This window comes from Natator depressus, chromosome 4 (assembly GCF_965152275.1).
Source record: "Natator depressus isolate rNatDep1 chromosome 4, rNatDep2.hap1, whole genome shotgun sequence".
In the NCBI taxonomy this organism is placed as follows: Eukaryota; Metazoa; Chordata; order Testudines; family Cheloniidae; genus Natator; species Natator depressus.
This window is the reverse complement of record NC_134237.1, coordinates 61,072,082-61,216,260: the sequence shown is the minus strand read 5'-3', so window position 1 is coordinate 61,216,260 and position 144,179 is coordinate 61,072,082. Positions and strand designations below refer to the sequence as shown.

General features: G+C 40.5%; 2 protein-coding genes across 2 annotated transcripts; one reads left to right on the top strand and one right to left on the bottom strand.

The window, feature by feature from the left end:
• The first annotated feature begins 13,726 nt into the window (after window positions 1–13,726).
• On the top strand, window positions 13,727–34,957 carry ASIC5 (acid sensing ion channel subunit family member 5). The gene is made up of 10 exons (XM_074951156.1): window positions 13,727–13,778; window positions 18,196–18,502; window positions 20,675–20,903; window positions 22,066–22,188; window positions 23,297–23,446; window positions 24,796–24,943; window positions 27,020–27,076; window positions 30,067–30,235; window positions 34,178–34,269; window positions 34,767–34,957. Exons 1-10 carry the CDS (start codon window positions 13,727–13,729, stop codon window positions 34,955–34,957), a joined length of 1,518 nt encoding a protein of 505 aa, XP_074807257.1.
• A 33,909-nt stretch (window positions 34,958–68,866) lies between these two features.
• GUCY1B1 (guanylate cyclase 1 soluble subunit beta 1) lies at window positions 68,867–133,959 on the bottom strand. Its single transcript, XM_074951050.1, has 14 exons — window positions 133,786–133,959; window positions 133,166–133,239; window positions 106,926–107,026; window positions 105,724–105,842; window positions 98,019–98,216; window positions 85,739–85,969; window positions 84,303–84,419; window positions 83,106–83,239; window positions 81,988–82,185; window positions 78,193–78,430; window positions 77,597–77,737; window positions 74,854–75,008; window positions 73,855–73,981; window positions 68,867–69,934 (listed from the first exon to the last, which is right to left on the bottom strand). Exons 1-14 carry the CDS (start codon window positions 133,786–133,788, stop codon window positions 69,911–69,913), a joined length of 1,860 nt encoding a protein of 619 aa, XP_074807151.1. The 5' UTR covers window positions 133,789–133,959; the 3' UTR covers window positions 68,867–69,910.
• Window positions 133,960–144,179: the final 10,220 nt, after the last annotated feature.

The window sequence follows — 144,179 nt, the reverse complement described above, 5'->3', positions numbered from 1 at the left end:
GGAGCTGAGAGTGAGAACACGGACTGTTGGAGGACTGAGGTGTACAAGCATTATCAGACACCAGGAGGAAGGTCCTGTGGTGAGGATAAAGAAGGTGTTGGGAGGAGGCCAGGGGGAAGTAGCCCAGGGAGTTGTAGCTGTTGCACAGCTGTTCCAGGAGGCACTCTAGACAGCTGCATTCCACAGGGCCCTGGGCTGGAACCCAGAATAGAGGGCGGGCCCGGGTTCCCCCCAAACCTCCCAACTCCTGGTCAGACACAGGAGGAGTTGACCTGGGCTGTGAGTTCATGAAAATGGCCAAACTGAAGGCTGCTGTGAAGCTCCCAGGCGAGCAAATCCACCAATAAGCACAAGACCCACCAAGGTAGAGGAGGAACTTTGTCACATTAGTTACACCCATGCAATTCCAGTGAATTCAATGAAAGTAGAATTTGGTCTTTGGATCCCACAACACTTCCAGCATAGTAAATAATGGAAAAGCAAGCAACATTACAGCCACTTCTCAGAAATTCTATTTGCAAGTTATACATGACATTACTTCTAGAACCTCATTATTCTGTGCTCTCTCAGCCCCCTGTTCAGATAAGCACTTAAACACATGCTTAATTTTAAATGTAAACATGTGCCTAAGAGCTGTCCTGAACAGGGATGCTCTTCCTGAATTGAGGCCTCAAACACATAAAGCATAAATTTCCTTTTCCTCTTAGTTTGTATAGTTGTGTTGGATGCATCAGCATTGTCCATTAACTTTTGTTTACTAGGGGCCCAGTCCTGCTCCCTTTAACGTGCACATTACCACATTATCTATTTATATAGTTGATTATATTAAAGGAGGTTTCCTTACACACCATCTCTAGTCTTCGGTTCTTTATTATTATTATTAATTATCTGTATTGCAAAAGCACCTAGGAGCCCCAGTCATGAACCAGGACTCCATCGCGCTAGGTGCTGTACAAACACAGAACGAAAAGATGGTCCCTTCCCCAAAGATCTTATAGTCTAAGTGTCAGACAAAAGAGAACAGACAAATACAGACAAACAGACCAATGGGTCCTCATTTTTTAATCTAGTTTCCCTTACAGGTTCCATGAAAATTGAGCCTAGCATAACTTTTCATTACAACGTATAATCCATGCTCTAATCCAGCAGTTCTCAAACTTTAGCAACCCGAGGACCCCCATTTTGTTGTAAAATTTTTCGCGGACTCCCAAGTCCCCTGCTCAGCCCCAGGCCCTGCCCCCACTCCACCCCTTCCCCCAAGACCTCACCCCACCCCCTCCTCTACCCTGCCTCTTTCTGCCCCCTCCCGAGAGTGCGCCAAATCCCTGCTCCACCCCTGCCCTCTCAGTGCTTCCTGCCCGCCACTGAACAGCTGTTCCCTGGCGTGCAGTAGGTACTGGGAGGGAGTGGGAGGTGTTGATCAACGGAGCCAGCAGTCCCAGACATGATTCCACCCCCTCCGCGAGCGTGCCCTGTCCCCACTCCTCCCTCTCCCTCCTGCACGCCACTGAACAGTTGTTCCCCAACATGCAGGAGGCACTGGGAAGGAGAGGGAGGAGTTGATCAATGCGGCCCGCAGACCCCAGTTTGAGAAACACTTCTCTAATCATTTATGCATTTCTTCTTGTTTTATTATGTATAAAATTGTGAATGAAAGATAATATTAAATAACAATGCTTGATAATGATTCTACTAACAAAGACTTTAAACATATAATCTTTGATCTCGGTTTCGGCAGGAAAAAGTACTTTGACAGATCAATTCTGTCACAAAACATCAATATATAAACTGCTGTGCTATTAAATTCACATCAGAAGCAAATGTTCCCATGTGTTCAATGAGTATTTTGTAATTTCCGTAGCTTGTAGTGCCCTTTGCAGTTAACCATCACTTGCAATTAATAGTTTGTTTTAAGTCAAATAAAGATTCAATAACTCAAGGTTAGACAAATAAGGAAAAAGGTTGACACAACATTAATAACCCAGTCAGCCATTTGTACTTTGTGGGAGAAATAAAGTTCAAGGTCTTGCAAACTACCAAACAACTGATTTGTAAAACATAGTGAAGAAAGGTAGTAACCAAGAGGATTTTTTTCAAATGCTACATATGACTGGCCTTCTAAACACAATGGACTGTTGTCTCTCCTCAATATTTCTATCATTATTTCCAAAGTATATTCAGAAAGATATCCTCACAGTTGTTACCAAAACTCCCCTTCTTCCCCCAATTCATAGATACTAAGGTCAGAAGGGACCATTATGATCATCTAGTCTGACCTCCTGCACAACACAGGCCACAGAATCTCACCTGCCCACTCCTGCGAAAAACCTTACCTATGCCTGAGGTATTGAAGTCCTCAAATTGTGGTTTAAGGACTTCAAGGAGCAGAGAATTCTCCAGCAAGTGACCCATGCCCCATGCTACAGAGGAAGGCGAAAAACCTCCAGGGTCTCTTCCAATCTGCCCTGGAGGAAAATTCCTTCCCGACCCCAAATATAGCGATCAGCTAAACCCTGAGCATATGGGCAAGATTCACCGGCCAGATACTATGGAAAATTCTTTCTTGGGTAACTCAGATCCCACCCCATCTAACATCCCATCACAGGCCATTAGGCCTATTTACCAAGAATATTTAAAGATCAATTAATTACCAAAATCATGTTATCCCATCATACCATCTCCTCCATAAACTTATCGAATTTAATCTTAAAGCCAGATAGATCTTTTGCCCCCACTGCAATGAAAACATTACCTACAAAGATAAACCTTAAATAGATGCACAAACTTGTAGACTTTTACAGCACGCTGCCAAGCTATTATTTTGGAGGAGGAATCTCATTTCCTTCTCTTAATAACTGCTCAGGATTTGTGTTGCAGTGACTAGCTCTCCAGCTGAGGAGAGCTGGCTGCCTTTCCCTCCTAAACCTGTGGATGCCACTCAAAAGCCATGTGAAAGGAACTAGAGTTCATGTACTAGGCATGCATCTGACGAAGTGGGCTGTAGCCCACGAAAGCTTATGCTCAAATAAATTTGTTAGATTCTAAGGAACCACAAGTACTCCTGTTCTTTTTGCAGATACAGACTAACATGGCTGCTACTCTGAAGAGTGATATAGAATCATAGAATCATAGAATATCAGGGTTGGAAGGGACCTCAGGAGGTCATCTAGTCCAACCCCTTGCTCAAAGCAGGACCAATCCCCAGTCAAATCATCCCAGCCAGGGCTTTGTCAAGCCTGACCTTAAAAACTTCCAAGGAAGGAGATTCTACCACCTCCCTAGGTAAAGCATTCCAGTGTTTCACCACCCTCCTAGTGAAAAAGTTTTTCCTAATATCCAACCTAAACCTCCCCCACTGCAACTTGAGGCACTCCCATTCCTCCCAACATGGCTGAGCACATGATGCTGCTTGTTTTGTAACACAGTCAGCACAGCTGACCAAGAGGAGAGACTGGGCAAAGCTCAGGACATGAACTCTAATAATGTTGCACCACCAGACCGGCTGACTGTGTTGTGTGAAGAAATACTTCCTTTTATTTGTTTTAAACCTGCTGCCTATTAATTTCATTTGGTGACCCCTCGTTCTTGTGTTATGAGAAGTAGTAAACAACACTTCCTGATCTACTTTCTCTACACCAGTCATGATTTTATAGACCTCAATCATATCTCCCCTTAGCCGTCTCTTTTCCAAGCTGAAAAGTCCCAGTCTTATTAATCTCTCCTCATACGGAAGCTGTTCCATACCCCTAATCATTTTTGTTGCCCTTTTCTGACCTTTTTCCAATTCTAATGTATTTTAATTATATGCTATAATTTGGTCAGACATATGCTTAAGCCCCTCAATCTTGACCTCCACTTCCTATTCTAAAGTATTGACAGATTGCCTGTCACTATATTGCGCAAGCATTGGCTGATGAGTGAATCCTGAAGTCACCCCTTTGTGGGGTGAAGCAGGGAGGGCAGGTCCCCAGTCTGTTCCTGATTGACTTCATGCCTGCATACCCTGAAAGTTTCATTCATCCAAAATTTTGCAATTTGTCCAAGAATTCATACCAGACACAGGATATTGGTTATTCCACCCTTTTTGTTCCACTCATTGGGGAGCAAATACAATACCATGTAATTTAGGCTATATCTACACTATGAGCTAGGGATGGGATTTCCAGCATGCACAGATGTACTCTTATCCAGCTAGCATGCTAAAAATAGAAGTGTAGCCATGGTAGCCTGAGCAGTGGCAGAAGCAGCACAGGCTAGCAGCCCTGAGTACAAACCTGCTTGAACCCCATGGGTACATATTTGGGATGAAGCCCATGCTGCTGCTGCCCTTGTCCATGCAGAGGTGGATTAAGGTTTCATGGGGCCTGGGCCAGAGCAACTGGGGGCCCCCTCCCCAGCCCTTCCACCTGGGGTCCCATCCCCGTTCCACCCCTTCCGCATACAGCCCCACACCCTTCTGCCCCTTCCCCCCCGGGATGCTGGGGCTTCTCCCGCCCACCCTGCCCAGCATTTCTGCTAGGGCTCCAGGTTCCTCTGCCCTGTGGCAGATGTCTTCTGGGGCAGGGTCCCCATTTTTCTGGGGCCCCCCAATTAGCCAGGGTCCCTGGGCATGGGCCCCATCAGCTAATCCGCCACCGTGTCCATGCTACCACAACTATGCTACTAGTTTCAGCATGCCAGCTCCATGAGAGTTAGCGTGACAAGAGCTGGGAATCACACCCCGAGGTCATAGGATAGACCTAACCTGAGGTGACCAGCCACACCATCCAAGTAGTGGGTGGACAAAGTAACTAATTGTTAGCTTCCCATAGCCTGAAAACCATTTGTGCAAACTTAAATACGAACAACATACATACCAAAAATTCATTTTGCAAAGTATTTGCTTAAAAAAATAATTTAAAAAAAAATAAAAAAGAGCTCAGTTCATAAAACATTTCCACTAATTATTTCTAGGTCTCTGTTGTAGTACAATGATATAGTTTGGCCACGATAGTTAGGAAAACACCAGGAGGAGCAAGCTAAGACTTTACTTTAAAGAACATGATGAATTTCCAGAAGGTAAATAAAAAGAAAACTGTAAAACACATAGGGAGAAGATAAGAGATAATCAGTTTAATAAACCAAATAAACTGACTCCTCCTTCTTTTAGGGCTTAGATATGAAGAACATTGATCCCCTTGTAGGAGATTTTTTAGAAAGACTAATTTAAGACCACAAGGCAAATATCTAATTTTAGAGATGCTCACAGTTCATATTGCTTTCTCTCATCAGATGTGCATTAAAAAGTGATGTTTCAACCCAGTGCAGAGGAGCCATGAAATTCTCCAGTAAGGGCTAATGTGAGTTAAATGATGCAGTGGACCTTGTGTGGGCCTTATGCATTAGAATGCATTTCACTGCTAATGAATAGACCAACAAATACCTCCCCAGTAATGTATTGGACATAACTGAGAGGAGCCTTATTGTTTGGTATTTAATTTGATGAGAACACAAATGCAGTTCTAGATTTGCCCCAGCAGATGGCCTCATTTGTGACCAATAATCAGTACTCTTTACAAGAGCTACAGCAATTACTAAAGAGTCTTGTAAAACAATAGATTTTATCTCTAACAACAATAAGGACCAGAGGTGCTTAAAAACAGAGCTTAATTCTGTTAAATAGATTTTGGTGGCCACACAACAAAATGGAGCCAACTCACAATAAGTGAGCAATAGGTGAGGGTCTCATCCAAAACCCAGACTCCCATTAACTTCAATAGCATTGGATCAGGCTTTTAGTTCCCCCCTCCATTCCCCCTTAGAAAAATTTAAACCTAAGGTTCTGTTTCTGTGCAGAACATAGCTAGTACGGGAAATGGTGGTGGTCTTCCAAAAAAAAAAAATCCCTTAAATCCATCACAGTCCTAGAATATCTGGTATTGTCTATCAGCTGGTATTAGAGGCTCAGTTCTTTCTTTTTCATGTTACATCCTTTGGCCTTGTTCACACAACAACCTTCAGCCTGTTTCCATCAGCAGCTGCCAAAATGGTTGGCTCTAAACTGGTTTGCGAACTGATACTGCATCACTAATTCTCAGTGTCTCTGTTCAGTGCATGATTTTTAGTGTCTAGCAGAGTAATGAATTTAAGTTCCCAGACTCATCTTTTTGAAAGTGCTGTGCAGGTTTCCTTGTAGGACAAGGATGGATAGGTCAGATATAGAGTGATTGCTCTGTGAAAAAAGTGTTCACCCACAAGGGAATAGGGTGTTTTTGTCTTTTATCATTTACCTGTGTAAGTTCATTCGAGAGCACAGTGATTGTCTGGTTTCACCCACTTAATTGTTGTTGGGGCATTTAGTGCACAGGATGAAGTATACCACATTTTGTGACAGTCCTGTGTAGGATCCATGGATCTTGAAAGGTATGTTGTGGGGAGTGTTGATCATTGTAGCTATGGAGATATGACTGTAGGTTTTACATCTGTTGTTCTGGCAGGATGTAGCATCACTTTGAGTTGGTGTGTCTTGGTCTGTGAAGAGCTTGCTTCTGATGACAAGCCTGGAAAGGTTGGGGGTAATGTGAAGGCCAGAAGTGGGGGTTCAGAAAATATTTCTTTCAGGATGGGTTGTAGTTGTTTCATGATATCCTGTATGGGTTCCAGTGTGGGGTGGTAGGTGACAACTAGGGGCGTTCAGTCAGAGGGGTGTTTATTTCTGTATTGAAGCATGTTCTCTCAGGGTATTTGGGTGACCCACTCCATGATGCAATCTACTCCTATCATGGAGTGGCCTTGTTTGATGAAGGTGGTTTTAAGTGCATTAAGCTGTATATCCCAAACTTTCTCCTCGGAGCACTTTCTGTTGTATCTGTGTTCCTGTAGATAACAGATTTCTTGGTACATTTGGGGAGATTACTGGATCTATGAAGGTAGTGATGATGTGGTGATCTGTAGGTATCTTGTATATGCTTGTGTCAAGGTTCCTTCCCCACTCTGAACTCTAGGGTACAGATGTGGGGACCTGCATGAAAACCTCCTAAGCTTACTTTTACCAGCTTAAAACTTCTCCAAGGTACAAACTATTTTACCTTTTGCCCTTGGACTTTTGCTGCCACCACCAAACGTCTAACCGGTTTTATTTTATTAGGAAAGAGCCCTTTTGGAAACGTCTTTCCCCCCAAAATCCTCACCAAAACCTTGCACTCCCCTTCCTGGGCTAGGTTTGATAAAAATCCTCACCAATTTGCATAAGTGACCACAGACCCAAACCCTTGAATCTTAAGAACAATGAAAAAGCATTCAGTTTCTTAAAAGAAGAATTTTAATAGAAGAAAAAGTAAAAAAGAATCACCTCTGTAAAATCAGGATGGTAAATACCTTACAGGGTAATTAGATTCAAAACATAGAGAATCCCTCTGGGCAAAACCTTAAGTTACAAAAAGACACAAAGACAGGAATATCCATTCCATTCAGCACAGCTTATTTTCTCAGCCATTTAAACAAACAGAATCTAACGCATATCTAGCTAGATTACTTACTAAGTTCTAAGACTCCATTCCTGTTCTGTCCCCGGCAAAAGCACCACACAGACAGACCCAGACCCTTTGTTTCCCCCCCCTCCAGCTTTGAAAGTATCTTGTCTCCTCATTGGTCATTGTGGTCAGGTGCCAGCGAGGTTATCCTAGCTTCTGAACCCTTTACAGGTGAAAGGGTTTTTCCTCTGGCCAGGAGGGATTTTAAAGGTGTTTACCCTACCCTTTATATTTATGACAGCTTGTCTGTAGGGTTCCATTGTAGAAGCTGATTGTGGTGTTCAGGGAGTTGATGCTTGTCTGAGAGTGTGCCAGAATGAGTTTAATGGATGGGTGCCGGTTGTTGAAGTTGTGGTGGAAATCTATGAGGGAGTTTAAGCTGTCTGTCCAGAGGATAAAAATATAATCGATGTATCTCAGGTTGATCATTGGTTTTGTGGTGCATTTGTCCATAAATTCTTCTTCAAGGTAGCCCATAAAGAGGTTGGCATATTAGGAGCCATCCTTTTACCCTTGACAGTTCCCATGGTTTGGACAAAGTATTTGTTGTTGAATGTAAAATTGTTATGAGTGAAGATGAGTTTTGCAATGTGTTTGGGGTCCATAGTCTCGTAAATATTTGAGGCAGGCAACTATGCTGTCATTGTGAGGGATGTTGGTGTATAGGGAAGTGACATCTATGGTAACTAGGATGGTGTTCTGAGGGAGGTTGTTAATATTATGGAGTTTGTGGAGGATGTTGGTTGTGTCCTGGAGGAAGCTGGCCCTTTGTGTGGTGAGTGGTTTGAGGATGGTTTCTATGGGTCCCGTTATTTCTACAGTAAGAGTGCCTTGCCCAGATATGATGGGTCTGCCTGGGTTCCTGCACAACACTTTCAAAAGATGAGCCTGGAAACTTAAATTCATTATTCTGCTAGACACTAAAAATCATGGTCTTAATAAAAGACACTGGAGTTATGTTTTATTACAATAATCTGTAACCCAATAGCCCCATCCCCCCACCCCTTTGTCCTATGACTAAAGAGGTTTCAACAAGCCACTCTACCTTGAATGGTCCTTTACAATATGTGCTACTACTTATGCTAAACCATCTGTTCCACCTTGCATTTTGCTGTGAAGCTGGGAGTACCTTTCCCAGACCTGAAGAAGAGCTCTGTGTGGCTCAGAAGCTTGTCTCTCTCACCAACAGAAGCTGATACAGCAAAAGATATTACCGCACCCACCTTGTCTCTCCAATATCCTGGGACCAACATGGCTACACCTACACCACATAATTCTCAGTTAATATTTCATCTCTGCCAGAAGGTGACCCTACCACAAGTGTCTTCCTGTAAGCAGTTCAGAACATTACTCTTGTGCAGAGTAGACAGGACCCCCTATTCAAGCCTGTGTTTTCTGGCTGACCAGGCTTCTTTCCTCTCAATCCTCTCTAGAGTTCATTGTTCCGTGGGCTGCTGATGCTGCTCAGCGTGCATGTCATCTAGGCATGCTGTGCCCTGCAGAAGCAGAATGAGTTAGCCACCCAGATTTTCCTAGAATGTACAGATATAAACACACATAGGTGTTTGGGTTCCTCCAATACCTCTTCCAATCAGTTCCTCAAGAACTCTATTCAACTCCAGTCTCATCGCTCAGGTTTCATTATTGGCATGCACAAAGACTACACAGAGGTGATCAGACTCACGTGTAAGGATTGAGTACAGGGCTAACCACAAATCCAAAGAATACAACTATTTGTTACTTTATATACAAGTTTAACCCAGTACTGATGCATGTGTCTTCCATTGTACTTTATCTCATGCACTTTATAACTGGTTAGATTATTTTCAAGACCAATCTCTGTACATATCATGCTTTGTTCTCTTGCCACATGTACAAAGCACATTTTGTTAGTTTTCTCCCTGTACTTTGATAGTTTCTTCCCTTTGTGCTTATCTTCCTCCCACACATTCTAAGACATTGCTGCTGACACTATTGTTTCTTGTTCCTGTTTTTACACAGCTTCTCTCATTTTCCTTGTCCTTGGCTGCTGGGGTTTGCGCATACCAAGTTGGATCTACAGTAGACAGCATGGTACTTGTGGACACATATACATAATTGTAAAGCAGAAAAGCTGCAGCATGGACAACACTTGAAATCATTCACAGATCAGTTACAACAAATATACACTTGAGTGTAGGAGGGTATAAGGCCCTGTCTGAAAAAGAATTAACACCTCTATCCTACTAACCCCTATTTTAAAGGGCATGTGAGTATTCCATTGAAATAAATGAGATTATTTATATTTAAAGTTAAGCACGTAGGTGTCTTTTCTTTCAGTGATTTATTTTTCCGCACCCTTTAATTGTGACAAATTGTAATTCCAATGCAAAATCAAGAATTTCTATGGGTTTCAAGGACTCTCAGATTAGCAGAGTTTGCTTTTATCAGATTGCTGTATACTGTACATGTCAAAAGAATCAAGGAATAAATCCACATTTTACTATTATGGGTTATGCATGTTCTGCATAGAGGGAGTCATGTGAGCAGCAGGAGAATTTTCCCTTTGCATTGATCTCTGATTAGAATCAGTGCTTGGTTGAGATTTGCCCCCTGGAAACAGATGTTGGTGTTGGGCTGAGATTCCTTGAAGAAGAGATTGCCCTGCATGCTGTTTGACCACCTCTGTTTCAGAACAGGTGAGTGTGTGTAAATAAAACAGCTTATTCTTAGATTTTTTTCAGCCTCCATGTCACTGATTTCTTCTCCACTAGGAAGGGGAACCTGAAAGCCCCAAACATCTACTATCACTCAGCAGTAGGGAAAAACTGGTGAAATTTCTTGCCTAGGTAGGGTAGCACTGGTAAGATGAATGTCCAAAGTCGTCGTTTTTGTTTCAGTGCATCCCTGACATGATATTAAGTATGGCATGATTTGCTATTAAGATTCATATGGAAACATAAAAGACAAAGGGTGAGTTCTCCAGTTCTGTATAAGCCTACAAAGTGCATTGGACTAGCTTTCCCTAATTTGGCTTACTATCACAATTAAAACATGTGCTCAACTGGGCTAACAATAGACCACCCAAGCACTAGGTACCACTTGAACGAGACTGCAGCCCAAGTATGGTTACTCATAGTAACTGTTGGGTTGAAAAGAGCTTTAGGTCACCCAAAATTAAAAAAATGAGCACCTATTCATCTACACAACTTGAGCAGCTCTGTACACTTTTTTTTTTTTTTTTAATTCTTGTTGCCCAGGCCCTCTCCTTTAGCTATGCTCATTTATAATCAGGCATTTATCCCTAGGAAATATCAAAGTGACTGTTGTGGGTAAGACCTGAGATTATTCAGTTTGGACAGCTGTCCCTGGATCCTGATTTTAAATCATACCAGGAGATGTAATAATGTGAATGATCTAAAGAGCCTGTATTTTCAGTATTTACTAGTTAAATATTTCATTGTGAAATCAGGATACATGTCAGTTCTATCTAGACCTTTAACCACACTGAGGGAGTTGTCCCAGGAGCAAGCTGGAATAAAGCGTTTAATTTCTAAGATATATACAATTTTCACTGAAAAAGATGTTGATAAGAAAACAACCCAGATGAAAAGATGGGAGAGAGTTTGGACAAAAATTGATTTGGATGAGTGTGTATCTATAAGTGAAAGGGGATATGTGTCTTCAATTTGTGTAGCTCATAAAGGATTTTTTAATATAAATTACTGTATAGATGGCATTTGACTCCAATTAAGATCCATTATATTTTTACTACTAGAGAGGTGCTCAGAGGATTGCCGGGAAGGGGGAACATACTTCCACATGTGGTGGTTGTGTCCAGCAATTGGATAGTTTTGGGAGGAAATTATTAAAAAGATTAATCTATGACAAAATTCCAGCTGCCTAGAAATCCCCTAACATGATTATGTAATGCTCCAGTAAAGGATCTGTATTTAATCTTCCCTCTTATCTCAATTATTTACTTATTACACTCTTTTAGATGTTGTAGTTCATCTGACTTCCAAAACATAAAGTTCTTCAACCAAACTCTTTTCTTCAGGAACTCTCATCTTTTTTTGAGGTATTATTATTATTTATTTATAAGGATCCTGTTCATTGCTGCCTTTCCAGCGTCCCAGAGAACACTTTCATTGACCCCTTCATTTACATTTTCTTCTATATGTTTCTGAATGGCTTTTCCAGCCCTTGAATTCAACGTACAACAAAGCTCTATCCAACTGCCTGGCCCTTTGTTTTTGCAGTGAATCCTAGTCTTTCAATCTAATATGTGCAGGGGGTTGATCAAACCAAGTTATAACTCCCAGATTAGTTTTTTTGATCAAAGTAGCCAAGCCCCTAGAAATAAAAATCATATCAGTCCTGGAATAAAATCCATGAGTTGCAGAATAACATGTAGTTCCTGATGTCCAGGTTCATCTCCCTCCAGACATCCACCAGATCCTCATTTTCAATGTGATGCAACAAATTTGCACTTCCTCCTCCTGAATGCCCTCTGCGAACATTTGATCCATACACTGTGGGATTAATCACCTTGTTAAAATTCCCCTTTAGAATATCTCCATCCCTAAAATTTCCTAAATCCCTAAAAACTGATAAAAAACAAAAAACAACAACCACAAAAAAACAACTTACCCCGATTGGGAGCATATACATTGGCAAACGTGAGAAGTTTACCTTTCATGAACCCCTTAATTAAAATACATTAGAACTTCAGAGATATGAACACCTCAGGAATGGAGGTTGTTTGTAACTCTGAACAAAATGTTACGGTTGTTCTTTCAAAAGTTTACAATTGAACATTGATTTAATACAGTTTTGAAACTTTACTATGCAGAAGAAAAATGCTGCTTTCCCTTTATTTTTTAGTAGTTTACATTTACACAGAACTGTTCTGTGTTTTTTGTTGAGCTTCTTGTTTTGTCTCCATTGCTGCCTGATTGCGTACTTCAGGTTTCAAATGAGGTGTGTAGTTGACTGGTCAGTTCGTATCTCTGGTGTTCATAACTCTGAGGTTCTACACTATGTCTGCTCTTGGTATGTATGAGTTGTGCTGACAATTTAATTGCTTTTTATTGTTAGCAGCTAGAAATTGTACTACACATTACTGGAAAAATGTGACCCCCTCCTTCTATAAAATTATGGTATAGTAAAACATAGACTGGTGGGTCTCAAACTTTTTTACTGGTGACCCCTTTCACATCGCAAGCCTCTGAGTGCAACCCCTCCTAATAAATAAACACATTGTTTAATATATTTAACACCATTATAAATGCTAGAGGCAAGAGGGGTTTGGGATGGAGGTTGACAGCTCACAACTCCCCATGTAATGACCTCGCGACCCCCTGTTTGAGAACCCCTGAGATAGACCATCCTTGTAACAGGAAAGCTTTCACACCACATGCATGCATAAGAGAAGTGCCAAAAAGAGGATAGTGATTTAGAAACTTGAACACCTTTTTAAGTGTACTCAAAGGAGGTGGGCTCAACAGCCAGCAAGCCAAAATCTTTAACCAGATTCTGTGAATATTAATCTGATCCTGACTCACTTATGTAAAATGGAGTATGTTAATGTTTTATTGTAACTTTGCCTTTGTAAAAGGTTTCAAATAATACAATAAATAGTACATAAATAAATACTAACAATAATGAAGAAACCACACAGACACAGTTAATTTCCAAATAAACATGATTACTAACTATATATAAATATATAAGTCTAGCTACATATATATGCTGCTTCTCTGTAGGTTCTGTTGGCTTCTGCTATAGAGATGGAGGCCCATTAGAGGGCTCCCAAACTATTTAAAGGTTCCTGTACACTCCTGGATTCTGTTCCTGGAGACTCCAACAACATTATATTGCACAGTCTCAAATGAAACAAATTGTTATTAACTGAAATTATTTATTAAAAAAGAAAACTATTTGCACTTGCGGCAATGTACTTCAGCACAAAGACAGACTCTCCACTGTTGCATGCCCAATATTATATGTACTTAACATTATATACCCGATCCTGCCATAAAAATTAATCTTTTCTTTTACTTTGCAGCTCATGTTATTTAGAAAGCGAAGCATAGCAACACAGGCAGGCAAATTGCCCAGTGCGGTGTGCCATCTAATATACCCACCCCTTTAGTTTTCTATAAAAGTCATTAACTAGCCAGGATCAACAATGAAAAGGAAGCTTTATGTATGCGTTCCTCCCTTCTGAAACTATGAACAGCCTAATGGAGCTGTTTGGGAAATGTATTGGATTTGATGCCAGAGGTATGTAACAAGAAATATTATACTGCATTAACTTATACTTTACCTTTACTTGCCTTAAAATAGGTTTTTAGCATCTACAACCAAAATGGGAGTGGGGAATAATCTCCTTTCATTTGGAAGCTTGCTCCAAAGTTTTATTCATGTATGGTGAGAATACACAAAGAAGAAGAGAGAAACAAGCGATGTAATGAAAATTTAACATAATGAGTGTGACAGATGGAAATATGTATTTAGAAGTAGTAATAACTTATCTTTTAATACTACAGTTTTAACTAGACAATGGCCCCTATAAGTGGTGGCATTATTTAACAACTGGTAGATTTTAAGGCCAGGAGGGCGGGACTATTGTGATCATCTAATCTGACCTCCTGCATAACATGGGCCACATAATTTCCCTGAATTAATTCCTGCTTTAGGTCCAATATCTGTAGTTGAACTAGAATGTATCCTTTAGAAAAAACATCCAATCTTGATTTTAAAATTTTCTACCACAACCTTTGAAAAGTTATTCCAATGGTTAATCACCCTCACAATTAAAAAATTGTGCCTTATTTCTTGTCTGAATTTGTGTATTTTTAACTTCCAGCCACTGGATCTTCTTATACCTTTGTCTGCTAAATTCAAGAGCTCTCTATTATCAGATTTTTGTAGGTACTTCGTAAGTGAGAGCAAATAATTTCTTCTCTTTGATAAGCTAAATAGACTCAAGGAGCTCTATCACTGTAAGGCATGTTTTCCATCATTCTCATGGCTCTTCTCTGAACCCTCTCCAATTTTTCAACAACCTGCTTGGTGTGGACATCAGAACTGGACAAGGTATTCCAGTAACAGTTGTACCATTGGCAGATACAGAGATAATATAACTTCCCTATTGCAAATCAATGTTACCTGTTTTATATATCTAAGGATCATATTAGCCCTTTTTGGGCACAGCATTGCACTAGGACAGGGGTGGGCAAACTACGCCCCGTGGGCCACATCTGGCTCATCAGACCATTTAATCCAGCCCTCAGCTTCTGCCGGGGAGTGGGGTCGGGGTTTGCCTTGCTCCGGCGCTCCAGCAGGTGAGCTGGGTCGGGGGCTCCCAGGAAGCAGCCAGTACATGGAGGAGTGGCCAGGCTCTGCTTGCTACCCCATCTGCAGGCGCTGCTGCCGCAGCTCCCATTGGCAGTTGGGGCAGTGCGTAGAGCCGCCTGGCTGTGCCTTGGAGCCAGAGGAAGACATCTTTCTGGTAGCTGTTTGCGGTAAGCGCTGCCAGGAGCCTGCACCCCTGAGCTTTCCCCGTTCTCCCGTGCCCCAATCCCCTGCCAGAGCCCTGATGCCCCTCCTGCCCGCCGAATCCCTCAATCCCAGCCCAGAGCCCCCTCTTGTACCTCATTCTCAGCCCCACCCCAGAGCCCTCACCCCTCATTGCCCCGAAAGCCTGCCCCATCCCTGATCCCCCTCCCGCCCTCCAAACCCATTGGTCCCATACCGTAGCACCCTCCTGCTCTCTTATTGTTCTCTTAATTCTTTATTAATTGATCCCCATATCAGCCATTCCATTATTTTGTTAGTTAAATACCATTAGCACTTATGTTGTTTCATACACTCAGACACAAATCTTAAAACACTTTACCTGTGCTGAATTACATACTTGCAACTTCCTTTCAATACATTGGAATTGAAAATATTCACATTGCAAATATATGATCAGGCAGGTTGCTCTAATATATTTAGACATTGCTGTAGAATGCTCAGTTACCATCGTGTTCTAAAATAGTATTTTCATGAGAAATCTGTAAGTGACATAAAGACAGTCCTGAAGCCCTTACTCACATGATGAGATAGGGCTGAAGGAGCAGGCTCTAAGATACTTGGTAACATCATGTATTATTACAAAAGTATCTACATGAATACATGCAGTATTATGTGTGCTTATTGTAGTTGCTATGTACAGCACTGGAATTGCATGTTATGTATTTGCACATGTCGTATAAAACACTATTTTGCTGAATAAAGTAGCTTGAGTTTTGTAACAGTATATCGGTCATATGATATACAGGTGAATGATACCATACATACTAAGCACAACCCTAGCCAGTGCAGCAAGTTGGAGCAGAGATACAGGCAAACATGGTCTCTGTTATAAGGACTCCTTTGTGAACTCAACCAGGGCTGGATTGCTTATGGTGACCTGCGGGAAACAGATGCAGACACATGCAATTAATTCACTTTGCTTATGCTCAGAGGAGCAGATCCAGCTACCACTGATACCAATTGCTACATACACGTATGGTGACTTGGGGAGAAGTTAAACCATGACTTACCTGTGGTGATGAGGTCTGAAGTCCCATATGTTAGCTGGACATCTCTCCAAGAAACTTACTTGACCTCAATAGAGAGATTCTGCCTGGCTGCATGCGTAGGGGTGATCTAGGATAGGATGGGTTCCTTGCCGTGTAACAAGATTTAGCTCAGACCGGTAAAAGTATTTGAGGAGCCTTGGGAATAATAAGGTGCTACATAAATAAACATTTATTTGGGATTTTCAGAAGAGCTCAGCATTGGTCTAACTCTACTTCTGTTGGAGTCAATGGAATCTTTAACAATGATTTCAATGGGATCAAAGTCAGGCCAGTGTTGCTTGCTTATGAAAACTCAGCCCACAGTGCCAAATCCTGCACACAGTTGCCAGCATATGTATGGTGGAGTCCAGGGGTACTACCAGAAGATGTAAAGATGTGGAGTAGTCACTTTTTTTTTTTTGTTTTGTTTTTAGGATCAGACTAAAATATTGGCCTTTAGCCAAGATAAAGGCCTAGACTTTTCTTTTTGTACTCAGCCCTGAATATGGGGGTGGCGGGAGGGAGAGGGGGAAATGCACAGCTGCACTTTTCAGAAAGACATCTAGGAGGCATTGTGATGGTCACAATTTCTTCCATGCCCCACTCTTCCTCTGAAGTTGAAACAGTAGTTAACTGCAACTCCTGAAAGGGTGCAGCTCACTTCCTCCTGCTGGCCCAGCCAGTTTGTTGGCCACCATAGGTTAATGGCAGAAGGTTAATGGCAGAATCAAGAATCTACCCATTTCGCACCCCTCTCCATCCTCCATGACCACTTGCCCTCTGGAGTGGGTGCATCTAGGATATAGCCCTTGAGCTCTGCACAGAACCACCCAAATCCCAGGTAGCCTTAATGTGGCCACAGGGAGGCATTAGGGGGTGGGGCTTACACCCCATTGGTTGCTTTCTGTGGCTCTATTAGGGATAACGTTCCATCCTAAATAGGCTGCAGAACTACTGAACCTACTTCCTGTTAAAATAAGGTTTATGTGGGTGGATGGGTGATTTGTTGTTTTTTGGGGGGTGGGAGGTGGGGAGGGTAGTTAGTAGCTGTTATGGATTGGGCTGAGGGAATCACCTATGCTCAGATCCTCAATATTATTTCTAGGTGAAGCGTCTTTAGGTTACTATTGTTCTGTATTTTACATGACGAGCTAGCATACAATATCCTCCACATAACCACCGTTAACTAAAGCACTTTGCCAAACTGTTGATCCTACTAGGGCTTTGTTGTACATAGTCATTGTTAAAATTCCCTCCTTTTGATGTTGTGAGGTAGAAGGCTCTATTCCAAAACCTCAAAGGAGGGTTTAACACTTAGCATTTTGTGTAACTACTATATTTTCAAGTCCTTTATTATATACACTTCTGTAGCTCTTCAACTATTTTAAAACCAAGGAAAAAAGCTGGGGGTAATAAGATAAAACCTCTCTGCTTTAAAGGTTTGGAACCATACTATACCCAAGAAAAATTCATGTAGAGTTAGCTCTAACCTTTGAGGTTGTAGCCTTCTAGCTTTTGTCCTGAAACATTCAATAAATGAGAGAGTGAAATTTATTTAAAAATATTGTTTCCCCTTTTAGCTCATTTGTAAGACTCAAGGCCTGACCCTGCATGGTTAATAGGAAGTTACTAGGAGCTCCAGCTGCTCAGCATCTCATAGTAGGTGTGCAACATTCTGCAGATTACAGCCCTTATTAAAGTACCTTACCATTTAAGCCTTTGCCATAACATGCCAGGCTGAAGGGACTGTTAGTTTAAACTGAAGGACTATAGTTAAACTATAAGGATATGTTATTTCGTGTTCTCTGTTGCCAGGGCTCTTGCTTTTTCAGTGTCTCTTTGCAGTGAATGGTCAGGATGGACTGAGCTAATCTTCTCGTGCACAACTGTCTTGGAATTCTAAAACACCTTCAGGAGGGAGCTTTCTATTTTAGAAACAATATACCAGCTGGTTATAAACTCCTCTCTGGAGGGGCATTAGAAGTCTGTTTCGTGAGGAACTTCTGTGTAATGTAACATTTAAATCACTACCCTTTAAAAATTTTAACAAAAAAACCTACTGCTCACTTCTTATCTTGTCCAATGTTAAGGGTTGCTGGAAAAGATAAGGCTATACTTAACAAGGAAACCATTGCCTTCTTTGGAAGAAAGAAAGAAGTTTGACCATGAGTTTGCCACGTCCACTTCATTCCACGGGTTGCACCATATCGTCCAAACCCGGAGCAGGATACGAAAGGTCCTGTGGATGTTAGTGGTCCTGGGCTCTATCACCATTGTCGCTTGGCAAATCTGGAATCGATTCACCAATTATTTCAGCTGGCCAACCACAACCTCAATAGTAGTTCAGTATGTGGAAAACATTGAGTTCCCTGCTGTGACTTTTTGTAACTTGAACAGGTAAGATACATCAAATACATGCTGCAATAACAGATCTCTTTAATGTCCTATAAGGCATAATTATTCTGCAGAACATCTATTCAAATAAAAACGAAACACTGGGACAACCTACAGTCAATTTTCAACCTGGTGAACAGGGACTTTAGTTTCATGCTGCTAGCGGGAGTTGACTGAATAGAAGAAATTCCTGAGCAAATTTTAAACATCTTACTGCACTCAATACATCTAACTGCTCACAGAGCACAGTTCAAGGATACAACCGGCAAAGTATGTTGTTCAGCATTAAGGGCCATATCCTATTCGGTTTATTCAAGTGAGCAGCTCTTGACTTATTTGAACAAATTAGGTAAGTAAGACAAGCAGAGTTTGGCTCTACAGGCTCTTTCCCATAGTTCTGGGTAAAATATTTAACTGAAGAGGAAGACATTTGAGAATCAGGGAATTTTTGACACTGAATTTCACTATAGATTTTAAGAGATTGTTTTAATACCTCTCAGGTCAGGTGTCAGACTCAGTGTGGGCCATCAGAAATCATACTTTACTGACAGGTAGAATGTACATACATTATATAACCACAGGGTCATAAGTATATTTAGGTGACAGATGCTTTTCTAAGGGACTGTTGCCAATCCCATCACAGAGACCAAACATATAGCCAAAATTTGCAAGCCTGGGAGGCTAAAACTAGGCTTCTAAATCCTTTTTTAAGATCCTACATAGAAGAAACTGGATTTTCAGAGGTGCAGAGCCCCAGCAGCTCCCGTTGATGTCAGTGGGTTGATGGGTGTTCAGCACTTCTGAAAACTGGGTAACTTTTATTTAGGAAGTCATTTCAGGAATCTACACTTGAAAATATCAAATCAGTTTAAAGTGCAATAATATTTATATACTTCACACAGATTCAGCTGGATACTTTTTAAAATAGTATATTGAACCTCATTACTATAGCAACCATTAGGTCCAGTCTCAGAACCCATGCAGCGTTTCCCCGCAATGTTCCATCGGGGAAATGAGCTTTGCTGTCTCCCATCTCCCAGCAGAATGAGTCACAGGTTTAACTCTCAGATGTCTGAGGCTCCCCTGGCCCTCAGTCCCTCCAGCTATAAAGCCATAGCAGGTTGTGTTGCAGAAAATGCAATGCCACCACTAGAATCCCATTTAGAAAGCAAAAGATACTACAAAATTATTAAACTAAGTAGGCAAGGTAATCACATATGCACCATGAAGAGGGTGGGTTGTGGGAAATACTATAAAAATACAATGCAGTTATTGTAACTATAGCTGCAGAATGTTATAGTAACTTATCAGCAATTCAGAGCGTGACAGCTGGCCACTAACACGTCAGTGTGCTTCAACCCCCATCTGTTCATTTCAATCTTTATTATTTCTTTCTGGATTTAGTTAGCAGTCCTACTTTTGGAGAAAATGACAGTCATGGATGTGGTGTGCTTTCAAAAGTAAAATTACAACCAAAGTTAACCCAGAAAGGAATAGCATTTTGTTGAGTTTCAACAAGATATTTCTACCCATCCAGCCCACTATTTTTAGATATTAAGGTCCATTTGATCCATTTATTATCCTGCAGTATAAGGATACTTTCATATTAGTATTAGCATAAAATAGCAGTCCCAGAATAAGTCACATAGTAATGGCTTATTATTCTCTGTTCAACACCATAAGTTCAAATCTACAATGGCTGTTCAGCAAATCCCTAATTCATGTCACCATAAAATCATTTAACATTTTATATGGGAAAGGTGTTTTTAGGCCCCATAATATTTTAGGATTTTTAAACTGATGCTAGGTGTTAGATCCCCACCGCCACCCATGATTTATACCACTGCCTGCCACCAGGCTTCCTGGTAGTGGATGTCGGCTGTGCAAGATGGTTAGAACCTCCTCTACTCCAAGAAGTTGTGGATGTATAAGGTAGGTACAACCTCTTCTGCTGAGACACTGCTGTAAACAGACCAGACTGTCTAAGTGATGCACCGGGATATTCTTAGTTTTCAGGCACACAGGGTAACTTGATTTATAAAAAACAAGATTGTGTTATCCATTCATTGCGATGCAGAGTAAGGTGTGATTCCAGTGGACTAGACAATTAGAGTTTGGGCGAGAGTTTCAGAAAAAATACTGCGGCTACTGTTATAACTGTTCTCTTTCCTGCAGATTCCAAGCCCATGCAGTAGCCAACCTCAGTATCGTTTTTTTCCTTTGGAGCATTGTGGCTGGAGTTCTTCGTGCATTTACTATTGACAAGTTCTCTCAAGAGCTAACGGATTTCTTTCAGGGACACCAAAACTTCAGCATTAAAGAGTTTACAAGGAATAATGGCTTTTATCTCAACAACAGCACTTTGCTAGAATGTGATTTTTTTGGGCAGCCATGTTACCCGGAGGTAATATTTTTGCTTTTATCCTAAGAGTAACAATGTGACTAAAATGTGATATTGTCTCAAAAATAGGCTGTTTATAGGTCTTATCTACAGTCACGAAATGAAACTAATCTGAATCACCAAATGACACTGTGGTGGGTAAGTCTAATTTTTCAAAGGCCACCTTTCAAGTGCCTCACAAGACCTGATCCTGCAGCCCTTATATATGCAAAATAAATCTCCCACTGATTTCAGAAGGAGTTTCTGCACATGGCTAATCAATGGGATTACTCATGTGCTTAAAATTAAGCACATGCCGAAGTGCTAGTCAGGGCTTTTTACTCTTCCCATGAAAACATATCAATTACGTGCAGAAATAAGAGGGATACTTCAAGAAAGCCAAGGTCAAATTTTTAGAATTTTTGAGCAAAAACAAAACAGAGGGCCTGATTTCTAACCTCACTTTACACCTATTTTATATCAGTGTACTTCAATGGAGTCACTCCCAATTTACACTAAAGTGAGAACAAAATTAGATTGAAAATCTTTCAGTGTCACCTAACCTTTATTTGAGAACCTACAGCATGCTTAGAATTACTGATAGGGTTGTGTTGACTCTAATTTAAAATATATTAGCAGTAACAACAAGCCCCTTGTAGCTAAGACTCCAAAGCAATGAAAGACAATCAAAACAGCTAAATAGTATTTAGTCACACTATTCAGCCCTAATACCATTAGAGTAATATGCAAGTACTAGTCCATACTCATCTAGTTTACTATAGCTTCATCCATTCACTTGAAACAAGGAGCAGCTACTGAACTAAACATCATCTATTGAAAATTAAACTACTTGAAAGTGATCACCCATTTCCTTATGGAGAAATCCTGCAAAACTTAACCGGGTTAAAACCAATAGGATCCTATAAAGGTTACTCTAGGTAACCCACAGATTTCATAGAGAATGATAGTCCTTCTACAGAACTCCATAGGCTGGTTTCTGTCAAACAGATCTCATACTGTAGGACTGTTTCTATGAGTGATTTACATACTCAACTGCCATTTTCACAGGATCACAAGCAGATCATTTAGAAAATTTAGCCCATAAAACATCCCAAACCCCACTAATTTAGGTTTAGATTCTCTTGTTTCAATTTTTACTTTTCTGTTTGTTTTCATTGTTTTAAAGGATTTTGAACATGTCTTTACTGAATATGGAAATTGCTTTACTTTTAATCACATGGATCTTCCAGCAAGGAGAAGAGTGAGTCTTTCTGGAAGAGGCTTAAGTTTACTTTTTGATATCAAACAGGTATAGACATCAAATAAGATATATAACTAAACATCATTAACTTGTAGCTTCAAAGATTTGAAAGCTTGAAGGGACCATTATGTTAATCGAGTCTGATCTCCTGCATAACAAGGGCCATAAAATTCCACCCATTAATTCTTGCATCAAGCCCACTACTTCTGGAGTGAGCTAGATCATATGTTTTAAAAAGACATCCAATCTTGATTTAAGAATTCAAGTGACAGAAAATCCACCACATCCCTTGGTAAATTGCACAAATGGTTATCATTACATTTGACTTGTATGAAATTAGTAATCCAAGGGCAAATGCAGGACTTGCTACAGCTTCAAAAACTAGAAGTAGTAATGTGAGAATGAAAACTAATTTAAAATATCTTCAAGGTAGTGCCCTCTGCTTTATTCACTGACTTATTTGATTTTCCATTGAAGTCTGTTCAGAACTCCAGGAGACAGTCATTTGGGGCCAAATCCTGAGTGGTGCAGAATGTTGACTTCAGTGGGAGCTGCAGGTACTCAATACCAATTAGGATTTGGCCCTAAATTGGTTACCTCAGATCACTCTTGGCAGATTTCATAAGATACCACCACCAAATACAGAAAACCGTATGGGGAGTGAACTTCATGGGGAGGGAAATTTTCTAAATGACATCAAGGAAGAAAACTAAAAAATCTATGGTGATTTAAAAAAGGGGAGGGGAAGCAGCTGAGCACCAAGTGTTTCTTTTTAAGCAATGTAAGGAGCAACAGTGGCAGCTTCTGGAGGGAATAATGAGAATTGTGCTAGAACATGAAGACTAGTTGTCATGTAAAGAGATGATTCTCAGGGTTGTGAAGAAAGCTTGGATTATCCCTTATTGGAAGTTAAGGAGGGGAGAGGAAAGAAGAAAAATTAATCATTTTGTAAACTGGGAGGAACCTTAGATACCAAAGGACATTGAATTTGATTTACTTTTATATTTGAGCTTGTTTTTTTTTTAATTGTCAGAGGTGATTTGTCACCAGTCACTGGAGATTCAAATCCAAGCAAAATGGTTGGTGCAGCTTTAAAGCCCCACAGGGTAAATACATATCAAGCCATTGCTTTTCTAAGGAATTCTTTTTCTACCAGGCACAATTCACTGATGACCCTACCTTTGGCTTTCTTGATGCTGGTATAATTTATGTTGTCCATTCACCTAAAGAACCTCCACGTTTTGATGGCTTAGGCTTATCAACACCAGTAGGTATGCATGCACACGCTGCAATCAGCCAGCAGAAGGTAAGCAATTTGTATCAGTATCATTCCCTATCTTGCAAATGTATAAGTGCATTTCTAATCTGAAAAGTGATAGTAAAATTGGTATTTTGAAGGTTCAGTATTTATTATGTCTCAGTGACTTCCAGAGGAAATTTTCTTTGTTTACAAGTAAAAAGCTGAATTCTTTCCTGGTCCCATATCACTAGTAATGCAGATGATACAGACCAAAGTATGTCTGCTTTTAGTTCCACCTCGAAAGCCCATTGAAAGCTAGTGCTACAGTGGTACTACTATAATTTGAGACAGTAGTATCTTTATTAATGGGGATGATGCATGAAGAAAAAAAAAAGCAGCTTGACTTTCAGAACCCAGGCTGGACTGGCAATTAGAAAACAAGCATAATTTTACTTGTGAACTGAGCAAATTTGCTCTAGAAGTCATAGAGACAATAAAAATAGTGCCCAACCGCACTATATTTACATACAATTTTTACTGAAAAACACCAGCCTGAAAACAGTGCAGATTTTCTATACTATACGCACAGAGATCATGGAGGTAGTGGATTTTCTGCAGGGATTAAAATTACTCCCCTGTGTTTCTGCTATCTTCACTCTTGGGATGCTGTTTGAAGGCACATTCCCATAGGGCATCCATTTCAGACAGATATTTTAGACCTGCTTAAAGAGGAAGTATTTTGACCATTATCCTATTAAACCACAAAATGTGCATATATGTGCATTTTAAAACAAAAATACTCTTCAAGAACACTGTTTTGTGTTTCTCCTTCATCAGTGGACAAGATAGCTAGAAAATCAAAAAGAGCAACAGTCAAATTCTCTTCTCACTGAATTTAGGATTTGACCCTGGAAATTCTGCTTTCTGAACTGTTTCAGGGTGCTAGTATTATCACCAACTCTTGAACTCAGTTCTTAGAGAGGAAGTAAGTCCCTGATCCTGCAATGAAACCAGTCAGAGTGGACCCTTCTTCCTTGTAGAGCCCTACTGAAGCCCAATCTTCCAGGGTTCAGAGTAGCAGCCCTGTTAGTCTGTATTCGCAAAAGCAAAGGAGTACTTGTGGCACCGTAGAGACTAACAAATTTATTTGAGCATAAGCTTTCATGAGCTCCAGCTCCAGGGGTTTGTGCTATCAGATTGCACAGCAGAATCAGGACCTCGGAGAGGAACCACTATATTATTTTTTAAAAATAGTTTGATTTTTTAAACTATACTTTGTTACTAATTTGAGATTATTTTTGACAGCAATTCTGCTTAACTTTTACTCAAGCGTCAGTTAACAATATATCAGATAAAGCTCTGTATTTAAAATAATGACAAGGATATTTTAAAGAATGCTATTTTTTAATCTAAAGACAGTTATCCAAGAATACCCTTGGGGAGAGTGCAATCCTAACATCAAACTTCAGCACCACAAGATCTATAGCACCTATGGATGTTTGCAGGAATGTAAGGCCAGGCACATACAGGACAAGTGTGGCTGTTTGCCATTTCTGCTTCCAGGTACTTTTTGAGACATGCTACGTTTGTGCTTCAAAAGGTGCTCTGTGGCTCTTTTTAAATATTCTGCCTTGTCAAGTTTTACTTTCATTTAGAGAGCTCAGTCATCTCAGAATCCTGAACCCAGTTAGTACAGGTTGAAAAATTTAATAAAGTTTTAATGAATATTTTAAATTTCATTTTTTGTGTCAAATTTTGATGTTTTAGTGAAAGGCATTGAAAAGGTTTGACCAGTTCTAAACCCAACATCTGCTCAGACATCATCCTTCTGATGCACCCGGAAAATGTTAATGAACATCCAAGATTACACCACAAACCTGTAATAGCTTCTGTCTTGTCTTTAAATTGACCCCTAAAGCACTGGGGTTAAAGCACTTGACTCAGCTGATGAGGATTAGCAGGACTGTAATATATGTGTTATGATCAAAACATCAAAATGCTCAGAGTGAACTCTCTTGAATCACATGGCCATCAACAAGGGTATTTTGGGTAGATAACTAGATTCACCCCAGGGCAGGGAGGTACACATTGCAAGGGTGTAGATTTTTCATCTAATCTAGTTCAAGCTCTTATTTTACCCTATTTACACAGAGACCACCCATCATAAAAAACATACATTAAAATAGATTTTACGTAAACCAGATTATTTCAGTATGAAACAGCAGATGGTAAGCAGCAGCAGGAAATTTATAATATAAAAGGTGAAGTTAGCCTGTGCATTGTATTTAGTATATTCTCTCTAATAACTTATCTAGATCTTTGTGTGTCAAGAGGTAAGGATTTCCTAATGCTGAAGAAAAGGGAACCTGACTATTGCATCCCTTCTTTATAACTCGATCATCTATCCCTACACCAGCCCTCCCGACTCCATGCCACCCTGTTTTCTAGCACTCTAGCACTCAAATAAATCAGAAGACTATCCCCCTTAGTACTAAGTGCAGAGGGAATTACATCACTTACATTGGATTAAAGGCCTTTCCATTCCCACTGAATCAGGCAACTTATTAAAGTGCCGAACTTTAGGCACCCACTTTAGAAAGTGTTGGTCTATTGATTCACCACTTTTCTGTAGAGAGTAAACTTAATTGCTCATTAGTAGAGTTGGGCAGAATTTTCCAATGAAAGTTTTGTTGGAATATGCTGGTTCGTCAAACCTGAACCGTTTCATGAGAATGGCTTGAGTTCAACAAACTTTCATTGAATCAGCCAAGATTCTGTCGGAAGTCTGCCTGGCAGGGTGCCAGTGACCCCAGCATTGTAGGGTCTATGGCTCTAGGTCAGATGCACCACTCCGGGGCTTTCCAGGAACTGGAAACCTGAAGCCCTCTAATGAGGGTTTGGCTCCTGGCTCTGCATCAGACAGCCTGGATGCCCTTAGAAACCCCAGCTCAACCCATATCACATAATATAGAAATCAAGGTTACAGATCAAGCATATCTATGAGAAAAAAAACCTGAAGTGATAAGGCACAAAGAAGCCCAGCTGCCTCTGAACAGCTATGAAAAGGACACATTGGCCAAGCAGGATGTGCCAGTAAGGATAAGACTGGGGTGGAATCCTAGCTCTCCTGAAGTCAATAGGAGCTTTGAAATTTACTTCAATGGGGCCAGGTCTTTAGGCTGGCCTTGCACATAGTTTAAAAACTATCAGTTAAAATAGTAAGCAATAATACACACCTCACTTCCTTCCCCCATTTTACTTATGTAATTAAGAACTGAAGTTTCTGACCTTACCTCCCTAAAATATTTGTTTTACATAATATATTGGGTGGATGCCCTGAAGTCCATAGGCAGGATTGATAGACTCACAGCTATAATGAAATTTACTCTTATTTTTAAATTTTACCAAGTTTTTCTGTTATGTGCCATATTGTGTTGATAACAATGAACAGTGTTGCACCAAACTGATCTTTCAGTCACTGAAAACCTGGAATAAAGCTGTAGATTTCAAAGGTGTTACTTTGTATTTACACTACTGCAACTGAGAGCAGAAACTGACCCACTAGCTTTAGTGAAGTAGTTAATTTGAATTTGTATACTCCAAGCTTTAATTATTATTATTATTATTACTGTTTTGAAGGAAACGGAACAGAATGTGACCTACAAAAATTCTACAATTGTGTTTCTCCTGCACTCTGTAAGTAACAGTTTAATTAACATATTAATATTTTTCTATTCTTGAGCTTCATTAAATGTACATTAGACGGCTCCAAGTGTGCACTGGAAAATAGCTAGAAATTGCTAAGAAAACGAATACAACATTGCAACTGAACTAGAACATATATGGTTAGGTCATTAGACAGTCTCAAAATGAAGAATGGCAATAGGACACTGAATAAATGTCTTTTTTTAAAAAAACCTCGTTACCCATGTTATGAATGACACCTTACATTTTAAAAACAAAGACTGCTTATCTATTCATTTGCACCATTTGTTTGCATTTCTGCATTTTCTGAGTTTGGAAACTGCAGATGAGTCTGCTTCAATTTTCTACTTAGAGACAGCTTTACTTCTTGGGTCTTCTGCCCTAGTGCAAGGCTCTTGCATTTCCAGTGCTGCAGAGGGTTAGTGAAATTTTTAATCTGTTTTCATGAGTATTTGTAAATGGCCGCACTTTTATTCATGTTAGGTTTTGTAAATGTAACCCTTTCACCGAAAACCCTATTGCAGCAATTGTGCTGCAGAAACTTCCTCAGAGGGGTTTTTTGGCCTTGAAGGAAGGATTTATCACTAGCCCATACCCTGCACTTTTACTCAGAGCTCAGTCTGACTACTCTGGGTCCTGAACTTAAATTCTGCTTCTCTGGTTATTAGAAGTGCTTAGTACTTTAAATATTGGGCCCAAAAATTAGCGGTTACATGTTATTACTATTATACAGCTATCATTTCTTTCTAGTACTAGAATGAATAGATATCTTCGCAGGAGGAAACAAATACCTTTTCAGGGAGTTAGACACTCTTATTGCACTAACAAATCACTTAAAAACTTTAAATTGGAATCATATTTTTTGTTTCTAAAACAAAAATTAGTTCTACATTTGTTAAATATCACAGTAATTCACTTCTATGTGCAAATGATTAGTGCACACTAGATTTGAAAATTGTTAGTCACTTTTACAAAGTGCATTCTCCTGTTGCAAGTGATGAGCTGATGTATTATTTCTCATCAGTGTTGGAAAACACCTTCTGAATACTGTTTTGTATATCATTACCTGAACTGAATCTTCATTCTCAATGGCATGAAAGTGTAAGAAAAAGCCAATAAGGTCAAATTTTTGCTTCTATTGGAAGGCTTCTAAGTGTCAGACACATGTGGTGCTCAAATTAAATCTGTTATGACTGAGGCTGGATTTTTGTCACCACTCTTAAGGGAGGCATTGATTCCATAATGTTCATGTTCTTAAATATCAATGATCTTCGACATTTAGGGATTTTAGGGAGGAGGTATTTCAGTCAGTAGATATTCTGAGAAGTAGCTGAAAGCTTCAAAGAGAACCTTGAAAGACAGAATAAATGTAAACTCTGAGTTTCATGAAGGTGAATAGGACAAGAGCTCAGAAACAATATAGCAGTGACACAAAGAACTAGAACAGCAGGCTTTCACCAAGAGCTTTAATTCCACATTGGGATACAAGATGCTCAGGTGTTAAAATAAAATAAATAAATATAGCTATTTAATAAGTGCCAAATATTTATTATTAAAAAAAAAAACCTACAAAAACCACATATGAGATCCATGTTGAGTTTACCAAGGTTTACTCCAGGGAAACAACTTTTATATTATGGTCACAGTGGAGGTAATAAAGTCTGACCAGATCTTCAAGTCCATTTCCCCTGAATGCATGAAGTTGTCTCCATGTAGACAATATAGCTGATACACACCTAACCTTGGCAGAAAAGGCAAGCAAGTGCCAAAATTACTAACGAAGTTTATATTAGTTACAAATTGAAAAGTTAAAGTTTATTTAGGAAAACCACTGTCAGAGGGCCAGATACCGTTCTACATCTTTTTAGTGTGCTTAGCACAGGAAAGGGGGTAGAGGGGCAAAGGCTGGCCACTCCACTGATGAGACTATCTAAAATAGAGTTTGCTGTGGCCATGCTCCCTGGCATCTCCGACATCCTACAGAATAATTCACCTTACACTTGGAGTAGGGGAGCATTTGCTATGAGAGCCAAGGGAGATCCTATAAACTTGTACTTCTTTATGCTATTCCAGCAGCATAAAAGGGAACACAGTGCCAGGCTGAATTTGTATAAAAGACTTAAAAATCCTGTCTATAGAATTTTGACAGTTTTAACTGTTTTCTAGCACAGTGACTTTTCCTAAGAATTGCCATGACAAAATGACAACCCTACATGTGGAATTACTCATTGTCACAATGACCATACAGATCTGAATATCTGTGACTTCAAGTGACAATGCCAGAATGTAGAAACACACAAAAGAAGCGTAAGACAGACAGAATGGATTCTGTCTACACAAAAAAATGTTGCACATACCGTGCTTTAACGGTGATTCTTCTCAGATAGTGTAAAACAATGGGATTATCAAAATGGAAATATATTAAATGGACAAAATGTTCTTACTGAGATTTGCAAGGTAGTCTTCAAGAACTAACAAACATTAGCCCACAGAACATCGACACCAATCCTGCAATCACTTCTGCACACAGAGAAACTCCATGATAAAAGGTCAGCAAGACATGGTCCAATGGATTAGCCTTGAGCCTTAGTGGCAGAAGTCCTACATTCCCATTTCCAACTCTACCATGAACTTTCTGTGTGGTCTTGCACAAGTTGTTTATAAGGACCTGAGCATCCAGCCTCTCACTGGAGTGAGTGAGAATAGCAGGTTCTGAGCACCTTTGGGAAAAAAGAAAATCAGGCAGTTAAGAGCCCTGTGCCTCAGTTTCTACCACTATAAAATGGGAATAATAATATTTATTCACTTTTGTAAAATATTTTGGGATTCACATATAAAGAGCCATCTATAATGACTATGTTACTTATTGGAGTCAATTCTATGAGTTAGTTTCCCAAACTTCCTTTGTATAAAACGAAATATTACAAACTTCACATTCCTTTGAACATACATTGTATTGATTCATTTTCCTGAAATTTCAGATAACGTAGAACTAATGGGTCTATGTACGGTGGGAACCCACAATTCCACTTGTCCTGTGCCTTGTGAAGAAACAGATTATCCCACCACTGTCACCTATTCAAGTTTTGTGAATGAAAAAGCCTTAAAATTCCTTTCCACGAAGCTGAAGAGAAGTCCAGAGTATGTCAGGTAATCTTATTTAAAACTTTGTCTTTACAAGGAATATGCTGGATCACTTACAGATGCCATCTTTATTGATTTATTTCCAGGGCCTGACTAAAATGTGAACTCTGTTCAGTTACATGAGCTCTTGCTTTGTATACAATATTAAGAACAATGCCTGCAATAGATGTGAAGTATGCTCACAGGAAATTGACCAAGACACAGAGTTTTATTGTTTTATACCTGTTGCTATGTGGGTATCAAATTAGATAACCTGTGAGACTAGTGGTCCCAGGTATTTTCCCCTGCAGTGACCCCCATATTGGAAATATTATAGCCATCAAGGTTTAGAACCCCTCCCACACCGAGCCATAAAGAAAGAGGTCGTGGCTGTGATCCTCCTGAAACCTGTTCATCACCCCCAGGAAGAGAGTTTGTACAATAGGCAATACTGAGATCTTGATCCTGATACAACTGAAGTCAATGGCACAACGCCACCCTACATCAATGGAAGCAGGATTTTTCCTTCCCTTAAGATAAAGTAGAAGTACTTGTAAAACCTGAGGAAAATGAGCTGTTCACTGCTGTGGGTTGAAGGTTACAGGTCGAATGTTGAGTTTTATCGATATTAGGCTTAATATAATTCACCCCTCACACAGAGTACTCAGATAATATTTGACGCTGTATCAATTCCCAAGAAAAAGTAGATAAGGCAGATAATACAATACTATTTATTAGATTACCAAATATTGCATAACATACAAGTTTTCCAAAAGGGAGACCTTCACTTGGGAAAGAGATCTTTCAGATGCTTGTGTAATCTACTTTATCAATTGGTCCAATAATATATATCACATACCTACATAACCTCACAGATTACATTAGCTCAATAATTCATAGATTCATAGATATTAAGGTCAGAAGGGACCATAATGATCACCTAGACTGACCTCCTGCACAATGCAGGCCACAGAATCTCACCCACCCATTCCTGCGATAATAAAGATCTCTGTTTAGCAAATGTATGAACTAATGTAATCTTACTCATTTCTCCTTAAATTTGTAACAGGAAAAACATGAGCAAGCACTTGATATAGTCTGTTTTGATAAATTCTTACTGGATTTACTTACTTAAAGTAGTCTTCAAGTCTGGAAGAAGAGAACAATTTGTAGAACATGACATTAGGAAACACAGAACCCAATTGTCAAAGGGTCTTTAACTCAGTCCATAAAAACTGTTTGTATATCTGTAAGCACAATTAGAAGCACAAGTACAGTAGAACCTCAGCATTACGAACACTTCGGGAATGGAGGTTGTTCGTGACGCTGAACAAAACGTTATGGCTGTTCTTTCAAAAGTTTAGAACTGAACACTGACTTAATACAGCTTCGAAACTTTACTATGCAGAAGAAAAATGCTTCTTTTAACCATCTTTAATTTAAACAAGCACAGACAGTTTCCTTATCTTGTCAAATCTTTTTTTTTTAAAAGCTTTCCCTTTATTTTTTATATTTAACATGGTACTGTACAGTATTTGCTTTTTCTTTTTGTCTCTGCTGCCTGATTGCATACTTCCAGTTCCAAATGAGGTCCGTGCTTGACTGGTCAGTTCATAACACTGGTGTTGTAATTGAGGTTCTACAGTAAAATACAGTAGATGTGAATAGGTGCATGGACAGATACTATATACACAAAAGACTGTAGATGTTTTAAAGAATTGTTTGGAAGTTTTGGCCCATAGAATATCCAAGTTGCTTAATTGTTTGTGAGAGTGTTGAATTTCTTGTTCCTGAAACCATGGTTAAACGTATATTTTGCACGTGAACAAAGGGCATACAAAAGGCATGCGAATTAAGCATATTATTAAAAGAAATCTATATTAAGCCATTGAAAAGTCCACAACAACATTATGTATTTCACTTTGTCAATTATTTTATTGTTTTTAAACATTAGACAAACCAGCAATTACTCAATTAACCAAATCAAAATACCAAAAATTATTCTGTTACCAAGTCTGTAGCCAATATGAATCAAGCCAATATATTAATTAGTACATACCATAAATTACCAAATGTAGGGATCTATTGATTTTTGAGGACGTAAAAAGGGTAGAGCTAACTATTTACAGCCTTATTACAAATATACACAATAGCAACTCCTCAATAGTGCTAGGAAGCATCATTAATACGATCCATTAACAGATGGATTTATTGTTATTATCAGATGTCATGTACAGTTTAGAATGGTCACCTGATGAGATTGCAGAAGAAAATCTTGGGCAGCAAATACTTCATTTTCAGTGAAAGTGGGTAAATGAGCTACCTTACATCGTTACACCTAAAAACTGTAGTCATGAGTTTCCATAGAGAATTCACATTATTAAAAACCATGATCACATCTGTGTTTAACAATATTTCCTTTCAATAAAGTGAAACACTTATTTTTGTGTTCTAATCTACAGTGATTATGGAAAGAACTCTTATGATCTCTGTGATTAAGGTGTCTATTTAGCAGCTATGTGGAATCTCTTTCCTGTTAACTATGGTATCATAGGGCCAGATTCTGATATCCTTATTCTCACTGAGTAATGCCATAGGCCCAATCCAGAAAAGACTTAGTCATGTGCTTAATTTTACACACTGAGTAGCCCCAATGAAGTAATGGGGCTAATGGCAGAGGACAAAAGTTATATATGTACATAAGTCATTGCAGGATTGGGGCTCTAAGTAGCCTGGTCTACACTTCCTAGGCTGGCATAGCTATGGTGCTCAGGGCTGAGTGCCATGCTATTCCAATCTAGCCCCCAATGTATATGCAGCTAAGTCAACAGAAGAATACGATCAACATAGCTCCCATCTCTTGGGGAGATGGAGTTCCTACAGTGACAGAAAACAAATGTTTGGCCGCGGTACTCTCACGCCTGAGCTATGGGCTATTTTGATGTGGGGCTATTTCAACCTCGGTTTTTGAAGGTGTTCTATTTTGGATAAATAGTTAAGAGTCATTAGGCCAGAAACTCTATAGCCTGATGGTTAGGGCACCCACCTGGAAGGTGCGAGGCCCTTTTCAAATCCCCTCTCTCTCAGTTAGTGGGGGGTAGAATGGGGGGTGGGGGAGAAGAGAATTAAAACCAAGTCTCCTACATCCCAGGTGAGTGCTCTTACCATTGGGGTAAAAGTTATGAGGTAGGTGGTGACTCCTCCTGCTTCTCCAGCCAGCTTTTGGACCCTATGTGGTATGCAGCCTCTGAGTGTGCCGACTAGATGGGGCCTCCCAGGTGAGATAGGTGCTCCTCCATCTATTTTCCCCTGGTTCATGTATTGGTGGGAACCAGGCATCCAGATGCCTAGAGCAATACACCAGTGCACATTCCCAGAGGCAAAAACTTAGGCTACCAGTGGAAAAATTTTACAGTGGAAAAATTTTTACAGGCTTTTACAGTGGAAAAATTTAGCGCCTACATCATTTGGCAGCAGATGAGCATTGGTCTTGTGGATCACACTGTAGCCTAAAACTCGGATTTAGGTGCCTATATTTGGGGTTTAGGTGCCTAAGTACCCTTGTGGATTGGGGCCCTACTTCATATCTTTGTCCACTCAGGCTTACTCCCTATAATACAGTCTTCAGCCCTGATCCCTGCATGGTTGGATCCCTATGCCTGTGCAGAGTTCACTATATGAAAGGGGTTTTAAGAGGGAAATTCTGGCTGTACCTCCACAGTAATGAACAGACAGGCTTCCAGCACTTCACAAGAGAGATTGTTCCACACTCTAGAGGACAACTGCTAGGAAAATTTCCCTATCATCTTAAATTCACTTTTGTCAGTTTCATTTCATTGCACTTTGACAGTGACGATCATTCCTGTAGCATTTTTCCAGTAGGAATTTAATTTCTAACTATACAGCTAATGATAGAAATAAGTAGCAGTACTGACTGTCAAATTAGACTATATTTGTGTTTGTCATCAGGGAGAATCTTGTGTATATTGACATTAAATATCATAACCTGAACTACAAAATGACTCGGCAGCAGAAGGCCCGGAGTGTATCCGAATTGCTTGGTAAATATTCATTAGTTAATATTTATTTTTCTTTCAAATCTATTCTTTTTCCAGACACTCTGGTCAAGTTTCTGAGCAAGAGTAATGTCCACCTTATTCTATCAGCAACTGTCAATCACTGTTCCAGAACTTAGGTTCTTCTTAGAATGTGCTGCTATCCCATTAAAAGGGTCAGTAGCATAGACAGTACCTCTAATGGAGATTAAGAGCCATATTCTGCTTCATTGTACCTAGGGGAGTTCTGGGGACAGTGATCACTTTTACTAAAGTTTTCTTTAAAAACTTGTAAATACTGTACAATGAGTTATGTTGGGTTGTAGGTTTTATTTTGAATATTTGAATATTTCTCCCATAAACATTCAAAAACAGTTAATTTTTTTAAATGTTGAATTATATATAATTAGCGTCTTTAGTACTTGAACCTGGCAGGGTTTTCTTTGCTTGCTAGACTAAACCAAAAGCTTAGGCTCACATGCATTTATTTTCTTCTATTACAGCTGACGTTGGTGGCCAACTTGGTTTGTTTTGTGGAGCCAGTATGATTACAGTCATAGAAATTGTTGAGTATGTTTTCACCAACTTCTGTTGGCTGTGCATCTTTCTTCTACTGAAAGCTCCAGAAATGCCTCAGTGGAATATTCCAGCCCAGAACGAGCAGACAGACAAGAAGGGAATACAAGAATGCTAATGGCTTGTCAAGGCACAAAGCCTCACTGTCTCCTGTAACTTTCCCTCATTTTTAATATATTAAGAGAAAATTGATATTTAACCTCAACTCGTTTTCCCCACTTAACAGCTATAAATAACGCAACAATGGAATTCTAAACAATAATCATTGGAAAGACTCTGTTTCTTTCTCTTACGATGAGAGATGTAATCTTTATCTAACCCAATATAATTTTTAGTCGCTGAGCAAATGGTTTATGCTGGCACATAACACTATTGCATGTATGATGGAGTTAAAGACTCTTGCAGTTTGGGTAAGCTAAATTAATGGTCTCACAGAGATAATTTCAGCTCTTCAGGGTCACTCTCCATCACTCTCAAACAAATCTTCCTAATAATTATTATTACAGAAGTGATGATGCACGGCTGAAGAAGAGGGTATCCCCACTGACCACAGGATTTTTTGCCGCAGTCCACCTGCAATTATGGTTAAATGTCCCATTAAAAAGTCTATGGAAGTTTTGCCATGAAACTAACTCAATGGAATTAGGAGTTGGCCCCTAATGCATAACAAGATTTAAATTAGGGTGTGTCAGTCCCAGATTAGATAAATAAATAAAAACCTATGGGTCAGCCTACCACAGTGCTTAGAAAGGCAAGAATACCCTTGGCATTTGCCCTTAATGAGAGTGAGAGCTTGGAAAGGATAACCAAAACTTGACATTCTTGGTCTCCTTAAACACAGCTTGTGGTAAGCATGTGACTTTTTGTATTGAAAAAAGTATTAAAAGGTTATAATTAAACTACTGTAAAGGTTACTCACAGTTACTTAATTACGTTATCTCACATACTTATTTCCACTAATAACAGAGTCAATAAATACAGTAAATGAAGAGACTTCAGGGCAACTTAACAAAGTTTCCAAAATTATTAAACAGATTGATGAGGATTAAGGTCCCAGTCCTGTGGAAGTTAACAGAAAGAGCCCAATTATTTTGGACTTGGATCAGACCCTAACTGTACATACTTGTGAAACGTTCAAAATCTTGTTACCACAGTTAAAGAATTAAATGCAAATAAGAGTTCTCAGCCAGAACTACTTCATGCATAAAGTAGTCAAGATGGAATAAGCTACCGGAGAAATTTATGATGGAAGCAAAATGTAAATGGACAAAATAAAAAAACTTTGATAGCAGAAATCTTAAAGTTGTGTTTACTAAGGTGTGTTACAGTTTAAAAAAAACATAACTATTTAAAAATTATGGAAATGAATAGGGAGGGCCTGTATTTATAATAACCAGAGCTTCAGACATTTTTGAAGGCAGAGGACCATATTTTGCCCTGATTTAAACTCTCAATTACCCCACTGAAATCAATGAATTTGGTCTCCTAGTACAAATGAAAATGTGGAATTTGGACAGGATAGTAATAAGCCATTTTTAAAGTAGAGACAAACTGAAATTTGTAGTCAACATTTCAAAATCAGAGTAATTTCTTTTTAAGCATCTTGTTATTCAAAATTAGTTTGACCTATTTTCTTGAAACCTTACAGACAATTCTCCTTAGCTTTCAGAGTGAATTCTGGCACTTTTCAGGCCTAACCAGCTTTGCTAGCCAATAGTTCCATAGTTCCAATAGTTCAATTGGGCTTATAATTAAACCTGGTAGTAACATGGAGAAATTATAACCTTTAAGGCACTGATCTGCATGATTTCTGATCACTACAAAAATTATAAGCCCATGTGAATAGTCCACAAAGCGTACTCCTCTATTCACGTGGCATGTCAATATGGTGTATATAGTCCCATTTACACTGTGCCTCTCTGAGCAGCCACACAGTACTGCATGACTGGCAAATTCAGATAATTTCTACATTGCAGAAGCAAAGCGGATATGATCTTTCCCCAAGGGAGTAATAAATGTATTTATGCAAGCTGTCAGATAAAATTAAGTTTTGAATTAATAAAATTCCATCAGTGGGCAATGACAGAGCTAGCATTTCTTTCTTGACTCTACTTTAAGCCCTGAGATAATGACCATTTCTGCACTCAAAAAAAAGAGAAAAGGCCTCAATTTTACTTCTCAGTAAGTAGGAGTTTGAGTGAACTTAAGGTCAGCATATAGATTGGTGCATAAAACAGCTAAGGCCATTGCTTGCTGGGAAAATTTTTTTCCTGATAATATCAAATCTGTTAATACCAGAGAAACAGTAAGAAGAAGAAATTGCTGTCCTGAGGAGGAGGAGGGGAAAAAAGAGCCTATCCTGTCATACAGTGGAGCAAAAAAGCCAGCAAGATCCCACATTATTTTCTAAGGGAAGAAGTATAATTGCTGTAAGACTAGACCTTTACTTTGTGAAATCATGATATTAGAGAACTTAACCCCAACTCCAGTAATGTGCCCATCTTCTCTTTAAAAAAAAAAATCTCGTACTATAGTACTCAATCTTGCTTCTGATACTTATAATGGGACTTAATGCCTCAAATCCAAACAGAAAGGAAAGAGTGATTGAACATAATAATCCAGCACAATATAATACTAAATAGAACAAAGTGTTTTGTAAGTGGTGCAATGATTTTGCTTTGATGCTCCTAATAAGCACCGGACTAAACAATTAGTATAGTTTTGCTGTGTGGAAAGTTATCAGGTAGCTCCTTTTCAAGTGAGTGAAAGACAGGACAAATGATATGTAAAGATTAAAAAGGAAACAAGTCTGACATGGAGGTTAAAATGAAAACAACCGGAAGCACTGGACCAAATTTACCTTAATGCAATTGCATTGAATTTGGGCCAGAACCTCTCAATTAACTGGCTATCAGTTATTTTAAAATGAAAGCCAGAAAGAGCTTTAAAGAAAGTACGGGGTCAGAGTTTTGTCCAAAGTCAAATAACAGAATCAGTTTTTGTTTATTTGCAGCAATGGCTCATGATGAGGTTATGTAATGCAATCGATTCTTCAGTACAACTAGATATAGCAGATGTGCTGTGCAACACAGTGGAAGCTTAAAATGCTTTTTTCTGCTTTGTGACATATGTCTGATAAATGCACAGGAATGACTTGTGAAGTTTAAAGGAGAAGATATTGAAATGAAAAAATAAAATGGATTTGTTGGATGGGTAGGAACAGGAAGTCCAAATAATGAGAAACAGAAAGATTTTTACTGAAGGATAATCTAATCAGTCTTCAGCAAACAGAATTTTGCTACTTACGTATCTGACCATTTTCCAGTGCTTCTCCAAAGCTCCAGGTTCAAAGGTTCCTTTCAACAAGCTTTCTCCAATCTATGGGTTTTACTATAAAAAAAACCAACTTGTTTTAATCCTAACAATAAAATTATTGTAATGAGAAAAGTGGGGTTTCTTTGGGCTGCCCACAATTCTTAAAAATCTGCCATGTATTGGGCAGCATGACTCATCTGAATTTTAAGGCGGGTGGCAGTAGATGGAGATTTGTCAGCCAGGAGGTGGCATTTCCAGCTGCCTAGAAGTTGTGGTTGTTCCACAGTTAACTACCTGATGTAACACACACTGAAAAGAAGATGCAGACTCTAAGATTTAAAAGCCATTAAGAATGTGTTTTGTTTTAATATAACATTGATCAACAATGAGGGTTTTTGTGTCTTTTTCTACACAGGTTCTGTTGTCCTAGAACATTATGTTCCATTACAAAGAATATTCAGCTGATGGGGAGATAGTTTTCTTACAGCTCCCTTCACACTACTGAGTAACAGATAGATCAAGCAAAGATCAGAGTAGAATAGCTCCTAAAAAACAAAGACAAAAATATTATGATCCAATCAGTGGAGTCTCCAACTCCATTTCAGAATCATAAGGTTTAGATGAAAACGAGATTGACAAAAACACAGGTTGCATCCTTTGAAAAGTTTTGCTAGCTTTCCCCCCACCTCTCTTTTTCTAACGAGGTCCACTATAAAACAAGACAAATTCTATAAGGTGAATAGCTGGGCATCTGTGAAGGTTGAGTATCAGTGGCTGAGGGCTTTTCATGCATGGATAGGTTAAAAGGAGATAATGTTGGCCAAAGAAGAATCTGAATGTGGGTCAGGAAGTAGCTTACCCAGCTGGGGACAAGGAGAAATGAAATATATTCTAAAAATGAAGGACTTGGGATAATGTTCTACCAGATTATGTTCTACCAGATTATGAGTGAAATTTGGCTCTCACTTAAATCCAGTTAAATTCCACTGAAGTTCCTCCAAATTTACACAGATGTACCAGCAGATTTCTACTTAAGTTTCACTCATCACTAATTGCTGTTAATCGCCAGCAGATGTCCTACTTACTCTTGACTTGTTCTGTTGCCCAGTCTGTAAGTGCAGATTTCATATTCAGAGCCAATGTTCTCAGCATTGTACTATCAAACTCTTGTGATATTTAAAAATACTTCGATCCTTCATGAGCTTTGGAAATGCCTCTAAAGAATTGCTTGTAAACCAAGTATGGCTTGCACTGTTCATATTTTTTAACTTCAAGCCCAGTCAGATTTCTTTATTCCTTTCTTTTACATTTTCACTTACTATTATGGAACAGGAGTACTTGTGGCACCTTAGAGACTAACCAATTTATTTGAGCATAAGCTTTCGTGAGCTACAGCTCAGAAGTGAGCTGTAGCTCACGAAAGCTTATGCTCAAATAAATTGGTTAGTCTCTAAGGTGCCACAAGTACTCCTTTTCTTTTTGCAAATACAGGCTAACACGGCTGTTACTCTGAAATCTGTTATTATGGAACAAGAAGTGTGTTTACAACACCATACACTACTTCCAAAATTATACTAGTCCTAGCTAAACTCCGACGGTAGGGAGGTGGGGGGAATGCAAAACTACTCCAAACTGAATCACTGGGCTCAGTAAATTGATTAAGATAAAACAAGAACCAGCCCACTGAATTTTGTCAATGATCAGAGCAGTTTGCATATATAGGCTCTCAAGTTTTGGGGAAAGTTTCATACACTTGCCCTCTTGCTCTCCTGCAACATATGCTACCACACTTAGCTTTTGTGCAGGTAAACTTTAGGGACAGCAAGGTGACTTGTTCCACTTCACTGGCACCAGTAGTTCAGTGGCAGGACCCAGCAGACTCCTTTGGTCTCTGCTATGGTTCTTTTGCAGCTCAGTAAGTCTCAGGGGCCTGCCCAGAAAGTGTGTGTGCATTTGAAACCCCAGAGCATGTTAGGTTATAGCAGTGCATTCATTCCAGCTGTTAGAGCAAAAGTATACAGTTTTAAAATTATGTAGATGATGCACTAATGTTTATAATGTACCAAGTTAATATAACTGTATCCCAAGTTAAATACATGCTCAGGCTGACCAGCAGATACAGCTATTAAACTCAGGATACAGGAAGTATCTTAAAGTTAGTATTATCATGATTAGATTTTTTCATTGTTGAGACATGACAGGGTTATAAATAGGCTTGGAAGGATTAGATTTTTAACAGTAAATGTCTGTCAACATCAATTTCGCAGTACAGATACAAAATGAAAAAATATTTCTGATAATTAAAATTTACAGATAGCATTTTTCTTACCTTTGCCTACTTGAGAACTTATTAGAGTTCGATTTAAGGATATTTACTTCGTATATGTGATGTTGACAATGTATTTTAACCATTATAAACCTTTAACTTTTTGAATCTCAATGTCTATTGTCATTTAATTATTGTCTGCCTTCCCCATAATTTCCCACAACAGTGAGAATTTAAAAGAAAAACTGCTTTAAAATAAATATTGATATTATCAGAACTATAAAACCCCCAAATTCTGTCAAATGTAATTATAAATGGTTTGTGTATGTAATAGGAGCATGATGTTACTGTAGATTTCAGTACCAGAACCACAGTCCCATTGCATGCCACAGAACCTCATCCACCCACTCCTGTAATAGACCCCTAACCTCTAGCTAAGTTACTGAAGTCCTCAAATCATGGTTTATAAAGACTTCAAGTTACAGAGAATTCACCATTTACACTAATTTAAACCTGCAAGTGATCCTTGCTCTTTGCTGCAGAGGAAGGCAAAAAAACCCCAGGGTCTCTGCCAATCTGACACAGGGAGAAATTCCTTCCTGACCCCATATATGGCAATCAGTTAGACCCACCAGCCAGACAGCTGGGAAAGAATTCTCTGTAGTAACTCAGAGCCCTCCCCTAGATGATCATGATGGTCACTTCTGACTTTAAAGTCTTTGAGTCCTGCTGTATATGCACCTTACATGACTATCCTGGCCCTGAACATTGTTAACCTGGCAATTAGAGAGTATGTCCATGATAAGCTCTCCACACTGCTCTAACAGGAGAGTTACCAAGAGTCTCTAAAACACTAGTGGCAGCTTCTTCTGAGGGGAGATATCCCCTCAAAACTGATTCCCATTTCCCATTATTCCCCCCCCCCAAAATTTACTCCATCCATGGGGGAGAAATCCCCCCCCCCAAATTGGTAAGAGTACAGGCACAGCCCCACCCTCACAAGCCATTCCTTCCAAAAAACCTGCAGGCTGGCAAGACTGTGGGAAGAAGATTTTTTTTAATTCAGTTTTTAAGAGTTAAAATTAATGTTTGGAGGGGGAATTGTTTTGTTTTAAAAGAATTTGGGGTCAGACACTCTTGATAACTGCTCAAGCTTGGGAACGCGAAGGAAGGCAGTAAGGAAGGGACTGGGGTGGGGTTTTCTAATCTTGGTGTTACCAGAGATCAGGAGCGGTTGCGCAACAGTGCATGGTAGAACTGTGATACTGGCACAACTGTTCGAAAGCGAGAGCTCAGATAAGCATCCAAATGCTGAGTCCTTGGAGGCTTTCCTATCACTAGAGAAATACGTCATTTGGCTATGCTGAGGTTGGGTAGTTTAGCTGTGTTAGTACTAGGGCTTGCTTTCTCCTTTTTAACTAATTAGCCTTGCCATAAGATTCAGTAATGCTTTCAGGACATCACAGGATTCTAATGGAAAAGGGGGCTTATAATATGTGCTGTCACAACACAAACAGGAATACCAACAATTATAACTTCAGCCTCTCTCATTTTAACTAATCAATATTCTGGTTTAAAGTCACTGTCTCCTTAACTAACATGATGTACCCAGTATAGAACCCTATGTTAGTGCAGCCAGAGTACATACATCCTTGTCCATTTCCAGGTGTGGGTGTATTACAAATGAATATATAACATCCTCTGTGTTGCTATATCCACCCCATGTTCTCTCCCTAACCCAAAAAATGACAGATATAGCTGCCGTGATAACTCTGCACCATTTATTGCATGTGAAAAGCCACAAAATTTCAAACTGAATATGAATTTTACATGTCAAGTGATGAAAGAGTTTTGGGGTCCTCAAAATTATGTAGGACACAAAGTAATGAGGTCTCATAGTATATGCAAAGTAAAAATTGTTGGTTTTTTTATTAAAAAGTTTTCATCATTTTTGAGCATCCCTACGTCTTAAGTCATATAGCCATTGCAAAATGACTTCATTCCAGTAGCAGTTTTCATAGCTGGTACCTGCAGTCATTTCTGTTAAGTGCATAGATGTGTCCTTGCTGGTACTTGCCTCATTCCTGGGGTAATCCACTCTAACACAGTGGGTCATTAGCGACTACAGCATGGAAAGAAGTTTATAAGCCTGTACTACCTCTAACTTAACGAAGCTGGCCCTTTCTCAGGCAGTACTGGTTCATTTTAGAGCCAGAGAGTCTAGTTGACCTGACCAGACAGATTGTTACACAGGGTATAGCTCCCCGACCCCTGAATTGGAAATACCCTTGACATCTCTAGTCCCAATTTACAGGGTCAAATATATTCATTAGGGGCTGATTCAAACCTCAAACTAAATGGGAGTCGTTCCATTTCCTTTAACAAGCTTTGGATCAAGCTCTTCATAAACCAAGATTATCCCTCTTATGTAGTTTGAAAGTTCTTATAATTAGTCTGTAAATATTACACCATATCTTGACCCTTACTGTAGTTTTAATAAATGGGATTTGAACTGTAACAACCCAAGCAGCCTGTTAGAAGGAACTACATGAATACAAATGGCAAATAATGCCCAGCATGATACAAACCAGACATATAAGGAGACTTTGTTTAACTAGTGTAACTTTATAAAATGTCTGAAGACTAACTCTTAAGAGATTTTGTTTATTGTTGAAATAAGAAAATTCAGCTAACAATAAAAATAGCTAAAGAGCCTTGTGGTTGAAATAGTCATTCATAGGTTATTTACAATGACGATGAATAGTCACTGGGCCAGGGAAAGCATGAAATGACTTTATAGTCTGATGGTCAGGGCATTCACCTAGGTTGGGGAAGATCCAAGTTCAAGTCCTTGTTCCAAAGACTAATTATTTATGCAAAGTAGAACAGCTTCAACAGAGGAGATTGAGAAAGACCCACACCACAATATCCCATAGGTACAGCGGCTAGGACACTTTCCTGCAAAGTGGGAGAATTAAACCTGGGTCTCCTATACCCCAGGTGAGTACCCTAATCATTGAATTAAAAGCTATAAGGAAACCACTACATCTCCTCTTCCATGAGCTTAGCCTTTTAAAAATACCCAGAAACAAAACATTTTGAGCTGAACAACATGTTTTGTTTCACCAAAAATTGATTTTCTCAATTTGGAAAATTTTTTAGTATTTTTCAGATTCAGTTTGGCCTAAACTGTTTCCCCCGCCCCCTTCAATATTTTGGAACTGTCAGCAAACTGAAAAGTCAATTATTCACCCAGTTCTACCTCTGAGTCAATATAAGATAACTAAGGAGTATTAGAGAGCAGGTCACCTTGCACTACATCATTGTATTTCAGAGCTTTACTCTCATTTTAAATGAGGACTAGATTACAAATTGTTATTTATTTATTTTGTAGTAGCGCCAAAGACCCCAATCAGGACAGGGGATCCATTGTGCTACATTCTATATAAGCACATACAAAGATATGGTCCCTGCTCCAAAGACCTGAGAAAAATGTAAAATATATCTGTTTTCATTAATTACTGGCACACTGATCTTGAGAGGTATTCAGCACCCTTAGTTGATTCAATTTTATTATGATAATTTAAATCATTTCTAGTTACTCCACTTCCCTTGTCCATCCCCTACAGCAGGCCCAGTTACTACCACTACTTCACAGTCAACTTGCCTTTAAAGCAAAAGGGGAAAGGATTCCAGGAGAGCTGGCTGTATTTCAAGGAATCCCTGTTGAGGTTACAGGGACAAACCATCCCGATGAGTCGAAAGAATAGTAAATATGGCAGGCGACCAGCTTGGCTTAACGGTGAAATCCTAGCGGATCTTAAATATAAAAAAGAAGCTTACAAGAAGTGGAAGGTTGGACATATGACCAGGGATGAGTATAAAAATATTGCTCGGGCATGTAGGAATGAAATCAGGAGGGCCAAATCGCACCTGGAGCTGCAGCTAGCAAGAGATGTCAAGAGTAACAAGAAGGGTTTCTTCAGGTATGTTGGCAACAAGAAGAAAGCCAAGGAAAGTGTGGGCCCCTTACTGAATGAGGGAGGCAACCTAGTGACAGAGGATGTGGAAAAAGCTAATGTACTCAATGCTTTTTTTGCCTCTGTCTTCACGAACAAGGTCAGCTCCCAGACTGCTGCGCTGGGCATCACAGCATGGGGAGTAGATGGCCAGCCCTCAGTGGAGAAAGAGGTGGTTAGGGACTATTTAGAAAAGCTGGACGTGCACAAGTCCATGGGGCCGGATGAGTTGCATCCGAGAGTGCTAAAGGAATTGGCGGCTGTGATTGCAGAGCCATTGGCCATTATCTTTGAAAACTCGTGGCGAACGGGGGAAGTCCCAGATGACTGGAAAAAGGCTAATGTAGTGCCAATCTTTAAAAAAGGGAAGGAGGATGATCCTGGGAACTACAGGCCAGTCAGCCTCACCTCAGTCCCTGGAAAAATCATGGAGCAGGTCCTCAAAGAATCAATCCTGAAACACTTACACGAGAGGAAAGTGATCAGGAACAGTCAGCATGGATTCACCAAGGGAAGGTCATGCCTGACTAATCTAATCGCCTTCTATGATGAGATTACTGGTTCTGTGGATGAAGGGAAAGCAGTGGATGTATTGTTTCTTGACTTTAGCAAAGCTTTTGACACGGTCTCCCACAGTATTCTTGTCAGCAAGTTAAAGAAGTATGGGCTGGATGAATGCACTATAAGGTGGGTAGAAAGTTGGCTAGATTGTCGGGCTCAACGGGTAGTGATCAATGGCTCCATGTCTAGTTGGCAGCCGGTGTCAAGTGGAGTGCCCCAGGGGTCGGTCCTGGGGCCAGTTTTGTTCAATATCTTCATAAATGATCTGGAGGATGGTGTGGATTGCACCCTCAGCAAATTTGTGGATGATACTAAACTAGGAGGAGTGGTAGATACGCTGGAGGGCAGGGATAGGATACAGAGGGACCTAGACAAATTGGAGGATTGGGCCAAAAGAAACCTGATGAGGTTCAATAAGGATAAGTGCAGGGTCCTGCACTTAGGACGGAAGAACCCAATGCACCGCTACAGACTAGGGACCGAATGGCTAGGCAGCAGTTCTGCGGAAAAGGACCTAGGGGTGACAGTGGACGAGAAGCTGGATATGAGTCAGCAGTGTGCCCTTGTTGCCAAGAAGGCCAATGGCATTTTGGGATGTATAAGTAGGGGCATAGCGAGCAGATCGAGGGACGTGATCGTTCCCCTCTATTCGACATTGGTGAGGCCTCATCTGGAGTACTGTGTCCAGTTTTGGGCCCCTCACTACAAGAAGGATGTGGATAAATTGGAGAGAGTCCAGCGAAGGGCAACAAAAATGATTAGGGGTCTGGAACACATGACTTATGAGGAGAGGCTGAGGGAACTGGGATTGTTTAGTCTGCAGAAGAGAAGAATGAGGGGGGATTTGATAGCTACTTTCAACTACCTGAGAGGTGGTTCCAGAGAGGATGGTTCTAGACTATTCTCAGTGGTAGAAGAGGACAGGACAAGGAGTAATGGTCTCAAGTTGCAGTGGGGGAGGTTTAGGTTGATATTAGGAAAAACTTTTTCACTAGGAGGGTGGTGAAACACTGGAATGCATTACCTAGGGAGGTGGTAGAATCTCCTTCCTTAGATGTTTTTAAGGTCAGGCTTGACAAAGCCCTGGCTGGGATGATTTAATTGGGGATTGGTCCTGCTTTGAGCAGGGGGTTGGACTAGATGACCTCCTGAGGTCCCTTCCAACCCTGATATTCTATGATTCTAAGTGGCCATAGTCAACAGCTAATGATAGCACTTGTTCTACCAAGGTAATGAGCGTACACCTCAATGTGCTGGCTCCACTATTCCGACCACTTCTCAGAGTATAGTCAAAGCCCAATCATGCAATCCTTAACTCATGAGAGCTGTCTCATTGACTTCAATGGGGCAACTTGAAGGATTGGGTCATTAATCTACGAGAATATTCTGTTCTATTAAGGATCAAGATTTGGAGATCTTTGTTTCCAACATAGGACCATATTTTCTGGCATGTTCACTGACTGTGAGTGCCCCAGTTTCTGGACGTCCAGCCTGAGATTTTCAGAGAAGGTGAGCTGGGGAAGAAGGGCAGTTTCAAGGCTGAGATTCATTCATTCATTCAGTTGAGGTTCCAAAAATAGGCAAACTGGGGACATCAGACTTTACAAACTGCCTAATTAATGCACCTCCAAAGGTGAGCAAGGGAAGACTCAATCTGTTGGAACAAAAAAAGGCTTCCAGCACCAAAACAACTTAGCCACCAGAATGATCCTTGTAACTTTTGAAACTCTTTGATAGGAAATACTGTGCACAAAGAAGTCAGAAGAGCTCAGAAAATGGATCAACTCAATTTCCTGTATTCCTCTCCACCCCTAACTATACACCCACTTTTGTGAAAAGATGTAAACGTTCCGGGGAAGTTAAGAAATCACTAACATAACATTTAATCTACCTTGCCAAGCCAAGGTTCAGTTTCTTGGACAGATTTATAGATTCCCTGAGAATGTGAAGGCCTTTCTCAATGCCAAATCTTCTTAGCTCAGAGGGATTTCACAAGCCAGAGCAACTCAGATACAAAGGCATTTTCGTTGACTCTTGTAGGTGTCTTTTACCACATGTTTACAGCAAACACAGACCAACGTTTTCATCAGCTGTTTGACATTTATGTTTAGTATCTAGTCACATTAATATCTTAAGAGACTGGAGCCTCTTTCCAACAATGAGGTGGAAGTCAATGGAACCAGAGTGCACTCCACACCTGACTGGATCAGACCCTTGATGTTTAACAGATAGGAGACCTCATCTGGGGGACTGCCTCAAATCTTTGCCCTCTTATTTCACCTCTCCTTCCTCCAGGATAAACAATTTGAAATGCACCTTCTGAGGGCTGAAGCTCTTAGTGAATTTGTATCCAGCAATAAACACATCCTGATTCATGCCTCAGGAGAGTTTTCTTCACCGGTCTCCACAGTTTTAACAGTCAATATAGTTGAGAGTTCAGTTGTGGGTTACAAGAGATCTGTTAACATTGTTTAAACTTGGGGAGTTTTCTGCCATTATTTTTCACACAGAGTGGTTACAGTTAAATCGTGCACAAAAAAGTGTGAAATCAATCATTTTCAGAATTGGACCCCAAAAGGGGTATAGGATGTAGGAGGGAGTCATAGAGTTTAGGGCCAGAAGGAACCACCAGATGATCCAAGTCTAACCTCCTGCACACCACAGATCATCAACATCACCAAACCCAACAACCCAAATTAGACCAAAGTATTACAGCCCAGAGAAGACTAAAGTATTATGTGCCATGGGCAGAGAATGGGAGGGGACTGAAGTGCACCATTACCCGAGAACTGTTGTAATAATTGGGCCTACAAACTTACAGCTGAGCTCACATTTAGGGTAAGTACTATGTGAAAGTACATAAGTTGTCACAATAACCTATAATAACAAATGGAAAAAAAAGATATGAAAGGGAGACTGAAAGATGGAATTAGTCAAACAAAAAGACCTACTGATATAACACAAGGACTGTGTTAAGACCGTGCTTGGTAAACAAGAAGAGTGTGGCACTAGAAATCAGTGATCCAAAATTCATATGTCAGAAACTAGGCGTAACTGGTGGACAAAATGATGAGGGCATAGGCGATTCCACGCCATCATTCCCCTTTTTGGGTCCTTAAAGAAAGAAACTTTGGGAGAAAAATTGGCTGCTGGAGAATTTCACCATTATGGCTGCCATCACCACCATCTCCTGGGACCCCAGGCCCTAGTCCTTCTGATCCTTACAGCTATCCTGACTAGACCAGGTCAGAGAGAGGGTCCCAGATGACACTGCCACCTCTACCAAGTCCAACTGAATCCCAGACACTATATGGATGAAACAAGATCAGACTTTAATCATGACAACTCCAGCCCATCTCAGCTACCTACTTCTTTCCCACCCCGCAAAAAAGACAGTTATTAGCATCTTTGATATCATCTAAAAGACTCTCATGTGAGTAGGATTTTCTTTCTAAAAACTCTGTCAAGCTAAAAGGAGAGGGGGAAAAGGGATGTTGTTAAAATGAAAGGCCTATTTAATACTTTACATTTCAAATGCTTTAACTGCTTTCCTTCTTTTCTTTATCTTTAATAAATTATTAGTGTGAGTGTCATGGTATTAAATAGGGTAAAGTCCCTATATATCAAGCCCAAACCTTATCTAAAACACTGTTTAATATTCAGCAGTGCCTGAGTTATATTAACACCTTTGGCCCACATATCCACCTAAATTAATACAACAGATCACCGCAATACCCAGACAATCCTGGCAAGTGACCTCCACCCACCTCCTTCAGAGGAAGGCAAAAAAAGCAAACCCTCAAACCTCTGTGTCTGTTACTTCTACTAGTTTGATCTGAATTATTCATTCCTCAATTTTTGCAGGGACACAATGGGCCAAATGAAATGGAATTACACTAGAGATAAATTTATCCCACTGATCTAAAACCCTGCCAGAGGGACAAACAGGAGAAATCATTTATTTAAAGAGTTTTAACCTTCAAAGAGCCAGCTAAGAAAAAAATCAAGGGTTACATTATCTAACTTTTCAGCAATGAACCATATGACTAAAAGTTTGAATGAAAACCATACTGTGATCAGAAATGTAAGGTTGAGGAACTTTGAAACACGCATTCTACAACACAGATGCATCGGTTCAGTTAGGATTTGCATTATTATTCCACTAATTATTAATTTACATAAGTAGCAATGAGACATTGTACTTGTTTCTGTATGCAGTTTTTTCCAAAATACCATTTTACTTTCAGCAACAGAAGGAATAGTTGACCACTTGAACAACTTCCCCTTCTCAGCTAGCTGGGTTCAGGTCATCAGATCTGTCTTTTCCAGGCTTGCCACTCCAAAGCTCACTCCTCACCCACTCCAACCACTAGAACAGAACCTTAAATTGTAAGGGGCATGAGAAGAGGTTGTGGTTGCAAGATTTTAAGTGTATGGCTTTCTGGGCTCTTCCAAACCCACTATAGGTTGGTCCCTCTGGCTCCTTTTATAGCATTGGTTAGGCATCCTGTTTCTGCACAAAATGCCTGCCTGTGGACTCATGTTGCAGGCACAAACCCCGAGTCAACGTGCTTCAGGCTGCATTCACTTAGATATTGAGCTTTGCATAACCATTATGTAAAGAGGGAAGAGTACAGCAGGGAGCAGCTCCTCCTGCATGCTGCCTCATAAATTCACCTATCCCATCCCTATCTCTGCATAATGAAATCTCTGAGGAGTAGCCAGGTTCCAAGGAGGAGGGAATAATTCTACAGAGTCAGTACTTCCTCCTTGCATGGCCCTTGCTGCTTGCAGAAGCACAGGGGACAATCTGGGCCTATGGCAACATCTTTCTTGATGACCAGGTACCAGTATTACACTGGCTATTGCTGATGAGATTTAATGCTCATAAAGTAACATATCTAATTGTTTGCTTTGCATTTTACTCTTTTGCTACCACAACCAAATACTGTTATTTGTTTGCCTTTCTTCTTTGGACTGGACTGTGGGTGTTGAGTTTCCCAAAATATCCTTTAAATCTTTTTTATTCATCTGTGTGCCAGAGGGGTTATTCCTTTCATCGCCTATTCCCTTGCTCAATTCTTTATCACCCTGACTGCTGTTACATTATACCAAGTTGCACACTGATAGAGCTGCAGCATTTTAACAAACCCTAAGCTGTTTGGCCAAAGTCAAGCTTTCTGTTTTTCTGAAGCAAACTTTGCATCAACACAGACTCTTAATTTAGGAACAAAAGATGTTCCAAACTCTGGCCCTGCTACTGTGGTTAGTAACACAGATGACTTATTGATGTTTCCAAATGCTACGAGCAAGCAAAACAATTCTTACGCATGCTGCCAAAACACTGAAGCTCATTTATTCAGGATATATAAAGAGAGGGGGCAGGGAATTGCAATAGAAATAGACAAGGAATTGCAGTAAACACTCTTTCTAACATGAATCCAAGCCCATCTGTTTCATCTAAAGTTTCGTAATTAAGTTTGGACAGTTCTTTGAAAATTACAGCACATTAGAATCGGAGGCCTTTGGCATATTCCCCAGGATTACAATAACCTGGAACTAACAGTAATAAAGTTGATGTGTTTCTTATTGTTTGTAAGAATTTCTGCCTCCACCCTTATTTCAGAGACATCTTCAACCTGTCTTCACCGTTCAAAATTCATTGCTTGGAATGACTGTTTCAACTTCTAAATTGCAAGCTGCAATTGGTAATGCATAACATAGCATGCCCTGTAGCCAGAACATCCGCATGACTAGGCAGCACAAACTCTGCCTGTGCCCCGAAGGTGCTATCTGCCTGAAAGAAGAGGGATAGACAGAGCAGCGCTAACTGGGTCTAATGTGGAGTGCACTCTGCGCCCTCTCCAAGGATGGCAGAACTTACTCTCACCTATGTGCTCCACAGGAATCCCCAGGAGGAATTCTGCTTGGGTCCCTCCGCAGCTTGAAAAGTCAGAATCTAGCCCTAGAAAAATGGATTGTGGCAAGATAAGCTGTTACAGAGAAAAAACTGATCAGGTTTCTAAATGAAAAAAATACAGAGGCTCCCAAAATGCAGTCATGGACTGCCAGTGGTCAGAGCGCTTGCTGGTGATCCAAGGAGAATTGCCTGCATGCATGGGGCCAGTTTTCAAGAGCAGCCTCTAATTTTATGTGCCTCAGTTTTTGGGTTCTCAACTTGAAACACATTGGGCATGATCTCCCAAACCCACAACCCCATTTAAAGTCAATGGGGAATAGAACTGCTCATCAGGTCTTCGATGTTTCCGTACAGGAACACGGAAACTGAAGCTCTCAAAAATCAGAGGCCACTTCTGAAAGCATTGGCTATGGTGCTGGCTCTTCCTGGTTCAGCCTTCTTATTGTTTTAACAGTTGGCTAAAAATACATTACTTTCCTAGTATTACTTTGGCTTGCAACAATTGCTGTGGCTACCTGAGTGGCATTATTTGATCACCAGTGGGAGGGGAAGTAGTCTGCATGATTGTGACTGGGCATGGAGATAAACCATGCCACACACATACACACACACCTATATATAGTATGGTAGTGGTTTTCAAACTGCGGGTCACAACCCAGTACTGGCTCACGGAATGCAAGTCAATGGGTCGCGGCAGCTCTGGTTAGCACCGTTGACCTGGCCATTAAAAGTCCCTACCTGTTCGGACACCGGGCTGCGCCCTGGAAACGGCCAGCAGCAGGTCCAGTTCCTAGGCAGGGGGTTACGGGGCTCCGCGTGCTGCCCCCCACCCTGAGCACCAGCTCCGCACTCCCATTGGCCAGGCAATGGGAGCTGTGGGGAGGGGGAGGGCAGTGCCTGTGGGCAAGAGCCACACAGAACAGCTTATGCACCTGCACTTAGGAGCCGGACCTGCTGCTGGCCGCTTTCGGGGCGCAGTGTGGTCCGCAGTGCCAGGACAGGCAGGAAGCTTGCCTTAGCACTGCCACTGACTGGGAGCTGCACGAGGTAAGTCCACGTCCCAGCCTCATGCCCCAATCCCTGGCCCCAGCCCTGAGCCCCCCGCAAACCTGGGACTCCTTCTTGCACCTAAACCCCTCGTCCCTGGCCCCACCCTAGAGCCTGCACCCCCAGCCCAGAGCCCTGACCCCCTCCTGCATCCCAACCACCTGCCCCAGCCCTAAGCCCCTCCAAACCTGGAGCCCCCTCCTGTACCCCAAACCCCTCATCCCCAGCCCCACCCCAGAGCCTGTACCCCCAGCCCAGAGCCCTGACCCCCTCCCATACCCCAACCTCCTGCCTCAGCCCAGAGCCCCCTCCCACACCCTGAATCCCCCATTCCTGGCCGCAGCCCTCACCCCCACATCCCAGCCCTGAGCCCCTCCCACACCCCAAGCCCCCTATCCCAAGCTCCGTTGCGTCATGGGCATCAACAATTTTCTTCAACTGGGTCCCCAGAAAAAAAGTTTGAAAACCACTATAGTATAATATGTCTACACTGCAAAGAGAGACCCATAGCACTAAGTCTCAGAGCTCAGGTCAATTGACTCGAGTTTGCAGGGCTCGGCCTGTGGCACTAGAAAACAGCAGTGTAGACATCCCTGCTCAGGCTGGAGCCCAGGCTCTGAAACCCATGGAAGGGGAAGGGTCTTGGAGCCTGGACTCCGGCCCAAGCAGGAATGTCTATACTGCTATTTTGAGTGCCACAGGCCAAGCCCAACTGACCCAGCCACTGAGACTTGGCTCCACAGGATTTTCTTTGCAGCGTAGTAGTCCCTAAGATAAAGTGACAGTAGATAGCACTCAAGAATAGTCTTGGGTTTTGTAGGAGGAATAAAACTTGTTGTACAAGTGCAAATCACTTCCTTTGTGCAGCTCTTTACAACAGTCTATTAAGATGTGATCTATGCTATTAAATGTTTAGAAATCTCTGAGGTAGCATATAATCTTTGGTTTATAAGCCTCCTCTTCCCCCCCCCCCCCCCTCATTTTAAAATTAAAATAGGAGCTGACTTCTAACAAGTGATATATGTACATAAGTAACCTTCTATTTTAGGAACTGTACGTTTAAGTTTCCTTTAATGGTATTTATGGGAATAGTCTGTCTAGTTCTGGAAAAAAGCTTCATGATTTAAATTGAATTGGAAATCATAAGGGTGTTATATAACCCATACAAAAAGTCCTTTAATAAATGAAGATATTTTAACTGTTTTGATTCAGATCCTGAAATACTTTATGTTCATTTTAAATTACATCCTTTGCCATGAGACAGTGGTTATGACACAAACCACCAATACTTCTACCAAAAAGATGGCGGCGGTTTCAGGTACTCCTAAATGAACCATATGATACATCTCTCAAAGAGCATGAACATTAGTGCCATGCAGTAAGATGAACTTTTCCAAATATCAACTGAAACAGTCACATGGCTGGACAGTGGGGATTGCACATACCAAAGCGTGTTCCAAGTTTCTTGAAAGCATGCCATCCAAATAGCTACTCAATTTAGATTTTCCCATACACGAGTGGTTTCAGTGGTACAGCCGTGTTAGTCTGTATTCACAAAAACAAAAAGGAGTACTAGTGGCACCTTAGAGACTAACCAATTTATTTGAGCATAAGCTTTCGTGAGCTACAGCTAAGGTGCCACTAATACTCCTTTTCTCTTTCCACACGAGTGGCATCTCAACCATTTACCTATTCATTCATAATGACAAAAATCTCGCACTTCATCTGCTGGCTCTTGTGTAGCTGCTGCTACCACCTTCAAACCCTGCCCACCATAATTTTGATTATAGATTTTCATATACAAGGTCAGCAGATTTTGGCTAATTTCAGACTACACAGGAGAGGGGATTCCAAAGGAAAGGTGTCCTCACCGAGAATGCTGCCTCTCTTTTATACCAAGAGCAGTCCAGCTTACACATCCAGCTCACACAATCCTTGGGTGGAGAGGTCCTAGAGTTCTTACTGGCATTCAGTTTAGCTTTCTGTCCAAATAATGCCACATCTAAAATTTCCTCATTTACATTAAGCATGGGCACTATTGCTGGGACAAACACTGCAACTAAGCCTCCTGCACTAGTGTAACACATCTTTGCTCACAGGTGCTGGAACTAGGGGTGCTGCAGCACTCCTTGGCTTGAAGTGGTTTCCATCATATCCAGGGTTTACGGTTTGGTTCAACAGCTCTCAGCAACCCCACTATAAAAATTGTTCCAGTGCCCGTCTAGGCTACCACCAGGCATTTGAAAGACACTTGTGTTCCACCTACAAACTGTAGGAACTGTTCTCCCCACCCACTGGAGCAGCAATGCACAGAGAGACTCCCAACACAGTTCTCCAGAACATATTTTATAATGTATGGTGTAGCAGCAGGTGCATATTTGGCAATATAGTCTTACTAAAATAAGTAATTTCTTTTATTATAAATAAAAACACCATATCCGTGGCAGATAGAAGATGATATGAGTTGGGGAAGAAGTCTTAACATTTTTTAGCATGCTTGATTCCTGGTAGTATGTCCCAATAATGGGGTTTGATGTGACTGAGACTGCATGTGTCCCAAGGAGCTACATTTTCATGCTATAATAAGTGGGATTAATGACAGAAGTAACAGGCTGCTCCTTTACCTCTCGCTCTACACCGGTGGGAGCCTGGGACTGGCAGCCCATTGTGATGAAAACTGCCCCTCAGGGGTGGCAGTAATTTCTGATGTAAGTTAATTTGTTCACATAGTTTATTTTATTGAATAGTTTTAACTTGGACTCAGCCAGTCTGCTCCTAGGAGCCTTCCACGCTCTGTTAATTTCACTCTCGGGAGCCAAATTCTAAGAAGTGTTGAGAAACGGCATATCCCATGGATTTAAGTAGTAATTTTGCCCGAGGAGGGAATTCAGGAGAGGGCTGTTTAACACGACCGGGATATGATTCTAAAAAGAGGCAATCAGACTAACGTGGTGCAATGTTACATCACGGTATAGTTGGATTGGGGGAGGGTATTATTTTGGGGTTTTTTAAATAGTTTTCCTTTGAAAAAAGGAGAGGAACGAGTAAGGAAAATCTACACATTAAAAAGAAATTTGTTAAAACACAAAGTATTGCTACTGAAGGGAGGCTGATTATGGTGAGAACAGAACAGATCAGACACAATCATCCCATCAGTTGTGCAGCCCCATTACCTTTAAAGCCTAGCTGGGATGGTATCTTGGTATTAGGCTATGTCTACACTGGCACTTGCATTGTCAACACTTTTGTCACTCGGGGTGTGAAAAACACCCCCCCTCCCCCCCGAACAACAACAGTTTTAAACAACAAAAAGTGCCAGTGTGGACAGCCCTTCGTCGGCAGGAGCTGCTCTCCTGGTGATGAAGCTATCGCACCTCATTGGAGGTGGTTTTATTCTGTCCCCAGGAGAGCTCTCTCCCGGCGATAAACAGCAGCTACACAGCGCACCTTACAGCAGCGCAGCTGCAGCGGCATAGCCATGCCATTGTAAGGTGCGTAAGCATAGACATGGCCTCAGGTGTTTGGCTGCAGGTGTTTTTACCCTGTTTCTTAACACTGTTCTCGCAGAAGGCAACCCCACAGGGACTACTACAATTAAGATGAACAACGCTCCATTTAAACTCCAAGGGCCAAGCTATGCTCTCATTTATACTAGCACATCCAAATGCAGAATTTGATACTAGTAATAGACTTATATACTAGTTAAGTGCTATGCTGGATCCTGAAAACAAACAAACTAAATCCTCATTAAAGGTCTAGCCATCTCCCAGCCGAGTCAATTAAAGTCTAGCCGTTGATTTTATTGGGCCCTAGATTGGGTCCTAGTGCTTAACAGTCTCCCATGTATGATCAATGGGTTTATGTTTTTGGATAAAATCCCTGAGCCCTTTCTTAGTCAAAACTCACACTGAATTTACCAAGAATTTTGCCTGACTGAGGACTTCAGGATTTTGCCCCTGGGTTGCAAACTAGAGTTTCACATCTCTGCAGACCCTGAATAAATATCTATCTTTAGAAGAACAGAAATGGTCTCAGTTAGCTTTCTCTTTTCAGGGATATCGGTTTACCTCTCCAGGGCCTTACTCAGGGCCCAACTGAGCCCCCAGTCCACAAGCAAAGAGTCCCTATCCTCATGGAGAAATGGAGGCAAGGTGCCCACTACTGATGCCATCCTTCTCCCAGACCATGAATATCTTTCCATCACCAACCTCACAGAGATCAGCAACTAGAAGTAACATAAACTTTGGGTATGTTGTTTTTCCTACAAAAACCCCCTCTTTGTGGGGATCTCCCTTTAGACAGGGGGAATCAAACAGTAGTTCTTCACACCAGGACCCCATTACAGCTGTATTGCTATGTAGTGAGGTGCCAGGACCCAGACTGGGGCAGAAGCCCAGAATCTTGGAACCTTGCTTCCTAGGGTGGGGAGGAGGAAATCTGTAGGTTTATGAGCTGGACCTCTCAGAGAGATTTCTTTCATTTTGCCCCCCTACACATGCACACCCCATATGTTTTTCTGTGGAGGGGTCAACTGAACATTTAGTTCCAGGGTTTTCTGAGGCAAAACTCTTACTGAAGACAGGAAATATTATCAGTGAGGTCACGCACACAGAAAGAATACATGTGAATGGCTAATGGCAACGCAGTAGAGACAATAATCTAACACAAGCGAGGTCACTCAGAAGGGTACAGAGAGATAGACATACCTAACCTGGATATAAGAAATTGCCACAATTTACTATTGCCAATAGCTCTTCCTATGTCAACTCTGTTGGACTCACACATGTCTGTCAACTCAAAATTAGTGCTCTCATTGGTATACATACTGTTGGAAATGCAGTGAATGGATGTATTTCATCAATGCTGTCAGAAACACATTGACTGGAAAAGAGAACAACAGATGTTTCACTCCTGCAGTAATTAGTCTGTAAGGGACAAGGGCGAGTAACATAAGCCAATACATACTACACACAGGTTCCAATAAAGGCACACTGTTCGTACAACATCAGTATAAGATGCAGGACACCAGTGACTTATTTTTAGTTTGTCAGTGGCCCATCCTGCAAGTCCAGACTGCAGCAGTGACTTCATGTCGGCACCAATAATACCTATATTCTCACATGTTATGAGAAACTGGTGTGATTTGAATCTGTTTGCTCACTTCTCCTTTACTTTTGGAAAGGAGTATATTGAATGTAGAAGTTGACTCATATCACATTGCTTACATGTAAAGCCACACATATTTTATACACTTTGTATGAAGAGTGAGCAAGCCACACATGCATACACCAAATTCTGCCTCTTTTCTTCCTTGCTCATAAGAGGAGCATAGAGTAACATTTGGGTGCAATACTGTAAAAATGGTGAAGTAGTTCAGCACAAAAACCCCACAGGCCCTATCAGTTAACCCCCTTCCCAGGGAGAGCTTTATCTCCTAATATACACAGACAGGGTGAAAACATGAAAATTGCCTTTAGATCAGCATTTCTTACCCACAGATGAGAGCTCAGAGAACAGCTTTGTCCCATATCTCCCCTTCCTTTCCTGAAGCAGCTGACCCCGGAACCCCTCCCTAGAGCACCTGCATGAGCCTTAATTGCTATTTAACTCTTTGTTTCCTAGGGGGCTGAGCAGTTAAGTGTAAACAAAACTGATAAAATTTAGCAAACATCACAATCAGGGCTTATTCCAATAGCTCACAAATTTCTTTAGCCCATGACTCTGCTGTATTCCCCCAAACCAGAGGTCCCCAAACTGTGGGGTGGGCCCCCCTGGGGGGCACAGAGGAACATTCAGGGGGGCACATCTAGAGCCCAAGCCAGCCCACACAGGGGAGGGAGCGCTACCCAGCTCCACTGCTGGCCCTGGCCTCAGCTGCTGGCCTCATCTCCGCTCCCAGCCCCTGCCCCCGCCCCCAGCTGTGGCCCCAGCCTCAGCCCACTAACCCCTGTCCATGTCCCCCCCTCCGGGAGCCACAGCCCCTCTCCTGGCCCTGACTCGGGGGGAGGGTATGGAAAGGAGTAAGGGGAGCAAGAGGTAAAAAGTTTGGGGACCACTACCCCAAACATTTACTAATTCTAACCAAAATGTTGTTCTACCCGTTCCTTGCTGATACTGCTCTGGGGACTCATGCACCACGACAGACTGGCATATATGAAGTGGCTTGGTAAAATCTTTTGGCCATTCTACACCTATGACAAACTTGCCAGGCACAGTATTGCCAAGTCTTGCAATTTTATCAGGAATTTCATGATATCTAGTGTTTTCTTAAAGCCTTGGAGTCAGGTGATTGTATGAGGAGCTGAGCTTTCAAGTTAAAAAAAGGTAAGTCTCTAGCCCTTCTGGTTGTGGAGAAAAGCTTGAACAGGTGAAGTGAGTGCATCCTTAAGACTCAAAACCAAGAAGGCAAATAAAAGAACCCAACATTTATTATTTTTAAAAATCTCATATTTTTAAGGCAATCATATTTTTTGGAACCTGATTCACAATTTTGGGACATTTTAAGGTGCCAATATTATATCCTCCTGCTCATCCTTTTTCACCAATAATATTCACTCCCAGCACTTGTCTTCTTCATCTCCCCCCACCTACTGAACCTTCCACCCCTACAATAATCATTCAGTCCCACTCATGCCATGACACCAATAAAAGCAACACAGCAGCTGAGGCAAAAACCTGCTGAGTAGCACTAATAGACCTCTGAACTCCTTTTACATTAGAGCATAAACATTCTCTTTTGTGATAAATAGCTCTTAAATAATAATACCTAGCTCTTATATAGTGCTTTTCGCCAACAGATCTCAAAGCACTTTACAAGAGAGGTCAGTATTAATAACCCCATTTTATAGATAGCAAAACTGAGGTACAGAGCTGTGATGTCACTTGTGCAACATCACCCAGCACTGGAACCCATGTTGCCCAAATACCAGTCTAGGACTCGGTCCACTAGGATAGGTTCCCTCACTCAAGAGGGCTCTCTCACACACTACAGACCTATAGGCCTGCTCTTTTAACTGTTCTTAAATCACTCTTACTAGCCCGATTTTACAGTTTTATACACACAAGTCTGAACTATTCAAATTCCTTTCTTATTAACAGCTACATAACAATACTGTGGGGATCTAGGAGATGGCACTCTTTGCTCTGCCTCAACATTGAGCCAACAGCCACCATAGCATTAGGAACATCATGTTGTTGGGGAGCAGGCTTTATTGAAGGAGACAATAAAACCATGGCATTCTTCACACCAGCAAACTCAGTGAGCTGTCCAAATTCCTGTGCAACCTAACTTCCTCACTGAGGTTTCGACTGGAAAAGTTATGCCTCATTTCTTGCCCCAGACTAGGTGTATAGTATTAAGCCATGTTTCATGTCAAAGGCGGCTGCATTTCCCTAGTGAATGAACTTACCCCTCTATGTAGTTTATACATAAAACTTTGCAAAGCAAATTGAGATTCTTTCCAAATGGAGGATGGTTTAAACATGCAGTATTACATAAGGGCTCTGGGAGATGTCTTTTCTTTCTATTTCAAATGGTATGGACAAAACACATTGCCATCAACCACAGGATTTTAAGAAAGAATTCCTCTGTTTTACAGTAAAGGACATCAAGGGACATTTATCTTATCCAAGTCTGAGCTCACACTGGTTATAAATCAGTGCAGTTTCACTAATCTCAGTGGTGTTACTCTTGATTTTCACAGGGCTATGTGAGATCAGAATCTGACCATGCACTGAAAGGCACAGACAAAATCATAAGTGGAGCACTACCTCTAGCTCTTGGTTATGAGCAGACATTAGAGCTAACAGAATTGAGCACGACAATCTAATATGAAATTGTGTTTATTTTTCTTCTAGACTGACATGCTGTGCCATGAAGAGCTATGCAGGCCAATCCTGAGTGGCACTGTGACCCCATGCACCAGGTTGCAATGCCCAGAGCAGAGAGGCCGACCCAGCCCGTGGGACAGGAGCCACTTGTGTGGGGTGAATGTGGGTGGGTTCACTCTCTCACACTCCCCATCCCACACATACCATGGGGCCTCCTATCTGCAGCAGGCCAGGATCAGGATTGTAGTGCTTGGGAAGAGGGTGCTGCTGCAGGTGGTCGGTGCTCCATCATCAGTTTAGTATAGTGCACCCATTGAATTGGGAGTCTACATCCACTGCAGTAGGGACATTAGGATCTGAGGAATGGCAGCTGTGCAAGAGAGAAGCTTGTCAGTCAAGTTTATTGATTCTCTATCCCTGATCTCAATGTGGCATCCCTTCTTCAGCATGCAGTGCCATTTAAGACAATCCACTGGAGTATTTTTTGAATGAAGGGAGCCAAAGGGCTCCCCGTGGCCACTCCCTCCTCCTCCTCCTCGGCACTGTTGCTGATGTAGCACCTCCTCCGCGGGTGGTTGAAGGCCCTCGGAGCTAAAACAAAGTCCGGAGTTCTCACGGGGGTGGTGAAGGAGTCCATGTTTCCTCTCAGCATTTCAACAATTTCTAAAACACGTGTTCTTGGAATGAAATGGCCTCCTCCATGTGGGGCTGGGACTTCCGGGGGTGGTGCTACACTCTGATTGGTAGAGGTTGGTAGAGGAAGTTCTTAGAGGGGTCACACAACCCTCTTCTGGGTGGGTCACCCTGCCCCAGAACTCCCCCTCATTAGTCAAAGACACTCTCAGGAAGGTCCTGTGAGGCTGAAATCTATTCTGATTATTAGAGGGCAGTGGTAGAAGTTATTAGAGGGGTCACATGACCCACTTCTGGATGGATCACCCCACCTTGTAACTCCCCCCGGATTGGTCAAATCTCCTCTTGGGACCAGTGGGGTGCAGCCTTCAGAACTGGGCACTCAGCCAACAGCCACTGCTCTCCAGCCGCCCAGCTCTGAAGGCAGCACAAAAGTAGGGGTGGCAATACTACAAGTCCCCTAAAATAACCTTGTGACCCCCGTGCTACTGCCTTTGGGATCAGGACTCCCAGTTGAGAAAGGCTGGTCTCCCCCATGAAATCAGTATAGTATAAGGTAAAAGAATAGAAAAGACCAGATTTCATGGGAGGAGACCAGATTTCACAGTTCGTGACGTGTTTTTAATTGCTGTGAATTTGGTAGGGTCGTAACTATGAGGCTCAGAGTTCCAGGGCACGAGAACTAGTTTCTCTTGCCCAGAAGTTCTCCCTACAAGATGCCATCATATCTAATATGGACTTTTCCCTTATGTATAAATATTATTGCCCTTTGAGTGTGAGTTTCTAACCAATCAAATTGTAGGGAAAATGTCTGTGTATTACATGCTGGGTTACAAAACACAATCCAACTGTCTGAAACAACATCATATGACCTAATTAGTTTTACACTCTTGCTCTTCTAGCTGGCCCATCCTTCAAATTAAAAGATTTCCTGTTTTATCGAACTCAGTGTCCTCTGGACACTACTGAGTCCCCCCTGCCAAGGATGCCTTCATGAGCTGAGGATTTCCCACCATTTAGAATGCACCCAATAACAGGTGGATTCAAAAAAGTTTCTCGTGGACCCTATATTTACTTACATTATTACACACAGTTCTAAGGCAGCCCCACTAACATGTCTGTATGAGAGCTACACAAGAAGGCCCTGATCCTCCAGACACTGAAGCACATGCTTAACATTACTGCTGTGATTAGCTTTACTACTGTGATTTCAATGGAACCAAACATGTGGGATCAGGGCCCAAATGGCAAAAAAAAGTGCATGAAAAATATGTCCCTATTTTCATCAGAAAATGTCAAATGTGTATATTTTTAACGAGCTCTAATCCATACCTCTCCTATGGTTTTACTCTCTTCTTCCTCCCCCTCCAAATCACTTAGGATTAACAATGAACTGGGCATTAGTTTTTGGTACAGAGGGAGAGTTAACCTGGCTGCCTGACTTCTTGTTTCCTGCTTTAAACGATGCCTCTCTATCGCTTTCTGGATATACCCCAATCATGAAATCTCCACTTCAGAGCTGTTAATAATAGTAATGTAGGGCTAGAAGGGACTTTGAGAGATCATCTAGTCCATGCCCCTGCACTGAGGCAGGACCAACTTGACCTAGATCATCCTCGACAAGTGTTTGTCCAACTTGTTCTTAAAAACCTCCAGTGATGGAGATTCCACAACCTCCCTTGGAAGCCTATTCCAGTGCTTAACTATCCTTACAGTTAGAAAGATTTTTTCTAATATCTAACCTAAATCTTCCTTACTGCAGATTAAGCCCATTACTTCTTGTCCTAACTTCAGTAGACATGCAGAACGATTGATCCATATCCTCCTTAAATCAGCCCTTACATTTGAAGACTGTGTTCAGGTCCCCTTCAGTCTTCTTTTCTCAAAACTAAACATTCCCATTTTTTTAAACTTTCCTCATAGGGCAGGTTTTCTAAACCTTTTATCATTTTATATTGCTCTCCTCTGGACTCTCTCTGATTTGTCCATGTCTTTCCTAAAGTGTGGCTCCTGGAACTGAACACAATACTCCAGCTGAGGCCTCACCAGTGCCAAGTAGAACGAGGCAATTACCTCCTGTGTTTTATGTACAATATTCCTGTTAATACACTCCAAAATATTAGCCTTTTTCACAACTGCATCACTTTGTTGACTCATATTCAATCTGTGATTTCAGTATATCCCCCAGATCTTTTTCAGCAGTACTACTGCCAAGCCAGTTAGTTCCCATTTTGTAGTTGTGCATTTAATTTTTCCTACCTAAGAGCAGTATTTTGCACTCGTCTTTACTGAATGTCTACTGGTTGATTTCAGACCACTCACCAATTTGTCAAGGTCATTTTCAATTCTAATCCTGTCCTCCTGAGAGTGCTAGCTGCTCCCACCCCCAGCTTGATGTCATCCACAAATATTGTAAGTATACTCTCCACTCCATTATCCAAGGTGGTCTTCCACTTTAAGGGCCCTGGCTTAAGGAGAAGCCCAGCAGGCAAGCACTGGGAACCAGCTGATCCAGCTAAGTAGCAGCTAATGATTGGCCTATTAACCCCAGAAAATTGGACCCCCACATCTGTGTGCAGGGCTGCAGTTCCCTATGTGGGAGGGAAGCGCCCTCATTAAAATGGGGCCAGACACTGACTCTGAGGCATTCCCACTGACTTTTACTTGGGTGGCTAGGAGTAATGGGCCACTAAGACTGCACCTTGCCTGACAGGAAAAGCCCAGGCAGCATATCTTGCCTTGGAGGTAGAGGCAGCAAAGCATTAAGGGACACTCAAAACCACCATACTAGACCATCTAAGACTGAGTGAAGGAGACTGTCATCATCAGTTCCACAATTTCCACAGAGAACGAGTCTCTGGTTTCAGCGAGCACGAACAAAAATTAGAATCATTGGATACAGCCCTCAATCAGGAATCTAGTGCAAATGGTTCATGTCAGAATAACTGATGATAGCCCTCTTCGGTAAGTCCTAGGAGGCCTGGTATGGTGGCGTTAGTGTTCCATAGTCCTTTGCTGACTATACGCACAATGCATGACATGCTGCTTAGGCCTCTCCTGTCAGAGAGTGGCCCATTCCCAGAATCTGCTGCTGATTTTGTAGTTGCTGTTATTCTCCCATCCATTTCAACAGGGCTTCGGGATCCATGCTTTTCCTGGGGAATGGCAAGTCTGCCCATGCTTTCTAACATAAGTGGTCTGGTGGGTCTAGCCACCAGCTTGGGGAAAAAACAGTCAGCCATGCCCAACTCTTTTAGCCTTCTACAGGAGCTCTTTTATTATTCTGACACACAAACTGATACGGGAAAGTAATAAAAGTTATAGTCCTGCCTGCATTGATACTGCATAGTCATCTACCCTCCAGTAGCTCAAGGGTTACAGCCCTCCCTTCACCTCGCAGGGCCTACCCACCCTGTTTTAGTCTTCCACTGCTCTCAGTGTAGTGTGTCTGATCTAGTCCCTCCCTTTATGGAACTGGCTCTTCATTTACATCTTTCAGCTGGGAATCAAAGCCAATCATTAGCCACTGGTTAGCTGGATCAGCTGGCTAGCAAAACCTGCCCACTGGACTTCGCATTAGACTGGGGCTTGCTGCTTCCACAGGCACGTAAGGGGACAGATCCCCCTGCTACACCAAGTCATTAATGAAAATGTTGAACAGTACTGGGACCAGGACAGACCCCTGCAGGATCCCACTAGATATGTCCACCCAGTTTGAACCATTAACAACTCCTCTTTGAGTATGGTCATTCAATCAGTGGTGCATCACCTTACAGTAATTTTATCTAGATGACATGTCCCTAGTTTACTTATGAAAATGTCTGGTGGGACTGTGTCAAAAACCTTACTAAAATCAAGATAGATCATATCTACATCTTCCCCCCATCCAGTAGTCCACTAACCCTGTCAAGGAAAGAAATTAGGTTGGTTTAGCATGATTTGTCGCTGACTAACCCATGCTGGCTATCATTTATAACTCTCTTATCCTCTATGCTTACAAACAGATGATTTAATATTTTGTTCCAATATCTTTCCAAGTATTGAAGTTAATCTGACTGGTCTAGAACTCCACAGGTCCTCTTTGTTCTTCCTTTAAAGATGGATACTACATTTGCCCTTCTCCAGACCTCTGGGACCTCATCCATTCACCATGAGTTCTTGACAATAGTTGCTAATGGTTCCAAGATTTCTTCAGCTAGTTCCTTAAGTACCCCAGGGTGAATTTCATCAGGTCCTACTGCCTTGAATACATCTAACTTATCTAAATAATTAGATATTAGTTAATAATTAGTTAATAATTACCACTTAGACAAATTTGAGAATCCATGCTTCCCTAAAAGAAGCTAGAATTCTACTGCCAATGTATTTTGTTATTAGTTTACCTATTCTTATGTATAATTTTACCAGATGATATTTATTACTTTTTCTAACAGAAAATAATTTGTGAGGGGTTATTTAAAAAAATAAATCTAAGCCTCTATTTTTTTAAAGTTTCAAACAATTTTTCTTTTTTATGCCTATCTACAAAGTCTTTGTACTTCACAGAACAGAATAACTTGTTAAGACAAACCCCCACTACAATAATATTATGAACATAAACTGTGACTGAAACACTCATTTGTGTTATTCTATCTTTGTTTTTTTCACCCATCAAAGAGCCCAGTTTATTAAACCTGAAGTTATGTTCCCAGAGCTTATTTCTGTGGAAACTTTCGTGTACTATGCATATCACACTGAGTGTAAACACACACAAATCCCTGGTGCTCAAGTCTTAAGACCTGCAACAGCTCAATCAAGTTTGAGGAATATATTCATGCATTAAATAAAGTGAACATAGTGGTAACATATCACTGAAGGAAGAGAAGAATTAATTATGTTTTAGCTAAAAGATATTATTGATATATACTACACCTACACCAAATTCAGACTTTGACAGAGTTGCATGGGACAAAGGTCAATGAAAAGCCTGAAACTTTTAACACAAATGTGCCAAATAATCAGACTTGTCACAGAAGACTTGGAAGTCTTCATAAAATAACCCTTAAGGTCTGCCAGTTTGGGCTAGGTAGGCCTGATCTAAAACCCACTGAAGCCAATGGGAATCTTTATTGATGTCTTCCATTACGTTGTATCAGACCCTGTACTGTAAATGATGTCTGTATATTATTCAAGAAATCTTGGGTCAATGGAAATGGGGAGCTCAATGAAAGTAAAAGCCAGCTCAAAATTTTCCAAAAACTTACTGGTTTTGTGGGAGCCCTAACTGAGATTACTGGAGCCTAAATTTCAGAGGTTCTGAGGATCAGCTGCTCCACTGAATATATTGTATTTTTCTGCATAATCTGATCTCTCTTATTTGCTGGGTACCCAGGTGGAGCAGTATCAAAAAAGCATCCATTTTGGAAAAGAAATATTGAAAAACATTGATTTAATTTTAACTCTTCCCCTCTCCCTTTCTGCCATATGCTGCCTGCTTTATCATATGACAGAGACAGAAAAGACATCAAAGGCAGCCAAAGGAATCAGATTCCCACAGTGGAAGCCAGCTGTGGTGCCAGCTGTAAGAGAGTAGACCACATCCTTTGCAGAGTCAGCCTTATTTAAGAAAAATCACACCAAGCTGAGTTGATTTCCATGTTTTTCCTGAGTAAGAACTGCAGCATTTATCCTATGCAGATTACAACACAATTAGGTCCAACATTAGATCAGTTAGGTTCCTTGTTTCAGGCACAGCTTTCCCCTTGAACTTTCCGCTACTTTGACTTTTTTAGCATCCTGAGATAAAATTATCTATGAAAAATGTCTATGAAACAAACTCGAGTGCTGGCAACTAGCTAGTTCTGGTCAAGACCTTAAAGAAGTGTTAAGTGTACCAAATTCATGGATGGGTGAACTTCAAAGACGTGTTAAAAGATACTATTGTATATCTAGACAATTCATTTGTCAGAATAGATGTTAATTGTACTTGTCTTCATCTACCTACATCCTGTTTAATGTATATTAGTGTAACTCAATTAACCTGTTGTTGCAAAGTATATTCTTTTTCATGTCCTGTAACTCTGTAATTATCTTTATATTGTATGCAATTCTGCTTAATTAACATTACGTCAAAAGGCCTGTATTTAAAGATTTAGAAGTGAAGTTACTCAATGTATAAAATCTAATGAAGAATTGTTCCTGCCCATCACATTTTGTTTATATTATTGCTAAATGACCCAACTGGAATTGAAACCTTAGAACTTTGAATGAGAAGGTTGTTGACTTCTAAGCATGGGTCATTATGTGAAAGACAATGGAAAATCCACAGACTTTGCTTTTTGTCAACAAAGCAAGACCCGTGGGATGATAAGAATGCTTGCTAGATTGTTTTCATCTATAAAAAGGCACACTGGGAGAGATTCTGCCTCTCTGATTTATCTGAATGGGGCATTCCAGACAACAGACAGAGGGCTCCAAAAACATTTTTTTGGGAAGACCTGAGGAACTTATGAAAAGACTCTAAGAGACTGGAAGACTACTACACCTCTGCAATCATTTGGACTACAAACTCTGATCCAACTGTAATGTATTTTACTGACTTTAACCTATTAATAACTCTCTTTTTTTTTTTAGCTAATAAGTCTTTAGTTTAGTTTACTAAAGAAATTGGCTACCATGTATCTTTAGTGTGAGATCGAGTCGAGATGCATCCAGTGACCTGGGGTGAGTGACTGATCCTTTGGGGTTGGAAGAACCGAAGATATGTCATTTTTAGTTTTAATAACCTTTTATCACAAAGTCCTGTTTGCCTGGGTGGTAAAGAGAAGCTAAAGAGAGTAAAGGGATTGTCTGTGACTCCATGGCAAAACTGATGCAGTGATCCAGGAGTATAATACAGTGATCTAGTAACTTTTGTTACTGGCTTGGTGAAATCTAATGATAGAATATACTACTAGTCTGGGGAGTCTGTTTCTGACAGTCTGACCTGAGTTTGGCACTCTTGGCTGTGAACCACTCCAGGCACTGTGACACAAACATTGGTAGTCTTGCCTCATATCATTTAGATTGGATGCCACTGTATCATTTTAAATTGGAAAAACAACAACATTAAACCAATTAAATAAAAGAGGCAACGAAATATAGGTAAAGAAATCAAATAACTGTAAAAGTTTTTAGTGTAATCTGAGCGGAACATTTAACTCAAGACCAATTTTAGTAACCAAAGTGGTTCAGTATCTAAACTGCACACGTTCCTTTGGGATAAAAAGCATTCTCTACATATGAGCTATTATTATGTTGCTGCAGTAGATTGGTGTGTATATATATATATATATTTCGCTCATTCAAATGGCCAAAAAAACCAGAGAACATAAACTCTGAGCACTGTTTGAATTTTTCATAGTTCACTGAACTTGCAGTGTAATGCAAAAATTTAACAGTGACCTCTTGTGCTTTTCTATCTGTTTATCAACAGCTCAGCACATCTCACAACATGCATTTGGGAAATTATTCTACCTGAACACTGCTGAGGTCAATGTTAAGGCTTTGTGTTAGAGTGCAGGTTTGATGAAGTCAGGGTGCACATTGCTTTTGAGTATCTGTGGGGGGGTGGAAGTGACAGCCTTATGGAGTAAGTTATCAACAATTGCAGACAATCTGAAGGTGGAAAAGAATGTACAAGTATTGCCACTTAACTTCTAATTTCCTTGCTTTTAAACTTTTGGGTGAATGAGCTGAGTCCTCCCACAACCTTCACTATCATTAGATGTAATGTTATGTTGCTAATTATTGTTTAAATGTATCAAAAGTAATGATTGTACATGCAATCTGATGTCCTCGTTTACTTTTGTGAGGAGAGAACCTGCACATTTTGAGCACTACTTTAATCTAAAACCCTGATCCTGTAACCAGTTCCACAGGGGCAGGCTCCTGCGCCCATATGAGCACTGACTACAGGATTGGAGCCATAGTTTGGCAAATAGCTGAAGAATGCACTCTGCATAATCCTTCCCTTGACCTGGGGGGGGAGGCTTGTGTGCTCCAGTGACCCTCTGAGCTATGCTGGCACGAGTTTTAACGCCTGCTAAGGGCACTTTAGCTGGACATGTCAAGAGACAGAAAGGGACCAGATGAAAAGCAGTCCTCTGATCCTCAAAATTGGGGGTTGAATGATAGACCAATAACCTATTCTCATAAAAAAAGTTAAGCTTTAGAAACACAATGGGGAGCCATTCCAGCAAACAGCATGATAGACAAGGATGGCAGAGCATTGTTAATGCCCTAACTGACATTTGACAGGATGGGAAAGATTCAGATTCAGACTTCATATAATAGAATTAAGAAGAAGATACATATGTTATAGCAAGTGTAATATTCAGATATTTTTATTGAAGAAATAAACTTTCCAAAGACCAATGGAAAAAATAATTTATTGCAGTTCCTTTTACACATTAGCATGAAACATTTATACATATATTTTTGTGCTGATAAGATAGATATACTATAGACAAACTTTTATTTTGTGCATAAAAGTAATTGCACTGTACTAACATATAATTGTATAAAGCAGATATTCAGAAAATATCATTGAGCTAAGAATGAATGTATTATTCCAAGACGAATGCCCTATACATTGAAACTAATTTAATTATTCCTGACTTGTTGTCCAGAATATTATCATATTCTTCCAAGGGCTGAAACAAAATCACTTCTGAAAACCAAAGAGACTAAAACAAAAGGCTTTGCCTGACAACCTTGTCCCACCAGTGTGCCTTTCAGTGTTTATTGGAAACGAACAAAAGCACTGTGAGTGACACAAAATTGTCCAGCAATCTATTATGCACAAGTCAGTTGCAGTCAGTTAATATAAATCAATGAAAACTACATGGCAAGAGACCAGCATTTGGATAGGATTACATTTACACATGATTCAAATTGCAGTATTAGACAACCAGCCCCCTCTTTTCAATATAAAAAATGTACACGTAGTATATACAGGTGGAAATTGTACAGTAACATCAAAAGAGCTGTTGTTTCCTCATCACTAATTAGCACAGTATGTCAAGCGTTATTCCCTGAAGGAACTGGAATACCACATGATGACATATTGAAGGAAAACGGGCGGCATTAATAGAATAGTTTTTATAACGATGATGAAGACAAAGAGCACATACGAGAAGCACCAGATTAAAAGGGTTAGTTATGGCACACACACTGCATAATGTTATTCAGTAAGTACTATCAGGACATAAGAAAGGTTACATGAGCCACAAAATGGGCTTGGAATACACACCCATAGCAAAAATAAAACAATATCAAAAGCTGAGCCAAATAACAGCAAGAGATCCAGCAGTGAATATGATACTTTCAGGGTGGGGCAGATAGGCAAATGAGACATGCAAAATGAAGTAATACGCACAAATCATCGTTACTGCTAGACCAGTAAGTTGTTTGGGACACAGCATCGCACCCTATCCAGCGTCCTCTTCCTCTTCCCCCAGCTCAGTAAACATCTTGCTTTATTTCCTTGAGTGCATGTAAGGGAAGTTTGAGAAATAAGAGAGTTTCTTTGAAACAGCAATGTGACATGCAGTGACAAAATAAGTTTGATACTTTTCATTGTGGCTTTATTATAAATAAAGAAGACAGTGCATAGTGAAGCAGGAATATTGTTGTGCCAGGATCACAGGCTTTGGGTGCCTTATTAGTCGGATTATGACAATTCCACCAGTTAGGTGACAAGTTACCCTAATTTATCCCCGACTGTCCTTATCCTTATCCTCCTGTGAGCCTTGTAACAGTGAAGGCACAGGACTACCCCAGTCACAGAGCCCCTCCAGCCATTTATGCTGCAGCATGTGAAGTCAGAGAGATTGCTGTTGCAGGAGGGAATAGGTTTGGGATAAGATTGGGGAACGAGCAGTGTGAGGAGTAAGTGAAGAGTCTCTGAAAATGGGAAACACGGGATATGAGGCACCCGTAGGGATCTTAGCAATACTTACATCAGCTGCCTCCAATATCGTGGATGCTATATTAAGTAGCCAATATTTTTATTCCCTGTTCCCTTTATTTTGGCTGCAATTTTCACCTTTTGGAATGTTGTAAACCATAAAAAGGTAAAACAAAACAACACCTGAGCTTTTCTACTAACTGGGCCGTCCTAGTTCTGTGTTTTTAAAACAAACCTGCCTGTCAGGAGTGAAGCTGCAGCTGCACTGTGTTCTAAAAACATGTAAACAAGGGCATCAGGAACTGCAAAACAAGAGATAGAGCCAGAGCTACTGTGGCCAATGCTCAGTTCAGACCCAGTCCTAAAGTTGTTGAGTGCTTAAGTGGAGAACAGAAAAAGAACACAAAATGCAAGCAAACATGGCTGCTTAGAAAGCAGAGCCTCCTAGGAGGTAATTAGGTTGCACTATGTGACTGGATGACACAGCTAAGAGGTGCTGAGCCACTACAACTTCCATTGCTATCTATTGACACTGCAGAGGCTCAGGGCTTTTTAAGGTTTGTCATAACATCTCTGTCCACTTGCTGAAAACATTTATCTATGTTAATTATTGTGATCTAATTAGCAGAAGGTGATTTCATGACTGCCCTCTGGGATGAAGGGGATGGAAGTGGCACATTATCTCTGATTCTGATTGATTGATTCATGTTGGTAATGGAGATAAAAAAGAAGTTCACTGGTGTATTGGAGAGAACAATTAGCAGGAAGATGACCTGGTTAATTTAAGAAATCTTTTTAATCTCTAACTGATTCTATGATTCACTCCTTGCAATACGCAGGAATGCCCCTACTGGAGAGACAAAGTGGGTGAGGTAATATTCTTTACTGGACCAATTTCTATTGGTGAGAGAGGCATGCTTTTGAGCTTACACTGAGCTCTTCTTCTGTGATGGGAGGAGTCCTACTGTACAGGAACATCGTATTTGTGTGTGCATCTGAATTTAGGAAGAAGCTAAAACAAAAGAGATCGCTGGCTTTTATCAGACAAGGAAATAATTCTATTAGTCCATCACAGTCTGAAGGAAACTGCCCTGTGATTGGAGTGAGGCATGTCTGGGGATTCTAGGGAAATCTACCCTAAGAGGCAGAAGGCCTTTATGTAGCACCTGGTCTGAGGTAGAGCTAGAGGCATTGCTTTATCCAGAACAAAACCGAGCTTCCCTACTTCTGGGAGAAAGGCGTAAAGGTCTATTCTCCAGCGCACATCAGGGACTTATTCCTTTGGGGAAGGTCTCTGCTTAGGCCACATCTACAGAAACTGTTAGGTCAGCTATCCAGAAAGAGATTGAGCAGAACCAAAAAGCTTGAGCTGTTGTCCTGTGATAAGGAGGGCTATAATGCTTTGTAAAACAAATAATTTCGTTATAACTCTTAACACTAGAATGAAATAATCCTGTGTGTAACTCATACAATGGACAGCCCCATCACAAATTTCAGAGTAGCAGCCATGTTAGTCTGTATCTGCAAAAAGACAAGGAGTACTTGTGGCACCTTAGAGACTAACATTTGTTTGAGCATAAGCTTTCGTGAGCTACAGCTCACTTCATCGGATGCTCAAATAAATTTGTTCGTCTCTAAGGTGCCACAAGTACTCCGTTTCTTTTCCTCATCACAAAATTACACACATCTTTTAGTTAAAATATACCTAATGGTATTCTAAAGGTACTGTGCTCTACTTTCTATTAGTGTTTTAGAAATAGCTAATGATTTGTGAAAGGGTAAATGAAAATGAGTCAGCAGAGCAGCTCATTTATATGGACATTTTAGTCAGTTGTCTATTGTTAATCATTTATCTTACAGTAGCATCTAGCCTTCTGAGCAAAAACCTGAGAACCATCAACTCCTGAGTTCTAATGACATCTCTGACTGTGGCTATAAGCAAGTTACTTACAGCCAAATTGTCAAAAGTTGCCATTAATCATGGGTTCCTCAATTTTTAGGAGTTCAATTTGAAACACCTTAGACTTGGTTTTCAGAAGTTCTGAGCACCTGTAACTCCATATGAAATCAATGGGAGCTGCAGGTACTTAGTGCTTCTGGAAATCAAGCCCAAGGTGTCTCTAGCTGGGTTCCTTTGCCTCAGTTTCCTCCTCTGTAAAAGAGGATTAACAATATTATCTTTACCTACCTACCTCCTAAGGGGGTTGAGAGAATGAATAAGTTAGTGTTAATAAAAAGCTTTTTAGATAATTGCTACATAATGAAAATACTAAATATTATTAATATCAGAAGCAGCCTTGATATATGTACCCTTTCAAAATCTATTTTAAATACATGTCTAGGCTAAAGTGGGTAGTACCCACCTGGCTGTGCATTTCTCTCTAACGTTACATTTAAAAATAACACATGCTTGGTTAAATAGGATCTCTATTGCTAATAATGTAGGGAAAAGTGAAAAGTGTTTTGATAAAATCTCTTTTACCTCTGACTATGGATCTCAAAGGGAAATGTCAGTCATATGAAACTATGGTATATTCTGCAATGAGTATAAAACACAACTAGCAAAGTATCATCAAAAGGCGACACAGAGAATATTCATGAAAGTTACGAGTCTGTGCTAAAGACTACAGATAAGTTTTCTAGAGAAAATACAGACTGTTCTCTGAAGTACATTGTCCTGGAATAAGAAATATCAACATTTAGTAGGTACCATTAAAAAGTCAGCATTTGCTTGCTCAAATACTTGCAGTAAGAACTGTGGGTAAAATTTGCAAAAGTGACTAAGTGGCTTAGCAGCCTAAATCCCATTCTCAAAAGAGATTTAGGCACTTGGGACTCTGAATGAGACTTAGGCTGCTAAGGCCCAGATTTTTAAAGGTATTGAGATGTTGCTCCTTAAGTCACTTCTGAAAATGGGATTCAGGCTCTGAAGTTACTTCAGTGCCTTTCCAAAGTTCTGCTCTGTATCTTCCTAAACTAAACATGCAACAGCCTCTGTCCAGGCAGAACCCTGTACCTGCACAGAGCCCCACTGACTGCAATAGGGAGCCCATACAGACGTAGTTGCTGGACTGGCATCTAAAAATAGAAGAGACTGCAGTATTTCACTCACTACAGGCAGGCAAATGGAGAGTTTTCAAATGGCTCTAACTATACATGTCAGCTAAACAGAGATGTACTGCATATTACAAAGTCTAATATAACAGAAAAATCTGTAAGGACAGATAAATATTTAAACACTTGGCATTCCCTCAAGGACTTTTTAAAATACAAAAGTATTTTTTAGAGAATGCATAAACAACAAAGATAAATAATCAAGACCTTTCATCTGCTGTCAAGACAGTAAACACATTAATGGAACAACATTTTACAAAATGGTTCATTTCTTGTAGGGAACATTTAGTTTTGCAAGTGAAAATGGTTCTCAGTGATTTAGATTAAACTTGTTGTATTTATGCCTTGTTTTAAAAAAGAATTACTTTTTGGTTAGTCATACCTCTGTCTCTGTACTCTTTCTGGACAAAAACCAAACTTGCATTGGTTCTTTTTTACCCTTCATGGAAACAGGGCCTCTGTGTTCGAGGTGAAATTGAGGATCTGAATTTTCTGGTGACATAAGACACCTGAAATTAAAAACAAACATTAGATTACCCCTCCACACACACAAACATACAGAGAAAACATTAAACATGCTACATCTGAGGGCACATTAATTACATTGTCAGGCAATACTGTAGGCTGGGCTTAACATGAATAATTGGACATGGGTGAGGACTCATATCCTGGGACACCAGATTAGGGAGATAAATTGATCAGTAGTTTGGAAAAAGAATATTTGTATTAGCTAAGATAAGGGGGGGGAGAGTGGGAACACCCAGGGAACCATTTACAATGGACAAGGTAACAATGGATAAAATAATCCTGGAACATAAGAGGAGGCAAAGAGTAAGTCATTCATGGACAGTGAGTATACAGAACATTCTTTATAGGGGTTGGTTCCTACAAAGTAACCAAGCCAATCCCAAAACATGTAATGAAATGTATAGTGAATGCAATGAAATGTGTAATGTATATAAAGGAAGAAGTTTGCTGGGTAACTTTGGATGTGTGGTACCCCCTGTACCAACGCCCTACACTTGAGTCTGGTCAACTCAGTGTAGCTTTGCTTTATGCCAAATAAAGGAACCTGAGTGACAAGCCTGGAGTCCGATTGAATTCTTGGGTAACCTGAGTGGAAGATGTCTCAGGGGAACCCCAACAAATATCTTAAGGCGATTATCATGTCTCACTACAAATTCCTGTGGCTGAATATAATTGTTTCCTATGGAAATAGTGATTCATGGTAATGTAACTTGACACAACATTTCATGAAAATACATGTGCTGTAATGTACTGAGTGGGATTGTCACTATCACCTCTAAAGTTACTTTAAAGGTACATTGATAAAGTTGTTTCTTTTGAAATTCTTATCAAGAAGGGGTTCTGCATTTCTCACCTGTAGGTGTACTCAGAAACATTGATTTTTCCTTTTTCTCCAGTGGTTTCTGTTCTGCTTGTTAGATTAACAGTGTTTCCAAAGAGACAGTAGCGGGGCATCCTTTGGCCTATGACACCTGTAACCACCTCGCCAGTGTGGATACCTATTGTTATCTTTAACAAGAAAAAGCAAGTTTGAATATTTTATAGTTCATGATCATTTTTACTAACTTGATGTTTCCAACTAAATACATATAATATGCATTTTCTAAATGCTGGAGTTTATCTTTTATAAGACACCAGTCTTGATTCTTTTTCGCCTTACACCATGTGTAGTCATTTACTGCTGTGCAGACTGAGTGTAAAATGCTATTCATTCAGAATGGTAGAATTCTACACCCATTTTGCACAGCTGTACATGACTATACAAGGTGCAAGGCAGTGGAAAAATCAGGCCCACTTTTTCAAAGCGTAAGGACAGATTCGGCTGGAGAATTATCTTGGCACAGGATACTGATCACTGCAGGCTCTCTTATGAGGCTCTCTCCACAAATCCTGGTGCAGAAGTGTGCTGGTGGTGGGGAATGGAGACTAAGGGCCACAGTGGAAGCTGTTAGGATGATTCTGTGTGGTACTATCTAAGATTCTATGTGGCCTCCAGGGCTATCTAAGTTACATCAGGTGCCATTTCAACCTCTGTAGCAGTCCACAACTGAAAGGACACAAAGGTGGCTTCATATCACCATAGTCCCTTGCCCAGGCTGTGAGTTGTGTTGCACCCCCCAAAGGAAGAGCATAAGAATACACTCATTGATTTTAATGAGTTGTGAGTGTAACTCAGAGCAGAATTTGGCTACTGTGCATACTACCTAAGCCAGCTGGAGACTTCAAACACAGAGGTTTACATATTAGGTTCACAGGACACAAGGTGACTTTTATAACTATCTGTCTACCTACCTACCTATGTTCTTGTTTTAAAAAAGGAACATAAGGATTTTGAAGTTAAAACTTAAGAGTAATGAGCAACTTTTACGTCTAACATATTGCATACTGTCTTTATAAATGCTAACTTCTAATCTGAACTGAGCACACAGATACATAACTCAAAAATCTCACAGTGTGAACACATCTGCAAGGGTAATAGTGTGTCTTCCTTTTCCTTTCACCAAGTCCATTGCCTGAAATTAATGACTAACTCCAAGGTTATATGATATATATATGATCACCAAGGTACACAGCACATCTTGGATAGCACAGGACAGTACTTATGTTAGTAATAATGTCTGAATTACACAGCTTTTTGGTCAAATCATCAGGCCAAAGTCTCTGTTACAGGAGCATATATCCAACGGAGCTTCTCCAGAGTGAGAGCCCACCTCTTGTTAAAATAGTTCTTCTGTGAGATTGTTTTATTTCTCCTGCATTCAGAACAGTCTCTATTCTTGCTAACGAGGGGCATGATTCCACTCTGAGGAAAACTGGTGTAAATCATGAGTACCTCCAATGGAGCCTTGACAAATGGCCTCTTTCTATAAATGATGATTGAATTATTCATAATCATGCCTAAAGTAATCAAAAGAATGGGTGGGAGTAATATTATTTTAAAAACAAATAGTTTGGTTCCTGTTTCGATTAAATTAAGCAGTTATTGAATGAAGTACAAGGCACCATCCTACATTTTTTCCATAAAGATTATGAGGTACATTGTGACTCAGAATTAAGAACTTGTCCCTTTCCCTTAAACCCTGTACATATACAAACTAATTGGGAAAAATCTTGCAATTATTTCACTACATTTTTAACAAAGCCCAATTCATCTCCTGTAACAATTGGCTCCAAATTTATAATTATACAAGAACATGAGCCAAGCAGGATTTCTTACTTATGGAGGATCCCAACCATTTAATATATAATGATTTTATTCAGTGATAAAAGGGTCACAAGTGAATCATGTGTTACATACACTCAAAGAACCCTACAAAGATAGTATTTGTTCAGCGGGGTTTTTGTGGCTCAGTTTCATACAGACATGATGCTTATTGGCAAAGATGCTTCTCACTATGAAGAATGGGCTAAGTCCTTTAACAGACTTCAGTTATTGCAGAGCATCAGATCAGGCCTTCTCCACTTCTATGCTCACAAATACAGTGAAACATCCAGGAGCTAATACACTACTGTCAGATGCAGGGGCAATTCCATTCATGTACATAGGAGTGTGCCTGTTTATCCTGTGATTATTTTTCTGAAAATGAGAGATTATTGCAAGACCTCTAATTTGGTGTTAATTCAAAATGTAACTTCTAGTAATCACAGTACTGCCATTCTCCACTTCAACAAATCCCTATGGAAACATACTTTGCTCTAGAATGAAAGATTTTCCCATGTCGGCTGGTGGCTCTGAACCAGAATCAAAATGGGTTGTTGGGAGAACACTATCGTTCTATACTCTGTGCTTCAAGCAAATATATACTGCACTCAGATGGGCTGTCACAGCTCGCACTGAAATCAATGGCAGCCAAACATACATGGCCATGGGCAGAATTTGGTCCTTAAGATTGGTAAACACAATAACTATGTTTTGGGGTTTTGTGGGAGATGAGTTATATCACACATATATCTGTTTCTTCATATCACTGAAAAGATCACTCATCTTCTAGCAATAATGAAATTTGTGAAGACTGGACCTTGAGTTTTATTGTATTTCAGTGGTGGGTTTTTTTAAAATTCAACAAGTCTTTACTGAATCCTGGACAAATACTAACCTCTACAGGCTCTCCATCTACTTGAACCTGTCCTGCTATTTCCATCATATCCAATGCCAGGTGGCAGATAGATCGTGCATGATGAATGCATGGCTCTGGTAGACCACTCACAGTCATATACTTGTCTCCAACTGTCTCCACCTATCAAAACATGTTTGGGAATTATGCTTCAGAAAGCTAGAGCTACTGTGGTGTTTCTTTTAAGATTGCTAGACACTTCAAATACTTTCCCCTTCTTTCCCCATCTTTTTCTATATTCCTAACACATCCTTGGAGATTCATGTATACAACTTCTTAAAATTAGTTGGAGAACTCACTACCCATTGATTAGCAGCTTATTCTAGCTTTATTTACCTAAAAGTACTTATTTTAATGATTCCATGCATTTATTTCAATGTGCAGCATTCCGAATAAGAGTTCTTCACTGTATATGCTGTTAAAACTAGCAGTGGACATGTTCTTTTCTTCGCTGTGGACTAAATCAACACCAAAGTTGTAAAAACATCTAAAGTCAATGGAATGAACTGAGATTATATTTATTTTATGACACTACCTTATAGCAACACAATAGCAATGCCCTAAAATCTCATGTTTACCTTATAAACGAACGGATTCCTTCGTGAATCAGTCAGAATATCAAATCTTGTGTAAAGGTCATTTAAAAGATTAACTATTTTCATGGCTCCCTCTCCAGAGGCATGTTTACTGCAGAATGCATTGAATCCAACTATGCCACTGAAGAGAATGGTCACATTATCATACCGCTTAGCTGGCACAGGACGCTTGTGTCTCAGTTCATTTGCAACAGATGGTGGAAGGACAGAATACAGCAATCTAGACAGGTAAAATAAGTAAGGGGTATGAGAGAGAGAGAGAGAGAGAGAGAGAGAGAGAGAGAGAGAGAGAAAGAAAGAAAATGAATAAATGTATTATTTAAGTATGACCCTGATATTTCCATAAGGGGTTATTATACATTAATGATTTCCAATAGTGAAGTGACGTACGAGGCTTATAAAGGAGTCTATTCCTTGAACACCAGGCTCTGATATACATCTGTGTGGTTCATATGGTTAAAGCAATTACATTCCAAACACACGTGCTAATAGGTCAAAGCCACCACTTAACTATGAAAAAATATATTCAAAATTCCTTTGACATAATCTGTTAAGATACCTGGTACTACTTTTTCTTACTCCTAAAGTGTGTGGGCCAGATCCTCAGCTGGTGTAACTTGGTTTTGCTCCACTGATTTCAATGGATCTATACCAATTTACACAAGCGTCGTATCTCATCCTTAGGGTTTATTACATTTTTTCAACAAATCGAACAGTTCATATGACAAAAAGGAAAATAGTGTATATTGTAAATCGCAATGCAAATTAAAAACTAAATCATACACATAGGCCCATATTCTACCCTCATGTTCACCCCTTTTCAGCTTTTCATCTGCCACTGTACAGAACTCAAACTCAGCAATTTGGCAAAGCAGGAACAATTCAGGGCTTAGCAAAAAAAATCTGATGGTAACTCAGATAAAATGATACTAATTTTCAATCTAAAATTATCCATTTTAAAGTTCTGGCAGATCTCATCAGTTGTTCAGCCTGCAATAAACATTACAGGCTAAGACAGACATGAAAGCTAAGAAGAAAGGAATAAACAGGATGAGAAAGATGAGGAAGAGAGATAAGAATAATGGATAGATGCATTTCCCTAAAGAATAATAGATAGAATTTTCTAAAATTACTTTATTTTAAACACATCAAAGTGTTCAGTCTCAATTACTAGAATTATTTAAACTGGTTTAACACATCCTTGATCTCCCTATGCAATTCTAAACTCTCTTGCAGCTTATGGGTATGATTGTGGTGCCTTCTGCACGTGTGGAAAAAGGGAGGGAAAGAGGGTGCAAGGAGTTTTTCCTCCCTTTATGCAATGGCACACAAGAAATCATGTGTCTTGGTCCTTGCCATCAGCAGGTACAAGGAATGAGGTAGAGTTCTGGTGTCAGGGACAGCAAATCCAAAAGAGAGATTTCACTGGAACTACTTACATGAGCAAGGGCTACTTTCATAAGTAAAGGTTGGATGGCTGAGTCCTATTTCTATGCTAAGTTTCAAACTTCTGTCATTTTTGCTGTAAGTCTGTTCTGAAAACCCTGGGCAGAATGGTTTTGCAATCTGATGGTACTAACATCTATCAGACTTAAGTGAGTTTACAAGTAAGTAAACGTGGCAGGATTGGACCCAAAGTCCTGACTGAAGAGTATATGCTTTTCTAGATTTTGGTGAGGAAGGGAATAATTTATAAATACAAGTTAACAGCAAAAGAAAAATCACCTCTGAGCATGTCCAAAATGCATCCATTTAAATATTATTAAAGCCTTTTTTGACATTGCTCCATGTTTTTTCTCACTACATTTTTGAGTATTGGGGCTGATGCTCTCAGACTGCTGCTCAGAGGGATACCACTCCTGCAATCAGCCCTGTGCAGGTGGCATCCTCTTCCTGCATGAAGTTCCATTAACCACAATGGGACACTGTGTGAGGACGGGGAGTTGCCCATATAGATCTGATCACAAGATCCTACCCAAGTTTGGTCAGGGAGATTTTAAATGCCTCACTCAAACTCAAATAGCATATGCCTCCAAAAAACAAACCACATCAAAACAAAGAACTGTATCGATACTATAGAGGAGACAATCCTTGGCATGAAGAAAATCTTGAAGTTTTTAACGGATTCCACAATATACTCGAAATTTTAAACTTTCATTTTAAAAAAGGTGATCTTATACTGATGTGCTGCAGCCCCTGCTAACCAAGTCTTGTAGAAAAATGTCTCCAGCTAAACAAGAGAAGCAGCAAAGGTAGGACCATTCCACTCTCACACTCTATTCACCTCAGTGAGGTGTGAAATTTAAAGCCTAACTGGGACAATTTAAAAGCTAATATTTTAAAATAGATATGTTTTATTTGTTTTTTAACAAAAGACTCAAATTGCATGCAAAAATGGTTTGGGCAAAGTTAAAAATTAGAAATGCAAAAGCTACACTTCTAACAGTGGAAGTTGTGCATTACACAGGTACAGCATTTTCACTCCCTAGTTTCCTGTTTTAATGTGCACCTTGAACCTATTACCGCAAGGTATGTCTTTAATCCAATATTGTATGCAGATGCCAAAAAACATATAGGATTTGCAACATGGCTCAATTAACACTGTCACCGGAATCCTAACTTTTAGATTTTCTGATTTTTTGTGCAACCTTTCCGTTGCATTAAATATAGTTCTGGACTATTTTCTGGCGTGTGTTATAGCAATAATTCATGGTGCCTTTCCTATTGGGCGCCAAACAGATTACTGTTCACTGATGGTGAAAAAGTGTTTCTACGAGTCAAACAAAACAAAACAAAAAAAAGTGGGCTTTTTTAAAGCTTCCTTTGTTTTCGAGTTCCTCAACTCATCATTTCCTTGCCACTCATTTACAGCGACAGACACTACTCTACAGGTTAAGCAATAGGACAACAGACTTGATGGCAGGACATTGTCAACATCCCTATTAGGTACTGACAGACCTGGAGAAACTTTGCTACTATAACACTGTAATATATAACACTGTAATATAATATAACCTATTTTTCAAATAGGACATTTGACTGCTCGTCAAATCCTGCTTGTCTCAGAGCCAGTTACTTAATTTACCAATAACTAGTCTTCTCTCTGAGTCCTGTCTAGAGAACATTATGTAATAGTAATAATTTGCATGTTCAATGTATTGTGCACTAGTTCACCTCTCACGAGGCATAGAAAAGCCAAATTCATAGCATCATACCATAGCAGGACTTTAAATAGTCTTTTATTTTTGTCTGCCTCTAGACTGTAATACAGTTTTCAAATAAGAAAATCAAATTCCTTGTAGCCTGGTTGTGTTTTCTGTCATTTTCAAATTTAAATTTTCATAATTAAATGTTACATATGGTAGATCAAGAATGATTTAATACTTTATTATAACTCTCAATGTTATTTCAACTAGTCTGATCCCTATGAATTATCTCCTTTATTTACAGGGCACATAGTAAATTATAGTGATTTCTGCATCACTGGCACTTTGTCACTAGCTCTGCAGCCTCAGTAAGATGCTTTCCTGGAACACTGCTCTCTTAGGTCATTTCTAAAGCTCTGGGGACTGTTGCTTCGCTTTAGTTTTTAGCTCTCTACAGCAAAGAAGGGAAGGAGTCCTTCAGTTTTCCATGCATGTGGTATTCTATATTGCAGCTAATGTTTGAGAACCTTCAGAATATACAACATTATAAAGACAAAAAAAGTTTGTGCTCTCTTGGCTCCATAATTACCAGCTGTTTTGTTCCAGTTTAAAACTGGGAATTAATTCTTACGTGTCTGTCTTTTTCTTCTCATCTTCCAGTGCTCTTAGTGTGTGCTGAAGTCTGTCTGTGAGGATCTCCAGTTCTTGAGTCAGCTTGTATTCCTCTCTGAACTGCTCTCCCAAAAGGACTAGGTCACGGGTAGCATCATGCAACGGAATGTCACTCAGATATAACCCTCTTCTGGTTAAATCATCCAAGTTCATCACACTGTTATATAGAGAAATGTATTTCACTGGAAATGAAATGCACATTAAACTAAACTTGCCTAAGGAATCCTTTAAAATATTGATTAGTAGCAGGGGTTGGGGATAAAGGGGTAAATAGTGAGGTAATACATTTAATTAAAAGATTGGGAGTACAGTAAAACAAGTAGCTTCCATCAATTATCTTGTAATTGTATGCACTAATGCATGTCTTTTTATTGTACATGTGCATACAGAGCCCTGACTAATGCATTTTATAAATGTCTAAAATAACATCCCCGCTCAATAATAGCAGTGCTATTGTAACCTACTGTTCAGTATGTGTTACCAGTCTCCCACCTGTGCCCACTCCACAAAGGATATGAATGTGTTATCTCACTGCTACAAAACTGATCCTTTAGCAAAACTATAGATTTTTATGCTTTTAGCTCTGAAGGTCCTCAGTTTAATCCCTCGTCACAACCAAGATGACAGTTGTCACACTATGACATGAGTCCATTACATAATTTATTTTCCGAACTAATTTTCCAGCTGATTCTTAAACATCATTGCATCTCACTGTGAAAATTGCATTGCAACTGCTATGCAAGCATATCACCAGATGAGAAACTGATTCCTACTTCTTCTTAGGGTTATGAAATTCATAAACCAAATCTCATGACTTATTAAAAAACACTCAGTTAATGAGGTGTTCTGCTTAAAAACAGATGGGATAATATGTACCAATGTTTGTAATGAATGTTTTTATGCATGCACCACATTCTGTTCTCTACGTGCAACTCCCTTATATCAGTGGGCTTGCACCACTATAACTTAGAACAGAATCTGGTCCAGCGTGTTTCTGTAGTCATACACATTTAGAGACACTCCTGCAATTTGGTGGCTATTCAGCATTGTCAGTAGAGTACTCATTGCTTAAACTACCTTGGAGAACAAAGAAAGAGAATACTGTCTGCTTCAGGTAAGTAGATCATTTGACCTTTGAGGCGTAAGCAGCTGATTTCCGTGCCAGTTAGTTCATCTTCACACTCCAACTTTTCTACATCCAACAGTCCTTCCTTGTAATGAAAAAGTAATAATAATTAAACAACAATAATGATTCCTGTGCTACTTCACCAGGCACATGTGCATGTGTGCATGCAAACAGACACACATAACCTTCACTAGAGGAAAGCTCAGGATGTCTGGAATCGATCCATGAAGCATAGACTACACTGAAGACCAAATGAACTTGTTTCTTGAACATGCCAAACTATACTATTTAAGTTTTCTAAGGTTTCCTATCTCGATTACTTTAGTGCAGTGGTTCTCAAACTAGGGCCACCGCTTGTTCAGGGAAAGCCCCTGGCAGGCCAGGCCAGTTTGTTTACCTGTCGCATCCACAGGTTTCACCAATCGCAGCTCCCACTGGCCGCAGTTCGCCGCTCCCGGCCAATGGAGGCTGCGGGAAGTGGTGCGGAATGAGGGATGTGCACTTTGCTGGTTTTGTCCTCCTTTTCCTCTGTTAGATGTCATTTCTCAAACTGAGGGTCTAATCCTGTGAGTGCATATGCAACACTTCTCCTTCAGCCTTCTGGGATATTACTTCCAGTAAATAAGCAGGTTACCTGGTGTAGCAGTTGCTACTTCACGTGCTGCACTCATTTACATGAGTTTGCCTGGCTCTTTTGCCACGTCTACAGAAGAGGACGCGGGAACATGTTGGGGTTGGAAGAGTATGTGTGTGTGTGTGTGTAAGGGCCCAAGCAGTGATATGCTACATGCTGGCCTTTCAAACTATTACGCAGTTGCTTCTCCCCCAAAACCAGGAGCAACTGCAGTTATACAGTTACTCCTAGTAGAAGGCTGCAGTTCTGTAATGTCATTTATTGTACAGGATCGTCATTTGTAAAGAAGGCATCATAGGTGCAAAATATATGCACCTCCCTGTATCTGCGCCTATAGCCCACCCTAACAACCACATATGAATTCATGCATCTGGCTTTTTCTTGGCCCAAAACACAGAATGGGCTCAGGGCTTACTACTGTGCAAAAGATTTTTATTGAGGGCCTCTGAGTTTCCTCTTATCTCTGTAAAATATACTTACTTATTCAAAAGCCAGATGAACGTTATTTGGTTACCTTGCTCCTCAATACAAAGACAGTGTTGATATGTGAGAGGATCCCATGGAAACTAATATCAATATGAGGCCGAACCAAGGAAAAAACTGACAATAGATTGCAGTTTCCTGGATGAAGCTAAAACATAAACAAGACAAACAGAAGCTCATTTTCTAAGGAAATAAAGGATTTTTCTATAACCAGAAAATATTCACATGGTGATTGTATTTCTTTCACTTCATATACAATGCAAGGTGGAAGAGAATAGAGACAGAGAATGCAGGTGTACATTCTTTATATAAAATATGGTTTTCAAGTTGTGGCTGTGGTGCCTGTGTATTTTAAAGTGCAATTCTATTCTGGAAAGTGACTTTGCAAAAATAGCACTGCACCATATCATGTTTGAGGTCTTTCAGCGTTCCTTCACTTTACAAGTAAAAAGCTGTTTTTTCTAACTGTCCTCCCTACAAACTCACGTTAGGGTCAAAAAGTCAAGTTGTGTTCTCTCACCTATTATGTCCTGTAATAAAGATTCTGCTGGCCATATTCAGTAGGTCACTAGTTACATGTGTTCAATGAACCACCCTGAATTCATCTGAAAAGCCACTGACCTCTCTTCTTTCCAATTCCCCCTCAAGAGCCATGTCCAGGAAATCACCAAATCACAATGGTGAAGTGAAAGGTCAGTAAAATTAACTATATTGTAAAAATATTTAAATGATTCAGAACCATCAAGATATGCACAGTGCTATGTAACTGCATGATCAATTGACATAATCCTCATCATACCTCTCCCATTTCCCTTATATTGTTTACTACACTTCCTAGCTCCATCTTGTCTTAAATTAGATTGTCCATTTTTCAGGGCAGGGACCACATTATCCTATGAGTTTACACAGTACATAATATAACAGGGCCCCCAATTGTAAGTGAGAACTTTGAGCACTACTGTAATATAAATAACAGAAAACAATATCAATTGTGTTCAGCGGGGTTTCATAGGCATATACTGAGGTCAGAAATTGGACCTTAGAAATTGGTAATTAGAACTTAGTTAAAACTGATGTTCCTGATGTAAAAGAGCATTCAGCACCCCATCATACTGCAGCTATGTTAGCTACACAATGCTAATAAGCCTGAAAAATAATAAAATATTTTTGTTGTCAAACGTAAGACTCCCTGAATACATAGAAGGCAGACCTGTTCCAGAAGAAGGTGCTATTTTTACATTGTCCATTTTCAAAGTGCAACTGCATTTTAAGGTGAGAATTAAACACTGCACTGTAATGTAGAAAGACAATCGCAAATCTATTTAATGTCTTCACAATGAACCCTTGCAGAATATATCGTATCACAATATACCTTAAATAAAGAAATTATAATAGCACTTAAGTGTTGTTATTAAAATAATATCTAAAACACTTGTTACAGCTGTTCACATATGACAATAGTCTGACCTGTGGAAGGACTCTGTATATAGCATTGCCACACTGTGTTACCACCAGATCTCTGTCAAATATTATGTGGAAAGGAAAAGCCTTGCAGAAAGTGTAAGGACTGATGCGGGACTCTTGGGTCCCATTCTCTTCAAATCTGTCAAGGTCTTCATAAAAGTCCTCTTCCTTAGACTCTTTCTCTTCAATTAAAAATTGAGTGTGGTCACACTCTTCATTTCTCTGTTGAATAACCTGGACAAAAGAAGAGAAAGATTGCAGGTAGCAATAACCTCTATCATGTGTTAATAATTAGAATTCTATTGCAAAGACCAGAACACATTTAGAGAAAATAGATACATAAATATCAAAATAATGAGTTCCAGTTCTTCCAAAAATACAGTATTCCCATAGAAATCTCCAGTTTTAAAAAAAGTCTCTACAAATCAAGGGAGGAAAAGCATTTCTTTATTCAAACACAGTTGCTCTTGGCACTAATTGAAGCCCATTCAAATATGAACTGTAAATTCTAAATCAGGGGTCGGCAACCTTTCGGAAGCGGTGTGCCGAGTCTTCATTTATTCACTCTAATTTAAGGCTTCGCGTGTCAGTAATACATTTTAACGTTTTTAGACGGTCTCTTTCTATAAGTCTATAATATACAACTAAACTATTGTTGTATGTAAAGTAAACAAGGTTTTTAAAATGTTTAAGAAGCTTCATTTCAAATTAAATTAAAATCTTATCAGTTTACTGTCATCCTTGCCCTTGCTTTTCCTTGCTGAGTTTTCCAATGTCTGGCATCTATTTGGATACTTTAAGCTGCACACAGACTTCTGAGTGATCAGTTGTTAACTGGCTCCGAGAGGGACAGAGGACAGATTTCATGTGTGAAAATACCTGTTCACACAGGTATGTGGATCCAAATGCTGTAAGCATTGCAAACACAACTTTTCTTCAAACAGTAAATTTTGGGACATCCAGCAGGTCAGAATAGAGGCCCCCTGATCTCTCTCGGTAGCTTCAAATGCACTCCACAGATCTCCAAACTTAGATGCCCATAATTCTGAGCTTTTTAACTGAATGAGCTGCATTTTGAAATCTTCAACACCCATCAGCTGAAATACAGACACATCCAAGTCGCTTTTTTTGACTTTTTCAGGTTTTATTCGAAAAGAAAGCATTGGGCCAAATCGCTGGAAATCTTGAAATCTGTCAGAAAATTCTGATTCCAGTTCTTCCATGTACCTTCTTATCTCAATGTCAAACACAGCGTGCTGTTCCACATGGCATGATAGTGATGTAAGCAGCAAATCAGGACTTAAAAATATCCCAATACAGTGGTGCTGGAACAATTTTTAAGGTGGGGGTGCTGAGCTATGCCCCCTCTTGCCCCCCTCACTGCCCCAGGCTGGGGCCAGTGGGCCACAGCTGGGGGTGGCTGCAGAGCCCTGGGCCAGCGTCTGGGACCCCAGTCTGGCTGGCCCTGGACCGGTGGCTGGGACTCAGCAGGTTGAGCGGGGCCAGCGGATGGTACCCCAGGCCAGCAGCGAAGCCCCCCAGACCGGTGGCCGGGACAGCAGCAGGCTGAGCGGGGCCAGCGAACGGAAACCCAGCTGGTGGGGAGCCAGTGGCCGGTACCCCAGGCCAGCAGCGAAGCCCCCGAGACCGGTGGCCAGGACCCAGTGGCCAGGACCCGGGCAGTGTTAGTGCCACTGAAAATCAGCTGGCGTGCCGCCTTTGGCACACATGCCATAGGTTCCCTACTCTGTTCTAAATTAAATGGATATGTCTACACCAACTCCTGATCCTGGAAATAAGGAGCTACACTCAGCCTTGGATCATGCTTGGTTCTGCTGGTATAGCCCAGAACACAGGACCTCTTGTGAGGGAAAGTGCCCCTGGATGGTTTTGCATTGTCCAAGGCACCTGCAACTTTATTTCTATGGGGAGCCTGCACCTGATCAATGGATCCCCCAAAATAGGCAGTGCTGGCTGGGGAGAGACCATGGCATGGCTAATCTAAGGATGGGCTCATGCAGCACTTGGCTTCAGGAGACTGCACTGCTGGGGCTCTTATACAGTATGAAACTGCCCTACCCTGGTGAACTTCCAAGAAAAAGCTGCAATGCAACCAGTCACCTACCCTCCCCAAGGGTGAAATAATTCTGTCTTGTTGGAGCAGCCCCTGCTAGCTCAAGGAGGGGCAATTAGCACCTCCTTGCACCAGTGAAGGTGGATCAAGTCTATGATGTCTGCAGAACATAAATACAATAGTAAATAGCTGGGGCTTATAACAAAGAAATAATTCCCCATTACTCCTCACTTTGTAGAAATAAACTAAAGAAAAGCACGAGGCTATTCCCATTTGTAACTCAACCTCTGTTATTACAGAGTGAGACTTTAGCAAAACAAAGTCTACAAAGTGTGAGCCTTTAACAAACTATACACAGTTTTCTTTTTTAACAAATTGTTATGACGTGTTAGAATGTGTTTATTGATGCAGCCACAGAAGTGAAATGAGGACAGACACATGCATGGAATTAAGTGGCTGGCCACAACTTTTATTACACTTTAACATAGGGAAGGGGCGTTTCCTGCCCATTATCCATACTCTTTATACTAGACATTTAATTGGTTCCAGTGCAGTGGTTACAGGGCTCCTTACCATACAACCCATAACAGGGGGTGGCTCTCCCTAGCTTACCCTTGGAACTCAGCTCTCTCCGAGTCCTAGTACTCTCCCCTCAGTGGGGGCAACAGAAGGTGCAGCAGGGTGGGGACTTCAGCTTGGGAAAGCTACAAGGTCTTACCCTATCCCATGATCCCTAGGCCCATTGCCAAGTCTTTTACCTCTGGGAACTGTACGTTCTCCTAACTGCACTGGAAATGTGGCCACAAGTTGCAACGAATAAACAACTCCTCCCCAGTACCTCAGCTAGGTACTAAGTGCATTCCTACTTAACCCACTGTGGTTTGAAGGTGTGGCAAGGAAAGCAAAAAACAAACAAACAAAAAAACTCCCTGGTCCTCTACCAATTGTCCCATGGGAGAAAAATTCCTTCATGACCCCCAAACAGGTGATTGGCTATACCCACAGCATTGGTCAGGCTGGATTCCCATTCCTAGTTCTACTGAATTGGTTGGGACTGCTGGAACAGAGTCAAAAGAGGTTCCACATGGCTTCCATACTGGGTTAAATCCTGGGAGATGGAGAATGCTGTCTGTCATGGAGCACAGACTCACCCGGCAGTGCCTCCTGCTGGTCGTCGTCAGGGAATTAGCATCCAGCCGCCAGAGCATCTCTTTCAGGCCAGTGTGTCTCGCCACCCCTGCCCTGTGTCTCTCCCGGTGCCCTTGTCTTGGGTGCTGCCCCCTGGCACCCACTATCCCCACCTCACCTCAGTCTTAGGCTACTGCCAGTCACCAACTAGGCTCCGCTGCCTGGAACAGACCGCAGTATAAGCCACTTATCATAGGCGAGGGGATTTGGACCTGCTACCTCTGCCTACTCATGGCTGCCCCTGCAACCCCCGTACCTAATAGGCCTTCCCAGGCCTGCAGCTGCCTTGTCCTTCCCCCAGCCCTGCTCCAAACTAGGTGTCCTGCTCGGCACCTTGCAGCCAGGCCCTGTTCCCTCTACAGGCAGAGGGAGAGTGCTCCCCAGGTTCTGGCTCACAGCCTTTATAGAGCCAGCTGGGCCCTGACTGGGATGTGGCCCCCCAGCTGTTGCCACTTCTCCCAATCAGCAGAGGTTTTACTCCCTTCCCCAGCCCCAGCCCTCTTCAGGGCTTTTCCAACCCCTTCAGGGCTCACCCCGCTACACTGTCCAATCAGCACCTCTCTCCCACACCTCTCTCCGCCCAATCGGCTGGCCCAGAGACTCCTGGGGTGAGAAGCTACATACTGTCCCTTAGTGAGGGTCTCCCTCCTTTGCTGCTGGGAGCGTGCCCCTTTACCGCCAAGCACATCAAGTTCCCCACCTGTTGAGGCAGGGGAGTGGCATTTTTCACACATCCAGGTTGCTCCATTTATTATTAGGACTAGTCTTTAACTTTTGCATGTCTGCTCAGCGCTGGGCAAGTATCTGGTGTGTTACTGATCACAATAAATATCTGGTGTGTTACTGATCACAACAAAGGAAAAAAATAACGCAGTCTTCTAGCTGTTTCATGATGTGTGCAAACTAAGGATGCTCAATTTGCAATCATTACTCATGAAAACAATAAGGGTTACAGGATCAGGCCCTATAGTTAAAACTAAAAGCATCTTCTCCAAACCATAGCTGTTAATGTGTGATATTTAAAAACCAGCATAAATTCATATGTTCTATTGGTTTAATCTCATATTAATATCTTGAACATATCATCTCACTTCACTCTAACAATCCTACTCAAAGTTCCTTGAAATAATGAAATTAATAGGGCTAATTTTGTTTACCAGGAGAGCCATATATCATGGTATAATTAAAGTTGATGCCTAATGAAATATCATAATTTATCAAGTGTCAACAAATTTATCTCTTGCCAAACCTAATCAGATTTAATGGGTAGAACAGAATAATTCTATTTAGGCAGTATTGTTTAGCAGCAACATATTGGAACATATTAGGCTCAGTTCTGTCCTCACTTCAGGCCTAAGCCAAGGTTTATTGACATCAGTGAGACTTTCCATAGACTTCAGTGAACTTTGTTTCAGGCCCTTATACCCTAACTAATCCTATAGATTTCAGTGGGGTGTAAATCAGGGCAGAGAAGGCACTCCTATTCAAGTGTTCAGAAAATACAGTTAATTATCCAAAAACATGGATTCAAGAATGTCTTGAATATCCTTTTTTTTTTTTAATTCCAGACCAAAAGTCCCACAACAGACAAGATCAAAACACAGAAAAACAAGCCTTTAGGAGTTCTGAGGTGGTGAGATATATCCTAGAGTTATTCTAAAACATTTCTGGACGTTTCCAAAAATATATATTAGTACAAATTATTATGCACAAAGAAATGCAATCACTAAAATATTTGGCATATTAAGAGGTCTTTTTCCCTCTGTGAATGCTCATAACTCATGTGTTGGCAATAATATACACACAGGAAGGGATGTTACCAAAATTTGGTTCCCATTTTTGCCAGGGGAAACAATATAACAATACTTTGTGCTTCTATGGCATCGGGAGGTCAGGATCTCAAAATGCTTTACAGACATCAAATAATTAAGCCCCAAAATATCTTTGAAAGCACTGATATAATTACAGTCTCCATTTTTCACAGAGGAAAGCTGAGTGTCACAGTGACAGAGTGTGGCAGAGTCCTTTGGACTCCCAGTCTTGTGCATTAAACACAGGCCCATCCTTCCTCTTTGTAGTCTTGTAAAATACGTTATTAACTCCCTTTCTCTATCTCTTTAGTTTCCTAAAGCCTGATGCTGTTCTCTAGGTGCATTATCAAAGCGGAACTCCAACTCCACAGTGGAAGGTGTTGCAGCGAGTAGTTGCAGCTGGAGAGCCAAGAGTATACATGTGGGGTCAGAAATTACTTGTGGCCACTTAAAGGGAAAAAAAATCTGTGGGTTTGTCCAAGCACCAGTGTGGCTTAGACTTGTGTTTCTTGTGAATACAAAGCTTAAGTGACCCCCATCCCTTCATCTTCCAAGAGACCATCACCCTATATTTGAGAGAAGGAATGAGGCTATAGTCACACTGCAGTTAGATAGTACTGGTGGTTCTGAAGGGAAGGGAGGATCTCTCTCTCTCGCCAACAAAATGCTTTGTTTTGTTTTTTGTTGGTAGGGACAACTGGGCCTCTAGAATTTAACAGATTAACCTTTTTCAAAATCCATGGATGTATCACCATTATTAAACTAGGCCTTCCAGATTATCATTTCCATCAGTGACTTCTGTGGGATTAAAGACTAGAGTTTGGATCCCACTTCTAAGAAATCTCATTTACCACAACTGGAAAAAATTGTATAGCTTGGATTAAAAGCTTTTCCATTTGGAAAAAAAATAGCTTTTTAAGGAAATTTCCATGTCAAACATTACATCTTCCAACTCCATTAATAATATCACCGCATGATAGTCTCCCTAGTTCTCTGCTGTAATGATGAACCTCTTTACAGGTTCTTATCTTTTCTTATTAATAACAAGAGATCCACAGAAAACCAATCAACCAATAAAGGTTAGGGTTCAGCATAAAAAAACAACTATAAAATACGAGCAATTGGCAATCTATTTTTAGCTTTTCACACTAAACATCTCAATGAGGCAATTTCACGATCCACCCCAGTCTCTGCATCAGCATAGAAATTAAAGAGTGTGGGTGACTGCAAATGCTAATTTCCAAAGTCCTATCATATAGCAGGAGGTGCCAGAACTACTATATATCTCATGTTTCAGAGTGGTAGCCGTGTTAGTCTATATCAGCAGAAAGAAAGAGGAATGCTATTATGTGCCAGCAATGCCCCTCTGCCATGTACATTGGCCAAACTGGACAGTCTCTACGCAAAAGAATAAATGGACACAAATCATACGTCAAGAATTATAACATTCAAAAACCAGTTGGAGAACACTTCAACCTCCCTGGACACTCAATTATAAACCTAAAAGTCGCAATTATTCAACAAAAAACCTTCAAAAACAGACTCCAACAAGAAACAGCAGAACTGGAATTAATCTGTAAACTGGACACCGTTAAATTAGGCTTGAATAAAGACTGCAAGTGGATGAGTCATTACACTAACTAAAAACTATTTCCCCATGCTAATTTTCCCCCTACCGTTACTCACACCTTCTTGTCAACTGTTTGAAATGGGCCATCCTGATTATCACTACAAAAGTTTTTTTTTTCCTGCTAATAATAGCCCACCTTAATCAATTGGTCTCGTTAGAGCTGGTATGGCAACCCCCATTTTTTCATGTTCTCTGTTTATATATATATCTTCCTACTGTATTTTCCACTATGTACATCTGATGAAGTAGGTTTTAGCCCATGAAAGCTTATGTTCAAATAAATTTGTTAGTCTCTAAGATGCCACAAGTACTCCTCTTCTTTCTATATATTTCCTATATCACAAACCATCTAGCCAGGGTGAGATGTGACCCTACACAGACACAGCAGGCTTTCACAGTTTGATAAAGGCAACCTGCTATTGTATGTGAGTGCTGTGCTACTCTCCGAATCTTTACAGAATGCCAATATGTCAACAGCAGCACAAAGATGCAGTCAGAAACACAATGCAGAATATGGACTTTGATGTGACCACTTAACAGGCAGCACTGTGAAAGGCAACTGCAACTCTTTAATAATTCCAATACAGAAAACATGTATGGAAAGAGGGAACAACTCCATCACTGAATACATAAGAAATGTGAGAAACAAACCAGATAATTAAATGCCAGAGCCAAAGCCTAGTGAAGTCACTGGGAGTCTTTCCACTAATTTCAATGCAGTCTGGACCACATCCTAGATGAGAGTGTATTCAGCTGCCTGTTAAAACTGGTAACCAGGTTAGGTATTGTTATGGAATCCCCCTATAGAATTTAATAGAAAATTATATCCTTTCTCTTGATTTTAAACCATCCTAAAGAATTTAATAAAATATTATATTACCACAACAGAATTCTATAGGATGATTCAAAGCACATAGAAGGGATCATATTCTCTGTTAAATTGTACAAGTATTTATAGTAATTTCTACACAACCCTATTGATTTCATACCAGTTAATTCTATTAACCTTTTCTGTGAGTACCATGACCTCTTACATGTGTGCCTTTTTAAAATTAAATTTCTGGATATTTAAACATTCATGTAAATTCTGCATTCAGTTTCACCCAGGTAAATTTAGGCAAAACAAACTGGGCCAAGTCTTCTTTCCAAAGAAGATGCTGTCAAAACTTGGTAAATGAAAGAGCAGCATCAGCAATGACAAAGCCAGTAGTCAAGTTTAATTCTTCTTGTTTCCCTGTGTGGTCTTAGTTGGTGAGTGACATCAACCTGACATGTATAAGAGCTCAATCACTATGGTAACTGCAGTTAAAATCAAGACAAATCACTCTTCAGGTTTCAAAGAGAATATCTAGCTGGCTCTCCCTCCTGAGCTTTGCAACAAAATGTATCTTCAGAATATGTCCCTGCTTAGCTAAATGAAAAGTCACATTCAAGTTTCCACTTATACTGGGCAGATTTTCACCGATCAGAGACAAAACATTGAGCATTACTTGATAACTACAGTAACTCTTCGCTTAACGTTGTAGTTATGTTCCTGAAAAATGCGACTTTAAGCGAAACAATGTTAAGCGAATCCAATTTCCCCATAAGAATTAATGTAAATAGGTTCCAGGGAAATTTTTTTCAACAGACAAAAGACTATATTATAGTCTTTATAATATAGATATACACACACACACAGAGTTTTAGTTTTAAACAAACAATTTAATACTGTTACACAGTGATGATGATTGTGAAGCTTGGTTGAGGTGGTGAAGTCAGAGGGTGGGATATTTCCCAGCGAATGCCTTACTGCTACATCATGAACTAGCAATCAGCTGAGCCCTCAAGGGTTAACCCATTGTTGTTAATGTAGTTTCACACTCTACAAGGCAGCACGAATGGAGGGAGGGGAGACAGCATGGCAGACAGGAACACGCGCCGTGTGTGAGAGAGAGATGTGCATTGCCCCTTTAAGTACACTGACCCCACTCTAAGTACACTGCCTTTCTAAGTAGATCAGCAAGTTGAGACAGAAGCTACTGCCAGGAAGCTCCCTCCGTCCTAAGCCCTGTCGTGCCCCCCCCCCCCCGCTCTATGGAAATGGGGTAAGCGGGGTGCAGGAGCAGGGGGAAGGGGGGCACCCTGACATTAGCTCTCCTCTTTCCCCCTGCACAGCAAGCAGGAGGTTCATGGGAGCAGCTCCAAGGCAGACGGCAGGAGCAGCACAGGGCAGTGGGGGGAGGGACAGCTGAACTGCAGTCAATTGATAGCCTGTTGGGCAGCTGCTGCTCAGGGAACTTAGGGGAACGAGGAGCTGATGGGTGGGCTGCCAATCCACCCTGGTTCCAAGCCCCCACCACTAGAGCTCCAATGGGCTGCTCTCCCTGCAAGCAGTGGACAAAGCAGGAGGCTGCCAAATGACGTTATAAGGGAGCATTGAGCAACTTTAAACTAGCATGTTCTCTAATTGATCAGCAACGTAACAACGAAGCAAGGTTAACCAGGATGACTTTAAGTGAGGAGTTACTGTATAAATTCTCTTTTCAATGGATCAGTGAGGGTGTTGCTGTCATTTTCCCATTCTGTCATCCCTTATGCCATATCGGCTTTCCCCTATAGACTTCAGTTAGATTTTTGCTTGAGTAAGGACTGTATATGAATTCAATAGGAGCTTCATTATTGGGCCTGATGTTTCTGGCGTTCTCGGCTATTTACCTTTCATTTGCAAGGACAAGACTGAAACCCAAAGTCTGTTTAGCCCTGTAGATGAAGTGTTTGCCTTATATTTTAATAGTATTACATTCAAATCCAGTAGTGGTGGTGGTTTCCATCCTAGTGCCAAATGGATGTCTGCACTTTTCATATTTAATTACTTTATCATTCATGCTTCGTATGGGTTTTAGAGTAAATGCTTAAACAAATCTGTTGGTTTAAAGAATAAAAGATAATACATAGTATTCAGTTTGTTTTTCCATGAGATTTTCCATGTGGAGAGTTCTGCTTATATCAGAAGGATATTGCTCATCCAGTTCACACACACATTAACAGTTTCTATGAAATCCATAGCAAAGTTTCGGTGATCTTCAATATAAATGTTTTTGTTTGATTAAGTGATTAGATTCTGTCTGGTGGTTTACTTTGGCCAGAGTTCTGTGTTTTCTGAGGGTCCACAGCTATGGAATTTGCAGGAGAATCCATCCTTCACCACAAATAGTGATTGAGCATCTAAACTGTCACTTATTCAAAAAAAGATTCAAGATTTTAACCCTTCTGGTTGCAAAGAAAATCTAAGACCTCCCCTCCCCACCCACCCAATCACATAAGAGACCCATCTTATTCTGCAGAGATTTGTGAAAATTGTGGCCAATGCAGCTCTTCCTTGGGGAGTAGTCTCAGTCAAGGAATACAATAAGAGTTGTGGGCTGCGTTGTTTTGTGCTGTTTGAAGGATTTGGGGCATCGCTTTTGGAGCGGGATATTATTCCTGCATGGAGGTCATCCTACAGTGGCAGCTCTCACTCAAAATTTTAGGTGAGGCAGTTTAAACCATTCTCAGGTGTATATGTACTTATTACAAAGGACACTTCTGAAAATGCTCCTTAGTTCTCTGCTGTGACTATCTGGTTGTGAAATGAACTGCAGACTCTGTCCCTAAAATCCTGCTGTTGCTAAAGGGTATGTAATGAAACATGCACTGCAGTACTGTAACAGTTACTGGGACTGGAGACATTGGTTCATGATCTTCCGATGATGGAAGAGGATCAGACACCCATGTTGATGGTTTTGATCTATTAGTTGCCTTAAATACCACTGACTACCATGTTTTGTAGACAACCCAGTGAACAGGAGTTACTCATAGTAGTTCCAATCCTTTCAGTCTGAGAAGTCAGAGGGTTGTATTGGGCTCTCTCTTCCATCACCTTTCCTGTTCCAGGTGTAATTGAGACTTTTAGTGGTCAGGCTCTGGTGCCATGAGTATGCAGATGGAGCTCAACTCTGTGCCTCCATTTCATCGAAGCAGGACAATGAAGACTGGGGTTTTTCTTAGTTGGCTGTCTGTGACTCATTTTGGACAACACTGAATTTTCCTTTTGTATGTAGATTACAATATATTGACTATGCATTTTTCACCTCAAGATTGAATTACTGTAACATGCTGTACATACTGTAACAGTGTGGGCTACACCCAGAAACCTCAGCTGGTAAAGAATGTAAATGCTTATTTGCTTAGCAATGCATCTTGCAGTGAACACATTACACCTGTGCAACGTTATTTGCATTGGCTTCTTATTTGTACTTACTTACTTACTACAGAGATGGGAGGGGTTCTCCTGTCATTGTAACCCACCTCTCTGAGAGATGACAGCTAGGTTGACGGAAGGATTCTTAGCGCTGTTTCCACCAGGGGGTAGGTCAGTTAAATTACATCGCTTAGGGGTGTGGATTTTCCACATCCCTGAGTGACATGGCTGAGTTTACCTAACTTTTTCATGTACACCTGGCTTAAGTCTCATCATCAAAGTCAATAGGACTTAGACTTCTAAGTGTCTAAGTCATTTCTAAAATTGAGACAGGTTCCTAAGTCACTTAGGCACTTCTGAAAATTTTATCCCTGTCCACTCAAAGACAGGAAGTAAAAGAACTTGCCCCCTTTCTCATAGGCTGCTTAGAGTATGACACCAAATTTGGTGAAGTGACATAATCTAGAACATATATGAAAATGTTGCAGGTAAAGTGCATAAGTGCTCAGAGAACATGAACTAGGCAAAAAGAAAATATATGAAAATGGAAAAATAATACGGAACATAATCTTTGTACCCCTTTCTCTTTCTTTAGATTCTTGGATGTTGTCCTGAGCCATTAGCCATCTGGACTATATGCAAATTAGCACTGGGCTGATCAGCATATTTCCAGGGAAAACATGAATGCTGCTAGTGAGTCAGTAGGTGGCACTCCTGTTTCAGTACTGAATCAATGTTCCAATGTGGTAATAAAGGGATCGCCTGCTGTTATAGTTGCAATCTTTCACACAAGGAAGATTAAAAAAAAGAAAGAGAGAGAAAGGTCTTGAACACTTATTGCCATTAAAGATTCCATGGCACTTTGTGCAAGAATAGGTGTGTTTCCTCTTGTATCCTGGCCAAATGGCAAGTTGGATTTACATTCTACCAATGCAAAATTATCTCTGCAGTTTAAACTGGACATGCTAATCTTCTTCATTTCTTGGCCCAGATCCTGGGTTGTGCTGTGATCAGTTTGTGGTGTTCTGGTGGTGCAAAGCAGCCCTAAAATTGTCAGATATAGCCATTGGAGGACCCTACCAGTGTAAGGAGACATGAGTTGGTACAGGGGCTCCTATGCCATTCTCCTTCTCTGTAGCTAGTACAGGGGTGTGGCCAGGGCAAAGGCAGGTGAGGGCAGTATATGACCTTGAAAGTATTGGGTTAACATGGGGGGTAATGGAGAGATTTTTCAGTATGCAAAACCTCTGTGGAAAGTATGAATGGATAAAAAAATACCGTTTTCCATTATGTCGTACAGCTCTTTCAATTTTATGAATGACATCAACTTTCAATCAGAACATACCAGGAAACATTACCTTCATGTCTATTTCTGTACCATGGATCTGCTGAGCTACTGTTTTGATGATTCCAATGACAATATCCTGGAGTCCTTCTCTCTCTGAATAATAATGCAGAATGAGTCCTTTCCCTTTTTCTGCATCAGTGCACCTAAAGGAAGGGGCACGCATACCCGGATAAATAGTAGCAAGATGGTCATGCAGAGCATCCAAGTTCTACAGGGATAATTAAAAACACACAAACACATCAGAATAGAGTTCATGCATGTGGCAAATTGTCTATTTGAGAATACAAGTAATTTAAGTAGCAGTTTTAAAGACCTAAGCTACATATTGGATATATAAGTTATTGATTCAGTACATTTCCTGGGTAGTCTGGCCCCACCCTGTCCACAATGGCCACAATCACTTGTGGGTTTGTGTCAGCCAGTTCCAGACCTCCATTGCAGGGCTTCTAGGCAGGTTGCTCTCCTGTCTTGCCATTCCGGGCACCACTACTGGGGGCCCTCACACCTGACAATGAGACTGGCCTATGACTGGTACTGAAAATAACACCAGTAAAAGTCATTTGAGAGAGAAAGAGAGAATTCCTTGATTGTACTATGTTTGCACAATAGATGGAAACATTTTTATTTTCATTGCAGGGTTAATTTTCCAATTGGATGTGGGAATAGCTAGAATACCCCTTTCCCTCTCTCACCCACCCATCTTTATCTCTTCCCTCCCTCCAAGAACTCCACTGCTTGTAGTCGATCTTTTAAAGAGCAGCTGTATCCAAATAGCCTACAGCTGGTAAGCCAGGTGTTTCTATATGGATTTAGGAGTCTAACTTTAGGCACTTGCATGTAAAAAAACAACAACCACAGACTTTCTTACTGTTTTAAATGAATCAGTAAGCTAGTAATGCTGTTTCAAGCATTGACAAAAGTTTAGAAGCTCTGCCAGGACCTGACAAGAGTTTTCAAAGTTTCCAATTTTATAGCTAACATCTTTAAAATTAACCTACCACATTTCCTAAAAATGCTCAGTCACATGATCTCACTGAGACCAAGTGAATGAACCCAAAATGGAGTTTCTAGATCAGGTCATAGCTGAAACAAAGCATTTTTAAAAAGTGAGATTTTTAAAAAAACAAAACAATTCCACCTTTTCAAACTCTCCACATGTCCCAGACATTTTGTCTGATTAATCTCAAACTTTGGCAAAAGTAAATTCTTCTCTGGATAGGAAACATTCTTGAGAAATTGGAAAGCAGATCTGATGAGGAGGTTAGAGGGGAAAGTGGGATCAGAATCAGACTTAGAATACTATGCTAGCTACAACCTTAACTATGGAGTCATTCCATGACTCCATTTTACTATTCACGGTGTAATGGCTTAGACAGAAAGGACAATCAGACTGGCTGAATAGCGTCACAACCCACGTAATCATCTACCAATACATTTGTCAAGATTATGCACCCTCTTCATTTACCGGGTCCTTAGCATTGTTCCTCCCTTGAACCTTTTCTAGCACTGGGGATTGTTTTGTGATTTTTGCCAGGTCAGGGAGAGGTACAATGAAGATGTTTCAAATGTGCAGGTTGGATCATCTCCCTTTTCTTAACATCTGTAGATCTTCAAAGATGTGAAAGTGGCGTGAACAGCTGCTACTTTTCTTGGGAGGCCTCCAAAGGAAATGAGTCTCTTATAACTGAATTCCTTGGGATGCATGCATCATGGAACATCCTCCTTCACTTTTTTAGTTTGTTATACATTTGTATTTTTATTCCATTGATATATCACTACATCAAATTAAAACTTAAGAGGCAAAAAATCTGTGAGCTCAACTGAGCCCAGCCTTTAGTGCGAATGTAAGGGGACTCTTGCCCCCTTACTAACATTCAGTGGGGGTGTTTTGGTTGGCTAGCTCCCAGTACCTAAAGGGAAGGGTGGATGGGAAATCAGGACCCTGAGATTGACAGCCCCCAGGAACAATGGGGAGAGGCCAATACTCCAGATCAGCCTGAATGACAGGGCAGGCAGGCTAATCAGGGAGTCAGGAGGCCAGGGAGATCCCATCCTCCGTGTGAGCTGGAATTGCCTGGGTCAGACAGAGTGGGGCTGAGCTAAGGAGAAAGCAGGGGTGTGAGCTGAGCTGGGGAGCAGAGCTGTGCCAGATCCAGAGGGACAGCAGCCCAGAGAGAGCAGACCCTGTCCTGGGAGCAGAGCTGCAGCCCCAAAGCCAGAGTCACAGCAGAGAGAGCAGACTTGCTCTGGGAAGAAAGCTGCAGCAACCAGAGTCAGAGGGGCCAGAAAAGCAGCCCAGGAAGCAGGTCAGTGCTGGGAGCAGAGTCACAGAAGCAGCCTGCAGAGCAGACCTGTCCTGGGAGCAGAGCTGTAGCAACCAGAGGCAGAGGGGCCAAAGAAGCAGCCCAGGGAGCTGGAGGCAGAGCAGCAGCAGCAGTGCTGAGATAGAGCGGTGGAGCTGGGACTGGAGCAGTCCGGAGCTGGGTGCGGTGAGCAGCTGGGGAGAGCGAGAGGGACCCTGGGCAGCGGGCCCAGCACAGGGAGACGCCACAGCCAAGAGGCTCTGCAGGCCAGGCTTGGATCGTAACCCCGACAGGGCGGGGGCAACATTGGGAAGAAGGGTCCTACCACTTAGAGCCTGAGAGCGTGTGGCCACCACCAGAGCAAGTGTCCAACCCACAGCATCCCTGCAGCACAGCCAGGGCCTGAGAAGAAGGCCTGGGACTTACAAGGAACAGACTGTGAACTGACCGGACATTCCAGAGACACTGTTTGTGATGTTCCCTGCCACAGAGCAGGTTGATGTGTTTCCTTTAACCTTTCCCATTTTCCCTTATTCTTTTTAAAATTAATTGTTGATTAAATAACTTGCATTTGCTTTAACTTGTATGTAATGGTCAGAGAAGTGCCCAGTGCAGAGAGAGTACCCTGGAGTGGGGACACCGTAGCCCCTGTCCTAGGTGACCACAGCAGGGTTGGGGGTCGAGCCACCCAGGAATCCTGGGCCCAGCCTTGTTGGGGTTATGAGGACTTTGCCAGACAGGAGAGTGGAAGGGGAGCCCTCAAGGGCAGGGAGGCCACTGGGTAAAGAAAGTGGGAGCGAGGACTCAGATCCTTTCACTAGCCCACTTCACCGGGGTAGTGCAGAAGCCAGGAAAGTTCCCCACAATAGCGGGACTATTCCCCTGCTTACACAAATACAAGGGAGAAGAAGATACATGAAGTCAACTCCTTGCAGATCTTTGCAGAGACCAGGAACATTCCTCTTGGGAGGTGGAGACTAGGTCTGTAGTGGCTTGAAAGAGTGTGGGTGAGAGCAGAGCTAGAGAGCTAGCCGGGTGCACAGAAGGGAAGTACACTGTGGACTGCCTGAAAGGATGCTGAGCTGCTGTTCCAGGATGTGCTCCCCAGGAGCAGCTTAGATATGTAGACCTTTTGGAAGATGTCTTTTAAGAAGAGACTTAGAAAAGAAGAGTCATCTTCCTATACACAGAGTCATCCACACTTGAACAGTCTCAAAGAGAGTTTGAGTCCAATATTATGGAAAAGGGCATAAAATGTATGCCAAATACTGCTTTTCTATAAAATATTAGCACCAAATTCCAATACCCTTACTCACAATTCACTCAGCCACTAGTCCTGTTGAAATCAATGTAATTCCTTTTCCTGATGCTCTTGCACAACATGAGTAAGAGCATCAGAATCTGGCCCTTAGAGATCTTTAGCAGATAGTCTTGCATTTTTAATTTAAATTTTGCAGTTCTTCTTGTGAATATTTCACATATATTTTGTAAAGTTATGTTACATTTGGTCAGCCTTGCACATATCAATATACTGTTTGCATGGAGATCAATTCCTATGGGCTAGGCAGTGGGTATTCTGTGACTATTGCTTATTATGCTAAACAATACTTTCACTATTATCTTGTCATCCTCTCCTCCAACACGATAGCCTTGTTTGCTGTATGTATGTGGTGTCTCTCAGCATATGTTAAGATTGTAAATTCTATGGGAGATGGACATCTCTGTGTGTGTGTGTGTGTGTGTGTGTGTGTGTGTGTGTGTGTGTACGGTGCTTGGCACAATAGGGCTGTCATAAATATAAAGGGAAGGGTAAACACCTTTAAAATCCCTCCTGGCCAGAGGAAATATCCTTTCACCTGTAAAGGGTTAAGAAGCTAGGATAACCTCGCTGGCACCTGACCAAAATGACCAATGAGGAGACAAGATACTTTCAAAAGCTGGGAGGAGGGAGAAAAACAAAGGGTCTGTGTCTGTCTGTGTGATGCTTTTGCCAGGGACAGAACAGGAATGGAGTCTTAGAACTTAGTAAGTAATCTAGCTAGATATGCGTTAGATTATGATTTCTTTAAATGGCTGAGAAATTAAGCTGTGCTGAATAGAATGGATATTCCTGTCTGTGTGTCTTTTTGTAACTTAAGGTTTTGCCTAGAGGGATTTTCTACGTTTTGAATCTAATTACCCTGTAAGGTAGTTACCATCCCGATTTTACAGAGGTGATTCTTTTTTACTTTTTACTTCTATTAAAATCCTTCTTTTCAGAAACTGAATGCTTTTTCATTGTTCTTAAGATCCAAGGGTTTGGGTCTGTGGTCACCTATGTAAATTGGTGAGGATTTTTACCAAACCTTCTCCAGGAAGTGGGGTGCAAGGGTTGGGAGGATTTTTGGGGGAAAGACGTTTCCAAACAACGCTTTCCTAATAAATAAACTTAGATAAACATTTAGTGGTGGCAGTGGAAGTCTAAGGGCAAAAGGTAAAATAGTTTGTACCTTGGGGAAGTTTTAACCTAAGCTGGTAAAAGTAAGCTTAGGAGGTTTTCATGCAGGTCCCCACATCTGTACCCTAGTGTTCAGAGTGGGGAAGGAACCTTGACAAGGGCCTTGATCCCTACTGGGGTCTCTAAAAACTACCAAAACACTTACAGTAATAGGCCAGGTTTTGGCTACCAGGCTGCTGTAATTTATGTCAGGGTTAGGGGGGGCTACAGCTTTCAGATCAGAGAACTGAAATCAGATCTCTGATGATGCCTTTCTTCTCTGACAAATGGATCTCAGTGCAGGAGAGAATCTGGACCAATAATCATAAACCAAACTGGAAACTAATAGAAACTATTTGAGTGTGATTGGCTTCCAAACTCACAGTAATGCTGCTCAAGTATTTTTGTGCTATATTATGTATGTGGATACTTTTAGTGAAGAGAAATAAAATATGGATTTACTGTACTGCACTGCTTTTACAATTAATTCAATAGACAACTAAACGATTCCCTGAAGGATCTGGTATCAACCTCTACTTATGAGTCTGATTGATTTTCTTTAGGTAGTTTTTAACATAAAAGCACATTTGGGAGTTCTTAGGTTGCATCTCTCTTCATGCTGCCTCTCTGTGACATATTCTCTTTTAATTTAATATGACTAGCAATTTTTTCAGGACCATGTTGTACAGTGAGGGAAAAATACTTTATCTCTAAGTATTGCCCTTTTGTAGTTTCTTTTAATGCGCCTCTCCTTATATGTCTAGATTACCTGTGGCTTTCCTATAAACAAGCTCCTTTAAGACTGATTCCAAGGAACATGAAATATAATAGTCAAGATTATTTTCACAGGGTTTACAAAACAAAAACTTTTAATTGTTTTTTATATTGTGGGCTCAGTATAGATTGTAAGTTAGATCTAAGTATGGGACTATCTTTTATTATGTGTTTATACAGAGCTCAGCACAATGGACCCCCCCATCTGTATTGTGGCTTATGAGCAATTTTGTTATGGTAAATAATAATCAGCATCATCTACCAGCATGACTTCTAAGAGCAGTAACAATAAATCATGGCTAAACAGAACTGAGCTTCATAATTGCAGCTACAAAAACCAACCTCACATTGTCAGTGCAAATACTTAATATATTCTTCCTGTTTATATTTACAAAAGTGCAAATGGCCAATGTCATCTATTCAAACTGGAATTCCAACAAATGGCAGTCTCAAATGTTAAAGTTACAAGAATACAGATGTAATGTTACTACAGAGGTTTTCCTGCATTACAATCTTACCTTCAATTTTCTCATCTGGTGAAGAATGAAAAGGGGAAGGAGAGCTTGTCCATTAGTTTGTTCCCAAGGTGTGGAAGGAACAAGTCAGCTACGGATTCTAATTTGGTCTGTTTCTACCCTGTCAAATCTTGCTCACCCAGAGAATGCAGACTGGCAGTATATGATGTTCTGCTGAAGGCTGCATATTCCTATAGGCTTGTGCTGGGTGCAGCTTGTGTACTCTACTGGAGTACAAAATTATGGATGGAAGTTGTTCTGCAAGTCAGAATAATGAACTGTTTGAAAAAAAGGTTTTGACAGCATCTCTCCTTGGTGTAAATTGTATGTGGAGCCCTATGCTGGGAATGTACAGAGATCCAGTCAGGCTCCCAGGTGGCCAGGTTAAAGAGGTATTGCAAGTAATGGTTGGTATGCCAGGGTCTGGGGAGGTCCTGGCCTGATCTAGGTCTCAGTGAAGGTATCCAGATGTATGCACAAACAACTGAATAACTGTATTCGGAGAGCCCTTAAACAAACTATGCATTACTCTCTTTTCTTTATTATGGATGAGATTTCCAAAGGCACAGATGGCAGTTAGGTGCCCAACTGCCATTGAAAGTCAACTGTAATAATCATTTATGCATTTGAAAATCTTCCCAATGTCTGAATCAGTCCATGTGCTTTAAACTTATTAGAGCATATGTTCCTCACTGAGAGCTCTGTACATTCTGAATTTGAAATTCTAAATCCAAACTGTTTTCACATGTGAACAATTTCCTTGGAACCAAAAAAATCGCTATTTTACCCCACACTTAGATCAGCTCAAATAGGACTGACTAGATTTCCTCCACACTAATGATGCAAAATGGATTTTCATTTTTCAACAGAAACAGTAACATAAATTCACACTGTCCTTAAAGATTGGGGCAGCACAAAAGTAGTACAAAATCACCTTTGCTCTACCCCATTCCTCAACACGTGGACAAGGACTGACTCCCTTGATTTGCAGATGAGCTATGAGACAGAAGTAATGGCTTGTACTTCTCAAAGGAGCCGAATATTGCACATATAGAAATAATCAGTATCTACAGTATTTAGTCAGACAGGCCTCTGGAGGAGAAAAAGCTAAATAGACCAAATTTTCTGCTAGTGTCAGTTGGTAAGCTGCACCCATTGACAACAGAAGTAAATTTGGTCCAACATGTCATTACATATCTATGGGGAAAGGAACAGTGTACCACATCACATAAAGGAAAACTGTGTTAAAAGACTGTTACTTAGATTGCAAAGTCAAGCCGTTGAAAATTAGGAAATGCCAGATTTACTGTTGCCTGTGCAACCTTAGTTCTGCCCCCTGCTATCTCCATTCTGTGTACTGCAGAGCCAAGGGGTCCAGTGCAAAATATAAAATGTGACCATGTAATTAAAGACTGCATCAAAAGGCATATGCAATAGGGAGTGTACTGCCAAAATTGTCCTGAGGAATGAAACTCTACATCAGGGAAAGAGAAAGGAAGCAGTTTACTAAGGTCACCCACCAGGCCAGTGATAGAGATCCGAACAGAACCCAAGCTTCCTGACTCCCAGTCCAGTGCCCTACCCACAAGACCCTATTCTGCCTGTCCAGTGCTACCTACTTTAAGTTGCTTGGCACAAAATTCTTACCTGCAAAAATTCTCTGACATTTGAGCCCAAGACACGTAGGATTGTGTCATAACCAGATTCTTGACAGAACACAAAAAACATCTTCCCAAACATTTGAAGGATTTCCCCAGCATTAAGATCTATTTAAAATACAGAAAACTTGATTCATTTAAGGCACTGCATTGTTTGTACTTTGCTAGCAATTTTAGACTCCATTTTATGATACTATAATTATAATGTAAAATGAGTTGTTTTGCATATTGTATTTTCTATCTTCAGTCAAGAAAACATGCTCCAAAAGCAGTAGGCCAGATCAACCCCACCACAGAAAAAAAAAAAAATCTAGGTCATTTTTCCATCAGGGGGATAGATTCTCCTCCCCTTTTCCTCCTTCCCACCAACTATTCCTCTACTCAGTAATAAGCAGTGGTTTCACCTCTAACCCCACAGAACCCCAAAGATCAATGCGAGCCAGATCTACCTATGCAAAAACAGTGCATTCTTCCCCAGAAGCCAGGGTCTTATGGGTTCAGTGGCTGGTTGCTGATTCACTCTCACTGCAGAGATAGAGTGCAAATAAGATCGTAGGGATAGGGATAATGCTACCTTTCTAATTTCAGCTCAAAGCAGTAGTAGCTGAAAGTTAATGCTATCCAGACTGATGACCTATGTGGAATGAGGTGTGCCCTTCACAAAAACATTGCCACATTGGTCACCCTTGTTAGTAATCTCAGCAGAAAAGCCAATGATTAAATGGGCATGGAGACTGAACTATACTATCTAGAGGTCGTCAGGTGGTTGAGGTACTGTACATTGGAGAGGGGACGTGGTGGCATACTGTAGTGCACTGCCATTGCATGTAATATTATATATGTCTTGTGCATAAAAGAAGGTTTTCACTTTCATGAGCTAGCAATCTGACATATATCACAAACATTAAATTCATTCTAAAAAAAATAAAAGGAAGAAGATGATTTTAAATAAACATGGAAGAGCAATAACCCTTTTTTCTGAGCCAGCCTTTTTTTCTAATCATAACCACACTTTCACTTCCTCTGTGTTAAATCCCCCTGTTGCACATATTTGTGTCTTTATTAATCTTACATATACAATTTACTAGCAAACTAATGCATTAAAGTTACAGAGAAAGTAGTGACCTTACTACATGAGGCCTGACCCATTAAAAGCAAGTATAATTTCTAAAAGATAGCCATATTACTCACTAAGGACTTTGCTTGCTGCTGCAACCAGATCATATGTTTTGGAATCATCATAAATTATTCTGACTAGAAATTGTCCTTCTTCATCCAATTGTGCCTCTTTCCTAAAGGAAAACAGAACAAAAATACAGTCATCAAGAATTAAGACTTTCGCACTGAATATATAAATCAATTACTTATAATCTGGAATATGTCTTTTAAATGAAATAAATTTGTTGGCTCCACCTCTGAGAAGTTAGTTAATGTTCAACATTTAAATTACACCAAGAAGAGATCTGTTCCATATTTCACTGTAATTAAGGCTTAGTACAAAACTTTACTCCCAGTCTTATCCTGAAAACCCATAAATCATTGGGAGAAAAAAATCTCCTTTAACAATAAACAATCCCACAAAAGGAGTTATTCAGATAATAAAGGCAGAGTCTAACATTTTAGAATGCGTTATTCTTAATTTCCAATAGACTGGAAAACTGCAAGAAATAAGATAAAGAGAATATACTTAGATATAGATATACGTTGTTCTGAAGATTTTTTTTAATAGACACATTATTTCATAGTTCCCAGTCATGATTACAGTTTATTTACAGGAGGTAGAGGAGATTATTTTTTTAAATGGACATCCGTCTAAATTTTCAAAGATAAGCATTTAAAATCCATATTTAGATACTTAATGAGGTAACCTGATTTTCAAAAGTGCTGAGCACTCGCCAGATTGTATTGATTAAAAAAAAGAAGATGTCTAGGGCTTTTGCATCACATCTCTTCAGGGCATGGACCAGCTCTATGTTTGCATAGTGCCTAGCACAACTGGCTTCTAGGCATTACCACAATACAAATAATAAAGAAATAACAAAAACAAATCTGTGCTGCTGTTTCCTTCTGAAAGTGCTCCTGGGAAAGTACCACAAAAACTGAGGTAACATTTGCTGTATTTATTTATTGCTATTTATAAGGGAAAAAACATTTATCTGAAAACTTTAGGCAACCAAAACAAAGCAAACCAGCAATTAAAGCCAGCATGTCTGCATATCCCTAACAACCTTCAATAAATAAGACACACAATCTCCAGCAACACACTCTTAACTAATAAATAAATCAAGACATCCTGCTATTATACAAAAATCTCAGCCCCCATTAAGCCCTGCCCTCTCTAACAGTGTATCCACGACTAGAAAAAAAGATGTGTGCTTGCCACATGTGAGCTAACACATGGTCAAATCTATTGAAGACAAGGCAGTTTATTCTTTTCATATGTGCAGGTCAAGCTAAACACTGGAGGGAATCTAAGGTTTACTTCAACCTGTTAACAGATGTAAGAACTACAAACTGCCTTGTCCTCACTGGGGTTTTACCAAGTGTGTTACCTAAAGCTTGGTAAAAACACACCTTTTTTTTTCCTAGTGAAGACAAGGCCCTAGGCAATTGCCAACCTTTCAAGCAGGGCTATGGTTGATGCACAGACCAGATTCACATTTCACACTGCTGCCAGGTTAAAAAAGGTGAAAATAAAATGAAAAGGAAAGTAGGAGAGAAAACAATAGACCCTCACTTTATCTCCACAAATATAACATCAATTATTTCTTTCCGTTTGAGCACTGAGTCAGCAGCTTGCCTGATAAGCAGTCAGCTGTCTAACCTGACTGCTTCTTTTCTCTGGGCTGAAAGATAATAGGATTTTTCACTGCAATAAATGTTGTTCTCCCTGTGGGGTCAATTGTGCCTTTAAGGCACAACCCTGTCTTCAGGGCAGTAGAGCTATGGTGGACTCCCATGCTTCTCAGTGTTCTGGGCTCCCCAGTATGCCTGAGCAGTATGCCTGGCTGCACTATCCTCACGTTGGTGCAGGGGGGTGAAATGGTCATGGTCCCACCACCTTTGGGCAACAAGCACCTTCATAAGAACAAAGAAGGAGCAGTCCTTGTGCTCCCTAAGTGCAGGAACAATTACAGTCTCTGGCTCTGACATGGGGTGTGGAGTGATGGAAAGGACTTCTTGCACATTCCCCCCTATGAACCTGTGAAAAGGTCCTGACATAATTTGGCCCCATATTAGCTCATCATTACTGGGCACTGCTTTCTTATGAGGTAGACATGTAATTGGGCATGTACTGTCCTCAGCTCTTGAAGTTCTAGTGTGTTTCATCAGATGGCTTTGGTTTGTATTTCTCATGTTTTGCATGCCCTCCCTCCTTCTTTTTTGAATACAGTTATTTTTACAGTGATTAATTCTTGTGTGGGCTTGCCTGTGGTGATTATTGAGAGAGAGACAGTGTCGCTTGTAGGAATGGTGATAAAAGAAGGGGTATTTATAAGTCTTTGTGTGCTTTAATTTGTACACTAGATTATATTTCAATTCAGGAAACTAATATGATCTCACAAGGCATCAAAATAATATCTTAAAGTGTGGAGGGTCAGACATACTTTATTAAAAAGAAAAAATATCCTTCTATCTATGCACATCTAAGTGTTATATAGCACTTCAGAAAAACAAAGGAAAGCAAAAGGGGCAAGCAAGTGTAGAGGAGAACTGGTGAATTACACTTTTTCAAGTGATGAAAAAAAAATTCAGGGAAAGAATTGTTCAGGAAAAACCACAGAATTAGAAGAAAGCATAAGGAAGTAAATGCTCAGGTAGATCCTAATAGTGACTCAGCACAGGTCATGTGAGTCCCATGGATTAAGGTAAGGAGAGAGACATTTATCATCTCAGGTTTGGAGCCATCACAAACAAAAAGAAGCCACTAGTAAGAATGAATTACTAGTATTCCTAGTAAGAATGAAAGGTTTTTGTTATAGAGGGGTAATAGCACCACCATAGGTAAGGCTGAGACAAGTTTACTGTTTATCAGCCAATTATTTTATGTGCTCTTAGTTTCCATTGGCCATTAGGTGAAAAAAAGTATGAAGCATGGTATAGATCTACTGTATAAAATCCTCCAGTTCCCTTCCAAGCAATAGAATAATGCATCTCTCTAACAAACATCATAAAGTGATGGTCCTCAGATCAAAACAAAATATGTTTGATTGCATCTTAGACTCTAAGTTCCTTGAAATGGCATTCATCTATTTAAAAATGAAATTATGTAAAATGCTAATTCTTTACATGAGAGACAGGAATCAAACAAGCAATCACAAATTACAGTTGCATTAGACAGCCATAAGAGAATGGAAATATTTCTATTAAAGGGGAAAAAACTCTGAGAAGTATGTATTCTTGTTCAGAAACCACAATATAATATTTTTAAAATATTCATCTATTAAGGAACAAGCAGCTGCAACTCCTGTGAAAACCTTGGGGACAAAATCTTAGACGACATATATTGTGCTTAAGTGTGTGGAGCCTGAATCTAATCTCAAATTGTGTATTTCTATTGACTTCAAAGAAGTTACTCTGAATTTACACTCTGTTTAGTCATCAAGAATCTCTGGCAATCTGAAGTTAGTATTCACTGGAAGTCTTTGAGCCATCTTCCTCTTTTTCATCCTCGCCTTTCTCTGCTCTTCTTCGACCTTATTTTCCTATCCCAGGGCAACAGCTACAGTATACAGTGCTTTTACATTTCCAAGGATATGTACAAACTTTAATTAATGTTTGATTTGTCACAACTGTTATGGGCGATAAATAGACATTATTATGCCCATTTTGTGGATGACACAAACAACAGGTTGAGTGGTTTGCTCAGAGCAATGCAATAAGTCAGTGGAAGACCTGAGGTTAAAACCATCCTATATGATATTCTATATGGAAGGGATACCATAGGATGGTTCAGTTAAACTGCTGAAAGGCTATCATTTTCTACTGAGCCCTACAGGACTTTCCCATAAGGGCTCACAAAGAGCCATACATAAACAGGGAATACTGACTGCCAAATGCAAAAAACAAAACAAAGTGATAAGAAGAAAAATATATTCTCTCTGTCATCTGTCAGTTGTACTAGCCTTAGGGGTTATTTGAACAAATAGGAGGCTTTTTTAAAAAGCAGACAGAAGTATCACGTTTAAATTGGCAGTGTCCATTTAACACCTTCCTCTTGCACTGCAAAATAGTGCCAGCTGCCCAGTTCCCTCATTCATTCCCTAGGTGAGGCCAGATCAGCCAGTCCACAGGATAGCAAGTCTCAACGACTCCTGATCCGAGCTGAGAAGCAGAAAATGAAATCTCCAACACACTCTGAAGCTTTCCCTCAGGCCCTCTAGTCCTTTGTGTGTCAAAGCATAAAGTAGAACACACATGCATCTGGAAACGAAACAGACATCCTTAAAAATATTACACTCTCACACAAGCTGGTAAAAACTGAATTCTTCCATGCATTGCAAATGTCACTGTTATCTGGGAGAACATTGTGCTGTGGAAAAGTGGTAAAAGCCATCTATAAACAATTTTCGTATCTGTGTCTGATAAGGATTGATACCACCACACTCCACATATTTTAGGATATTGTATATTTCCTTGCTTCATAAATATATTCCCAAAGCTTTCCCCACAAAAGTCTCTAGTAACTAGGCTAAATGAGGCACTCTGGGATGTTAAATGGCTGCCCTGTAGTTCCTACATATTTGAAATTCCTGGCTTCGAAAGTTGGACTCAGACATTTACAGACAGACAGTTGCTGGTGTATTCAAGCAAATGGAGAGGTAGAAGGAGCCTGTGACAGATATGGCAATTTCCTGCAACCTTTGGGAGATCTCACTGAATTAAATTAAATAGCTTTGGAGTCCACTGTATTATAAATACAAAGTTTATGTATTATTATGGGATAGTCTGTAACTTCTCTAGGGAGATAATGTGGACAGTGTAAACCCTGGGAAATATATGAGCTTCAAAGGACTATTTCAAACGATGTGCCAGACAAGAAGGAACTTCTGGGACAAACAAAGTAAGGTGGGTTTCCTAGAATACAAAATGCAGACGCTAGCCTGCTTAGGCAGTCTGACTTGCCAGGAAACTAACAGTGTCGGTAGAGAACTGTGCAGCCTGGAAAAGCCCCATTCAGGAAGAAGAGTGACACGGGTCTCCACCCAAGCGAGTTGATGGCTGAGGAGACAGGAGCCTAGAGTGGGTGCCCTTACTGGACCATGAAGGGAGGAATATATAGGTCCAGACACTGTCACATTCCTGCGTACTTCTGAGCACAGGGACTTCTCCCTGTGGATAGGTGTTGCAAAGGGGTGAAGAGAACTTAGACAAGGCGATGGCACCACCACTATTCAATATTGGCTAGAAGAGCTTTCTGGGCTCAGAGTTATTCAATCCTGCACTGTCTTTCAAAATAGAACTCAAACCTACAGCCAGGGCCAATCAGGAGGGAGCCAGGAGGGCCATTTGGCCTGGGCCTCAAGCTCAAAGGGGGCCTCAAATTTAGACACTTGTTAATTTTTTGGCATTTGATAAGTTTCACAACTTGGTTTTATGCACATCCCTATAGGACCAAAATGTGACACACTCTCTCAGCTTAGAGCTGCACATTTAAGCAAATAACAGATGTGATTTGGTAAAAGACAATTTTTTGTTAACGGATATAGATTTTGTCATATCAAAGAGTTAAAAATGTTCATAAATATTATTAAAAATATATCGGTTCTGATGGCACAAGATTAGACCGTGATGAACTTGTCCTCTCAGATCAGCTGATTATATAAACAAACCACTATTAGTGGCTGATACTGGATCAAGTGCGTATTGAAAGGTAGAGAATAGTTACATTTTAGTGTCTTTATAGTTTTACATCTATTTGACTAAGGAATTATTTATGTGTCAGAATTCCTTATTATTATCTTCATATGGTAGCTAAAGAGGTGACTGGTTGGTTGGTTGAGCCCTAGCTTGGTAGCTTGGCCATCATCATAGGCTTTCGTAGTCTATAGGCCCAGATTCAAGGTGAAAATTTGTGAGGACAATCTTGTACAGAGAGTTCATGAGGACACACATTTGAAATTTTTGGACATTATCCCTCTGTCTGTATCCGTGTCTGTATTTACTATATAAATGTCATCCCTTTGTCTTCAGCTCAGCCTGTCATATTATACCTTGCCTGCTTGAGTTTTGATTCAGTGATAAGGATAATAACCTATCTGACTCTTTCATTTTGTGTTCTTAATTAGTATTCCTTCGTTTTAAGTCTTTTCAGCATTTGTGTACCATACTACATTCGTGTACACGTTTAGAGTAGAAGATTTCAAGTGTAGATAAGCTACTTATTTACAGCAGAATATTTCAAGTGTGGATAGGCTACATATTGACCAGATAGATCACTACGAAGAGGGGATTTGAAAGTGGTGAAAGCAAGAGACAGCAAAAACAACTGAGTGAAGCAGCAGCTAAGAGTTCAAAACCAATAACTCCATTTCTTAAACCACTGGAAAACACGCCTTACCCAACAAACAATGCTACAGATAATGAAAACTCCGCAACTGCAACAGATGATATTTTAATGCCAGTATCTGAACACGAGGACAGTAGTTGAGAAGGAGATGCCAACAGTAACAGATGCAGCAGAAGATCCTGTGTACAATCAAGAAACAAGAAATCAACAGCAAGAGGAAGATGTAGATTTTACGCAGAAAGAGCAATCCATGAGTACTACAGGTTTGACTGTGACTGACACTGGAATTATTGACAAGAGCAATGCTGTCCAAATGCAATCTTTTCTTCAAATTAGTTGTTTTGAAATTCCAAGTAACATTCCACAAGATGTTGATAATCATGCTTTCCCTACTCGTCTGCTGACAAAAACTGTTCCAAATGGTGAGATCTGCACAAGAGACTGGTTATTCTGGAGTACGGAAAAACAAACTCTGTACTGTGCACCCTGCTTCATTTTGAACAAAAGTGCTGCAAATGGATCAATTCTCTCTGCTCAGTCAGGATGGAGCATCAACAGAGGTTTGAGGAAGTTGAAAGACCGAATACCATCACATAAGAGTTCATCACACAAAGAAAACTATGTTGCATGGAAATCAGTCAGTAGGGCAGCATCAGCTGAAAATTCAGTTGAGAATTTACTCTTGACTAAACTCTCTACAGAAACTAATAACTGGAAAATACTTCTTGAGCGCATCCTGAATGTGATCCTTTTTCTTTCTGAACGGGAATTGGCTCTCTTTGGTTCCAGTCAACACATTGGTGATAGTGCAAATGGAAACTTTCTAGGTATAGTTGAGCTCCTCAGCAAATATGACCCACTTTTATCAGAGCATGTTAAACATGTTCGAGAATCGCAAGAGAGTCAAAAGCACATGTGTCAAGGTTCCTTCCCCACTCTGAACTCTAGGGTACAGATGTGGGGACCTGCATGAAAACCTCCTAAGCTTACTTTTACCAGCTTAGGTTAAAACTTCCCCAAGGTACCAACTATTTTACCTTTAGCCCTTGGACTTCCACTGCCACCACTAAACGTTTATCTGGGTTTATTTATTAGGAAAGCGTTGTTTGGAAACGTCTTTCCCCCCAAAATCCTCCCAACCCTTGCACCCCACTTCCTGGAGAAGGTTTGGTAAAAATCCTCACCAATTTACTTAGGTGACCACAGACCCAAACCCAAAGAACAATGAAAAAAGCATTCAGTTCTTAAAAGAAGAATTGTAATAGAAGAAACAGTAAAAAAGAATCACCTCTGTAAAATCAGGATGGTAAATACCTTACAGGGTAATTAGATTCAAAACATAGAGAATCCCTCTAGGCAAAACCTTAAGTTACAAAAAGAGACACAGACAGGAATATCCATTCTATTCAGCACAGCTTAATTTCTCAGCCATTTAAAGAAATCATAATCTAACGCATATCTAGCTAGATTACTTACTAAGTTCTAAGACTCCATTCCTGTTCTGTCCCCGGCAAAAGCATCACACAGACAGACTCTTTGTTTCTCCCTCCCTCCAGCTTTTGAAAGTATCTTGTCTCCTCATTGGTCATTTTGGTCAGATGCCAGCGAGGTTATCCTAGCTTCTTAACCCTTTACAGGTGAAAGGATTTTTTCCTCTGGCCAGGAGGGATTTTAAAGGTGTTTACCCTTCCCTTTATATTTATGACAGCATGCAAGTCCATTATCTCTCTGCACACATACAAAACGAGTTTATTGAGCTATGTGGATCGTTCGTACAAACAACAATTCTTGATGAGATTCAAAATGCCAAGTATTTTTCAATCATTGTTGATGCCTCTCCCGATTATTCTCACAAGGAACAAACTACTATGGTTATTTGAGATGTTAAGATTGTAGACAGCTGAAAATTTTCAGTTGAAGAAAGGTTTATTTTGTTTGATAATTTCATGAGAAAAACTGGAAAAGAAATTGCTGCTCGAGTACTAGCAATTCTAGAAGGTTTTAAATTAGATTTTCAAGTCTGCATTGGTCAAGTCTATGACAATGGATCTAATATGGCTGGGAAGTACAAAGGTGTACAAGCAGTTCTGCTTGAGCATAATTCAAACTGTATCTTCTCCAGCTATGGAAACCACACAGTAAACCTTGTAGGTGTTGACTGTGCTGAATCATACAAAGGGGCAATTACTTACTTTGGAACTGTTCAGCAAATGTACAATCTCTTCAGTAGCAGTCGACAAAGGTGGGAAATTCTGTAGCAATATCTTACTGTTTCACTGCATGGGATGTCCAAAACTAGATGGTCTGCACGGATTGATGGTGTTTAACCAGTTGCGTAGATTTGAATTCAGTGAGAAAGGCTTTAAATGAGCTTGAATCTCTCAATCTCACTGCACAGGCTTGAACTGAACTTCAGTCTATTCAGAAACACATGTCCAAATTTGAATGCATTCTGATGTCATCTTTGTGGATGAAGCTACTTACAATGATCCACCAAAGTAATCTGGTAATTGAAGCACGCAATGCTACACTTGATGTTGAGAGGGATAACACTGAAAGTCTTATCAATGACATTCAACAGATTCGTGAACAGTGGGATGCGATCCTGACTGAGTCCAAATTACTAGCACAGAATACTGGCATTTCATCTGAGTTCTCCACCAATCGCAATTTACCTACTGAATGTGATGCCGAGCAGCATTATAGTGTCAATGTCTTCCTTGTTGTCATTGACCCTATTCAATCAGGTCTTACACATCAATTTGAGTCACTGCAACTAATTTGTACCCTTTGGGGGTTTCTTTGGCAGTTCAACAGACTGAGTAATGAAGATCTACTTTCTGCAGCTGAACAATTTCAGCAACAGTACAACAAAGAAATCTCAAAAGATCTCAGTGACAACGTCATCTTCCTCAAATGAATATATTCCACAAACTTTAAATTGGATTGCAAGCCAAACGAATTCTTCAAGAAATACTCAAACTTGGACTCTCTGGGGTGTTTCCTAATGTCACAATTGCATTGTGTATTGTCTGTCGGTTTGCCTGCATCAGTGGCTTCAGGTGAATGCACCTTCAGCGTGTTGAAGCAGGTAAAGAACTACCACCATTCAACTATGGGAGAAGAGCATTTGAATGGGCTCACCATGCTTAATATCAACTCTGACTTTGCACAAAAGCTAGATTTTTCCACAATAATTAGTGTATTTACGCAGAAAAAGGCAAGAAAAGTATTTGTTAAATAAAAAAATATTCAAATTATATCTCACTCTTTTTTTGGTGCCTTATTTTGTTTTCATGTGTCATCATTTATTATTTTTTATTTTGTCTAGGGGCCTCAAAAGCTGGACCTCTGAGAGGGCCTGCCTACAGTCTTCACCCTAGTTTCAACTGGACCCAGTCTCTCCTCTCTAAGGGACTATCCCTTTCTTTAAAATCCCTTTCTTTCACTGCAGTCCCAAGTTGGGCAAATCCCCTCCTTTCTAGGGGTCTATCTTTCTGCTGTCCCATCACTTCTTGTTTGGAGTTTGGCCTTCTCCACAGACCTGTTTCCCCACTGGTGTTTTCTTCCCTACTGACTCAGGGCCCCACAGGAGCCATCTTACTCTGCAATGTCTGCGACCATCTGTCAACACCCACCTGCAGCACCTTCTCTTTCTCTCCAGGCCTCTTCCTTATCTACCACAGGCCTGACTGGGTCACCTGGCCTTCCTCATTATCCCCACTTGGGGAGAGGAGTTGGCTATGTCACAGGCAGGGTGGGCCCACCTCCCTTTAAAGGCACCAGCCACCCTGTGACAGTATTTAATATATGGCTCTGGTAACTCCAAATTGGGCAAACTAGTTTGCTGGAAATTTTTCACACCACCATTTCTCCCTGAGAATTCTTCTCTGCCAAATATAAGACCTGCCCCTGCAAGAGGCAGAGCACCTTGCAGGGCTGGGCTCTTTGCCTGGAGCAACTCACATGATGAATCATTATAACACCTGACCTGTGGTAAAACATTGGTAACTTTTCTTAAGGCCATTCTTAAAAGCCCTTATTCACATGAGGAGGATTGAACTCTTAATCACTGTGAGCCTAATTCAGAGTCCATTGAAGTCAGTGAGAATCTTTCCACTGGCTTCAATGGGCATTGGATCAAGCCCTGGAAACCCTTCATAATATAGCCAGACTCCTTTGGTGATTCTACAGCTACTCTTTGTAGTGATTATACAGTGTGAACACTTAATAGTTATTCCTGTTTTGAAATGTTTTATTAGTATAAGGGATATTCCCTGTACATGTCACGGGAAAATGCTGCTAGAATTAGTAACTATTTTCAAATGGCAAACTCAGTGTAATGGTGCCGCTTGTATATTTGTGGAGGCCTTTTTGCCTGGCAAATTCATAGCAATGTGGGCTATCTAATAATAAATTTGCTTGAGGGTACTAGTTTCAATAATGCTGCAGCATATTTGGCTACTATTTCAATATTTACATACTGCATACTTTAAGCTTACCCTTTACTAATCAAAACTATGCAATACACTTTACAGCATGACCTCAGTATTACAGCTTTCCTTCACCTCTAAGTACATCAACCTGTTTTTAAACAATACTAATTGAATTATTGTAAAAGTGGGTAGATTAATGGATCTACCAGCATAACAAGTACAGTACAAGCAATGCCAATTTTCACATGAACCTCAGTCCACTAGGATTGGGATGAAACCACTAGCATATGCACATGGACCAGTGAACAGCAACAAGATGGTAAAGACTGTCTATCAAAATTGAACAGGACAAACCATTACCGAAAGTCCACACCCTCCTCATCCAATTACCAGTCCCCTGAGCCACCAAATCACCCACATTTTTAATATTACCAATTGAAAAGTCATACCTTATTTAAGTGTAACATTGAGAAAATTTACCATATTGTTTGGAAACCAGTGTACATAATACTTGAAGTCAGGCAATATGATCTAGGGCAATATGATGTACTGTACAAACCTCTGGATGAGGAGCCTGGAGGCCTGGGTTCTATTTCCACCTTTGCCACTGACCTGCTGTGTGACCTTATGCAAGTCACTTTACCTCTTTCTGTGTCTCTGGTTCTCCTCTTATCCCAGTGGTTCTCAATCTGCAGCCCGCTTGTGGCCCAATCGGCACACAGCTGCGTCCCATGTGACATCCTCAGGGCCAGACAGGTGGTATATATACATTGTGTGGATGTGGCCCACACAACACATAGAGAGCTCTGCATATGCGGCCCACGATGGCAAATAGGTTGGGAACCACTACCTTACTCTTTGTCTATCTTGTCTATTTAGATTGCATGCTATTCAGGCCAGGGACTGTCTTTCACTATGTTTGTCCAGTGCCTAGTACAATGGGGCCCTGATCCCAGCTGAAGCCTCTAGGTGCTATGGAATAATCAATAATAATTTGATTTCAAACTAAGCAGACAAATAGCATAATCTTAAAATGATTCTGTTAAAGGACATGTTCACATCAGACCACCTTCATAGAATGTTGTATAGTCAGCCAGGAAATTCAAAACCGTTTAAGGTTCTATTTGGTACCCTAGTTCCACCCATGAGCTTTCAATTGACCTCTACTGAAGTTCTGTGCAAAGATCATGGGAAGAGCTGGATAGAAAATTCGGAATATTCAACATTTAATTAAAAATGGGCAGCACTTTCCTTCAATAATTTTGCTGAAATATTTATCCCCATTTTTGACCAGCTCTAATTGTGAACAATAGTTAGTATAACAGTGATAACTTGGAAATTTTACGCAAACTGTAGGATCTGACCACAGAGGTATTAGCAGTGGTAAATGTGGTGATTTCTTAAGAGACTGGCTGGAAACCAGCCAGTAGCAACAATATCTGGCGAACTCACAAGTGCAGCTGTGGTTGATTTCTTAGCAAGTTAGCGGCATTATAGTAGCAAACTTTTAACTTTTATATTGTGCTTTTCTTTGAAAACAGCTTCCAAGCCAAACAGAAAAAGAACAGCAACATGATTTACGATTTATGTCACCTTTACATTTCTAAAAACAAAAGAAGGGTGTACTTCATTCCTAACTAGGGGAACGTACTAAACTTCAAAAACTACAGTAGACAGACGCTCTCACTTCTTGCCCAAACTGACCCCCAAGATAGGCCTCATTTATTATTGCTCTGAACTTGGATAACAATTTACACCATTACAAAATGTTACCAGATCAGATAACCAGCAGTTTATACCTACTTTACACTAATTTTTCACTCGGGTAAAAGGCTAGACAAATTGTGGTGAAACAGAGACTCAGACTTATGGTCTTCTGAGGTTCATTAGTGCCTTTCCCACCAACCCCTTGCCCCCTCCCCCATAAATCATCCAGGACAATCTGAACAGGGAAAGGTCAGCCCGGTACGCAATAGGGAGAAAAAATAACTTGCCTACTATGCTGTAGAAGATAACAGAGCTGGCAGAGGACTCATATAAGGCTTGACTGTGATCCCATTCAAGTCAATGGAAAAGATTCCAGTGATTAGAATGATGCAGTATCAAGCCCTAAATGAGCCTTGCCTCAAATTGATCCAGAGGGAAAGAGAGAAGGAAATTAAGGGTCTTTCATGCCTTTCTAGCAGCACAGAAAAACTAATGTCTCCAGGTGCCCCTGAACCTGCAACATGGGTCCTTTGAAAATGTGTCCCATTGTGAGGGCAGTTTTCTGTTTGAAAACATATTCCCATTATTAGATTCATTGTCAATGTTAATAATTTACAAAGATGGATGAAGACTTAACATTTGGACAAAAACTGTCTTTAAAAAATGAGAATTTCCACTTTGAATTTTTAAAAAAAATTAAATTACTGATTTCATGTATTTTTATTTCACTTGTAGAGCATAATAGGTTTACACTGCAAAGCACAATGAGACATGACCTAGAACAAATTCATTTTTGCTTAGTACAGAGATCTTAATTAGCACGCATGGCAAGAGACTTGCTATTAGCATGAAGCTTTAGGATCCTGAAAACATAAAGGTATTATTTGCTTTCTTTTGGCTGGAGGAAAGGAACAGTTTGCCATCCATGAGAGACCTTAGAAGTAGCTTAGTCTGCCAAGATCTCATCCTACATTGTTTCTTATATATGTGTCTCTTACATATTTGGTATTTCATACACAAGGTGGACTTTTAATGTATTTTTTGCTGTGGGTCTGCTGAATTCAAAGGTAATTAGAATAAATTATAGTTAAGTGAACAGTTGCTTCTGTCGGATACCCTTTTATCATTTGATTTCTGTACTTGCCGTCCAATTGTGTCCGATCATGAAGCTGAAAATAAAAATAAAACCTTTCTTTGATCAAAAAAAATTATTTAGAGAATAGTTACTTATATTTTGCTTTCAGCTAAATAATTATAAAATATTATCAATATATTTAGGAAAAATGGTGGTACAAATCTGCTAGAAATAAATATTTTATTTTCTGAAGCTGTGCAGGCTTCTCTGTGACATGATATGTACTATACAACCTTGAACAATTTTATTGTTTAAAAGCTTCTGATCTCCCCTTTACAGATCATCTCGTAAACTGAAAACGCAACTGTCTCTCTTCCTATCTAGACTGTGGTCCTGAGAGCATACACTGTGTATATCACCTTAAACACCTCACATAAAACAACATTTCCAAAATCACTCCTAGAAGTTTTTGCACAGTAGCTATTGTTTCTATCGGGATTTTTGCCACCATTGTGCTTCACTATTCCTGGTTTTCCATGGATGCTGTGAAGTAATTTCCAAGGATGGAAAAAATGCTCATCGGACTGACTACACTAGACAAAATAACCTTAATGATGTAATAATGCCCTTAGACATTGGGCATGATTCTGATTTCACTGACAATGGAGTAAATCAAGAGTGAGTAACAAGTAACTGCAGTAAAGTCAATGGAATTACACAAGTGTAAAACTAAAACTAGCATAAGTGGCATCAGGACCTTTGCTTCATACCAAATGCATTCTTTAACATTTAAATGATACAATTACTGACTGATGTATTACCTCAGAGATTATCTGTATCTTTTTTACACTAATCATCTTCCTTTCAGATGGTTCACTGGGGCACATTGTTAAGACATATCAAAAGTATTGATCTACTGAAAAAACCAAAAGACCTGTGTGTATTCTAGATGGTCTGAAGAGATTTTAAACATTCAGTTGGGAAAAAAACATAAATTACCATGAGCCACAAGATGAAATAAAATGGGAATCTGTCCAGAAAGCTGACTTTCTGCGTAAAGTAAATAGGTGTATTTATAGATTTCGGAACTCAGAGTTGCTTCCCAGATCTATGGACTGGAGATGAGAATGTTTAATGTAGACTTTCAAAACAAGATAATCCTAGGAGATACAGTCAACTGTAACAAATTTACAAGCTGCATATTACTACGCCAAATACTAAACATATGATAAAGAATACAAAGCCCGTATTATTTTGCTTCCTTTACACAAGTTGACTGAAAGGAAAGGCTTTCGTAAGCATTTCATTTGTAATAATGATGTATTTCTAGCACTTTTTATCCCAATAGATCTCAAAGCACTGCACAAACTGTGGGCTAAAATATCCCCCTACACAATGAAACCCAGGAGATGGAGCGAGATGATGCAAAAATCTCTGGCTCATATTATGCCATCATTTCTTTTTTTTAGCAGAAATGAACAGGAAGTGCCAGTTAAAAATCAGATCTGCCCTCCACAAGATTCCCCTAATGGAGTTTCCTTCGATGGAGAGTCAACTCCTTAATGTTACGGGTTTGTTATATGAAAAGAATCAGTTTACTCTAAACATTCAGGTTGATGTTAATTAATCTTTGGAATAATATGAATGAAAGAGTTTCATTTATGAATTTAACTGGCTATCCATTAGTGCCACTTAAACCACTATTTGAAAGATAACTCATTAAATGTTAAAAGGGATAATGGGAAAAAAATGGATTCCTCTATTGGCCTTTCAGTAATGAAGATTTCATCCTGAATTATCTTTCAAACACAAATGAAGTCAATTCAGTATCATCTTTTTTACACACTTATGGCTTTTCCAAAACCATTATGATCATGCCTGACTGAATAATTACTATGTCTGCCTTCTGCACTATGGAAACCCATACAATTGTAAGGGTGCCATGAAAAATCAATTTTCCACAACTTTTTGCAGACCTCTGCAGTTAACTATATTAATTATATTAAGCCTGGACATATTTTGTTTTTTTTTAATTAGGTCCTATATTATTCCAAAATAAATATGGACTTTAAGCCTAATCTATAGAGAAAGAGTTTATTCTTTCATCAATGTGCTCTGATAGCAGACAATTAAGAATAATTAACATTGTACGTATGCAGTGCCTTTGATCTTTACAAAGCTATTTACAAATCTTGACTACTGTGTGCAGTTCTGGTGGCCCCAGCTCAAAAAAGATGTATTGGAATTGGAAAAGGTACAGCGCATGAGAGCCAGAATGATGAGGGGTGTGGAACACCTTCCATAAGAAGAGAAATTAAAAAATACTGGGACTGTTTAGCTTAAAAAAAGACAACTAAGGGGGGATATGATGGTGGAGACCTATATAGTCAGGACTGGTGTGGAGAAAGTGAATAAGGGAGTGTTATTTACCCCTTCTCATAACACAAGAACCAGGGGTCACCAAATCAAATTTCTAGACAGCAAGTTTGAAAACAAACACAAGAAAGTACCTCTTCATACAACCCACAGTCAACCTGTGGAACTCATTACTAGGAGATGTTGTGAAGGCCAAAAGTATAAATGGGTTCCAGAAAGAATTAGATAAGTTCATGAAGGATAGGTCGATCAATGGTTATTAGCCAAGATGGTCAGGAACGCAACCCCATGCTCTGGGTGTCCCAAAGCCTCCAACTGCCAGAAGCTGGGACTGGCAGAGACAGGATACTGGGTTAGATGGACCGTTGGTCTGACCCAGTATGACTGTTCTTATGTTCTAGAAGCAAATATTCTTCCTTTAGCTACACGGGTGTATGAACATACGAGACTGGAAGTAGAGAACCTCTTCCGTAGAGTGTAACAGAACAGCAAGTAGAAGACAAGATAAGACATTAGCCCGGACTCAAAAAATTAGTGGTGAGACTCTGCCAAGCTCCACCCACTCATAACTCCTAAATGAGATGCCACTCACAGCAGATTGTGCAGAGCTTCATATTTATTGATTTATTTATTATTATTTATTATTACATAGTGCTAAACATTATAAAAACATATTGTAAAAGGATGGTCCCTGCCCCAAAGGGTTTATAGTCTAGTTAATATGACTGTTCATCTCTTCTTATGGGCTTTAATCAGCAGTGAAACTGTTTACAATGTAATGATATAAACTGTTGTCATTAGGCTTCAGAGTGGATGACCCTCTGTAAATGAACTGGGGCTGTTCATGACTTTGTTACAGCTTTTTTCCAGATTACTTCTTGCAGCCTCAGGCAAACATCATTGCATTGTTCTACATCTGGTTCATTTTTAAAGGTTTTCTTCACTCTTGAAGACAAGTTTTTTAAATTAAGTCTTAGATTCTAGGGGACAAGAGGCATCTACAAGGGAACATTTACCAGTTTGCCATACTGCCACAAAATGGCTAATTTCAAACACTGACAAGCATGATGAGCTTTGGCTGCAAGCATGCACTAAAGGAGAACACATTCTGTTCTCTGGAGCATCAGTAAGGTCTTCTCCAAAGCACATTCCTTCAAGTCTCCCTGAGCCATCTTGATGCTGATACTGCACTCAGACCTATACGCAGTGTGGTTTCAACAAGGCAGAAGGGTGTGTGTGTGTGTGTGTATATATATAGAGAGAGAGACACACACACACCCCCTTCTACCTTGTTGAAACAATATATATATATAAAAGCCTATGTTATAAGATTATTAATAAGGTTGCAAAGCCAAAAACTAAAAAGTTAGGAAATACTTGAATTAAGGTTACCTGTGCAATTCGGCATATGCATTATGACACTGTCTTTAATTACATGATCACATACTATTTTTTCCAAAGGGCCCCTGGTTCATTCAGTGCACAGGACTGATGGTGTTCAATTACTGAGTAGCTATTCGATATTTTGTTTTCCCACATTGTTCAATGTGTGGTTCAGGCCTTACTTTTTTCACAGTATTCAAACACTGCTCTGAATAAAGACTTAGTAATTTCCTCATGGGCCTTTCTATGAGGTCACCACTATAATATAGGAGTGCTTCACAAACATTAATGAATTTATCATCACAACACCACACTTAAGAAAGGCAGTAGGTAGTACTATCCTCATTTGACAAATAGTGAACTCAAGCATAAACAGATTAAGGTCAAAAGTTTCCACTAATTTTGCATGCCCGATTTGAGATGTCTAGGACCTGATTTTTCAGAGTACGTGGCATTATGTAGCACTTTATATGTTCAAAGCCCAGCTCCTGTTGACTTCAGTTGCAGCTCTGAATGCTCAGCACTTCCGCCAATCAGACCGACAGGCAACCTTAATTCTGACATTTCCTGACTTTTGAATCCTTGACTTTGAAACCTTAAAAATGTTGTTTATTTTAACACCCTTTTTGTATGCAATTTCCGAGGTTGTTAAAAAAAACCCTGAAAGCAAAGTGCAGGCTCATACCCTAAGTCTTTAAACTAAACAGCTTCCCCTCCCCCCACCCAACGTTGGGCTGGGGTTTGATTCTCACAGGATTTACCAACACAGAAAAGTTTGGGTTTTTTTTTTTCACAAAGCTTAGCAGATACACCTGTGGTCAATAAATTGATAGTCTGAAATGAACACCCAAACCGATAACAAGGTAGATCAGTATATTCATTTTGTAGGTTGTCACATCTCAAACACTGCAGAATTATTTTATGATTTGCTCTGCTTATTGGAGCATAAAAACAAAGCACTTTTTACTACACTAGAAATTCTCATGAAATGATGTGACTTTCAAAAATCCAATAGGTGCCACATTTAATAACAAAAATTACAATAAAATATTGTTAAGTAGAAAGTTTGTTAGAAGTTGCAACAATTATTTTGTACAACTCTGTGCTACACCAACTTCAAACAGAAAACAGATCAGATTCTCTGGTTCTGAAAAGTGCCTAAGGCAATGGAGGACATTTTCAAAAGCAGAAGTGGCAGTTAGGCACCTAACTCCCATTGAGTTTCAATGCCTAACTTTTAATGGGACTTAGGTACTGTCAAGGTTCCTTCCCCACTCTGAACTCTAGGGTACAGATGTGGGGACCTGCATGAAAACCTCCTAAGCTTACTTTTACCAGCTTAGGTTAAAACTTCCCCAAGGTACAAACTATTTTACCCTTTGCCCTTGGACTTTCGCTGCCACCACCAAACGTCTAACACCGGTATTATTATGATTAGGAAAGAGTTCTTTTGGAAACATCTTTCCCCCCAAAATCCTCCCAAATCTTAGCTCTTTTTTTCTGGGGAAGGTTTGATAAAAATCCTCACCAATTTGCATAGGTGACCACAGACCCAAACCCTTGGATCTTAAGAACAATAAAAAAAGCATTCAGTTTCTTAAAAGAAGAATTTTAATAGAAGAAAAAGTAAAAAAGAATCACCTCTGTAAAATCAGGATGGTAAATACCTTACAGGGTAATCAGATTCAAAACAGAGAATCCCTCTAGGCAAAACCTTAAGTTACAAAAAGACAAAAAGACAGGAATATCCATTCCATTCAGCACATCTTATTTTCTCAGCCATTTAAACAAACAGAATCTAATGCATATCTAGCTAGATTACTTACTAAGTTCTAAGACTCCATTCCTGTTCTGTCCCCGGCAAAAGCATCACACAGACAGACCCAGACCCTTTGTTTCTCCCCCCTCCAGCTTTGAAAGTATCTTGTCTCCTCATTGGTCATTGTGGTCAGGTGCCAGTGAGGTTATCCTAGCTTCTTAACCCTTTACAGGTGAAAGGGTTTTTCCTCTGGCCAGGAGGGATTTTAAAGGCATTTACCCTTCGCTTTATATTTATGACAGGTACCTAACTGCCAGTTGTGCCTCTGAAAATGTTCCCCAATAGTTATGGCACTCTGACACTTCTCTTTATAAGAATCTAGGAGCCAGAGCAAAGGACGGGGTAGACTGGATGAGGATCTGGGAGTGGGGGGAAATGGGGATTGTGTTGGCAAGGAAATTGGGGAAAAGCAGTTGGTGGGTAATAGGAGTGCAAGGGGTGTGGCCCAGAGGGTGTGAGACTAGGACTTGCTGTGCAAGGAGACAGGGAATAGGATCAGAAGCCTAAGTAGCGCAATCTAGGTAAAAATCGGATGTGACAAGGAGCCAGAGTGGGGTAGACACAGGCCTGGAACAGGAACAGGTTGGAAGGGATGAGGCAAAAGAGGTCCAACCTGAGGGAGAATGGGTAGAAGAGTATGAATCCGCTGCAGCAGGGGTTCTTAACCTTTTTCTTTCAAAAGCCCCCCAACATGCTATAAAAATGCCATGGCCTAGCAGGGGACTGGCGGGACTCGAGGCTTCAACCACAGGCGGGCTCTGGATGCCCAATTTGAGACACTGGGATATGATTTGCATAAGTGCTGAACACTCATAGCTGTAATGGAAGTCAATGGGAGCTGAGTTTGAGCATATAAAAATCCATATAATGTTAAGGAGTACTTGTGGCACCTTAGAGACTAACCAATTTATTTGAGCATAAGCTTTCGTGAGCTACAGCTCACTTCATCGGATGCTGCCACAAGTACTCCTTTTCTTTTTGTGAATACAGACTAACACGGCTGCTACTCTGAAACATATAATGTTAAGTACACTGAAAAATCTGATCCTACGGGGTCTCAAATTTGGCACCCAAAATTAGTGGAAACTTCAGACTTCAATCTCTGTCTCAACTCCCTGTCTGTAAAATGGAGGTAATAAAACTCCCTCACTTCCCAAGGGTTTTGTGAAAATAAATTAATTAACGTTTGTGAGGCACTCAGTTAATATAGGTTTCAGAGTAGCAGCCGTGTTAATCTGTATCCGCAAAAAAAGAAAAGGAGTACTTGTGGCACCTTAGAGACTAACAAATGTATTTCAGCATAAGCTTTTGTGAGCTGCAGCTCACTTCATCGGATGCATGCAGTGGAAAATACAGTGGGGAGATTTATATACACAGAAAACATGAAACAATGGGTGTTACCATACACACTGTAACAAGAGTGATCAGGTAAAGTGAGCTATTACCAGCAGGAGAGCAGGGGGGTGGGGAGGGGAACCTTTTGTACTGATAATCAAGGTGGGCCATTTCCAGCAGTTGACAAGAACGTGTGAGGAACAGTGGGGGGGGGAGGGGGCAAATAAACATGGGGAAATAGTTTTACTTTGTGTAATGACCCATCCACTCCCAGCCTTTATTCAAGCCTAAGTTAATTGTATCCAGTTTGTAAATTAATTCCAATTCAGCAGTCTCTCATTGGAGTCTATTTTTGAAGTTTTTTGTTGAAGAATTGCCACTTTTAGGTTTGTAATCGAGTGACCAAAGAGATTGAAGTGTTCTCTAACTGGTTTTTTAATGTTATAAGTTTTGACGTCTGATTTGTGTCCATCTAGGACAATTTAGGACAAAAATTAACCTTAACACTGGCATTTCCTAACTTTTGACTTCTTGACTTTGCAACCTTAATAATGTCCGTGTAGCATAGCTTTGTGTGTGTAATAAATACTGCATTTTGCCTTACTCTTTACTGTTTATGCATTGGTATATATAAAAAAATTGTTGAGTTTTGCAGCTTATTCCTTACCTGAAGTCATTTCTCTGAAGTGTTCACAACTGTTTGTTGTTGAGTAATCATCATATCAATTGTGAGCATTGACTGTTGTGACATGAGGGTGCCCTATCGCCAACCTACTCCTACCTCCACACAATCCATCAGTGGTAGCCAGGTACAGTGCACTTTTCACTAGTATTCACACCCTAGGAGGAATGAAATTTCTCGAGGGCTCCAGTGACAGCACAGATCCTCTGAAGCCCCTCCAGTGAACAGAGAGAAAACTTGCAAGATCAATCTATAGTTCAAATGCTCACGAAGCGATTTGGGGTGGGACTGATTTTTGTTCTGGGTTTGTACAGCACCTAGCACAATGGAGTCCTGGGCCATAACTAGGGATGCTAGGTGCTACTATTACTGCTAATATTAATAAAAATTTACTTTGAACGTTTTTCTTTTCTTCTTTGCTGCTGTGTGCATAGGACTCCTATCAATGTTACTAAGAATTCTCCATTCTGACTGGCATCAGATTAGACCCCTTTTGGTGGAATCCGCAATAATTAACAGTCCATCTAATTTTCAATTCAAACTCCAGTTAAATAACAATATAGCAGTTTTTATGATGGAATTTCAGGCAAAAATATTAGCTATTGGGTGGTATGGTGGCTTTAGAAGTTGGCTGAGAGACAGCACTGAAAATGTGAGACAGTGGCTTTCTCATGGGACAATGGCAGAATGGTAACATCACCACAAAACGCCTCAGGTAAGATGACATCAGTTCACACTGGGAAGTTTTTAAACATTTCTGGAGAGGAGCAGATTGGTTTAAGTCTTAATTTGGGGCTAGTTGTAATTTGGGACTACCATACAAAGGACTATTAAATGAGGAAGAACCACTAATTAGCAGGCAACCCAAACCCTGAGTCTGGGCAAGCAGAGCCCTTGCATCCATTTATTTCCCCACCATACAATAGGTGGGCAAAGAGTGGCAGGGAATGGCTGGAGCCTTGGCTCCATTGCAAATGCTGAGCACTGGGGAAGCAAATTACTATCCCTACTCCCCGGATCAAGGTGGGGAGCTGGGAGGGAACTGTGGTTCCTGGGATCACAGTAACACGCCACCACTTGCTATGTACATATTGTGACACACGCTTGTTCTTAGATTTTCTTTTCTAGGGGGTCTAGTACAGTATCACCAGATGTTTAGCAGCAGCCTTTTGCAATCAGGCCAGGCTTCTACTTCTGGTCTACCATATAGAGTCTTCTATACTCACCAGGTCGTGTAACCTTGTTTTACGGTAGTCTTTAGCACAGAAACAGAAAGAAGGCAGAGATTTCATTTGAATAACTTCCTTCACCTCCAGGCAATACACTTCGCTTAATTTCACAGAGCCAGGTATTTCAAGACCTGCTATCTGGGAAGAGGAACACTTATTCTGCATTAATTTTAAAGGAGACTCTAAAGGATCTTGTTGTTGTGATGAAGAGTTTTGCTGTGTGTTTTAATAAGACATTTAAAATCTCACTCATATTTTTTTGGAAATCTCACTCACTGAAAGTATCACAGATTGGGGGTCAAGCCTGAGCAAAACCCAGATACAGGAGGCCACAGAGGCACCTTTGATTTGTTTAAAGATAATCCAGCTCAAAGCCTAACCACAGTGGTGGAAGCTCAGGATGGACAATAATTTACATATTCCCTACTGGAATTGTCTTTTTAATATGTGCATGTGCCTATCTTTTTAATATGTTTAATGTGTTGACGTTAAACTCTCTTTAATGTAAAATAAAGGACAATAAAGAGCTCATAGGCATTGGTGGTTGTCTGTTTGGCAGTTAGAGTTGCAGTGCACACAAGAAACATATGAAAGACTGTCAAAAACAACAGGATGGCACCGTCTATAGACATCATGCGTTAAATATTCAGTGCAATAAGTAGCAATTCTCATCAACATGATGGAAGTCATAGTACAAATTCCTGTATACCAAGCTGAAAACTCATACCCGAATGTGAAGATTACCCCATGACAGCAAAGGGGTAAATCCCGATGAGCTCATTTGTTTCTAGCAGCGGGTAACTAGAGAAAGGTATAAATGGCCACACCAGATCTGAAATGGTCTTCTACATGTAACAATGACAAAAATAAGGAGTCTGAAATCTATTCTTCTTCTGAGAAGGGGAGAAAAACACCAAAAACCTCTAAATATAAAAAAGAACTAGAGCCCTAAATATCAGTTTATTTAGCATGAAAACCCCTGTATGCAGAATAATACAACGTTGGTCTGCATACAGTGAATCATTTGTTCCATATACAGAGTCAACTTCTTCAGAAGAAATGAATTGAAAAAGTGGACTAAAATGGCAAACATGACAGAGACCATGTAACTTTTAGTGAGCAAAGGAAAATATTATCTAGGAACATGCTTACTTTATTTTAAGGACAATCTGCTGCACCGATGTTCATCGACTTCATGAACACTTTCCCCCATGTGGACATTACTCTCCTATCTCAACATACTCAGCTGAGTCCGTACAGGGAAGGTGGCATGACCCGTTCCAGGAAACTACTGAAAAACCCCAGATTCTGAATTTTATGAGTACCAGGAAGAGAACATTTATAAAACAGAAGTAGAATTAGCTCCCATAAATACTAAGGTGGGGAAGCCAATGGAGGCGCTATAATTTGGGATTATATTCTATCAGACAGATTTCAGACTTTTCGTCTTTTTTCTGCGTTCAACCTCTGATCTTTTTATTTGGGACCTGTCATGTTAGTTCAGTAAAGCAAGGTTCCAGTGTTTCTCTGAAATTGTTTTTTATTATTATTAATATTATTATTTTGTAATTCCAGTTCTTTATTAAAAATCAAGCCAGATTTCCACAGTAATATCAATTTGTAATCTGTCAGATCTCACCAAAACCTACTTCAGTTGCTTTATAAGTTTAGTTTAGTTTCTCTTTGTAGAATCCCTTGTTTCGTAAAAAAGTATGCTATGTTTTAAGTGTCTTCTGTTTTATAGGTGGATACAAAAGTACAGAGCTAATCTTCCTGAGAGTTCCACTGTGCATCATTTGCACGCCTCCTTTTTCAGTAACCCAAATTATGAGGCTGATGGTGGTTGCAAAGAAATGTTGAAGAGGTGTTTGAAGGCCAGGAGTGTAATTGTAATTGTGTCAATGTTTTGATGATAATGGTGTCAGCAAAATGTCACTCTTACAACAGCATCAAAAACTCGAAACATTTTCTCTTCCATTTCTGCAGGCAAAGCTTCATTCAATGGCACATTTGATCTTGATGATTCTAACGAAAACAATGTTCTGCATGTTCTGAGATGAACACAAATCCTTTCCATTTACTACTTAATGACTCTTCACACACAAAAATTAAAATAACACTAAGGAAATTAGAGTGCCAGTTGAAAGAACCATTCCCCCAAGTAACTGAGGTAAACCTAAAAAATCCTACTCCTCATGCAAAATAACACATTGTGCCCATGTATTTAATTCTGGTTTTCATCGGCTTTTCTAAGATCCAGCATTATCACTAAGCCCAGAGTTAAAGAAGAAATGTCTTACAGGGCAAACTTAAAACTATATCATGCATTTATGAATGCAGAATGTCATGCATTTTACCTGTTTTTCCTATGATTTTGGTTAAGTATCAAAGTAACTGTATTTGTGTTAAACAGAGTTTAACAGTTAACATTCGAGTTAAACAGACTTGGGTTCCTCACAACCCAAGCCATACTTCTGTCCAATCCAGCAGTGAAATCATCATTCAATATTTTGACATAATAATTATTTTTTTGTGTTTAATTAAGAAGGTATAAACTACAAATTCCACTTGGATTCCTTCAGGAATTTGCAAGAGATTTAATTGTTGTGTCTACCAAATAGTGACCAGACACCAGAATGTTAGTGGAGTCTTCCCATGTGGTGTCCGAACCCCCTACATACACAATCTCTATTACCTTATCCAAGAGTAAAAATGGGACCACATTCAGGATCCATGAGCAGCAGAGGTCAATTTCATCCCTGGGGCAATTCCATTGAAACCAATGGAGGGAGAATGAGTCAAGCCCCAGCTGAGCTAAAATGAAGCTTACCCTGAATGAATTTGAAAATGCTGTGCTAACCATGTCAGAGCAAGTGGTTACTTTCTGAAGACTGCTCATAGCTACAGGCAGAAGTATACAACTCTGTATAATTAACAGGTTGTATCTGCAATATCCATAAGTCCATGGAAAAGTGTGCAGGCAAGAGGGTGTGTGCAAAACACCCAGTGCTTGTGTACTATTGGGTGAGCATGATCAGAGAAGTCTGCATGTACACCCTGACTTGAACATACATATCAGGTGGTTGGTTTATGCAATTCCTGCTGCACACTTTTGTGGATTGACATTGAAAAATGTAATGCTGCCTTAAGGACCATGTTAACTGCACAGTACCCGGTGGTGGTTGAAAACACTTAACACTTTGTTTACAAACAAATCGCTAAATTTTGAAAAGAACAAAAACAAACACTTTCTCCTTGCACTGTACATATATCGTGTCCTTCACTGCACGTAGCCTAGCTCAGCAGCCGCGCTGTGTGAAAGGAGGGATCGGGCTGCGAGCGGGGATGCGCTGGAGCCCCTGGACTCTCACCCGGGAGCTCAGCCTGGGATCAGCGCTGGAGGCTGCTGGCGCGTTTGTAACATTCCCACGAGCAACTGAGCTCGGATCGGCCCATTCAGGAGGCTGCTGAGTCTGTGGAACCGACCTTGCTCCTTCCTTCCCACGAACCTGAGCGATGCTGCCCAGGAAGCGCCAGCGAGCCGGGAGCTGCCTCTCGCCCCGCGGCCCTGACCCGTGTCCCCCGGGCTGCTGCGGCTGCCTCCGCTCCCTCCCGCCCTGCTCAGGAGCGTGGGAACCAGCCGCGGCTGCCGCTGAGAGTGCCCGGGCGGGGGGATCCCGACGGGGGAAGGGAGCCACGATCCGCACGGGGAAAGATTCCTGCTGCCGCGGGGCCCCCGGGGGGACCCGATGAGGGGCAGGCCAGGGGCGGAGCGGGGCGAACAGCGGGGGGCGCATCTTGCCCCGAGGAGAGGCGGCTCCCGGACAGAGCGAGCGAGGGAGCCGGGGTCTCTCGCAGCGCGCCGGGAGCGGCACTTACTTGATGTCCTCCCAAACCTCCGGGCCGTAATTCCGGATCACCAGCAGCTCCAGGGCGTGATTGACGAATCCGTACTGCGGACACGGAGCGGGGGGGGGGGAGGGGAGAGAGGGGGGTCAGTCACGGGGATGCCAGCAGCGAAGGCGGCGGGGGGGGGGGGGGGAGCAGGCGACAGTAGAGACCGGGGGGGGGGGGGTTGCTCATAGGAGCAGTGCGAGGGCGCAGTCATTTGCTGCGGGCGGGCCGGGGGAAAGAGACCAGCACCCCCTCCCCCGCCCCACATCCCCTGGTGCGTCCTGGGGCCGATCATCCCGCGGGGGAGAAAATCCCCTACCGAGCATCGCCCCCACAGCGGGGCGCCAGCCCCAGCCGCCTCCCCCAGCGCAGCACCCCACGGGCATCTCCCCCCCCCCGCCGCCATCACCCTGGCCTGCCCTCCCCGTCAGCCCCCTGCCCTCCCCTCCACCGTCGCTGCCCCGCGCCCAGCCCATCTCTTGGTTCAGCCTCCCTCCCCACCCCGGGCTATAGCAAGGGCCGTAATCTGAGCAGGCGCCGCGGGACAGGGCCACCCTGAGGAAAGTGCCCCCTGCCGCATCCGCACCCTCCGCCGCCGCGCTCACCATTGCGCCGCCACTCGCTCCCCTCCGCTCGCTGACGCCCCCTCCCCGGCTGCGCTCGGGGACCGTGGCCGCCGCTGCAGCAGAGCTTGAGGAGAGCCTGAGCGCTAGCCACCGCCACCCCCGCTGCGCGCTGACTGCCACCTCCCGACAGCCAATCCGCAGCGCGGCCCAGGGCTGGCTTCCAGTCACAGGCAGAGGAGGGAATTCGGATGCCTCGAGGATGCTGCTCGGCTCGAGCCCCCGAGGGGGAGACAGTGGGAAGCGAAGCGAAGCGCGGCGGTGGGGGGGGGGAGAGCTGTGCTGTGCGGAGTGGGGGAGGGGGGCAGCAGCCGCAGCGAAACCTTTTGCAACGGGTTTCAAATGCTGCTGCGATGTAAACAGCTAAAGGTGGGCAGCAATGGCTGCAACCTGCTGGTATTTTTGGTTACTGTTCTGGGTAGCTGGGGTTACCTGATTGCTTGACTTGTCTTAATAATAGGCCCTTCTACTGATTGGCTTCTTGAGCTCATGAATGGTAAATATTTAACAAGTGTAGTTTCTCTTGCTTCAGTCCTCCCCACAGAATACATTATTAATGCCAGCATACGTGTGCATGAGAGAAATAGAGAGATATGAGAAACAGAATGCATAAGGGCCTGACCGGATTTAAAGAGCTTAAGAACATGTGTTTGGGATGGCTGCATTACTCAGGAGTAGGGCTACAGTTTTGCCACAGAGGTGGGGGAACAGAAATCGTGAATTTGAATAAGGTCAGTGAAGTCTTGGAAAGGGCTGTAAAAACACATTTGATTAGGCCCCCAAAGCAGGTGGTGTTGCAGCCTGGCACATGGGGCACAGCTGCACCAAGTGGCAGACACCCTGAGCAGGGAGCTGGTTTTCTCCCCACATTTCTGCTGTGAAATTTACTAAAAATTTCCATGGCAGGAGTGATAATGCCATGTATGAGTTAATACCCATACATCTTTTATGCCAGCTCACACAGTGATGTATTCTGTGTGTGCCACATGTTATAGAAAAAAAGTATATTGTTAACATAAACACCAAGAAACAGAACCCTCATCCTAAATGTTTCCTAATGTTCTTCTCTGCAGGGCATCATCTGTCACATAGTTCTGATTGTATCAGAAAGATCTTTTAACCGCTTATATTTCCAGATAGGAGACAGTTGGACTGACCTGGCCTGATTTCTGGCTGAGTCAGAAGAATAGCACTGCATTTGTGTTTAGTGTCCTAACAGCTGACACATTATAATAAGAAAGGATACCAAGTGAGACAAATGTGCACGTTAGTTTGAATGCCTTTTGTAATGATCAAGAGGTAATTTTGGCAAAGTTGACTTAAATTTAGCCAAAAATGTAAATTTTGTAAAACTGATGTCTTCAAAAATGACAGACCAATAGAAATGTTTCTGCAATTGTTTTAAATTCCAGTGAAAACCCTTAAAAAACTCTTCAGTGTTTGAAAACCAAATATTGCAGCACTCAGAACCTGAAGGAGAAATTGATTATAAATACAAAGTAATAAGCTTCCACTGATTTTCCTATTTCAAGCCAAGTGAAATGCAAAAGATAAATAGCATCAGTGAAAAGCAGGTTGCATTTTTAAAATTCTTTCTCTTTTAATAGTCACATGATTCAACAATACATGATTTAATAAGTTGACAGTTTCCCTTTAAATGGCACATGGAAAGAAAAAGTTAAGGAATAGCAGTAACGTTGGAGTTTTGGATACCTGATGGAGGACAACATGCAGGCAGAGTTGATGGTGATGACTGATTGTAGAGCCTAGAAGCCCAGACATGGACTAGAATCCCATTGTGGTTGGCACTGTACAAATAAAGAATAAAAAAGCACTTGGAAATGCAGAATAATGCAGCACTTGGAAAAGTCAGACTATTTCAAACTAGGTTAAAAGGCTCACTTAGATTTAAACACCTCTTATATCTTTAACCTTTATTGTAATGTACAAAATTAAACAGCACCATGAAACAAAAAAGTACAGAAAGGTCTATTCAAACTAGAAGAGACATTAATGCAATGCCAGAGTCTATCTGACAAAGAAGATAATTTAAAGACCTGTGAAGTTTTGGGACAATAGCCAGACCAGATTCCAAAATGAGACTTCTTATAAATGTAATTTGTACAAATATAAAATAATGTATGCTTTGAAAAGACTTTTTAAACCATCTGTCTAAAGGAAGTTAAAAAAATAGAAATGGGACAGTGAAAAACAGGATGCTCCTTAATCAAGGAATGCTTTTTCAGCAAAAGGAATAATTGCTGTTTTGTTATACTACTTACCCACAAGCCCTGGAGGCTTTTATGATTACAGTCAAATTAAGGTTAAATAGACTCTCCTCTTGGCAGAAGGATACCAGTTGGGAGAGGATCCAAACAACCAGTCATGGGAGCAAGATTGCTAACGGAGTAAAATCTCTGATGCTTGATATGGAAGAGAAGGAAAAAAAAATCAAGGATGAAATTTACAAACCTATTCCTTCCTCATTTCAGCCATCACTAGGCTAATAAAAGAACTCTGGGGACAAATCATAAGGTAACGTAATTCTTTGTAGTTTTGTTAACTTCAAGTGCCCTACATCAGCTAAAGATCTGGCCCTTTCTGCTCGAAACAGAGAATCTGGGGAGTTTACTTCTGTTTTTTTTTAAATAATGCATTATAAATACATCTAAGATATAGCAGGCTTATTGTAGGTGTTATACCATACCAGTATTATACTGTATACATGCTGACCCACTCCAACAGCCCTCAGGTTGAACTTCTTGGGTGAAATCCTGGCCCATTGAAGTCTATAGGAGTTTTGCCATTAACTTCAGTGGAGCCAAGATTTCACCCCTTGTCTTTTTCTATGTAAGTAATATGGTCAAAGTTCAGAAGTCAGTAAAATTAAATAAGGGTAAAACACAATGACATTTATACCCAGAGACATATGTGTGCTTTAAGTTTTGGAATCAAATGTATAGTATAATGAATAATACAAATGACTGGTTTATTGGTCTGAAGATTAAAGAAAGAGCAAAACAGCATGGGATCTTTGCTTGTTAGAACACCAAACTTGGTGCAGTACTCAAAATTTGTGCTTGAAATACAAAATATTTAAATTATCAAGGCAATGTTACATTCTATTTGCTGGATCCAGTGCATCAAAAGCAAAATAAGATGCTAACAAAATGTTATTGCTCAAGACAGGTTTACATTTCTGAGAGAAATTCACAAATTGTAAAGCATTACTTTTTAGTTGCCATTTTTCTTTGGACATTAGAAAAACAGATTTGATACTAGACTACTCTATTCCATTATTGTGACTGGTGAAGTAGCTCTGTTGTGACAAATTATAGGTTATTATCTTTGCTGTCATTGGAACACTGAGTGTTATCATACGACTGAAATATTTTTAGTGATTTTTAAAAAGTTTAAGTATTTTATAATATGCTATTTTTATTTGAAAATAATATTGTCTTAAACACAAAGGGGCATTGCTTCCTTAAGTGGCAACAGCTCCACTTATGTCAATGAAGTTTTGCCACTCCTAGTAGTGAACTTAGCTCACAGGGTCAGTTTTTCACAAGCAATCTTTAAAACTGAAATCTTAATTTTCTGGATCAAACACATTTTGCATGATTTTTTTTTTACCTCTAAATTGCTGCATACACAGAAACAGACATGGGAGAGCAAATCACATTTCTACACCCAAATCAGGGTGTTGGTCCTTACATACTAGATTTAGGTGAGTATATAAAGGACTCAGTCCTGAAGACATATATATTAGTAACTTTATTCATGAGAGGATGCCTTCTGAAGTCACCAATGTTTATTATGTATGCAGGTGTTTGCAGGATTAGACCCACAGAGAGCTGTTGTAATATATAGGCAAAGTGTATATAAAAAAAGCTAAAACCAAGAAAATTATTGCAGGCTAGGTTGAGGCCTCTTTGAAAATTTGGCCCACTGGAATATAAGGATGGGCATATAGGATCAGAACAGTGGTCTGTCTAGCCCAGTATCTTGTCTCTGTCAGTCCCCAGGAGCAGGTGCCTCAGCAAAAGTGCAAGATACCCTGTAGTAGATAGTTATGGAATGATCTGCCCGAGGGGAAGCATCTTCTGAAACCCAGGGAATTTGAAGTTGGTTTATGGACAAAAACATGAGGGTTTATCTGTTTTCTAAAATAAATGTTTATTCTTCTTTAGATGTTCACATTAACCATACAAATGTCTAATTTCCATACATACTGTATATAACTTGTAAAATGCACATGACTAGAAACAGACAAAAATCCATGGTCAAATAAATCATCTTCTTTATATCACTTTTTCATGCCAGTCAGGCAATGGATAATTGCTAATAAAGAAATAAAATATACCTGTGGGCAGTGTAAAGGAGGCACAAAATGTTTATATACTGGAAAAGCAACAAACATGGGGTAGGACTATTCCCTTCACATCACAGCTGGAGGAGCTCAAACTCCTGGCTAAGAGTTACTGGAAATGGGAAGTGCCTCCAAATTATTGTCATCCCATTCCCCCAGACCTTTGGTATTACCAGATTTCCAGGCTAAAAACTCAGTTGAGTTTTTAAGGACCAGCCATACAGCATGGGAATGCAGAGGGAGCATAGGCGGCTGCCACTACACCTCAGAAACGGTACAGCGTGTGCTCTTTCCCACACATTGCATACCCCTTTGGGAGTAGTCCTTGAACTTATGGAGTGCAAGAAATAATGGATAGCCTCTGTGCAGTGGTGTGAGGGGATGTGAATGGAAGACACTAGCTGGCCCATAACATTTACATGTATTTCAATGTGTTTTTGTTGCTACAAAAGCATTATAAAATGCAGCAAATTTTAATAAGCTACATGTTTTAATAAGCTACCTGTTTATTCTGGACTTTGCTCTTGCTCTTAAAAACTTCAATAAAAATTCAGCCTTATATGGTACTGCTGGAGTTAGTTTGTTGAGGGTTGTGTTACTTTACCAACAGCAAACCTGCTTTGGCTGTTTCCAAATCACAGTGGGCTGAGCCTTGACATTTGGATTGTCCTAACATATTTCTAAGGGCCTGCAAATATACATTAATTTTGTTAAGATTGGCTCAGAAAGGTTCAGCATTTGTACTGCAGCAAGATGTCATTTAACTTCTGGTTTTTACACTGTTATTGACAAGCTGCAGTGAAAGATGAATTTGATGATAAAGAAAAGTTCCAGATCCCATGCTTCCTTGTACTGGAATAACCCAGTTATGCAAAAGATGGAAAACTGTGAGCTTTCTTTTAAATCTTCCCTCAATGGGGAGTGTCACAGATCCTCAAATGTATTTAGGTGCCTAGCTCCCATTGAAATCCATGGGAGTTGTGTACTTAAATACCTTTGAGGATCTGTCTAGTGTTATTTTGACAGGCCAAAGAAGAGCAGTGATAACTCAGAGCCCAATCCACAGCCCACTGAAGTCAATGGAAAGACTCCTATTGACTTCTGTGGGCTTTGGATCAGGCTCTCAGTGGGCACTAACTTAGGAACACAAAAATGGCCATACTGGGTCAGACCAATGGTCTATCTAGCCCGGAATCCTGTCTTCTGACAATGGCCACTGCCAGATACTTCAGAAGGAATGGACAGACTAGGGCAATTATTGAGTGATCCATCCCCTGTTATTCAGTTCCAGTGTCTGGCAATTGGAGGCTTAGCAATCTTGGCTAATAGCCACTGATGGACCTATCCTCCATGACTTTGCACTGCATTCCCTTGCAGCTTTGGTTGGGCAGAGAGAATCTGGTAGCAAGTGGCTAGTCCCCTGTATTTAACCTGCCACCGCCTCCCCTGCAGAGGCTGAATTTTATTGAGGATATTCCCCAGGGCTAAGGGCATTTTCTATCCCATGCTTCATGTGGAGAGGGAGCATTTTGACCTAAGTGTTTGTAAAATAACTTAAGTTTGAATAAAGTTGGAATACTTAAGTTTGAATAAAGCTACTGAACAAATGTTTGTTTGCTTGTGTAGTAACACTGACTGGGAACCTCACAACAATCAGAAAACAACTAAACAATTCCAGTAGAAGTTCTAAAGACAGCAGCACAATGAAGATAGTATCGAAACGATGAAGTCATTTCCACTTAGCCTAGGTAATTGCTGGCTTAATTAGAAGAGCTGCTTTACTGTCAGCATCAAAAACTTCGAAGGCACATGGGACTCACAGATTTAAAAGGTTGTTTACGTTGGTTTAGATTCCTTCTTAGTTTATTATTTCTTTGACTGGATGTCTAGCCTCATGTTCCCCCATAACTGCATATGTAACATTCAGATCAGGAATTTGTGCTCAGAAGAATACACATTTTAAACTGTTGTGTCTGCAAATTGCAGGAGTTTCAGAACAACTGATATTTTATCGCCCATATATTCAGCTTCAACATTCCTGCACTGCTGAGTAACTAAAAATAGTGTGTTATATTCTCCCCTCTGCTCTGGTTTCTAACATTCCGTTAGTTTGCAGGGGTTTTTGTTTGTTTTTGTTTTGTTTTTTGACTGCCACTGCCCATTGAGTGGATGTTTTCAGAGAACTGTCCACAATGACTCCAAGATCTCTTTCTTGAGCAGTAACAACTCATTGAGACCCCATCATTGTGTATGTATAGTTGGGATTTTCTCCCCGGTTGTGCATTACTTTCCACTTATCAACATTGAATTTCATCTGCAGTTGGCTTTGCATTTACCTATCTTGAGTATTTTTGTATTGTCCGCAAATTTAGTCACCTCACTGTTCACCCCTTTTCCCAGATCATTTATGAATACATTGAACAGTATTGGTGACGGTGGAGATCCTTGGGGGTATCTCACTATTTCCCTCTCTCCACTGCGAAAACTGACCATTTATTCTTACCAATGAACTCTACTACCACATGTCCATCTTTTGGAACTACCTCAGACTGAGATAGGCAGTGCTGCCCAAGGTGCCAGTGATAGCATGAGCTCCATCCCAACTAGGTGTCTACAGCAGCTGAGCAAATTTCTTTGCTGCCCTATCAGCAAGTCATTTATCCTCAGGCAGAGGCAGCACAATAATATGAGGCAGGGATGAGCAGACAAGGTAGGGCTGAGAACAAGGACTCTAAACTTGGCTATGACACCAACACTCTTCATGGCCTCATCAAGTCACTTAAACTTTCTGCCTTCATTATTCCTAGCTATAAAAATAATACTTACCTTATTCAGAAGGGAGCTGTGACAGTTAATGTCTGTAAAAGAGCTAAATGTATGAAAATTCACTAGAGTGCACACCTAATGCCCAAGTAGCTGGGGTCTAGGGTTAGCCAGTCATTTGCACAATTACGCCTTATTAAAACTAAGGCCAACTCTACATAATTTCAAGCAGCTTGACTACATGGCTGAGAGGGTGCGTCCTGACAAAACAGGGCTTGAGAGTAGCATGCTTGCATACTATGACTGGCAAATCACCACAGCAGTTACTGCTACTCCCAGCACTCCCCTTCCACAGCTTTTACACAACAATGAGTGGGCATGAAAAAAGACAGCACACCATGGTAAATAGCCATTCAATGGGGTGGAGGGAAGGTAGTAGAAGTACACGCAGGTCAAGATTCAAGAGTAATGTGCCCTTTCCTTCTTATGGATCTCTGCTTTCTGTGGGAAATGCTGCCCTTGCAAGCTGTGTCTTGGTCCTGAATCAGAGCTTCAGTGCTGCTGCTGCCATTTAAGAGAATGCACTGGAAAGGGATGTGAGAAATGACTGCAGTTCTACAGAGGTATGAATGCCCATTCTGTGTGATTTATGAAGGAGGAAGCAGATCTGGCTCAGGGGTTGAACTATCTCTGTATTTCATTGTTTTCTCAGTTTCTGCATGTTTTTTGTTCACTTTGTTTTTACACAATAGTTTGGGAAGGAAAGAAAATAAAAGAAAGAAAGAAAGACTAATTGTACTTTCTTTGGCACCAGTGGTGAGAAAAATTCCTCCAACTATCTCACTGAGATCATGTCAGGTCTTGATGGAAACATAGTTATTAATGGAATTATTTTGACTCACCTTTTCCATGACATATTTCAAATGACATTGTTAGATTCCTAGGGTCTGATTCTCATTTACACTAAGTTCCCTTTATACTGCTCTGGCAGAGCAAAAGGGCCTTTCAGTCAGCATAAATGTGAATTACACCTGATCAGTATAAAGGGGTCTTAGTTTAAATGGGAATCAATCCCATAAAATCTTCTGGATCTAATAAAAAGTTAATTCATCTATCTAATGCAAAAGGTTCTTGACAACATTGTAATCTATTATGTATTTATATTGCTGTCATCACATGGTATCTGAGCATGCCATTGTATCTGAGACTACACAATGGCACAGAAGTCATCAGCCTGGAAACAATTGCATTTCATTTATTTGCTTGCAAAAAATGTTATGGTAGTTAAGCTGTATCTTGCTTTTGTAAATGCAAAGAAGGTGCTTATTGGCATTCTCATTTTTTTCCTGTCAGATCTAATTTAACTAGAAAGATTAGTTTTAAAATATACAATTTTGCATTTGTACTTAGGTGCTAATTCAACAAAGAATTTAAGTACTTAATTTGAGTGGGACTTCAGCACATGCTTAAGTCCTTGAATCAGGAAAGTATTTAAGCACATAACTTTATGCATGTGTTGCAAACCAGTTGACTTCAGTGAGATTCACACATACTGCTTAAAGTGAAGCATAAGCTTAAGCATTTTTCCTGAATAGGGACACTCCTCTGAACTGGGGCATTAGTGGGTACAGGAAAGCTTTGGCATTTTGAGATGAAAGGTCATTGAAGTCAGTGGTTTACACCACTGCTGACGAACTGGTTCAACATGTTTAAAATTAATGATGAAATAGTCAGAAGTAAAAAAAAAAAAAGAAGTTATTTTCATTTAATTTAATATACTATCTTTGGTTTAAGGCAAAATTATACCCACTTGCCATAATACCCTTGGGAAGGGGTGAGAGCAGTCAGGAAACTCCATGCTGTACATCCTATGGAGTTACAGACTTGTACTAAATCTGGCCTTGAGAATGGCCATCCTCCAAACACAGCATTTCCTTTCTTCCATGACCAAAAAGGAACTCACTCCCTGTAAAGGTATTTGTAGTTGCTACTGACTCCTGTCCTTTCCACACTGTGGAAAAGAACTTAGATTTGGAAAAAATAGTTTCTTAAGAAACAAGCAACTTTATGTTTTACCATTCACACCATCCTAGGAATGGACAGATTCCGACTGACTTCAATATTCATTGGATCACTGCCTATTGTGGGCCTCCCAAAGAATCAGAACTATTGTTCCTCAAGACTTAAAGATATCCTCACAGGACTCCTAAGTCTTTGCTGGATATTACTTTTGATCAAGAGGATAAAATCTATATGTAAAAATAATACTGTTGTGACCTTCATTGTTCAAAGTTCTTGGGTTCCTGCAGCACTGCTATTTTTCCTCTCTTTATCTTTCTTGTTTTGTAACAGAGCGATTTCTACAGCTCTTGAAATGGAATTGTCTCACCTTGACCATGAGCAATCCTGTTCAAGATGGTGTTTATGGAAAATCTGTATTAATATATACTTTTTTCAAACTTTGTTCTTAATTTCTGCATTTTGCAAGTACTTTTTTCAAGGCTCTGTATGTGCTAGCTCTGTCCAGCTGTCCTCAACCATTGGTTCTCATCACAAAACTAAAGGATGGAAAGGAATATGCTTTAAAAGTTCATACACACAGTTATGGTCAGAAGAGTGACTATGTAAAAATGGCACTTTACACAAACATATCTGCTTCCTGTATGTACTCAGAAGGAAAGGATGTTCCAGTGGTTTGTGTACTAGCCTAGGCCTTGGATGATCTGGGCTTGAGTCCCTCATCGGCCACAGATTTCCTCTGTGAGCTTGGGCTAGTCTCTGTACCTCATTTCCCCATCTGTAAAATGGGGATAATAATATTTGTGTACATCACAGAGTGTTTTGGGAATAAATATATTAAAGATTGTGTGGTGTTCATACTAGGATCTTTTGGAATTCAGCTCTATTTAAATTAATGGAGAAAGGACTGGTTATCCTGGGAGATCCAGCTTACCCTCTACTTCCTTGATAATGAAGCCATTCACGTCCGCTTGGACAGAAGGAAAGAACCATTTAACTACCTCCTCACTAGTTGCAGAATAACAGTAGAGTGTGTATTTTGCCTTTTGAAAGGGAGATGATGTTGTTTGTGGAATAGGTTGGAAGCAGAAAAAAAAATCCCAAAGATTATAGCAGCATGTTGTATTTCGCACAACATTTGTGAGACTAAGAGAGAAAACCTTAATGACAGGTGGCAGGCTGAGGTACAGAAACTCACTCAGTGGTTTGAGCTGCCAGCGATGTG

What these genes read in the sequence shown, in the direction of transcription:
- ASIC5 (XM_074951156.1), top strand. Translation starts at nt 13,727, where the DNA reads ATGAACAGCCTAATGGAGCTGTTTGGGAAATGTATTGGATTTGATGCC. An exon ending in GGCAGCCATGTTACCCGGAG is followed by an intron (nt 20,904 to 22,065) that starts GTAATATTTTTG and finishes ATTGTTTTAAAG; the next exon opens with GATTTTGAACATGTCTTTAC. An exon ending in TACTTTTTGATATCAAACAG is followed by an intron (nt 22,189 to 23,296) that starts GTATAGACATCA and finishes TTTTTCTACCAG; the next exon opens with GCACAATTCACTGATGACCC.
- GUCY1B1 (XM_074951050.1), bottom strand. An exon ending in AGCAGCAAGCAAAGTCCTTA is followed by an intron (nt 105,843 to 106,925) that starts GTGAGTAATATG and finishes TATTTTAAATAG; the next exon opens with ATCTTAATGCTGGGGAAATC. An exon ending in GAAAGAGTACAGAGACAGAG is followed by an intron (nt 69,935 to 73,854) that starts GTATGACTAACC and finishes CATGCACTCAAG; the next exon opens with GAAATAAAGCAAGATGTTTA.